Genomic DNA, 144,179 nt, shown 5'->3' on the forward strand with positions numbered 1-144,179 from the left:
GTGTCCTTCTGTGAGTCACTTAGCCTCTCTCTGTGTTGCAGTTTCCTGGTTTAAATGGTACCGTCACCAAAATAGGTGCCTTAGTCCTCATCTCGTAGGGATGTTTGGGGTCCCAACAGCCCGCAGGGCTGTTTGGGCTGTTTTGCTGACACAAATATTTTGCAAGATATGGATGTATGAAGGGAATTTATAAAATGTGTAGATATTTTATAGAGCACTATAAAATACAAGTCCTTGTCATCGTCACTTGTGGCCATTTATCTATGCTGTTGGTTAGTCCAGTCAGGTGTTTTCCATGTAAATCTCACTACCCCAGGTATCCTTTTATTGAGGAAATATGGCTATAGATTTGTAGAGGTGATTTATATATTAGGATGAAGTTCTAAGATTTTTCAACTACTCATATTTTATGGCATTTCTAAAGAAGAATCTCAGTTCTTAGAAATTCTTGACAGAAGAATGAGCCAATTCTGAGGAGGCCATATGATTTTGGAAAGACAAAATGGAGTGTTAGGGCAGAAGGGGTTACCTGTCCAGTCAACATTTGGCCAGGGTTGAGTCATGGTCACAAGTGAGCTAACAATGAAACCAAATTGTTCTCATATCCCATGCCGGCAGCTAGATGAAAAATTTTAAAAGACTTTATTATTTTTTAGAGCAGTTTTAGGTCTACAACAAACTTAAGAGGAAGGCACAGAGATCTCCCTTATGCCCACTTCCCCCACACATGCATAGCCTCAGTTTTGTCAGTGTTCCAGATTTTGGCTATTCTAAAAGATGTATTTCATTGTTATACTTTGACTATCTCATTGTTATAATTTGAATTTTTATTTTATTTTATTTTATTTTATTTTATTTTATTTTATTTTATTTTAGTACCTATGTATGTGAGAGAGTGAGAGCGGGGGAGGAGCAGAAAGATAGGGAGAAAGCTGGAGCCTGATGCGGGCTCACACTGGAAGACCATGACCTGAGTCGAAATCAGGAGTTGGATGCTTAACCGACTGAGCCACCCAGCTTCCCCTGAATTTTCCTAAGGACATTGATATTGGTTTTTCAAAGCAGAACTTTTTAATTTTAGTGAAGTCCAGCTCATCGCTTATTTCTTTCATGGATCATGTCCTTGGAGTTGCATCTAAAAGCCATCACCATACCTACGGTCATCTAGGTTTTCTCCTATGTTATCTTCTAGGAGTTTTATGATTTTGCATTTTACATTTAAGTCTATGATCCACTTTGAGCTAATTTTTGAAATGGGTGTAAGTTCTGTGTGTAGATTAATTTTTTTGCATGTGGCTGTTGAGTTGTTCCAACTCTATTTGTTGAAGAGACAATCTTTGCTCCATTGAATTGCCTTGCTCCTTTGTCAAAGATCAGTGAGACCCTATTTGTGGGGGTCTGTTTCTGGGCTGTCTATTGGGTTCCACGGATGTATTGTCTATTCCTTTGCCAATACCACACTGTCTTGATTATTGTAGCTTTACAGTAGGTCTTAAAGTTGTGTTCTCCAACTTTTTTCTCCTTCAATATCTTGTAGGCTATTCTGGGTCAGTTGATGGTGGCATCGTGTTCAGTTATTGCTTTGTGACAAGCTAACCCAAATCTTTTTTTTTTTTTTTAATGTTTATTTGTTGTTGACAGGGAGAGAGAGAGAAAAAAAAAACATGAGTGGGGGGGGGGAGCAGAAAGAGAGAGGGAGGCACAGAATCTGAAGGAGCTTCCAGGCTCTGAGCTGTCAGCACAGAGCCCAACACAGGGCTTGAACCAGTGAGATCATGATCTGAGCTGAAGTCGGTTGCTTAACTGACTGAACCACCCAGGCACCCCAGGCTAACCCAAATCTTAATGACTTAAAGGAACTACCACCACTAATTAGCTCAGAAATCTGTAATTTGATCAGGGCCAATCTCTGCTTCACAGAGCAGTAGCTGAGGCAGCTCGCCTTGGGCCAGAGGATCTATTTCGAACACGGCTCACTCTTGTGGCTCCTGAGTTGGTGACAGTTGTTGCCCGGAGTGTCAGTCAGAGTTGAGAGCTGAAGTCCTCAGTTGTCTCCATGTGAGTTTCGCTGTGGGCTTTTTGGACTTCCTCAGAGCATGGTGGCTAAATTCCAAGAATGAAAGGGAGTCCTTAGAAGTGGAAACTTCCAGTTTCTTAAGGCTAGGGTTCACTTTCACTGTATTTGTTGAACAGTCACAGAACCCAGAATCAAGGGAAGGAGACATAGAACCCCACCCCCCCGACCCCCAACCTCTCAGATGTTTCAAAGAACTTTGGGGACATATTTTAAAACCTCTACAGATAGAGCATATAGAAAGAAAAAAACAGAGGGCAGAAGTCTTGGAGGAAGAGCTCGGGGTATGAGTTAGATACTGGGAAAGAGGTTCGCATCTAATTTTCAAGAAACAAGTGAAAACCACTGGGCATTTAACAAGCAAGGGCAAAGGGAAATTTGAGAGAGAGGAAGTGGGATGGTGCCACACACATAATTGTCCAACTTCTTAATTTTCCTTAGGCCTAATCTTGACTGAGGTGGGCTTTGAGTTTTTTAATTACTCCCTTTAATCCTCAGCAGGAAAAACTTAAGATTTGCTGTTGCTTCCTTTTCATTATTTTCCCTTAAGCTACAAATTAATTACCGAATATTTTAGAAGACTTTGCATATTAACAACTGTAACTCGAATGTAATCGCTGTATGAAAGTGTCCTGTAAATACTGTCTCACTGTCCTCCTTATCAGAGGAGCTGATAAGTTTCTTTGACATCGTTGCCTCACTTACTTCTCACATGAACATTTGAAGCCAGTTATTAATAATAACAACCATCCCAGATTAAACAGACGGAAAGCCACGTGCATATGAGCCCTTGCACATCAGCTTGGGGTCCAGGCAGAGGCTCCCTCCTTGTGGAACACTTTTTCTCTTCTGAGTAGCTGACCTACACCTGTGTATAGATGGCCAGGCTTTTCCTTGCTGCTATCTGCCTACTTCCTGAATGCCAGCCCAAAAGTCCCCGGATCTAAACCTTGGAGGCTTCATTTCTTCCAGCTTCCCAAATCGAACTGTTACACACTCAGAAGGAATACTGCCAACAGCTTGACAGGGGCCTCTGACATCTGGGTTTGATGAATGGGATTCTATCCTGGGTAAAATGGAGAGATGCTCTCTTAAACTCTCTGCAAGCTCTGCTTTAATTTTTAAGCCCCTTCTAACATAGCAGCCTTATGTGGTGCTGAGGTTGTGATTTTAGAGCCATCAGCAAACTTTCACCGTCTGTCCCCCCTTCGAAATGTCTTTCCCATTAAAAAGATGGATTCTTGAACACATCATGCTATGTTAACAGATTAGGTACCTGGGAAAACTGTTAAATCACCATTTAAAATATCTGCTACTTCAAAAAAAAAGTTTAAGTGTAGAGTTATGAAATAGTGAAAAAGAACTAGAAAAAACCTGATGACAAGGTATTTTATCTATTATTTTTTTAAATGTTTATTTATTTTTGAGAGAGAGGGGTGGGGGCGGGGTGAGTATAGAGAGAGGGAGACAGAGGATCTGAAGCAGGCTCCTCACTGTCAGTGCAGAGCCCGATGCGGACTCGAACTCACAAACTATGAGATCATGATCTGAGCCGGAGTCTGACATTTACCTGACTGAGTGTCTGAGGTACCCCTGATGAAAAGATATTTTAATTTTTAGTGTGCAATTTCTTTCTTGGCATAGAAACTAAGGAAGGAACTATCAAAGAAAACATTGATAGATTCAGATACATAAAAGCTTTTAAAAAATTTCTGCACTGATTAAGCATTACAAGTGTTTAATTGTACAAATAATTAGGCTGGATATAGCATTAGAACAACATTTTGGTATTTATACCAGAGAAAGATTCAATAGTCTAAATATAGACAGTGGTTTTCTACATAAGTAGGAAAATTCGAACTCAACAGAGTTCTTTGCCCATTCTGAAACTATGGTCACAAGACAAATCATTGATAACAATAATGATTAATACTAATCAGTAGTAATACTACTCATAATAGCTAACATTTATTAAGTATTTCCCCTGGATTAGACTTTGCTTTTCATACTTGTGTTTGTTAACTCATTTAACTTTTCGAACAAACTTTTGCCCAGGGTTACACAGCTAAGACACAGCTAGGATTTCAAACGCAGGCTATCTGGCTTCAGGTAAATGCCACTTCATTTCTTCCATCAAGAGGAAAGAAAAGATTTTAAAAAGAACAAATGCAATTAATTACCCAATAAATATATACAACAGTCAACTGTGTTAGCAAACTAAAAAATAGAATTAAGGCAATAATGACATATCATTCTTGTTAAATGGATGGGAGTCTAAAAAATAATAATACTAATGAAAGCAAGAGTGTAGGAAAATGCTCTACTGAGATTACAAATAAGTTCACTTTGTAAATACATGTATACACAATAAACTTTAAATTTAAGCATATGGTTAACAAAAACTTTGATTTAAAATTTTAAGATAATATTCAATGATTTACATTAAAATATATGTTCAGGGAAGTTACCACAGTGATATTTTTGTTTCTAGAATATTTTTATAACTTTTTATTTCCAGAATATGTTATCATACAATAAACATATGGAAAGTATAGAAAATTAAATAATAAAACTGATCCAGCCCAACATTCTTATTGAGTCTGTTTGTTTCTCCTCCTTTAAAAAATGTTATATACACTAAAAGGCCAATTTTACTTTAAAATAATTATGTGTAGACACAAGATTAGATAAAGGAATTTTGATTGATTTTTATTCTCCTCTTCATGATTTTTCTGCATTCTCAAAATTTGCTTTTGGAGCAGATATTATTTAAAAAAGTGTGACTAAGAATATTAATTAATTAATTAATTAATTAAGAATCAGGGAAGGGGGAAGAGGAAGATTTATTTATGTAGAATCAGGGAAAGGGGAAGAGGGAGAGAGAGAATTCTAAGCAAGTTCCTTACTCAGCATGGAGCCTGCTATGGGGCTCGATACCATGACCCTGGGATCATGACCTGAGCTTAAATCAAGAGTCAGACACTCAACCAACTGAGCCACCCAGGTGCCCCCAAAATTTTTAAAATATATTTTAACTTGGGTTTCCAGAAAACGATAGTAGGCTGGGAATATATATTTGTTTCTACTTCCTGTGTAAAGCCTCATTGAAATGAGAGAAAAAAAAATATATATATAATTGACCCTTGAACATCATGATTGAACTACAAGGGTCCACTTATATGTGGATTTTTTTGGTAAATCCAGTTTAGTACTGTAAGTGTGTTTTCTCTTTCTTCCTTTTCTCAATAGCATTCTTTTGTGAAATAGCATTCTTTTCTTTAGCTTATTTTATTGTTAAGAATACAGTATTTAATACATATAACATACAAAAATACACATTAATTGACTGTTTCAGCTATTAGTAGTGAAGTTTGGGGAAGTCAAAAGTTATACATGGATTTTTGACTGACTAGGGTTCAGTGCCCCTAACCCCTGCATTGTACAGGGGTCAACTCTGTATTAAAATTGTTTTTCTTTAATGTTTATTTATTTTTGAGAGAGAGAGACAGAGGATGAGTGGGGAAGGGCAGAATGAGAGGGAGACACAGAATCAGAAGCAGGCTCCAGGCTCTGAGCTGTCCACATAGGGCCTGATGTGGGGCTCAAACCCACAAACCATGAAATCGCGACCTGAGCCACAATTGGATGCTTAACCGACTGAGCCACCCAGGTGCCCCTGTATTTTTAAAGAATCAAACTTCATTCTACTGGAAAACATCAAAGACTGAGATTGGTACACTAGAGTTTTTGAGAAATTCCTGGAATGCTGAAAGCAGATACAACTGCAAATACACACACGGACACAGACTCACACACACTCACAGACACGCACATACACACAGAGACGCAGACACAATCAGAGACACAGCAACAACAGCAAAAACCATACACAAACTTGGGATCAAAAAGCTTGAAGGGACTTAAACAAGTCATTAAGGCAATTAAATCACATTGATTAATTAATCTCAATTTAGTTAATTATTTTAGCACTTTTGTTGCCCTTTCCCCAAATCTAGAGCAGCTGATAGCAGGGATCTTTGCTCCTAGAATAAAGCTTTTCCAGTTAGTCCCTAGAGACAGTGTGTGGGTTTGCTCAAGAGCAGCTCAGAAAGGAGCACTGGAGCTTGAGCAAGCAGAGCAGAGCTTCAGATCCTGTGGTCCTCCTCCACGAACACAAAGACAGAAGCGTTAGAACATGGGAAGACACCTACACTCAGAAATGGGGTAACAACAACCAAAACAAAAGTGGTCTTCCTTACAATAAGGCTGTTCCTGTGCAATTGAGGAAGTCAGGCTAACACCCTCCTGTCCTCATATCTCTACTTTACAAAGTAGGCTGCAAACGACATATCAGATAAGGGTTAGTATCCAAAATCTATAAAGAACTTATCAAACTCAGCACCCAAAAAACAAATAATCCAGTGAAGAAATGGGTAAAAGACATGAATAGGCACTTCTCCAAAGAAGACATCCAGATGGCCAACCGACACATGAAAAAATGCTCAACATCACTCATCATCAGGGAAATACAAATCAAAACCACAATGAGATACCACCTTACACCTGTCGGAATGGCTAACATTAACAACTCAGGCAACAACAGATGTTGGCGAGGATGCAGAGAAAGAGGATCTCTTTTGCATTGTTGGTGGGAATGCAAGCTGGTGCAGCCACTCTGGAAAACAGGATGGAGGTTCCTCAAAAAACTAAAAATAGAACTACCCTATGACCCAGCAATTGGACTACTGGGCATTTATCCAAGGGATACAGGTGTGCTGTTTTGAAGGGACACATGCACCCCCATGTTTATAGCAGCACTATCAACAATAGCCAAAGTATGGAAAGAGCCCACATGTCCATCGATGGATGAATGGATAAAGAAGATGTGGTATATATATACAATGGAATATTACTCAGCAATCAAAAAGAATGAAACCTTGCCATTTGCAGCTATGTGGATGGAACTGGACAGTATTATGCTAAGCAAAATTAGATAAAGACAAAAATCATATGACTTCACTCGTATGAGGACTTTAAGAGACAAAACAGATGAACATAAGGGAAGGGAAACAAAAATAATATCAAAACAGGGAGGGGGACAAAACATAAGAGACTCTTATTTATTTATTTATTTATTTATTTATTTATTTATTTATTTATTTAAATTTACATCCAAATTAGTTAGCATATAGTGCAACAATGATTTCAGGAGTAGATTCCTTAATGCCCCTTACCCATTTAGCCCATCCCCCCTCCCACAGCTCCTCCAGTAACCCTCTGTTTGTTCTCCATATTTGTGAGTCTCTTCTGTTTTTAAACAAACAAACAAAACAAAGTAGGCTGTTGAACCACCACCCCTGCCCCTTTGTTGCAGAGGATATTGCACTTTTCATGGAAGAGAAGTAAGTATTGGGCTATCAGACCTCACAACTGCCCCGGGGAGCCCGCGCCAGCTGCATGTACCAGTCTAAACAGTGGTGCTGAAACTTTATCTTGTATGAGAGTTACCAGGAGCTTGTAAAAATGTAGATTTCCAAGTGCCATCCCTGGAGATAGGGGTTCAGCAGGTCTGAGGTAAAGTCAAGAATGTGCATTTTTAACAAGCATGCCAGCTAATTCTGACACAGGTCAGTATGTGACATAGGGGACCTACAAAAGACAACAATGAACAATTGCAAAAACAAACAAAACAAAACTGCCAGAAGTCAGATCATTTCCTTGGGGCTATGATTTGCTTGGGATTGAATCCCTTAATGATCAAGACCCTGTTTTTCATTTGTGGGATGATCAGAGCTGTCACTTATCTTTCATTGATTTTAAGGCTTGACAAGATATAATTTGCAAAGAGATTTGTTGGGTAAGTCACTCCATCAACTCAACATAAATGGTTTTTTGTTTGTTTGTTTTTTGTTTTTTTAAGTTATTGGTTTACAACTGAGCTTAACTAATTGTTCCTAGTTTACCCACAATATCAGCAATTATATATTTTCCGGCAAGGGTCACAAATATCCTGATGATCTCATAGCAGTTTGTGTTATTATTTTTTATTTTACCTAACTTTTTCATTTAGCATGATTTAATATCTTCAAAATTTTGAATAACTTTAGTCTAGAGCCTGGGGATTTTTACCTGTTTGTATGAATGAACCATTTAAATAGCATAAGTTTTACACAAATTGATTGTAAGTTCCAATGTATAGTCCTGTTATAGATGTTATTGAACATCTAGTTAACAAACAGCTGACAGTTTTGGGTACCCTTTTTACTGTAATGCAGGGTTTCTCAACCTTGTCACTATTGACCTTTGGGGACAGGGATTTGTCTGTCACGAGAAGCTGTCCTGTGGATTGTGGGATGTGTGCCAGCATCCCTGGCCTCTACCCACTGCATGCTAGTACTGTGTAGTGTGCCACATGAAACATGTGTCCAGACACTGCCAGGTGTCCCCTGGGGGACAAAATTATCCTTGGCTCAGAACCACTGCTGTAATGTACGGTAAATCATTTTCAAGTTTAGGGAGGGCAAACAAAGAAAAATAAAATCTGGCTGGAAAAGTGTTTCTGGTTTTGTGAGTTCTAAGGAATATGGAAAAAATCTGTAATAATACTTTTGCACAAATAGAGGGGCACATGATTAGTAGTGACACAACAATAGAATATCTGGACCTTGGGGCACCGGGGTGGCTCAGTCGGTTAAGCATCTGGCTCTTGATTTCGGCTCAGATCATGATTTTACAGTTCCTGAGATTGAGCACCATGTTGGGCACTGTGCTGACAGTGTGGAGCCTGCTTGGGATTCTCTCTCCCCCTCTCTCTGCCCCTCCCCTGCTTGCACTCATGCTCTCTCTCTCCCTCTCTCAAAATAAATACACTTAAGAAAATAAGAATATTTGGACCTTGGGCAAATGACTTACTGTCTGTTTCCTTATCTGTAAATATGGCTAACAATAATGCCTATCTCTCACAGTTAATGGAAAGATTAGTTTTAGGTAAAGTTCTTAGAAGAATAATGGGAATGGAATAAATGACTTAATGCTATCTATCAGTATTATTGCTAATGCCATTATTTCTTGCTAGAGTAGGATAATATAACAGGTAATAGTTCTAAATAATTTAATCAAACTGAAGATGTTAGATAATAATCACCACAGAGAGTGAATAAACCTTTGATAGAATAAACAGGAAGTGAACTGTACTTGGTAATTTTACAGGTGTGTGCCTGTGTGTATGTTGTATAATTTAGATTTTGCTGCTTCCGAAGAGCACATGAGATTTTTCACAATACATGTACATAATATAAACAGTGCTATTAAAATAGATAGGAGTAAACATTTTTAGACATGTAGAAACAGACATAAAAGTTATCCCTTTCTAGTGTTTTACAGTGGTCAACCGTTAATAATCTACAAATTTTAAAAGCAAACCCGGTTTTCACTTTGGCACTCCTGTGAAAGCCAATTGTGACAAATCTCAGATCTTCATTGTCAAGAGGAGAGGGAATTATTTTGTTTCCTCTATAAGAATCATTCTTTCCCAACTGGGTCAGATCCTGGGAGACTGAATATTCCTGAACTCAATGTCTGTAAAGCAAGGTCTTTGGCATCTTTTATGCCTGTAAGAAAAATAAGGAACAGGTTTTGTCCCAGATGAAGATGTTTACACACACACACACACACACACACACACACACACACACAACTATCAACGAATGTCAGTTGCGTTTCTTTAATGTCTGGACCCAAAACTCAAAATGATGCAAAGAAATCTTGACCCAGAGATTTCTGCTGGAGTAGACTCTCTCCCACACCCTCTCCCTCTCTTCCTCCTTTCCCCCTTCCTTCTCTCTCTCTCTCTCTTTCTCTCTCTCTCTCTCTCCCCCTCCCCTTCTCCTTCTCTCCCTCCCTCTCTCCCTCCCTCCCTCTCCTTTCCTCCCCCTCCCTCCCCCCACAATTATTATAAACAGTGGTTAGGAGAAAGGCAATCAGAGAACTTGAGAGGGTTGTGGACAGTGCTTAGCACACAGGTGCAGCACACCACACTACCCAGGGCCTGCCTTGGCTGGTGGCTCTTCTGGATAGCAGGGAACTTTGAGACCACTCCCCGAGGACCCAGGGCGCCCCAAGAGACAGCGGGTTGGAAGCCGGTAGAGTGGACAGAAGTAGAGACGGCGGGAGCTGCGGGTGGCGGCAGCAGCGCCCAGGGTCCGAGGCCCTCGGGTCCTCTGGGCTGCGGGACGCAGTGACTTTCAGGAGGAGCGCGAGCGTCCCCCCCTCCCCTCCTGCCTCCACGCGGGGCGCGCCGGGATCGGGGGCGGGGGGGTGGTGGTCCGAGAGCGCCCCCCTCTCCCACGCGGGCCTCGCGGGGCGGTGAGTCAAGGCCGGGAGCCGAGCCGCTCTCCCCGGCAGACCCGACCGAGGCGCGGGCGGCGGCGCGCAGGACTGGGATCCGAGACGCGCTCCCGCCGCCCCAGCTGCGCTGAGCTCCCGGCCACAAGTTTGCCCCGCGTTGGCCAAGTTGCGAGTGGGGAGCCTCTCCGGGCTCCGGGGTGAGCGTCCGTCTTCTCGCTCGGGCTGGTCCGGGCATGGCCGGGCCGGGAGCGTCGCCCCATGTCTGGGGGTGGCTGCTGCTCGGAGGTTGCCTTCTCGTCGGAGCCCAGGTAAGAGTCCGTGCCCCGCGGCACCTGCTTCCCGGAGCCTCTGGACGTGGCGTTAGGGAGACGGAGACCGAGGCGCGCTGGGCTCACGCTGACACATCCGGGCGCGCGCGCGCACACACACACACACACACACACACACACACACACGTGCACCCAGCAGGGTTTGACAGGCATTTAGTGGAGCTGCAAAGAATTACTTTAGGTGAGGGTTCTGGGGTGGGTACTATTCAGACCACCGTCTTGGCATATGCAAGGTGAAGGGATATTCACGGGTTCTGGATCAGGAAGCGACGCTGGGAGGTGAATGAACTTTTCTTGTCCTTACACTCCTTGGTTCTCATTTAATTAATCCAAATTATTTTTGTCTGCTGGCAATTTACTGTCACTTTTGAGAACTTAAACTTCTAGGATTGATAGTAACTACTACTGAAAGCCGGGATAACCGGCTTTCCCTGATAGAGAATCACGTATCATTAATGCGAAGATGTTAGATAGAAGAGAAATACAGTGTTAAATAAGGCTCAGTTTGCTAATGTTAAGAATCAGTGATAGTTGTCATTTTGTACCGCTAGTACTGTTTAGAGATTTTCTGGGTGAATTTTTTGAATGGAACCTCTATAATGTGCAAATTACAATTCAACGTCACATTTTCTTGAGTCAAATAAAATGTAGGGTTTACACTCAGCTTTTCAGATGAACTGTAAGGAGATGCGTGTAGTTGTGGGTGTAATGCAGAAGAGCCCTGTGAATTTAAGCTGTATCAACATTATTTCTCTCTTCTTTTCAGCAGGGGGCGCACCTTGACCATCAAATGGAGCCCCAAGTGTTTCTGTGTTGTGTTTTGTTTTTTTTTTTGTTAGTTTTTTTTGTTTTACATTCTTTAACCATGAGAAAATCAAGGCATTGATTTATGTACTGATACTGTCCAAACTTACTACTATGTTTTTGGCTTTCAGATGACCAGTTTATATGTCAATTATCCTAACGGCGCTAAGGTAAAGGGAATAGTGTTCTGCTAAATACTGGGCTTTTCCTAGCATGACCAGGATGTCTAATGCAAACTACTTATGTTAAAAAATCAATTGAACAATATGTGTGTTTTATCTTGACTAATACTATTAGCAATTGTAGGGTATGCTCAAACCTGAAAATTTTCACTAACATAACGGAATATGAGCAAATGGGGGAAAAAAAAGACACCCTAAGAATTTGGTGACAGTTATGGAACTCTGGTGATCTCTAACATATTTCCTGTGTTTCTGTCTCATAAAAAACGAATAATGTGCTTAAAAACATTGCTTCCTTGTATAAGGGAAAAATGAACTCTAACCATTTGTTTTATTCAGTGTTCTAGATTGCTTTTTCCAAGGGAATGGGGAGATATCGATTAGCACAACCCCCCACCCCCACCCCCAATCACTATGGGATTGTGGGAAGAATTTTTCCTTTACTTTTAGCTTTCAATAAAACAATAAGGACATTTGGATGCTTTTTCTGTAATTTTAAACTATTTACATCTTGGGCCATATAATTCCTTGTTGTGGGGAGTGTCTTGTACATGTAGGGTATTTAGCAGCGCCCCTGTCCTTCCCACTAGATCCCCGTAGCATCCCCTGACACCTGACCAGTTTTGACAACTAAAAATGTCTCTAGATGTTGCCACATGTCCCTTGGGAGGCAAAGTTAGCTCTGGTTAAGACACATTGCTTTAAACTGACTTCAATTTATATTTATAAATTAAGAATTGTATGAAATGACAGTTTGTGATAATATGTTACATTTTTGGCCCCTTAAGCAAAATCTGAAGGTTAAGCGAAATCTGGAAGTGAAAAGAAAGTGATTTAGGTCAACACACTGACACCTTCTCTGATATTCAGTTTCTTCGTCTTCATTCCCAGCTAAATGTATATTGAATTTAGAGAATGTATTGAAGGGAATGCATCAAAGCAGAAAAGCTTGTGTAGAACAAATGTTTAACATTCAGTAAACATTGGATCACATCCCAAAATAGTATAGACTAGTATCTGTCAATTGTTTTTAAATATCTCTGTGATTTTTGGTTGGTGATATTGCTGCCTTGGCCTGAATGCACAGTTCAAAACCCATGCATTCACGCCCCAGGTGTTAATTACAGTGCCCAGTAATGCCTTTCCTAAAGGCAGCTGATCATGTGGCAATGGGGAGCACTGTATAAATATGTGTAGTATTTTGTTTACTGTGTCAGTGGGTCCTTCTGGACACAGGCTCTGAGATGGAACTAGTGTTACAATTAGATTTGTTTGGTGGGGGGATAATGCCTCTGAAAGAGAAGGGAGTGAGAAAGTAGGATCGGACAGGGAGAGCTTCACATCGGGATGCAAATCTGCCAGAGTCTCGGCCAACCTCACACAGACCTCAGGGGTAAAGGTTGCCCATCGGAGGAGTCCCACGTGGTGATAAAGTGGCCAGCTCCTAGTACTCCCACTGTTGCTTATTTACTAGCTCAGGGTTGTTTGTGTAATTGTACACTTGGCCCCAGATCTGAGACTGGCATTTGAAAGTCCGGCAGCTGGAGGCTGTCAGGCAACCATACTCCTTACAGACAAATGGTTGGTTCTTTCTTGAATGACTATCTCAGTGTCTGCCTTCCTTACAAAATTATCAAGGAACAACATTGGGTTTGCTGGGCTCGAGAGTCAGCTGACTCCACAAGATTCAGTCACCTACACCAGGCTCCATGGCTGCAGATCAGTGTGGCTCTGACAGTGTATGGGCAGGGAAGTGAATGCAAATCCATCACCACAACTGGAGAAAATTCCCAGAAGATCATGACATAGTGGATGGAAGTATATATGTTCTATAGAGTACTAGGTTTGAGCAGATACCAACGGGCAGGTTTTATTTTTCAGTAATCATTTCAGGGACATTCTGGTGTGGGGGAAGGAGCAGTAGCCTCGGAACCCAAAAACCATGTTCAAATTCCTCCTCTGATAACATGAAACCTCCTTGGGCATGAAACTTATTCTCTCTACTCTTATTTTGTTCACTAAGAAGGATTAGCTATATTGACCTTCTAGTGTAAAGATTCAGAGTCTACTGGGGAATCAAATCTCTTACTTGTGGGGAGGGGATGATAATCAGTGATAATATTTATTTACCTACCAAGTACTAAATACTGTGCTAAACATTTTAATTTATTATTATCTCATTTAATTCTCATGGTAACTTTATGAGATAGGCACTGTAATTATCCATTTCATGAGAAAATGGAGCTAAAATATGTTAGGTAACATTCTCAAGTCACACAGTTAACAAGTAGAGTAGTTATGATTTAGACCCTAGCTTCTACTCTGAAATTCTCCCTCTCACTCCCCCCAGATTGGTGCTCTCATTGTGGAGATCAGTTTGGCACTGCTTAGCTAAATTATGTCTGTTCATACTTTCTGTCCCAACAGTATTCACCCCTGTGTATATATCCCAAGGAATTTCTCACACAAGTCCATAGTGGTTATTGCAATAATTCTGTGGTGTTGGGGTCAACTGGGTGTTCTTAATGGGATACTGTGAAACTTAAAAAGCAGTAGATTCAAGGTACACAAAAGAGGATATATGAGATCCTTTCAAAGAGGATAAGATATGGCATATAAACAATGAGATATATGACATAATTCCATTTACATACATTTAAATACAAGCACACGAAGCAGCAATATATATTGTATAAACATCGAGATAAAAGATATATGTGTATATGTCTATTCACACAAGTGGTTGCATTTGGGAAGGTAGAGAAGTAGGAGTGGGGTATAGAGGTAAAAGGGGATAGATCGATAAATAAATAAAATGAGTAAGCCTACAGCCTGTATGTCAATCTCTGTGTCAGTTGGAGATTGTGGTGATAACAGATGTAACTACCAACAAGCCATCATTGGTAGATTTAAGAAGGAGGACAGAATGAGGACATAGGCAGCTTCTCCAAGATGGTAAGCTAAGGGACTGTTCTTAGCAAAATCAAGCTGAAACTTACCTGGATTATGTCTGCATTGTACTTATTTCCATAAGCACTGCTGTAGTTAAAGATCCAGTGGTTGGTTGGTTCTCCTTCTGACCTGTTGACAGCCAGGATGGTTTCATTGTCTTCTAGTCATAGGGGAAGCCTTGTAGCCCTAAGGCGATGGACTTCTCTGTGGCTGCACTGTGGGTAGAATCTTCAGCCCTGGCAGCCCAGAAGCTCCAAGATGGAAGGGAGCTAGATATGGCCTTTTCCTGTCAATGCACAGAGAGGTTTCATGTCTTTGGAACTTCCTCAATTCTTTGTGAATAAAAATACTATCTTTCACTGACGTTCACACATTCCATTTATTTTCCCGTCTTGAGCTTCAGTTGGTTTTGTCATGTACTAGAATCCATGTTCTTTCTTTCTTCTGGGGTTTTTGCCTTCTTCCTGAGTTACTCTTTAAATCTTTTAACAGCAATGTGACTTTAGGCAGCCCATTGTACCTTTTGAGTCTTCGTTTCCTCCATTCTAAAGTGATGGGCAATAATGGTGTTTATCTCATGGGATGTGAGAATACTGAATTGAAAAGTATGCAAACAGGGGCGCCTGAGTGGCTTAGTTGGTTAAGCAACTGACTCTTGATTTTGGCTCAGGGCATGATCGTACAGTGTGAGATTGAGCCCCACGTCATAGAGCCTGCTTGGGATTCTCTCTCTCCCTGTCTCTCTCTCTCTCTGCCACTCACCTGTACGTGCTCTCTCTGTCTCTCTCTCTCTGTCTCAAAAAAATAAACTTTTTTTTTGAAAAAAGAAAAAAAAGAAAAATATGCAAACATGCAAAAGCCTTAAGGTGTCTAATAATGAAAATGCCAGATCTTTTCTATAAGTAGATTGGCTAAGAGCTTTTTATTGGATAATTATTAGATTGAGATTTTTAAATTTATTTTATTTATTTTTTGTTTTTGAGAGTGAGAGCGCAGGAGCACAAGTCAGGGAGGTACAGAGAGAGAGAATTCTAAGCATGCTCCACCCTGTCAGAGTGGAGCCAGACATGGGGCTCAGTCCTACAAACCACGGTATCATGACCTGAGCAACCTACTGAGACATCCAGGAACCCCAGATTGAGATTATTTCTAAACATGATTTGGAGCCACTAAAGGCTTTACATGTGTGTGTGTGTGTGTGTGTATGTGTGTGTGTGTGTGAATTTTTCAAGGTTATTTTCTGCCTCCAACACTGTTCCTTCTATTCCTTACAGTTTCTCCTTCAGAACCCAATTACATTCTGACAGCAATTGGACATTTTATTCATAGTGTTTATTAATTTATTAACAAATTATCTTCTGAGTATTTATTAATGTGAGTACTTGATTAATATCTGTCTTCCCCTTTCAAGAAACCATTCTGAAGACAGAGCAGCTAATCAGAAGGCAGTTGCAGCCATTCTGATAACACTGGTGTGTCTTTGTAGAATTGGAGATGCAAGTAGGCAGAGGGAATCAAGAGGTAGTTAGAAGGTACATTCAGGTGAAGGAAGAGTGGGTCGGGGCAGATATGATGAGTGACATTTTTAGATAAGCTGTGTGTGAGGTGCCTGAGTTATTTAGTAGATGGTTGGATATTATAAAGCTTAAGAAAAGCTCTGGATTAACATCAGCACTTCATAGGGGGTCCCTGAAACCACATGTGTGAATGATATTCTCAACGAGACTACAGTGGAATTAAAAGAGCTGGCTAAAAGAGGGTATGCAGATATGTTTTTTTGTAAGATTACCCCTGGATTGTAAACTCACAGGGGACAAGGGACTAATAAACAATTTGGAACACCTTGTGACAATTAGCATGGTGCCTTTGGGTAGCATACATGTTTGAATGAGATCATTTGTATTTCTCTCATTTTAAGAAAACTCATCCTCTTTGATCCCACTTGGAACTGAAGTCTCTAAGCATTTACTCCAGTTTTAATTTTAAAAATTAATCACTCTCTTCTAAGGGACAGAAGTAACTGCCCTGGGTACAAAGGATGTCACAGAACCTGCATCTTTCTAGTCATGGAGATGGAGAGAAAAGTGCTGTTGGTCTCTAAGAGAGTTCAATGTTTCCAGAGCTCTCTTGTCCTAATAAGTGATAAACAAGCAGGCTCAGTGTTGAGCCTGACTGTTATTCCATTGGCTGATGGAATTTTCTAGATGCTCAAAGAAAGTAAATCATAGCTTTTTGGAGGGGGACAAAAGTATATAAAATGGTTAAGATGATGGACTTTGATATAAGAACTGAATTTGTAATCTAAGAACTGAATTTGGAATCTATGTTTCCTACTCTCTAGCTATCACTTAGCATCTCAAAAACTCAGTGTCTCCATTTGAAAAATGGGGATGACCTAAGGCCAAATTCATTGAGTTGGTGTGTGGGTTACACATCATGAAAACCTCAGGAGAAGCATTTAATGTAGTACATGTCACAGAGTTCGCTCATTCTCCCTGCCATCATTGTCATCATCATCATCATTTTGATTATGTTTTCTAATTAGCTACTGTTGGTATAGAGAAACTGTTATTTTTAGTTATTGATTCATACCTACCAAGTTTATTCTGGAGCAGTAACACTTTTCTCCAATAACTATATCTGTTACTTCTTTTTATCTTTTGTCTTATTGCATTAGTTAGAACTCCCAATGTAATATTGAATGGTAGTAATTATTATAGGCATTCTATCTTGTTTATTATTATTACTTCAACTGGGACTTCTTCTAAAGATTTATCAAGTATGATATTTGCTCGTGTTCATCAGTGCTAATTTTATTGGCTTGTTAAATGTAAGGCTCATGTAGAAAGTTCTGAATTACATCATATATGATTTTTGTTTTAAAATCATAAATGATATGCTATTTCTTTAAAAATATGTCTAAAAATAGCTGTTTTGATGTTCTGCCACAGATAGTGGACTACATGAGGGCAAGAACTGATTCTTAATAACTTTCTACAGAATATGGTACCTAGTAGATACTCATTGAATATTGGTAAGTGTTTGCATGATCGTAGATAGAAGAAGTATTATATATTGCTGCTTGAATTAGCAAATAAGTCAAATACTCTTGTTAATGATAACATATGTATTGGGTGCCCCTGTGTGGCTCAGTTGGTTAAGTGTTTGACTCTTGACTTTGGCTCAGGTTATGATCTTACAATTCATGTGTTTGAGTCCTGCGTTGGGCTCTGCACTGACAGTACAGAACCTGCTTGCAATTCTCTCCTCTCTCTCTCTCTCTCTCTCTCTCTCTCTCTCTCTCCTTCTCTCTCTGCCCCTCCCCTGCTGGTGCTCGCTCTCTCTCTCTCACTCTCTCAAAATACATAAATAAATAAAAAAAAATAAAAAAAACCCAAGATACGTAGCTATAATATATTTAAACACCTAGAAAACAAACAAAAGTGTTGCTTAACACTCTGGCCAAATATTCGTGTGACTAGATTGCAATGGACTTCTATGTGTCATTAAGGCAAACTTCTGTCTTTCCTTTATGAAACCATTTACATCAAATTGCAAACTGGTTGCAATTTCTTGAATAAGAATAGTTTATATTACTTGTCACTTTCCTTACTTATATAATGAGGCTAGTGCTGTTTTCTATGAGAAAAAAAATTCAGTTATTTTTTTAAAATACACTTTCTGAGAGCAAAGATTATGTTTAACAATGCATTTAAACCAATTTTGTGGGCATGAGATATGTCTAAGCTTGCATATCCTTCTGCCCACACTACAAGAGAATCTACCTTCAGAAAGGCACTCATGCATATAATGAGCCCAAGGTGGAACTTCTCCTCTGAGCATATATTCTGGCATCTTATTTCCTAGAAGAATAAAATCAGTAAGACATGACATCCGGAAGCTTTTGGGTAGTCATGTAAGTACAAGTTAAGCACAGTTTTCATGTTGATTAATTGAAGTTAAAGATCTAACAATTAGAAGAAACCATAGGTGGACACATGGGGATTTCCCGCAGTCTTAAAAATGCCTTTTAAAAATCAATCCACAAAATGCGATATACTTCTGTTTCTCACCAGATTGGTCATATATAAGTAATGGCATTTTGTCTGTGGGTCTATCACATTTTTTTTTTTTTTACCACTCATGCTAATTGTGTAGTAAGTGCCCAAGAGCCACACTGTAGCTCCTGACCTACCTGAGGGCCAGATCCATGGCTAGGGTTTCTTTTATTTCTATCTTCTGCCACAGTGTCTATAAGTAGTGTTTTTTCCATGAAAGGTCTTGGTAGATACTTGTAGAATAAATATACTCAACAATCCTTGCTGCAAAACCAGCACAATGAGTGGTGTCGAATGAGTAGAAAACTGGCTGACATCTTTTCTGTGAACAGGAGGTACCTTGCAAATAAAATCCTTTTTCCCTAGGTCTTCTCGTTTTCAATTTAGCAAAATTACAGTGGGCTACTAGGTATTACCTTTATGGTGCAGGCTCTCAAAGGGATTAAGACATGGCCTCGTTCTCCAAGGAGCTTCCACTCTAGAGGAGACTGAATGCCAACAATGCAAAGAGGAGTTCTGTGCCTTCTGTCTCCCATCTGGTGGCATCTGTCCATTCTCCTTCTCGCGTGTATTTTGTCTTTTACTTCAGTTGTTTGTGCAGTGTAGACAGAAGTTCCTCAACTAGAGATGGGAAACGCCTGCCGATCTCTGCCAAAGGTTCTCATGTTCAGCATAAGAACCTTTTTTTCTTTTTTGCTTCATTAAGTTTATGTTGGTCAAATATATGTAGAAAGTGATAAAAGTATAGACTTGGTGGGGCACCTGGCTGGCTCAGTTGGTGGAGCGTGTGACTCGATCTCAGGGTTGTGAGTTCGAGCTCCATATTGGGTGTAGTGATTACTTAAAAAATAAAATCTTTTAAAAAAGTATAGGCTTCATAATACTAGTTAATATTTATGCAGTGTTCACCATATAAAGGCCTTTAACTAGATGCTTTATATGGATTACTTTCTTTAATCCTCACAACAACTTTAAGAGGAAGGCAAGAAGAATTTAACTAATTATTTTTATTAAAACATTTTTTAAACATTTATTCATTTTTGAGAGACAGAGTGTGAATGGGGGTGGGGCAGAGAGAGAGGGAGACACAGAATCTGAAGCAGGCTCCAGGCTCTGAGCTGTCAGTGCAGAGCCTGATGTGGGGCTCGAAATCATGGACCTCAAGATCATGACCTGACCTGAAGCTGGACGCTTAACTGACTGAGCCACCGAGGTGCCCCAAGAAACACTTTTTGAAAGTGTTTATTTTTGAGAGACTGCAAGTTGAGGAGGGACAGAAAAAGGGGGGCAGAGGATTGGAAGCAGGCTCTGAGCTGACAGCAGCAAGCCCATTGTGGGGCTTGAACTCACAACATGACCTGATCATGACCTGAGACACAGTTGGACGCTCAACAGACTGAGCCACCCAGGCACCCTGGCAAGGAGCATTATTATTACCTTTCCAACATCCATTTAATTCCTCAGCAACTTGATGCACAGTGAAAAAAAAAATCCAAACCTGAAAATCCCTACCCTTGTGAACTTTACATTCTGTCATTCTTTTGAAGCCTGCTCTACCTGTGGTTTCAGATATATGTGCCAAGAAATTTCCCTAGGTTATCTAGTCAGATGTATATTGGCACAATTTTACATTGAAAGCAAGATAAGATTTGTGCTTTAATTATACAGATACAGGAAAACAAAGAATACCTTATCCACTGAACAACATCTTTCTATTTAAGTTTCAGCTATGTGAGGTGAACAAGTTCTAGAGGTCTGCAGGACAACATAGTGCTTATAGTCAGCAACATGGTATTGTGCACTTCAAAGTTTAAGAGGGTAGATCTCATGTTAACTCTTTGTACCACAAAAAACAAAAACCAAACAAGAATCACAAGGACACTTTGGAAGATGTTGGCTACGTCTATTACCTTGATTTGGGTGATGGTATCATAAATGTTTGCATATGTCCAAACCCATTGAATTGTACCCATTAAATATATGCAGTTCTTTGTATTTTAATAGTGCTGTTAAAAAAAAACACACCAAAATACCTTACCCAACAAACAAACAAAAAACCCCAAACAGGGCAAAATGGGTGAAGGTTGTCAAAATAACAAGTTTTAAAATAAGTTTTAAAAGTTTTAAAATAAGTTTTAAAATAAGTAAGTCATGGGTTCCTGGGTTACTCAGTCTGTTGAGGGTCCAGTTCTTGATCTTGGCTCAGGTCTTGATCTCAGGGTTGTGAGTTCAAGCCTTGCCTTGGCCTCTGTGCTGGGCATGAAGCCTACTTAAAAAAAAAAGTCTTTTAAATAAGTAAGTCATGAGGATGTAATGTACAGCATGGTGACTATAGTTATAATACTGTCTTGAATATTTGAAAGTTGCTAAGAGGATAGATTTTAAAATTTCTTATCACAAGAAAAAGAATTTTGTAAATGTATGGTAATGGATGTTAACTGGATGATTTGATATTTGCATATATTGTGGAATGACAAATCATTATGCTATATATCTGGAACTAATATGACATGTTCCACATGAGTGAAGTCAGATGATATTTGTCTCTCTGACTAATTTTGCTTAGCATAATACATTTTATTTCCATCCACATTGTTGCAAATGGCAAGATTTCATTCTTTTTGATTGCTGAGTAATATTCCATTGTGTGTGTGTGTGTGTGTGTGTGTGTGTGTGTGTGTGTATATACCATATCTTCTTTATCCATTCATCCATCAATGGACATTTGGGCTCTTTCCATATTTTGGCTATTGTTGATAGTGTTGCTATAAACAGTGGGGTGCATGTGCCCCTTTGAATCTGTACTTTTGTATCCTTTAGATAAATACCTATTAGTGCAATTGCTGGGTTGTAGGGCAGTTCTATTTTTAATTTTTGAGGAATCTCCATACTGTTTTTCAGAGTGGCTGCACCAGTTTGCATTCCCACCAGCAGTGCAAAAGGGTTCCTCTTTTTCCACATCCTCACCAACATCTGTCATTTCCTGAGTTGTTAATTGCAGCCATTCTAACAGGTGTGAGGTGGTATCTCATTGTGGTTTTGATTTATATTTCCCTGGTGATGAGTGATGTTGAGCATTTTTTCATGTGTCTGTTAGTCATCTGGTTGTCTTCTTTGGAATGGACATGTCTATTCATGTCTTTCGTCCATGTCTTTACTGCATTATTTGTTTTTTGGGCGTTGAGTTTGGTAAGTTCTTTATAGATTTTGGATACTAACCCTTTATCTGATATGTCATTTGCAAATATCTTCTCCCATTCCATCAGTTGCATTTTATTTTGTTGATTATTTTCTTCACTTTGCAGAAGGTTTTTATCTTGATGAGGTCCCAATACTTCATTTTTGCTTTTGTTTCCCTTGCCTCCAGAGACATGTTGAGTAAGAAGTTGCTGTGGCCAAGGTCAAAGAGGTTTTTGTCTGCTTTCTTCTCTAGGATTTTGATGGCTTCCTGTCTTATTTTTAGGTCTTTCATGCATTTTGAGTTTATTTTTGTGTATGGTGTAAGAAAGCGGTCCAGGTTCATTCTTCTGCTTGTCACTGTCAAGTTTTCCCCTTGCTAGTTTTTGTTTGTCTGAGAAACTCTTTATCCCTCCTTGTATTTTGAATAACAGCCTTGCTTGATAAAGAATTGTTGGCTGCATATCTTTTTGACTCATCACATTGAATATATCCTGCCACTCCTTTCTGGCCTGACAAGTTTCTGTGGATAGGTCTGCTGTGAAACTGATCTGTCTTCTCTTGTAGGTTAAGGATGTTTTCCCCTTGCTGCTTTTATAATTCTTTCCTTGTCTGTGTATTTTGTGAATTTGACTATGATATGCCTTATTGATGGCCAGTTTTTGTTGAATCTACTGGGAGTTCTCTGTGCTTTGTGGATTTTGATGTCTGTGTCTTTCTCCAGATTAGGAAAGTTTTCTGCTGTGATTTTCTCACAAAAACCTTCTACCCCCTTTTTCTCTCTCTTCATTTTCTGGGACTCCTATGACTTAGATGTTATTCCTTTTTAATAAGTCACTGAGTTCTCTAATTCTTTAAAAAAAATTTTTTTTTCAACATTTATTTATTTTTGGGACAGAGAGAGACAGAGCATGAACGGGGGATGGGCAGAGAGAGAGGGAGACACAGAATCGGAAACAGGCTCCAGGCTCTGAGCCATCAGCCCTGAGCCTGACGCGGGGCTCGAACTCACAGACCGCGAGATCGTGACCTGGCTGAAGTCGGACGCTTAACCGACTGCGCCACCCAGGTGCCCCTTTTTAAAAAAAATTTTTTTTTCAACGTTTATTTATTTTTGGGACAGAGAGAGACAGAGCATGAACGGGGGATGGGCAGAGAGAGAGGGAGACACAGAATCGGAAACAGGCTCCAGGCTCTGAGCCATCAGCCCTGAGCCTGACGCGGGGCTCGAACTCACAGACCGCGAGATCATGACCTGGCTGAAGTCGGACGCTTAACCGACTGCGCCACCCAGGCGCCCCTTTTTAAAAAAAATTTTTTTTTCAACGTTTATTTATTTTTGGGACAGAGAGAGACAGAGCATGAACGGGGGATGGGTGAGTTCTCTAATTCTTAAATCATGCTCTTTTGCCTTAGTTTCCCTCTTTTTTTTCTGCTTCATTATTCTCCATAGTTTTGTCTTCTATATCACTAATTCACTGCTCTGTTTCATCCATCCTTGCCACTGTGACATCTATTTGAGATTGTATCTCGGTTATAGCATTTTTAATTTAGTCATGATTAGATTTTACCTCTTTTTTCTCTGCAGAAAGGGATTCTATGCTTTTTTTCTACCCCATCTAGTATTCTTATTATCATGGTTCTAAATTCTAGAATACATCTTGCTTATATCTGTATTGATTAAGCCCTGGCTGTCATTTCTTCCTGTTCTTTTTTTGGGGTGAATTCCTTTGTTTTATCATTTTGGAGATGAAAAAGAATTAATAAAATAAAAAATGAAGATTAAAAAATTAAAAACAACACAAAAAAATCAAATAAAGGAAGCTAAATCCTAGGTGTGTTTTGGTCTGCTTGTTAAAAGAAACTTGATAGAATAGAGAAAAAAGGGAAAGAAAAGGAAAAAAGTAAGAAAAAGTTTAAAAATTAAAAAAGTATATACAATAAAATGGAATAAAATGAAACGAAGAAAGTGACATAGAATTAAAAAATTACAAAAACAAAAAACATAGTAAGTAGAATTTAAAAAATTATTAAAAAAAATGAAAATAATAAATTTTTTCTCTTTCTGTATCCAAGAAAAAGAAAAGAGAGGAGAACAAAGAAAAAAAAATAGACCAGCAAACAGAATGAAACCTGAATGAAGTTACATCTAGTTTCCCCTAAAATTCAAGCTATGAATCAGTTTATAGTCCATATACTCAGCAGGCGGAGAGACTTGTGTTGGTCCTCTAGGGCATTTGCTGTGAGGGTGCAGTTGGGCGGGGCTTGGTGTAATGGCTCTATTCTCCACTAGGTGGCCCTTCTTAGCTTACTGGGGTGGATCAGTGAGGTGTGTGTATGCATCTATGCACACACACAGGAGAGGTGAAAATGGATTCACCCAGCTTCCTAGTCTCTGGCACAGGAACTCTGAGCTCTGAAATTTCTGACTCTGTGCACCTCTGTTTATAGAGTCCTAATGGTATTGAAACCCTCTTCTTTCTCCCTGTCAATGGTTTTGGGGAACAGATTTCTTGTTCAGTCCCTTGTAAGTGTTTCCACTCTTTCTCTTTCCACTCTTTTGGAGGGAGAGCTTTTCCTGCACTCTTCTCCCCTTTCTCTGTTCTCTCTCTGCAAAACCAGCTCCCTACTTGGGCCGCCTGGGTGGCTCAGTCGGTTAAGCGTCCAACTTCGGCTCGGGTCATGATCTCATGGTTCATGGGTTCAAGTCCTGCGTCGGGCTCTGTGCTGACAGGTTGGAGCCTAGAGCCTGCTTTAGATTCTGTCTCTGTCTCTCTGCCCCTCCCCTACTCTCTCTCTCTCTCAAATATAAAAAATAAAATATTAAAAAAAAAACCCACACGAAACAGCTCCCTACCCTCCGTGGCTCCTCTCTCCCCCAGTTCACCTCTCCTCACGGCATAGTTGCCAAGTTCTGTGGCTCAAGTTATGCAGATTGTTGTGTTAATTCTCAGATCAATTTCCTAGGTGTGCAAAATGGTTTGGTGATGATCTAACTGCATTTCAGGGATGAGAGAAGCCGAGAACTTCCATGCTTCTCTGCCTTCTTGGCCCTTCCGCCTGTCTCTCCATTTATCTGTCCAAATGTTTGTGTCCCAAACTACACTGATCTCACACCGTCTTCTCAAATATAGCTCTCTCCTACTCCCCTATCCCTCCACCCCCACCCCACTGGGTTAAATTTTACTTTACCTCCAATAAGACCATGTGGATTCACACTTCTTCCTGATTTAGAAACCCTTTATTATTCCCGTATCTGCTGAGTAAATTCCTCATTACTTGTTATCTCTTCCTCCTCCTCCTCCTCCCCACTATTACTCATTCAACTAAGAACAGTCACACCTGGCCTCCTCTCTTTCATCCATAAAGCCAGCTATTATGTAATTGGTGGTTACATCCTTGTATCAGAAATCAAGGAAACCAGAGTTTAGTTCCAACATTCATCCCCCCTGTTTTTGAGAGGTCATAGATGGTTTCATTTACAAGCTCTCATAGTAATTTTCTTTTATTCTCTTAATGTACATGCATAATTGTTATAGCTAATGAGTGCACAGAGTTTCTACTATGTGAAACTTACCTTATAGTTTGTGGGCCTTATTATTGATGGTGATTTTTACCTCATTGCTTTTGCTGGAAATTAGCCTTCTCATTTTCATTGGATATCAACCATGTATTTTTCCCAGTCACTACTCCTTCCCAGGAATCCACAGCTATGCTGCATGACAGATGTGTTGCCTCGGGTGGTGACACCATAGATGCAAATGGATGGAATGTTGGCCAATGCAATTTGGCCTGCAGCCTGATTTTCTGTATCTCAAATTTTTGTTGCCAACTGCTTGAAGGAAACAGTCATCTTCTTGATGATTTGTTATGTCCCCAAATAGGGCAACACTGTTTTTTTGGGTGAAGGTAGCTTATTTATTTTGTATTTTACTGTTTTTTTTAGGTTGTACAATGTGATTCTTTCAAAGGTGTACAACATGATGATTTCATGTATGTCTACATTGTGATATGATTATCGTTATCAAGGTCATTAGCACATCCATCACTTACTTTTTCGTTCATTCTTTTTTATTTTTATTTTTTATGGTGAAACACTGAAGATCGACAGACTTACCTTGGAGATATTATGGGTTTGGTTCCAGACCATTGCAATAAAGTGAATATTGCAATAAAGTGAGTCAAAAGAATTATTGGGTTTCCCAGTGAATATAAAAGTTATATTTACACTATACTGTAGTATATGAAGTATATAATAGCATTATGTCTGAAAAAAACAATGTACATATCTTAATTATGAATACTTTATTAATAAAAAAATGCTAACCATAATCTGAGCTTTCAGTGAGTCATAATCACTGATCACAGATAACCATAACTAATATAATAATAAATGAAAGAGTTTGAAATACTGCAAGTATTACCAGAATGACACAGAGACATGAAGTGAGCAAATGCTGTTGGAAAAATGGTGCTGAAAGACTCACTCGATGCAGGGTCACCCCAAACGTTTAATTTGTAAAAAAAAAAAAAAAGTATCTGAGAAGCGCAATAAAGTGAAGTATGCCTGTATTTGAAATCATGTGTTTCCCCCTAATTGCAGAGACCTCATTCAAAGGAAATGTTCAGCTTTTCTATGTTCATAGAAAACTTCTCAAATTCTTAGTGTGGAAAGATTTTGAAAGCCATTTCAGATGTAACTAACTAATTAGGTTTTTAAATAACTAAAAATCTTGAGCCAACTTTGCTGAGATTTGAAAAGGGAGCCTTTGCCTTAAGGATTGAATGTTGCACAAACCTCCTTGATCTTATGTGCATAGTTTTTAACTTGACTACCTCTGAATTTATGTTTTGATGGCAACTTTGTGTAAAATAAGTAAATTACTTTTTTTTTTTTTTTTTTAATTTTTTTTTTTTAATTTTTTTTTCAACGTTTATTTATTTTTGGGACAGAGAGAGGCAGAGCATGAACGGGGGAGGGTCAGAGAGAGAGGGAGACACAGAATCGGAAACAGGCTCCAGGCTCTGAGCCATCAGCCCAGAGCCCGACGCGGGGCTCGAACTCACGGACTGCGAGATCGTGACCTGGCTGAAGTCGGACGCTTAACCGACTGCGCCACCCAGGCGCCCCAATAAGTAAATTACTTTTGAGGAAGATACACATAGTTACTTCATTTGATTGTCAAGGGAGTTATTTTAAATTAGTTGATGAGTAATAGTTGACAATTAGTTTCTTGCTTAGGAGATCTGGTAATGGGTGGGAATTTAAAAATTCTCAGTTCTAATTGGGTTTCATTGAGAATAATAGGGAACCTTTCATATTTATAGAAGTCTGTAAATTATGGGGAGCTACCTAATGTGTGGTTTCTTTTGCATTCACATTCTTTGCCAAGTAGTCTTATTATATTTGAACTTAATTTCCTCAAATTAATAGATTCTATTATGTTTCATTTAACATTTAGTTGATCTGTCATGGTTATAATCATTAATAAACTAAATACAATTCACTAAAAACTATTATATGAATTAAAAAGCTATTTTGAGAAAATTATAGATTCACATGCAGTGTAAGAAATAATACAGGGATACTGTATACCTTTCACCCAATTTCTCCCAGTGGTGACATCTTTCATAACTATAGTACAAGAACCTAAGCAGGAAATTGATATTGATGGAATCTGCCTCTTTAATTCGGATGTCACTGGTTTTGTATATATTCATTGGGCATGTGCGTGTGGGGGGCAGTTTTATGTAGTTTTATCACACATAAGCAGATACATGAGACTTACCACCACAGTTAAAATACAGAACAGTTTCAACACAGGAATCCCTCCTGCTCTCCTTCTATGGCCACAACCTCTTCCTTCTCTTCCCTTGTCCCTCCCTCCCCCAATACCTAGCAATGGCTGATCTGTTCTTTACCTCTATCATCATGAAATTACTTAAGAAATTAACATTGCTTTTTCTAAGTAGTAATTGGACTCTACAAATACCTAATAAATTCATGTGGTTAAAATGAAAGAGAAAGGGTGAATGACAGGTGTGAAAAATGACAGTTCTGTGTGATCACATTTCTAGTGTTGCCTTCTTAACTGATTTTGAGCCACATCACAGATATATACATTATATTCTTTTTTAATATTTATTTATTTTGAGAGAGAGAGCATGAGAGAGTAGGGGAGGGACAGAGAGAGAGAGAGAGAGAGAGAGAGAGAGAGAGAGAGAGAGAGAGAGAATCCTAAGCAGGCTCCTTGCTGTCAGCACAAAGCCCGATGTGGGGCTCCATCCTATGAACTGTGAGATCATGACCTGAGCCAAGATCAAGAGTCAGACACTCAACTGACTGAGCCCCCAGGTGTTCCTGGATACATTATATTCTTAAACTGCTTTCAGTTTGTTTCGTGAATGAACAGAGTCATGGGAAGTTTTATGGTTTATTACCTAATGTGAAAAATGGACTGGACTTTGGATTAGCTCTGAGTTAGAGGACAGTTTGTGAAAGGATTAAAAATCTTGAAGGGTGACTGGGTGGCTCAGTCAACAAAGCGTCTGACTCTTGATCTTGGCTCAGGTCATGATCTCATGGTGTGAGATCCAGCCCGGTGTTGGGCTCTGTGCTGATGGTGTGGAGACTGGTTGGGATTCTCTCTCTCTCCCTCTCTGTCTCTGACCCTCCCCCACTTATGCTCACTCTCATTCTCTCTCTCTTGAAATAAATAAACAAAAATCTTGAGAAGTCTGGACGCTTATGTTGTGGGTGTGTGTGTGTGTGTGTGTGTGTGTGTGTGTGTTTATTCTGTGTATTTTATCCATATAACTTGTTTTACTTTGAATTAAAAAAGGACAAATGGGGAAACACTTTCATAGTTGGTGTTTTAATTAAAGGTGGATGGTTCAAAGCTATCATTTTCCTTTTCTTTGTTAGAACCCAATATTACAGACAATAAATTCTAAATAATTAAAAACATGTTTCATTCTCCATCTCACTTCACAAAATGAAAACTTTGCCTGCTCTCAGGGACACACACTCCTGAGAGTGAAATCAGTATTTAAGAAAGTAAAATAAAATATTAGTAGGTCTATATGAACTCTTTTGAGGCCTGTGTGAAAACATGGAGTAGAAAGTTAATAAAACTGATTTATTATTTGGCCCAGGAAACTAAACTATGTGACAAGTCCTGAATTCCAAACAAATTTTTTTATTATAGACAAGCTCACCTTCCTTTTGGAGTATGGAAAGTAGAATGTCTAAAGAAATTCATTCTCTTTAAACATTCTCTCAATCCTTTCTTAGAGTCAGATTTGTATATAAATATTACAATAGCTTCCTAAGAAGGCATTATATACATTAAGGAAACTTCATTTTATAAAGGAGATATTTTTGAAAAATTATAAAATCATCATATTTTAACAGGTCTTACTTACCTTTGTTTTTTGCAACCACCTTGTGGCAAATCTTCATTTACTAGAATGAGGTAATATTTTAAAATATTATATTGTGTTTTTTCAAGTTAGGTGGATTCTTTTTTAAAATATTAACTTATTGAGATAATTGTAGATTCATATGCATTTATAAGAAATAATACAGAGAGAACCCTGTACCCTCTACTCAATTTCTCCCAGTGGTAACATCTTACAAAACTATAGTACAATATCACAACCAGCATATTGACATTGATCCAGTCAAGATACAGATATATTCCATCTCCAAAAGAATTGCCTTTGTTGCTGTTCTATAGCCTCCCTCACATCTCCTCCTCCTCAGCCCTGGGGCGACCACTAATCTTTTCTCCATTTCTATAATTCACTTTGTGTCCGCTCTCTTTTTTTCTTTGTCCGCTTGCTAGAAGTTTGTCAATTTTATCGTCTTTTCAAAGACATAGCTCTTTGTTTCATTGACATTCTCTACTGTGTTTTTTTTGTTTGTTTTAATTTTATTGATTTCTGTTTTTATCTGTATTATGTCTTTTTTTCTACTTGTTTTATTGTTAGTTTGTTCTCCTTTTTCCAGATTCTTGGGGTGGAACATTGTGTTATTGATATGAGACTTTTCTTCTTTTGCAGTGTAGGTATTTAGTGCTGTAAATTTCTCTCAGCGTTGCTTTAGCTATGCCTTATGCATTTGGATATTTTGTGTTTTCATTTTCATTTAGTTCAGTTTATTGTTTTGATTTCCCTTGAGCCTTCCTTTTTGACCCATGGATTATTTAGAAGTGTGTTGTGTAGTTTCCAAGTGTTTGGAGATTTTCCTGTTATTCTCTGTTTTTGATTTCTAGTTTGATCCCATTGTGGTCTGAGAACATACTCTGTATGATTTCAGTTCTAAACTTGTTGAGATCTGTTTTATGGCCAGGGATGTGGTCTGCCTTGATATATACTCTGTGAACACTTGGAAAGAATGTGTATTCTGCCTTGTTGAGAGATCTATAAATGTCTATTAGATCTCTTGGTTGATGGTCTTGTTGAGTTCTTTTATCTCTTTGTTGCTTTTCTGTCTAGTTGTTCTATCAATGGAGAAAGGAGTTATTGACATTTTAAACTGTAATTGTGGATTTGTCTATTTCCTCTTTCAATTCTATCAATTTTTGCTTCACTTTTTTTTTTTTTTTTTGATGCATGCCCTTTTACGATAGCTGTGTTTTCTTGGTGGAATGACACTTTTGTCTTCATACAATGTCCCTCTTGGTCTCTGGTAAGTTTGTTTTCTCTGAAGTATACTTTATCTGGTATTAATATAGTTGGGGAAATGAGGGTGTCAATAGAAGTTCAGGTTCCCCAGCCAGCTGCTGCTGGCACCTAAGATGGGGCTCCTTGTTACTGATGGGTGGGATGGGAGTTGTAGGCCCCATGTGGTCTCCACTGACACCACAATGGGGTGGCCTCGTTGCGGGCTGACTTACTTGCTACTCACTACTCAGTCTTTCCTGACAGCACCCCAGAGGGGGGATGGAGGGATACCTTGTTACTGCCAGCAGGGGGTGGAAGTCCAGGCTCCCCAGTAACACTGGAAAGGCAAAGGCACTTGTCACAGAGCAGTGTGGGTGAATGTCCTGGCTCTCTACTTTGCTCTGAAACTATCTCTGGAGAGAGTGTAGGGTCACTTCCTTACAGCCCACCAAGGGTAGAAGACTAGGCGCTCCACTTGGCCTTTGAGGTGTCAGGATAAAACTGCAGCTTTTCTCCTGTGGTGTTTGGCTTAGATTGGGCTATTATTGTGTGCGAGTTTTCTGTCTCCTCAGGCTCCTCCTTTCCTTCTTCGCTATAGAGAGCAAGGTTTTCTGGAGGCCTTTTGTTTTTTTTTTTGGTCAGTGTCTCTTGGTGTTTCTGAGTTACCAGCTTCTCGCCTCCAAGTCCCAAATACACGAGGCAAAAAGAAAACGCAGAGAATTCACCACTGTGTTGTCCTTTGGGATCTGAGGTCCCTAGCTGGTCTGCCTTCTGCTCTTCACATTTCAGAATTTTATCTTATGTTCATTTTATGTATAATGTCTAGGGTTTTTCGTACTACTTACTGAAAGAAATAGAGAAAAGTATATCTACCCCATCATGCCAGAAGTAGAAGTTCCAGAATGCTTCTTTTCAAAAACATCTAATTTATGGGTGCATGTTTACTTAAAAATGGAATAAATGTGAATATTGAAATTATGAAGATTTGCATATTCTGACTTTAACCAGTCAGTATCTGTAACAAGAACGTTAAGTACTTTCAGTAAAATACATCGTTTTCTTTCACATTGTAAATGATCACTTGCCCAGGAAAAATTACTAACATCTTGTTTTTACTAAATGTGCCATTTTGTTTTGGATGCAATCGTTGCTTTTGGAGTAATAGGCATTGAACATCAAAACTCCTCTTCTGTTTTAAGCACACTATGATTTTACTGTCTCTCTATGGTGAAGAACACTTGTAACTGTAACTAAGGAGGCAGAGAAAGTCATAAAAGATGTTAAACATTTCCTTATCCTCAGTTGGAATGACTGAAGAGCAATTTAAAAGTTCATGAATTAGCACATTCTACTCAAACTTGCTCCTGGTTAAATTGGCCATATGTGTAGAGTAAAATATCTGTAGAAGCTAAAGTTTATATGATGCTTATGTTCCTGAAAAGATGATCCCAATAAAAAGGCTAAGTCTGCACAAAAGAAAACAAAAACCGTATTTGTTCAAATAAAAATTTACGAGGGGTGATTTGCAATGTTCATGTTTGATAAGTGAAGTCAAATTTCTCTGAATCAAATTTTTAGTTCTGAATGTTGGGCACAGCTTTCCCAGTGTTTTCTAGGATTGACGTACAAGAAAATAACTATTGAATTGGAAAAAAACAAACAACCCAGCCAAAAAATAAAGCAAAACAAAATGTGAATGGTGCCTGGCTGTTTCTGGGGAATGAATGGGAAGAAGTTAATTTTCCTACCATGCTCACTTAGATGACTCATCGGCTTCCATTTCATTCTCCCTTTTGGGTACGTGAGATTTTTATGGCTCACTTTTAGTGTAGCTACTTTTAACTCAGAATCTGTATTGTGTTTGCTTGATAACTAAATTATGGTATGTCTTCCAATCCAAAAAAATCAGTTTTTGTTTGTTCTCTCATTTCATAAGTATTATTAAAATAAATGTGAGAATTGAACTATGAATATTATCCAGAAATCTCTAAAACTATATTCCAGACTGTTCACTGAGCAACTCTGTACTGTAAATATGTTAGGAAATAATAAACTCATAGTTTTCAGAAATAAGACTTATTTTTGATGCTGATATGAGTTCTTACGATAGATATTTTCTGTATCCCCCATTTCAAGTTAACCTGCCAGTGTATCATTTTATATGTTATTTAAAATCATAATTATCAGTAATCTCTAGGTGTTTTTATGCCTAATACAAACATCCTTCTATTTCTAATGTTCAGTCCCTAATGTTTTATTGCAAAACATAAAAAGGTTTGTTTTCCTTATTTCCTTAAAGGAATGATTCTAGAGAATAAGTATTTACAACCAAAAATTAAAGATTTGAGGTTTACAAAGGATTGTGTTATTGGGAGTTTGTCACCTAGGTAAATTGTTAGGTTTTTCATCTCATTTGATTTAAGATGAATGGATAAAGGAGATGTGGTGTATATATATATATATATATATATATATATATATATACACACACACACACACACGTGTATATATATATATATATATATACACACACACACACACACACACACACACACACACAATGGAGTACTACTTGGAGATCCAAAAGAATGAAATCTTGCCATTGACAACAATGTGAATGGAACTAGAGTGTATTATGCTAAGCGAAGTAAGTCAGTCAGTCAGACAAAGACAAATAGCGTATGATTTCACTCATATGTGGAATTTAAGAAATAAAACAGATGAACACAGGGGAAGAGAAGGAAAAATAAGGTAAAAACAGAGAGGGAGGCAAACCATAACAGACTCTTAAAGACAGAGAACAATCTGAGGGTTTCTTGAGGGGGAAGGTCGGGGGTGGGGGGAGATGGGCTAAATAGGTGATGGGCATTAAGGAGGACACTTGTTGGGATGAGCCCTGGGTGTCATATGTAAATGATGAATCACTTCTGGGTTCTACTCTGGAAGCCAATACTACACTGCATGTTAATTAACTTGAAATAAATAAATAAATAAATAAATAAATAAATAAATAGAATCTCTAAGCCCCTAGGAGAAAACAGAAATGCAAAGTTTTGGACCCTATTATTGTTAATAAATCTACAAAACCCACAATACTCAGTATTCTCATTCTGGAAAATAGATGAGCACCTGCAGAAAATTGCAGTTGACTACAGATACATTTATAAATTTTTTGACACCTCCCTTTAAAAGGTACAGATTAATTCCTCTCCCCCTGAGTGAGACTTGGTGGCTTGCTTTTTAGCTAATGGAATATGATGGGAATGACCATGAGTGACATCTGAGAGTAGATCATAAAAGGCATGGTGGCTTTCTCCTTGCTTTCTCTCTGGACTCACTCATCTGGTGGGAGCCAATTGTCATGTTGTAAAGACACTTAAGCACCCATAGAGAACCGTAGGGTGAGGAACTAATGTTTCCTCTCAGCCGTTGAGAAACTTAAGCCCTCTGCCAATACCTGTGTGAGTGGACCACCTTGGCAGTGGATCCTCTAGTCCCAATCAAGTCTAGGTAACCACATCTGTAGCTGAAGTCTTGGCTGAAACCTCATTAGAGACTGAGTCCAAAACCACCTAGCTAAGCTTATCCCAAGCTGTGAGATAATTAATGCTTGTTGTAAGCCACAGAGTTTTGGGTCAATTTGTTATACAGCTAGAGATGACAAATACAGATTTTTTTGCTCCTTAAATTCTGTTCTTTTGGAATCACTCTCAGTACCAAACGAATTGTATCATGTTAGATGGAGCGTGACTTTGTTATTGAGTTTTCTGGAAATTAATTGTGGTTTAAAGAGATATGTGTGGGTGCCAAGTTGACAGAGGTAGATTTTGCTGGCTTTGTAATGTGTCAGCTTAGCTGTTTAAACTGCATTTCCCAGAATCCCCACTCCCTTTATGTTTCTGGTTAGGGTGACACACAAGACATGCTTTCATGAGTGTTGGAGGGCAGAAGTAAGGCAGAAGCCATTTTGTTTTTTACACTCAGATGGTCAAGGCAGGTGCTTTTGTATCTCACACGCATTGTTGGCTCTCTATTGGCTCATCTCATTGTGGGGGATAGCAGCCAGGCCTGCAGCAGATTCATATTTTCCTGGCTTCTTCTTTAACTTCTCTGATTCCTGGGCTAAGTGTGTTTAGGTCCATGATAAAGAATGCCAGTTTCTGTGGGACACCTACAACATGAAGGCTGGAGGCCCCGAGAACTCACATGCATTCTACTGTGTCCTCATGGTTTTAGCTCATGCTCATGGTTCCAAGTTCTTCCTACTCTCTCCCTCTCTTTATATTCATCTCTTTTTAACTGCCTGACCTGCAGATTTCTAGCTCCAGCATCAGACCAAAAAAAAAAAGGCCTTCTAGAAACTATTTAGTCACCTCCCACAACTGTTTAGTCAAATCCTTGTAACAAGTACTTACTTATTCTATCTTTACTTCTATTTCTCTATATATCCTAATCTCTTATAGTTCTGCTTCTCTGATTGAAACTTGACTAATAGAATGATCTTCACCATTATCTTGTACCTTCAAGTATGTTGGTTGTCAAACCCATTAAAGTTAGTGCAAGAACCACAAAGCATCCCTGGGAAACACAAGGATTACCAGTCCACCACCTCCAGAAATAAATTCTGACTCACTGAGTCTGATGTGCAGCATAAAGATCTACATTTTATATATGCATCAGATTCAGGTTGTCCAAACAATAGAATCTGAACAAACAATTATGAATATTTGATCATATTTAAAATATATTTCATTGAAATAAGGTTTTCCAATAGTAGAATTTCCTCTCCATTACTGGTGGTGCTAAAGCCAAATCTAGATGAACTCATCCAAGAAGAATTTATTATTCACTTGCTGTATGTTAGAAGCATGTTTCAGGGTGGGAATCAGTATCAGTGTATCTGATGAAAGATATCTTGTAGAAAGTTTGACTCAGATAAAAGACTATTTCAGATAGCTGGCTATCAAAACTTTAATTTTCAACTGTATCAGTATATAATGAAAGGTTATATCATGGCTTAAAAAATGTAATGGGAATATTGTTCTGTTTGTATTTTGTTCATTTCTACAGCTGGATTCTGGTGGCACCATTACCATGGAGGAGCAGATTGTCCTTGTCCTGAAAGCTAAAGTACAATGTGAGCTCAACATCACAGCTCAGCCCCAGGGAGGAGGTAAAGGTGCTGAAAACATCGTGTCTCCTTGTGTCCCTACCTCAGTCCTCCCAAAGACTTCAAATTCCCCTTTGGAGTTGGTAGTAGGGAGTTCCTCATCACTCATTGCATGTTTCTATGTGGAAGGGCGTGGTAGCAGAATCGTGTTCTTCTCATCTCCTTCACTATAAGCTCTTCCCTTCCAATGGACGGAGTGACTTGCCTGATTTCTGAATTTAAGAATAGCCTCTGAGCATGTGCACATTGGTTTCTTTCTCAGGCCTCTCTTTGGGATCTGTTTGCCTGCAGAGAGCGTGCTCGCTGGTCTGCCCTTAACCAGCTAGTAAGCTTGGAGGGGCAGGCTCTGTTCTGGTGGGTATTGCTTGCAGTTTTAGGTAGTACGTATAAAGATCAGAAGAACAAACAAGCAGGCCCTTTTATATGTACCTAGGCCCTGTTCTCAAAAAACATTTTCTCCTTAATAAGGTGATATTTAATTTCCATCTGCCTGACTCTTTATGCAATTTCTCAATTAGTTCCAAATTCAAGTGGGAAACTGAAAAAACAGATCTACAACACTACAGGTGAGCTTCCAGTGGCTTTGACGCTCTTGGATTGCTCTACTGTTGGAGCTGTACAGGAACTATGGCTCGTGGTGGTCCTCACAGCCTGGTGGTCACTCATAGTTTGCACTGGGGCCATTGAGAAAAGCTGTTTATTGGAATATTTGGAGGAGTGGGAAAACTATAATGTTTTATATGGGAAAATGCCTTGCCTTAATAGTTGAATATATTTAAAGAGTCTTTTTTTTTTAATCAAGGGAGCTGCAGTTTACTGAGCTTCCCTAAATTCCCAACATTCTGAATGCAGCAGGTAATACCTTTAAAGCTATGCCCTATAGTGAAATATCTGGTTTGATCTACTTCATTCTAGTCTCCAAATATTTAAGAAAGTTTAAAGTTTATCAATAACTTCTCCTGCTTGAATAATATAAGCAATTTGAAATACTTTGATTGCTTCCAAATTGTATGCTATTGTCATATAATTTTTAAAACTTTTTTTTATGTTTTTATTTTATTTTTGAGAGAGAGACAGAGTGTGAATGGGGGAGGGGCAGAGAAGGAGGGAGACACAGAATCTGAAGCAGGCTCCAGGCTCTGAGCTGTCGGCACAAATCCTGATGCGGGACTCAGACTCACAGACTGTGAGATCATGACCTGAGCTGAAGTCGGCTGCTTAACTGACTGAGCCACCCAGGCGCCCCATATTGTCATATTATCTTATGTTAATAAAGTCATATGATTTTATATTAATTGTATATTATATTTTTTGTTCAAGCTGAAATATGTCTTACAAAATTTCTTTCTGTTAGAACTTGCTTGCAGCAAATGCTCTCAGTTTTTGTTTGTCTGAAAAGGTGTTTATTTCAGTCTCAATCTTCAAAGATACACTTTTTCTGGACATGTGACCCTTGTTTGGGAATTATTTACTTTTAGCACCTGAATACTATTTCATTTTCCCCCTAGCTTCCACTGTTATTGGTGACAAATCAGTTTTTGGTCTTTGATGATGGTTAGTTTTTCCTCTCCGGCTCCTTTTAAGAGCTTCTATTTGACTTTGATGTTCTACAGTTTTATTCTGTATCTACCTGTGGATTAATTTGATTTCTAGCATCCGAGGGTCTGTGTCTTTATTCAGTGGTGGGAATATTTTGCTATTTTGTCTTTTAAACTTTGTTCTCCCCCGTTCTCCTATTGTGTCCATCTGGAACTTTATTTAGACAAACGTAGGACCTTCTTATGCTACTCTTTGTGTCTTCATGTCTTGTGTATTTACCTTTTCTTTGTTTCTCTATTGCTATTTTGGGAATTTCTTCAGATATGTTTTCCAGTGTGCTGACTCTTTGTTCAACTTTGTCTAATGGCTGTTTAATCCATCTACTAAGTTAATTTTGATTATCCATTTTTCGCATTCTAGAATCTTCATATTTAATTTTGATAGTCTTTTTATCTTCAATATCTTTTCAACTTATTCTTTTTTTCTTAAACATATTTTATATTCTGCATTTGATAATTCTAATATCCATAGACTTTGCTTGTCAATGCGTATTATCATACATGGTGGCTTTATTTCCTGTGTGTCCAATGATTTATGATAAAGAACTCATGAGGTCCTCATTTAAAGTACATTTTTCCAGAGACAATTTCTGTCTGCTTCTGTGAGGTGCCTATTGACCCACCTACATCTATTTTAAAATAAATTTAGGCTACACATGTGTGTGAGCTTGTGGTTAGAAATTTTCAAAGATTTTTTTTCTATAGTTTTCTATTCTTTTTTTTTATTATTATAATAGTTTTCTATTCGAATTCTAAATGGAGCCAGGAGCCAATCTCTTTCTGAAGGAAAGCTTTGTTTCTTGTTCCTTCACTAAAGGGGTCATTTTTTTTGGGGGGGGATCCTGTTATACAGGGGTTTTCTGTTCAATTTTTTGACTACATCAGGCTTCAGGCTCATCTTTTGTTACCTGAACACAATCATAATCCAAGCTGTAAGCCAGCAAATCCGTAGAGGCCTCCAGGGTAAAGCCCCAAATGCAATGCCTGCTGAGCCTATGGAATAATTTCTAGCCTCAGTGTTATTCCATTCATTTATAAATTTTTTTGACATTTATTTATTTTTGAGAGACAGAGAGAGGCAGACTGCAAGTGGGGGAGGGGCAGAGAGAGAGGGAGACACAGAATCCAAAGCAGGCTCTGAGCTGACAGCACAGACCCGGACGCAGGGCTCGAACCCACAAACCGTGAGATCATGAGCTGAGCCGATATTGGATGCTTAACCGACTGAGCCACCTAGGTGCCCCTTATTCCATTCATTTATAGCTAGCAAAACTGTGTTTTAAGAAAGCAAGTTTTTGTATTAATCCAGTCTTTGTAGTTGCCTTGTACTAGAAAGGAGCTCTCTGACACTAAAAGTGTCCGAAAAGAGATTTATTCATGCCACCTGTGAAGAACACTGATTCTGATATCTCAAACATGCGGGGCTACTAACAAGAAGTGACATCACCATAAAGGGAATTATAAAGATTATTATCTATCAAGGCTAAATGAGCTATTTTCTATGGAGTCTCATGAAATTTTGAGCTGGAAGATGGAGACTAGCTAGTCCAACATTGTTGTCTTCAGTGTCTCTTTAAGAGTTCGAGAAATATATTATGTGCTTATCGTGTATTGCTTCTGTAGTAAGCACTGGAAACAATGAATTGTTTCTGTCCTTGCCCCATGATGATGTCCTTGCCCCATGAGATGATGACCTAGTAAGGGAGGTAGACATCTTTCAGTATGGTGTGTGAGTTTAACAACAGAAGCATCCCAACTACAGAACCAGTGAAAAAGTATCTTAATTGATTGGGGATGAATGGAGGAGGCTTCCTGGAGGAATAATCATCTCATTTTAAGAGTAAAGGAGCAGGAACTAGATGTGTAGAGGAGGAGAGTAAAAGGACATTCCTGGCAGAGGGAATAGGATGGGCAAAGGCAAGCAAGTATGAATTGGTGACATATCACGTGAGTGACACATAAAAAGAATAAATGATCTGGATATAAACTTATGTAACATCTAAAATTTCTGAAAGTGTGAATCATGTGAAACATGTAGATGAATAAATATCAGAAGAGAAAAGATCCTTTCTTTGAGACCTTTTCCCATACAAATAGGATAGAATTAAATCTGGTCAAACTTTGATTTACTTTTCAGTGAAAAATTATGTGTAATTATATGTAAATTGACTCAAAATTTCTTCAATTTGTGTGTAAAAAACTAGAATGACATTTTGAATTCACTGGCTAATTTAAAAAATTTCCATTTTTAAATTCTCTTAAAGTTGAGAGATGCATATCAAAATATTTAGGAGTGAGGTGTTATGCTGTCTGCAATTTACTTTAAAAAGCCCACAGCAAAAAATAAATTCGATGAAATAAATATGGTAAAATATTAACAGATCAGTTCTAGGTAATGTATATATGCAATATTCCCTGTTTTATTTATGAAAAAAATTGTGTAATAAAAGGAAACATTTTCCCATGTCTATGAAAGAAAAGGAAAAGTAAATGCAAATACCTAGTTATAAAATGATTCAAGTAGTTAAAAACAAAACTCAAAATATTAATGGTCCTGGTTCGATTTCACAAATGTGGGGTTATATTGTGTTATGGGTAACTGTAGAACTGAAAAGAGACAAAGTTGGAGTCTCCAAATTTTAGATTGTTCTGTGTAAATATCACAGTTTGAGGAGCTTCACTAATAAGTAGTTTGTCCTGGCATACAGAAAAGATTACGAGGAATGTAATTAATGGTGTAATTTGTAAAGTGAGTCATCAGGCAATTAATTAGTTTCTTGCTAACTAATGAAAGTATTTACTCACATGAAATGTGAAATGATGATCAAAGAGGAGATGTTAATTAAGATCTCTCTGTATTATCTTTGTGAGGTCATGGCTTCCCCAATCCTTTCAACCTTTGTGAATATTTATTATTATCTTTGTCAAAGGGCCACCAGAGAGATGAACATAATCTACAGAAACATTATTTTTGGGGAATGTTGGTTTTCTGAATTTTTGGGGGTATGTGTATATGTGTGTCGGGTAGTATCTTGCAGGGAACTAGAAAAGTGTCCCCTTTAGAGCATGAAGAAAATGTCAGCAGATTTGGCTCTATAGCAGTTTAAAAACTACATAATTATAGAATAAACTGGTCATTGGATTTTAAACTTATAGTAAGACCTTATTCCATCATGTGACCAATTCTTGCCAGAAAATATCAAATGACATTGCAGCATACATTTTATAGGGACAACTTGTTACCAGAACACAGAAACGCACAAGAAATGTTTGTCCACGTCCAATTTATGTAGATTGCACAATAGATATCCAGTGAAGGATCAGACAGTCCAGATAAATAAGGATGCATGACTCGTTAAAGACAAAGTGAATGGATGGGAAGCCATGTGGAATGTTATCAAAATACAGAAGAGTGCTTAGGGTAAAGTTGATGAAACAGACTGATTCATTGCACTCTGCTTACACAAGAAAGGAAAACAAAATGCAGGTAATGGTAGAAAGAAGCCGGTGAAGCTGTGCACCAGAAGCAGGAGCCAGTGTGATGGGTTCCTGGGTTGCTTGTGACATGTAAAGGCCAGGCTTTTATTATGTGAACAAAGTGAGGCTGTTTCCAAGAAAACGTTCTCTTTTATAGGAACAGTGTGGGCGAGGGAAGACATTTTCTTTTTCTTCTTGCTTCAGCGGTCCCCAAAGCAAATCAAGTCATTTGTTTCCATGTGATATGGAGGACACTAAGAAGATAATTTCAGGTTTATGCTGGATTCTTTTTTGTACAGATCAGTGTTTGCATGACTATTCAAAACTGAACAAACAAGTTGACATCATGAACATTAGCTAGAACAAAATTCCTCAGCTACAGTTAGTGCAACTGGTAACTGAAAGATTGAGAGAGTTATAATGGATAGTACCTATAGTAGCAGAATAAGGGTGCCCAAAGATGTCCATACCCTAATATCTGGTGTTATGCCTGTGTGTGCTATGTTACATGGCACAGGGGCATTGCAGGTGGGATTATGGTTACGGGCCTTAAAAATAGGGAGATTATCCTGGATTATCTGGATGGGCTCAATGTAATCTCATGGCTTCTTCAAAGTGGCAGGAGAAGGTGGGCAAATAAGTAAGGGAAAAGAAGAGTGGAGGAGACACTTGAAATGTGAGAAGAGTTTGACCTGCCTCCTGACTTTGAAGATGGAGGAAGGGGTCATGACCAAGGAATGCAAGTGGCTGCTAGAAGCTGATAGCCAGCAAGGAAAGGGGGAGCTCAGTCCTAGTTGAACTCACTGGGCTTCTGACTTCAAGAAATAGTGAGATAGTAAGTTTGGGTTATTTGAAGCCATTACGCTTGTGGTAATTTATTTTGGTAGCAATAGAAAAATGAATACAGCACTCATTAAAAGTACTCTTATTTTGAAACGGAGGATATGTTCTCTTCTTGGAAGTTCCCACACGGGTAATGGAGAGGAGTCCTGAAGAACACAGTGTTGGCACTGACTGACTTTATCAAGTCCATGTCAAGTGCTGGGTGGCTAATGCGTGGAATAAAACAGAATTCCCCACCTTCAGGGTCCCTGTGGTTTCAGAAACCAATACTAAAATAACACTTCATATTGGAAAGCAATGACAGCTCAGGTAAAAATATAGCAGAAAGGGGGTAAGGAGTGTTTTGAATGTAATTCTAAATGGGGAAAGTTTACTCAGAAGTAACAATGTGAGTAAAAGTCTGTAGGATGGAGGGTGCTAAGTGCTGAGGCCATGGGGGAATTGAACTGAGAGGAGAGCAGGAGGACTTTAGCTGAGATAAATAAATAGTGGGATCTTGAGGGGCTTTCAAACATTTATAATGTCTTTGTAAGTCTTTAATGTCTTTATAAGACTTGGCTTCTGCTGGGAGTGAGATGGGAAGCCTTTTGGAAGATTTTGGCCTGTTTTGTGAATAACTGAAAGGAGAGGAAGAACGAATCTGGAAGCCAGATTTAAGTTTCAATGAAAAATTTCTTCAATTTATGTGTAAAAAACTAGAATGGCATTTTGAATTCACTAGCTAATTTAAGAAATTTCAATTTTTAAATTCTCTTAAAGTTTGAGATGCATATTAAAATATTTAGGAGTCAGCTGTTATGCTGTCTGCAATTTACATTAAAATACTGTAGCAAAAAATAAATTAGATGAAATAAATACGGTAAACTATTAGCAAGTGTCAATTCTAGGTGATGTATATATGTATGTATGTATACACACACACACACACTCACATATATACACTATTGTCTGCTTTACTTATGAAAAAAATTGTAATAGAAAGAGAACAAGCATTTTCCTCATGTGTATGAAGGAAAAGAAAATGGACATGCAAAAACCTAGTTATAAAATGATTCAAATAGTTAAAAGCAAAACTCCAAATATTGATCCCAGTTTGACTTCACTAATGTGTGGTTATATTGTGTTGTGGGTAACTATAGAACTGAAAAGAGAAAGTTGGAGTCTCCAAATTTCATTTCATTTTTTTTTAAGTTTATTTATTTATTTTGAGAGAGAGAGAAAGACGCAGAGAAAGAGGGAGAGAGAGAATCCCAAGCAGGCTCCACACTGTTAGCACAAACTGACATAGGACTTGATCTCACCAACTGTAAGATCATGACGTGAACCAAAATCTAGAGTTGGACGCTTGACTGACTGAGTCATGCAGGTGCCCCAGGAGTTTCCAAGTTTTAGGTTGTTCTGTGTAAATATCATGGCTTGACAAGTTTAGACCATGGGTGTGACAATGGAGATTGTGAGAAGTGATTGGGTTCTGGATACATTTTGTCCATTCAATCCCCTACCCACCCCCCCCCCCCCCCCCGCCCCACTCTGTATCTTTATACTTGATTCTTGAAGAAAGTAGATTTTGTGAGAATTTTGTTTAAGATGAGTGTTAGACTTAAACAAATGTCTAGAATTATTGGTAAAAAAAAAAAAGGATCACTGGTAAAAAGGCAAATCCAAATCTTGGAGCTTATCTGTGAAGCTCAATCTGTTTCATATATCATATTTTTTAGCATCAATTTTTTTAAAATCTAGAGTAAAAAAATGTAGCTACAACTATAGAAGCTGTTCACAATGAATTCCAATGTTTCTTATATATAGTAATTGCTATAACTCATATATAGTGGAATCACTAAAATATTTTTAATTTATGCAAACCAAATGTTCTTATTAGTGGACCTTTAAGGAGGCTGTGTGGATGAATCTTAGGACATTTGCACCTAGTTTCACAACTACTAATTTGTTTTACATTTTGCTGCAGGTATTTTGAGTGCATTTAGTGTCTGGTTCCAATTGCATTTTTATTTGCTTTTTAATTTTTTCCTTTATTAGAGGGAAATTGTTTCCCAGAATGGGATGGACTCATTTGTTGGCCCAGAGGAACAGTGGGGAAAATATTGGCTGTCCCATGCCCTCCTTATATTTATGACTTCAATCATAAAGGTATTGAATTTTTCTGCAATGATTAATTTGGAATAGAAATGTACTTTTCCCCCTAATGGATGCCAAGGGAACTGAGCAATCTCAATGTTTTTCTTCGTGTCTTTACAGGAGTTGCTTTCCGACACTGTAACCCCAATGGGACATGGGATTTTATGTACAGTTTAAATAAAACATGGTCTAATTATTCAGAGTGCCTTCGCTTTCTGCAGCCAGATATCAGCATAGGAAAGGTAATGATATTGGGGTGTCTGGGTGGCTCAGTCGGTTAGGGATCTGATGATTTCGGCTCAGGTCATGATCTCACGCTTTTTAAGTTTGAGCCCTGTGTCTGGCTCCACACTGTCAGTGTGCTTGGGATCCTCTCTGTCTGCTCCTCCCATCCTATCAAAATAAGTAAACTTAAAAAAAAACGGGAAAGGTAATCATATTTTTGTATTTGCAACCCCCTAAGGGAAAACAGAATATTTTTATGCAGTTCTTGGTTGTCAACTACTATATTTTTTATTTTTATTTTATTTATTTATTTATATATTATATATTTATTATATATTATATATATTATATATATTATATATATTTATATATTTATTTATATATTTATATATATCTATATATATTTATATATATATTTATATTTATTTATATTTATTTATATTTATTTATATATATAAATAATATTTATATATTATTTATATATTTATATATTTATTTATATATTATTTTATTTTATTTTATATTTATTTATATTTATTTAATTTTTATTCTGGGACACAAAGATTATAAAAGGTAAAAGTAAGTTTGGAATATTTTTAGATATCTAGTTAAGGAAAGGTGTAGGACCTAAAACATTCTGTATTTTCTTTAGGCTAGAGTTATCTGGCTGAGATACAGGCATATATACTAATAAATATGTGTCGGTGTCTATTATGTTATAGCACATTATGTTTATATTATATTGTATTATGCTATATTACATTATATTATGTGTAAAAATTGAGATAGGTAGTCAGCAGCAGGATTCATGACTTGTTTTGTTACCTATGAATGGTTCCATCTCATTTCACTCTATATTCCTGAAGGAGATTTGTATTTTTAAGATGTATTTTTCATTTCATAAGATTAGCCAGTAGATGATTTCATTAGTATATGAAAGATTAGAGTTGTAGAATTACGGAGCAGCAAGGGCATCCTATAGGTCTTCCAGACGACACCTTAATTTTACACGTGAGTCAACTCAGAAGCAGAGACTTTGGGTGTTAGATTGACCCAGCTCGCTGATGACAGGATCTAAAGTGGAATCCTGTTCTCCAGATTTCTCATCAGTGCTGTTTACAGTATAGCAATCATATGTAAACTTTGGAAACTTCTAGATAATCAATTTTAAGTGATATATATGCTGTAAAAGTCATGCTTAAATTCCTATCACTCAGCCCTCGTAAGTAAAATTCTTGACGTATACGCATATGATGTTAGGAGTGAATATGATAAATGGATGTATAAATTATTTCTATGGTGACCTGAGAACAGTCTATAATACATAAACTGCCAGCATTAGACATTTTTCTTTATGCTTCATTTTTTGTTTTTGTTTTTTTTTTAGTCGGGGGTGGTGAGTAGGGAGAGCAGTAAGGGAAGCGGTGAGTTGAAGATGTCTTTGATTTTGCACTACTAGGATTTCCTTTCTTAACTTTCTTCTTTTCTGACACATAGTGCTATCACCTTAATGAACTCTAGTAAGTTGCTGAAAGAACTTCAGCTTTATATTTCATTGTTGACAAGCTTCTTGCATAAAATTAGTCAATGTGAGGAGATGATGTATTCCACTATGGAGCTAAAACTAACAATGAGTTAATATTAAATGCTTCAAAATAATTTTAATTTCATTGACACAAGTAAATAGTATTTACTGTGATGAATTTATTTGTGCATTAAATGATGATGCAAATATTCCACAGCTTTTAAATGGCCATTCAGTTAAATCATGGTTTTGTTTACACTGAACTCTACTCTTACAACCACTCTTTGTGATTACTATATATTCCAACAATCAAAGTAGCCAAGGATGGTAATACACCCAACTATGTACTAGTTCATGTGAAAATGATCTAAACATTAACTGAGGAGCACTTGGGTGGCTCGGTCAGGTAAGCATCCAACTCTTGATTTTGGCTTAGGGAGTGATCTCCAATGTTTGTGAGTTCGAGCCTCATGTTGTGCTCTGCACTGACAGTGGGGAGCCTGCTTGGGATTCTGTCTCCCTGTCTCTCTGTTCCACCCTGATTGCTATCTCTCTCAAAATAAATAAAAAATAAGCTTAAAAATTAACTAAAAATTTTGATGAATTTTGTTAGCATAAATAATTTAACTCCTTAATTAAAAATATAAAGAGTGTTTTCGATTGTTTACAACCTTTAAGCAATAATTTGAGAAAACTTAAGAAAACTAAATATCCCCTACTAAGAAAACTGGATATCTCCTGAAGTTTTGATATACTCTAGGGCAAAGTGATATTACTTATTTATGGGGTATTAATTCTTAATGGTTGTAAGGAGAGCTTTTGTATAAGGAATAAGAAGTAAAAACCAAAAGAGTGTGCATTAAGAATAAACATTTTTATTGAGGAAAATAAGATGAAGATATTTTACACATCTATTGTTTTGTTCCTTAAATAATTTCCTTATTGTTGGCTTGACAAAATGAGACAGTTTCTATTAGTAAAAAGATGGGAAGGAACTCTTATGATAAGCCATAAGGTTATTAAATTTTTGAGAGTATTGTACTTAAAATAGTAGTATACTCTAAAAATTACCATATAATACATCTCATTTCTAAAGGCTAAATGAACTTCTGGAAAGCAATTTATATGAAGCAATGTATATGAAAAACACTTCAAAGTGGTCATAAGCTTTCATCTTATAATGTTATATCTAAGGTTCGAGTATAAAGATTTGGACTGGGGGGAATTGAATGGACAAAATGTTCATTGAACCACTAATTATTATAGTGAATATTCTGAAGAATATAAGTTTTCAGTGAAGCACCTTCCAGAGAAGGTTAAATAAGCTTATATAAATGTTTTTTGTAAAGACTTTGTGGCCTTAGGAAGTTCCTTTGCTATACAGTTCACAGAAAAAAAAACAGGTAATAAAGTTGTATGTATATTAAGAATGTAGATGTTCAAAACAATAGAATATGCTTCATAGAGATAGAATGAAAAGAAATACACAAAATACAATGCTTCTTTTTGGTTGGTAGGAATTTGGGAGATTTTTCCTCCCCTCTCTTTTATATTTTACACATTATCCAAATATTTTCTATAGAAGGTTTTAATATTTTATTAATTGATAATAAAATGTAGTAAACATTTTTAAAAAGGAACAAGGGGCAAAATCTTTTGTTTCCAGTTAGGATGTAGGAAGCTGTAGGATGTAGGAATAGATTGAATAAGATGCAAAATTGTTAATTTGTAATAACTCATGATGAGCTACGGATGCCAAGAACTCTAAATGATCCTAATTCTGCAAGTGGGAAAGCCCTTCCTATAAGAGACCTGTGACTGCTGTTTATCGCTGGGTTTGTAGCAGAGAGGAACAACCACACCATCGAAGGGGACAGAAAGAAAAGAGCCAGGCTTTTAAACCAACTTTTAACAGACAAGGGTTGGCACGAGGGCTTAGATTTCCAAGAAGTGAGCCACATTCATAGTGAGCTTTCACCCACCAACCAGTTGTTTCCCATGGGGCTTCACTGAGTGTGTGGAGGCCGTGTGCCAAAGGCTGGGGGTAGCACAAGTGGGCTAAAAGAAATCCCCCAAGAGTGTATAGGGCTCTCAGAATGAGAGGCAGCAGTTAGCCAAAGGCATAGGACAGAACAGAGGCCCCGTGGGGCCTTCACTAGATGCATAATTGTACAGCCCATATGCCAGGGAAGGGCAGGAGAGCAAAGCAAGATCGCTAGCAACTCAAAATGCTGACGGATGGTTCAAATAGCTGCACAAGTTCTGTGGCTTGGAAAATGTCAAGCGTGCTAAAATCCATATAATGGCCACTAGAGGCTGCTGGTGCTAAGATCTCCAGGTCTGCTGAAGGAGTCTTGATTCTGCTCTCGAAACCTAAAACCAGGATAAAAGGAATCACAAAAAACATAAAACAAAAAACTACAACAGAGCTCAACTCAGCTTAGCAACAGAGTAACTCAGCCTCCCTAAAGAGCCCTGACAGAGGAAAAGGCCTGCCCTTTTCAGGCTGTTACCATCATATACTTTAGTCCCTGTTACTCAGTTACTTACGGGGCCTGGAATGTAACACAAATTATAAGGCAGGAACCCAAAATCTCTAGTAAAAATAACAGCAGAAAAAACCCCAGATGATCCAGATGTTGGAATTTGCAGATGAGTACTTAATAATAACTATTAGAAATATGTTAGATGATTTAGTGAAAAAGGTACATAACAGATGGAAAAATCAGATAAATAAAAACTTTAAAAAATAACAAATTCTAAAATTGAAATATTCAGTTCAAAAATGAATGCATTTGATATTCAACAACATACTGGATACAGCATGGTAAAGGATCAATGCACTTAGGGGCGCCTGGGTGGCTCAATAGGTTAAGTGTCAGGCTCTTGATTTTGGCTCAGATCATGATCTCAGGGGATCATTACTTTGAGCTTCGAGTTGAGCTCTGTGCTGACAGTGTGGAGCCTGCTTGGGATTCTCTCTCTCTCCCTCTTTCTATTCCTCCTCCACTTGCACTCTCTCTCTCTCTCTCTCTCAAAATAAATAAGTAAACTTAAAAAAAAAAAGAAAATCTTAAAAGCAGAAAAAGAAAAATGGCACATTATATCCAAGGGAATAGCAATAAAAAAGATGCCTGCCTTTTAGTCAGAAACAATGGAGGCCAGAATACAGTGGGATAACATCTTTAAAGTGATCATATGCATTCAGATAAAAGTAAGAAAATGATACATTGCAGACAAAAAATATGAGAGAATCTTTCTCATACCTTCAGTATAGGAAATAATCAAGAAAGTTCTCTAGGGTAAAGAGAACTTTACCAGACGGGAGCATAGATAGGTAGGAAGGAATGAGGATAAAATGACAGACTAGGTAGGATAAAAATGACAGACTAGGGGTACCTGGGTAGCTCAGTTGGTTAGGCGTCTGACTTTGGCTCAGGTCATGATCTCACAGCTCATGAGTTTGAGCCTCATGTCGGGCTCTGTGCTGACAGCTCAGAGCCTGGAGCCTGCTTCAGATTCTGTGTCTCCCTCTCTCTGCCCCTCCCAAACTTGCTCTCTCTCTCTCCCAAAAATAAATAAACATTAAAAAATTTTTTTTTAAATGACAGACTAAATCAATAAACAAAACTATTCTTATTATTTATTGCTGTTTTATATCTAATCTTTATATCTGTATCTATAATTTAATTCATTTAAAAGTCTATTGACTGCTTAAGGCAAACATAATAGTCTCATATTAGGGTTTATAAATTATGTCGACAAAATCTAAAAGGGACATAGTCTGGGAAGCAAAATTGAGTATACAATTGGAAACTTTAGTTTGTGAGATAGTTCAATATTATGTAATGTAGGCTCTGATGAGTTCCAGATGCATAATTGCTAAAAAATAACACAAGTGCAGTTTTTTTTTTTTTAATTTTTTTTTTTCAACGTTTATTTATTTTTGGGACAGAGAGAGACAGAGCATGAACGGGGGAGGGGCAGAGAGAGAGGGAGACACAGAATCGGAAACAGGCTCCAGGCTCTGAGCCATCAGCCCAGAGCCTGACGCGGGGCTCGAACTCCCGGACCGCGAGATCGTGACCTGGCTGAAGTCGGACGCTTAACCGACTGCGCCACCCAGGCGCCCCACAAGTGCAGTTTTAAGAAATAATTGGACCCCCACTCCCCAAATGGAAGGTAAGGAAGTAGGTATAGAGGAACGAAGAAAAGGTAAGACATCCAGAATGCAAATACCAATGTGTTATATTTAAACCCAACTTTAGCAATGATTGTATTCAATGTAAATGAAGTAAACAGTCACTTAAAAGGCAGAATGGGTAATAAAAGTATGGCTTAATTATATACAATCTTAAAGAAATGTACTCTAAATAGAAAGATACAGATGAATGTGAAGATAATAGATTGGTTGATATCAAAAGGGGGGATAAGTTATATGCAGAGCATACCTTAAGCATAAGAGAGTTGGTGTGACTAACTAGACTTTTTTTTTTTAACCAAACAAAATTTTATTTGTTTTTAAAGGTTCTTTTCTCCTCACTCTGCATTTGACCTTGTAGCCTCCCAAATGGTTGACACATATCTATGGGTAAAGACCCAGCACAAATTCATGCTGAATGTGTTTATAGTCAGGGTTTTTTCAGACACATTTTTTTAATTTATTTTATTTTATTTTTTAAATTTATATCCAAATTAGTTAGCATATAGTGCAACAAGGATTTCAGGAGTAGGTCCCTTAATGCCCCTTACCCATTTAGCCCATCCCCCTCCCCAAATCCCTCCAGTAACCCTCTGTTTATTCTCCATATTTAAGAGTGTGACTAAGTAGACTTTAAGACAGTATTATCTATGTGGAAGGACATATAAGAATGATAAAAGAATCCATTTGCCAGGAGGAAATAACAATCCTAAATATGCATGCATCTAGGGGCTTCATAAAACAAAAATTGTCAAAGCTAAAGGGAGACATCATCAAATCCCATCATATTGGAATTTATAAAAATGCCATTCTGTCAGTAATTGGTAAAACAATTAGGTAAAAACTTCCATAGAATATCCTTCAAATAATTTGATTAAAATGGCATTTATAGAATACAATAGCCAAACACTACAAAATTCACATTCTTTTAAATTACACACCAAAGGTTCAAGTGTCAATAAATCTCAAGATTAAAATCATACAGAGTCTATTTTCTCAACACATACAGAGTCTATTTTCTCAACTAATTGAATTCAATTAAAATAAAATATGTAGACAGTTGACAGTATGTGTTGGAAATATGTGACCCATGGCAAAAGTTTAAACTGAATAATTATCAAAGCTGAATATATCAAAAATTGGGGGAAACAGTAAAAACAGAGCTTTTTTATAGCTTTCAATGCTTAATTAGAAAAGAAGAAAGGTAACCATTCAATAATCAAAAGTTCCACATTAAACTGTACACAGTAATACCTACAACAAAAGGAGACATCAAAATGGAATTCTACAAAATTTTCAAGTAACACCACAGCGTGGCAGGAAAAATAAAACAGAGAAATGAAAAATAGAACAGAAAACAAAAAAATAAAATAATGGACTTAGCCTTAACATATCAATATTATATTTGAAAAATGGTTTAAATATACCAATTAACAGAGATTGAAGAAATCTATTAAAAAACACGATCCAAATGTATGCTGTTTACAAAGTTTGGAACATTTCAAATATAATGCTATACATAGGTTACATACGTACCATACAATACTATTTGGCATAAGAAAGAACAAACTTGATATATGCAACAGCTTGAATGGATCTTGAGGTCATTACTCTGAGTGAAAAAACCAATCTCAAAAGGTCTCACACTGTATGATTCTATTTCTATAACATTCATGGAATTACAAAATTTTTTAAACTTAAAATTTTTTAAATATTTATTTTTGAGAGAGAGAGACAGAGCACGAGTTGGGGAGGGGCAGAGAGAGAGGGAGACACAGAATCTGAAGCAGGCTCTAGGCTCTAAGCTGTCAGCACAGAGCCTGAACGGGGGCTTGAACTCACAGACCGTGAGATCATGACCGGAGCCGAAGTCGGAGACTTAACCGACTGAGCCACCCAGACGCCCCTGAAATGACAAAATTATAAAGGTAGAAAACAGATTAATGGTTGCTAGGTGTCAGGGATGCTGGGGAAGAGGGGGGTAAATGTGACTCTAAGGGACCCCACTCTGTGGTGGTAGAATAGTTTTGTATCTTGATTGCATTGCTGGTTACAAAAATTTACATATGTGGTAAAATGATGTAGAATTATAAACACACACATTGCACCATGTCAAATTTCTGCCTTTGACATTTTAGTATAATTACGTTAAGATGTAACTACTGGGGGATATTGAGCGAAGGATACATTGGACGTTTTTTACTATCTTTTCCAGTTTTTGTGAATTTATAATCATTTAAAAAAATTAAAAAGGAATGGATCATTGATTCATGTAACAATATTGGTGAATATAAAAAACAGTATGTTGACAAAAACAGTATATACTATTTAATTCTTAGTCTAAGAACGGTCAAAAAATACATGAAGTACATGAACAGATGATGCCAATTTGTGATGACAGAAATTGGAACAGTAGTTACAAGGGGATGAATGGTGGGTGGGTTTCTGGACTCTCAAGGGGCACAGCACAGCTGGTTTGTCAAACCCATCAAACAGTTCATTTGAGATCTGTATTTTATGTAAATGACAGCTCAATAAAAACTTAAAGAAAGCTAGAAATAGTATTCCAAAAATGACATCATTTTTACCAGTTTCCTCTTAGAATAGCCATGTAATATGTGTTTTGTTTACTTCAAATATCACATTAGATATACAGCTCCACTAATTAAAGTGGACAGCACAAAAATTCATGAAGTAAATATTGCAACATTTAATTTTCCCTCAATTAAGCAAGAAATGTCAAAGATTATTATATCTTTAACTCTGACTTGAATTTAGGAAGTAAAAGAAAGATCAGATGGATAATCAATGTTCTGTAAATGGGATAACACATTGCCTGTCTGTAAACAGGGGAAGACATGATTCTTAAGTTTATGCACATCTACTTATTTGTTGAAACCTATTTTTCTAATTAAATCTCTTCCCCTTCAGCAAGAATTCTTCGAACGCCTCTATGTCATGTACACAATTGGATATTCTGTCTCCTTCGGTTCCTTGGCTGTGGCTATTCTCATCATTGGTTACTTCAGGTGAGTGATCCCTTACCCCTTTTTCTGTGAAGGGACAGGTTCTGTTTCCTATGTATAGAAGATGTAAAGGTGTCAAAATTTCTGCCCCCAAATATTTTTCTCAGTGCAAGTTTTTGAATTCAGCCTAGTGTTATGATATCATTTGGCTTTGAAGATTTATTTTTATGAGGAAATTCAGGGTTTTTGTTTTTGTTATTGTTTAAAAACTAAAAAAATCTTTAAAAGCATCAAAGCAGTATGAAACCAGTAAGCCAACAGATCTGCAGGACAGTGTATTATTTGCAAAGTGATGCATGCAAAGTGGAGCAGAATGAGTTACAAAAATTTTCATTCCTGGTGCAAAGACTTCATTTTTCCCAAATGATTTTGGTGCCATTGGACAGAAATTCATTTAAAATGATTTCCCAAATTATCTGATGAGATAATCATATTTATTGCTTCTTTTGTGGTTTATTTTTTATCCACTGGGACTTTTGCCCGATTCAATTCAACTTAATCTAAATCAATACAAAATTCTGAGCACCAGTATGGAGATTAAACAGTGCACAGCATGTATGGGAAAGGTATACTCATGATGTTTGCAGCTAGTTTGTGACTCAAGTAGCTGAGAAAACAACTAGTATACAGTGTGAGAAGTGCTATGATTCAGGTGGTGGATGGTAATTTGGGAGGGCAGAGTAAGAAGAGGAGGAAAGACCTCCCAAATGAAGTGAAATCTCAAAAGACACAGGAGTATAAATAAGATTTAACCAAAAAGGACCATTGGGGAACAGAGTTTATATCAAGAAAAGATTATATCAAGAAAATCATGGAATATTTGAAAATTCAGAGTTGTGGTGTAGGTAAGTGATGGGCAGTGAGTGAGACAGGAGAGGTAAGCATGGTTGAGGATGTTTTGAGACCTGAAGGTTATATGAAGAAATTTGAACTTTATCCAAAGACCGATGAGGAGCCATTGAAGAATTTTAAGCCGAAGAGTGACATGAAAGGTCACTTGTAAGGTGGAGGGTGAGTTGGTGGGAAGCAAGATAGGATCATTTGGAAGAGGCTGTCAGAATAACTCCGGACAAGAAGATTGTGGCCTGGCCAATATCAGTGGCTTTGAGGATTGGCTACAAATGGAAGGTTTTGAGGTACATTCATTAAGACAATACGATTTTAAGAATTTAGTGCTAAGTTGTGTGTGGGAAAAGAGATGAGGGTAGATGACATATTTAAAAACCAAAATGTTTTATGTTTTGTTTCTGAGCATCTTACAATCCCCTCTTCCTTGAAACTTCTCATATGTATTTCCTGTTTTGTCTTTCTCTTTTGATTTATCATTATCTAATGTACTATCTGATGTTTTACTTATCTTATTTATCTCTTCCTCTAGAATGTAAAGCTACATAAGAGCATTAATTTTTTTCTGTTTGCTCATTGTAGCATTCTTAGTAGCTGCAATGTACTTGATATGTAGTGGTGCTTAGTAAATATTTGTTGAATTAATAAATAAATGACTAGTTTAATATTCCAACTACTTCTTCTAAAATGATTACTCCTATTATGGTAGTATAGTTTACATTTTCAAAACTTTTTCTTTATTGATTCACTAGTCCATCTACTCAACAAGCATTTTTCTCTACCATATGATAGACTCTTTTTAGTACTGATGGAGGACAAGTTAAGATATGTTGCAGACTGGAAAAGGAGTATATACACCATTGAGAGAGACTGACTCATTAAATGATTATCAAATCAAACAATGTTAATACTATAATACAGGTTTTTATAAAGGGTATTGGGAACACCAAGGAGCTAGTCCAAAACTGACTAGATGACAGAGAGAGACTTCCCAGAACAACTGACATGTGAACTGATATTGCAATGATGAGAAGGAATTCAGTACATTCCAGAAGATGGGAACAGAATGTGCAAAACTCAGAGACAAGAAGGAGCAGAGTAGATGCTGGGAACATAGAAGAGTCCAATGTGAAGGCAGCATTTGATTCATAGAGAGAAGTGGCCAGGTAGCAATGGCCAGGAAGAAACTAGATTTAGTGGCACTGGGTTTTGCAGGCCCTTGTCAAAGGCTTTGAGTTTTGTCTTGTAAGGGTAGAGAATAGGGAGCTAATGAAAATTTTAAAGTAGAAAGGGAACACAATAAGATCTGTAAAATTATGAAGGGGTTCTCAAAACAGCCTTGTGAAATTGGCTTGGCAGTATTATCCCATTTTAGAGACCAAGTAACTGAAGCTCAGTGTCCAAGGTCACAAGGTCACAGGTGGTCCAGTTGGAAACAGAACCTTCATCTTCCAACTCCTATCCAGAGTCCATTCCAATATACTAAGCGTAGCTCTGGTTGTTTAGAATAATAGGTGAATATTTATGAGGAAAAAAGCTACATAGAATTTCGGGAGGATACAAATCACTAAGTAGTAATTCTTCAATTTACATGGTAATTTATCACTTTATTTAACAAATTCTTTCTAGATAGTACTTTTTATACAGTTACTGTACTGTATAGCAGAATGGTATACAAAAATTTGAGAAACTGTCTCACAAAACAAAGTACTTTTTTATAGGATAGTAAATCATGTTGAGTCTTCTAAAAGTCAATACCTATTTATACACTCTGATGGCACTATTCTCAGTCAATGGTTTCCACAGACACCTGAAAACCTATCTGGTCAAATCCCACTTGCTTGTGAACAAACTCCCCCAAAAGAATCAGTGAGGAGGACTATCTGGGCAGAATGGACATGCATATCTGTCCCTAACATACTAACAAAATACTTCCAAAATGTCTAAATTTAGCTCATTCTTATTTGGCCTACCCCCTCCTATGTTATGAAATATAAAAATATGTTATTGGATTAAAAATTTCTTGCTACCTTACCTTTGTGTACTTTGTCCTTTCTGGAAGAGAAGTAGGATTGTGTCCATTGTACAGGGAGATTGTACTGTCTCACAGTCAAGCAATGGTAGAGCTGAGCCAGATTATACATCCCTTCCCAAGTGTTGTTTTTTTTTTTCCATCAAACTTAAAAAAAAAAAGGTCTCTTTTGGAGTTATCTTTTTGCAAAGGAAATTAGTAGTACTGTACCTACTTCTAAGTATGTTATGACTTAACTTGTTTCTAAGATTCTTTTATGAACTCAAAGCTTTTTCTATTAAAGTAAGCTTGTTTACTCTTTAACATTACTTGGAAATAAAGTTGTGTAATGCTAGCAAAATATTTTACTTTTTCTTACAGAGAATGTATTGAAAATGTGAAAGTCCCACTGTTAATATTTATCCCTTTCCAAAATGGTTCTTCATTAACCATTTATTACTTTAATATATAGTTTAGTATAATGCTACAGTATAATATAGTATAATAATTAACTGCTAGATCAGAAGAAACATGGTAGCAGATCAGGATAAATTTGAAATCATTATCTCAAAAAGTTACATTTTAGTTTTTGATCCCAGTTGTTTCTATTGGAAATATATAGTAATGGGTTTCTTTGTTCACGCGTACTATATTTTATCCTTTTGTGGAGGAGTGTGGGCTCATTTATGTATTTTCTTTCCCCATTTCTAATTTCATCCAAATCGAAGTACTGAATATTTTTTTTTCCATAGACGATTACATTGCACTAGGAACTATATCCACATGCACCTGTTTGTGTCTTTCATGCTGAGAGCCGTAAGCATCTTCGTCAAGGACAAAGTGGTCCATACTCACATAGGAGTAAAGGAGCTGCAGTCTCTGGTAATGCAGGGTGACCTGCAGAGTTCCATGGAAGTGCCTTCTGTGGACAAGTCACAGTATGTAAGTGTTTTCACCATCTTCTCTCATTGCCGATTCATGTAACGTTATAGACACGTTACATTTTACAGTCCACTAAATATTAACTTGTTTGGGCTTATCTCATCTCTGAGTTAACAAAAATGGATGACCAATTTGTATAATGTTTACTACCTCAGTTCTGTCCTCAAGCTTCACACCTCGTTACTCATCATCTTAGACTATTAAAAGTGTTTGGGCTCTTTCCTCCAGAACATTCTGGCATGGAAACATCAAAAATCACATGACTGGAGTGCATTTGGTGTATGGCTTCTAGCTGCTGTCGTGGCTTTCAAAAGTAAAAGGCCCACTTGCAAAACCAGAAGTGTGGGATTTAAAAGCCCACAACATTTAGTTTCTTTATTGTAGACTCAAAGACTTGTTCAAATATAAGACGACAGAGTACTTGATTCTGTTCTCAAATGTCCCGGGGTTATTTAGTGACCAGAATCACACAATATATCACACAATAATTCAGTTAATTAGATCACTGATGCAATATATCTGGAAATCAAGGATACTAGTTTATATGCCTTGATAGTATGAATTGATACCTTTTCTGTGTCTTTGGCCTTTGCCCTGTAACTTTGTAGGCCCTCCTGATTCTGATTCTGGGCTGGCTTTGTGACTTGTTTTATCCAATAGGATGAAGTAGACGTGGTAGTGTGACAGTCAAGGGTAGAGCTCTGTGAGTGAGCCCAGCCAAGATTAGCTGAACCTGGCCCAGATCAGCAGAATCACGTAGTCAGTCCATAGAATCATAAGATGTATTAAATGTTTATTGTTTTAGCCATTGACTTCTGGGGCATAAAAAAGACAAGAATAAAATAAACTTATGGTAGAATAATGGCTAATATTTCTTCTTTATGCTCTTCTGTACTTTCCTAATTTTTTCTGATGATTAAGTCTTATTTTGATAAACAGGAGAAATTAAGGAAAAGTGATTTTTTGGTAACTTCTAATCTTATTTAAAAAAAAATAGAATCAAGCCCATAGTCTTAGAGATGCGGTCTTAAAATAACTTTGTTCTCTCTTCCAGCAGTCTTGGCTTTCCTAGACACAGGAAATAGATTATAAAAAGAAATGGAGAACTGCTTTTTGGTGGTCTGATATTGCATCTAGCACAGTTTAGGGTTCTAATATGATGCAATTCTGGTTTATTTGTAACAGATTGGGTGCAAGATTGCTGTTGTGATGTTTATTTACTTCTTGGCTACAAATTACTATTGGATCTTGGTGGAAGGTCTCTACCTGCATAGTCTAATCTTTGTGGCATTCTTTTCGGACACCAAATACCTGTGGGGCTTCACCTTGATAGGCTGGGGTAAGGTATTTATGTCTCCTTTCCCTTTAAACTGGATTGTGGATTTGAGGACTTTGTGTTAAGCCTATCCTTAGCATACTTTCAGCCATTTTCCTGAAATCTCTCCCCATTTTATCTTTATACCTCCTTTTTTCTCTTCCATTGTTCATTGGGGAAAGTTATTAAGATCAAGTCTGTAAGCCCCTCAGTGGTAAGAAACTTTTCGTGTTTAACTTATGGTTGGTGTTCTTAGGCCAGATTCTTGAGAGAATTCTTTGGCAGGAATATAAAAGACCACATTGTTAGCCATAGACATTTAGAACTGCTATGCTCATGTCTTATGTCAATGTCCTGATTTAGCAATGATTTCATTCTAAATATTTTGATTTTTAAATTTCGAAGCTGTACTGATACATCATTGGTAAGTTGGTGAGAATTCCAGGGAGGAATTTATGAGATTGTATCTCCATTGCATTTAATGATACAAATTACAAGCTAATTATGTGGACTTATCATGTCTTTTGGAAAAAAATATTCAAATTACTTTATGCATATGTAATTAAAAAAAAGGATAATCAGCTCACATTCCAAAAATGCCTTATCAGTACTAGACTGGACTAGGCACTAACTCAACATGACATGGGGAAAAGGATGTTGCTTTTTTGTCCAAATTTAAGAGAACTTAAAACTCTTATGTGGCTGCAATTAAGAAACCTCATGATCAACAATTGCAGATCTCAATTGTTATTTTATTTTATTTTTTTAAAGCTTATTTATTTTGAGAGAGAGAACACACACACACACACACACACACACACACACACACACACGAGAGTGGGGAAGGGCATAGATAGAGGGAGAGAGAATCCCAAGCAGGCTTCTCACTGTTAGTGCAGAGCCCTATGTGGGGCTTGAACTCACAAACCGTGAGATCATGACCAGAGCCGAAATCAAGAGTTGGACGCTTAATCGACTGAACCACCCAGGCGTCCTTCAATTGCTGTTTTAATATTCAGATTATGAGGTGCTTGGCATTGGAAAAAAATTAACTAGGTGGTTCAAGATTACATTTGAAGGGCTTTTTTTTTCCTCCTCCAAAATAAGAATATTTCTTTGCTTGTTTTGCCTTAATATTGTTTTAACATTTGAAAATGTGAAGTAAGGAATATTGAATTTCCTGCTAGTTAAGGAATAAGATTTAAGAAAGCAAAGGGTCTATTTACTATAAAATTTCATTTATTATGAAATGATTGTTGTGAATAAAGTTTTATTTCTGAAGGCAGCTTGTCTGTTTTAAAGCTCTCCCTTTGACTAGCAGTTACTAAAAATAAAAAAAAGATGCATTTTATTTTTTTAGAGTACTTTGGAAATTTCCTCAATAGTGTTTGGCAGTTTGCCTTCAAATCAAAATTACATCTGTGTACATACATAATTACTAGAAGTTGGTAAAGGTGTTGATAGAAAACATTTGTCTGAGTTACATTTTATATTTTGGATTTCAACACCAGTGGTCACACATAATAAATTCTTTTTTCTCTGTTTACTTATTGGTTTGATGGTTAACTCCCCCATTAACTCTTATTTGGTCAGGGGCACCTAGGTGGCTCAGTTGGTTAAGCCTCCAACTATGGCTCAGATCAACATCTTGCAGTTTGTAAATTTGAGCCCCGTGTTGGGCTCTGTGCTGACAGCTCAGAGCCTGGAGCCTGCTTGGGATTCTGTGTCTCCCTCTGTGCCCCTCTCCCTCTCACTCATGCTCTGTCTTTGTCTCTGTCTCTGTCTCTCTCCAAAATAAATAAACATTAAAAAAATTTTAAGAAACAGAATTTTAAAAAACAGTCCAGTGAGCTTCCATGCAAGTATGAATTTCATACCTTCCTTTACAACTCTTATTCAATTGTCCACAAGAACTTTGACATTGGAGTTATACCTACAGTAGAGAAGCATCATTACTTGAAATCTTCTTTTTATCAAATGGTTTAAGAACAAACATGAAATCAAGTAGGCTTCACATGGAAACTTTCTTTGAAAAGCATTTTACATGGATATGTCATGTGCACTTAACCACAGTCTGAAACACTAATAACCAATCGTTATAGAATTACAGTTCTCCACTTAGTCTACCTTCTGACTCTCTTTGCGACTCCATTTAAAAAAAATGCTCTAACCCTCAAAATGCTCTCCTCATTGTCACTTGTCTTGCTTGTTCAATAATATATAATAAAAAAATGCTCTAGTCTAGGGCATATATAATTATAGGTGTATATTTTTAAGAATCTCTCTCCAATACTTAAATGCAGTTACCATTTAATGAAGTAAATGACTAAGACCATTTAAGTAATAGACTATTTTTCCCTTAGCACTGACAGTCTGATTGGAAAATATCATTTTTATTTCTGACTCATTTTTCTAAATTCCTATAAGAAAAACAATGATCAACAACATTATAGCTGCTTTGCAGGATCCTTGGCTGGAAATAGTTTAGAGTGAATCCAATTTTGTGCTTTCTTCCACTGATGTGACTTATGAGCTTCATTTAGAGAAGAGAACTTGCTTGGATTCCTATGTTACTCATTGGACCCAGTCATTATAACTTTAAGCTCTCTTCGGCTAAATAAATACTCAGAACATTATTGCTCACATTATGGTGATGTGTGCCGCTTTATCATTTACATTGATTTTGCTGATTCTTAAGAATGAATTGGAAAGGAAGGAAATTACAGTCTAAAGAAGAAGAGATGCCATATCTGACCTTTAGTAAATTGAAGGCAAATGTTTAAAATAACTGTTTTTACACATCTTCATCACAAAACAAGATGTATACGAAGGAGTAAAGGCAAATTCTGATGATGACTATATTTTTTTTCTTTCAACCAACCACATTTGTAATTTTTCCTATTCCTGCTTCAGTTTTCTCATAAACTGGGAGCTTTATTCTTGGTTCCATTTTGTTCTTTCATGAATGCATTATTTTTCTATATATTTAATTCTATATTGAAAAGGTATCAGTCTCGGGGCGCCTGGGTGGCGCAGTCGGTTAAGCCTCCGACTTCAGCCAGGTCACGATCTCGCGGTCCGTGAGTTCGAGCCCCGCGTCGGGCTCTGGGCTGATGGCTCAGAGCCTGGAGCCTGTTTCCGATTCTGTGTCTCCCTCTCTCTCTGCCCCTCCCCCGTTCATGCTCTATCTCTCTCTGTCCCAAAAATAAATAAAACGTTGAAAAAAAAAAAAAGAAAAGGTATCAGTCTTATTCATTCATCCTTATTGAATGTAGTCATTTACCTCTATAGCAACCATTCTTTTTTTTTTTAAATTTTTTTTAATGTTTATTTATTTTTGAGAGAAAGAGACAGAGCATGAGGGGGAGAGGGACCGAGAGAGAGGGAGACATAGAATTGGAAGCAGGCTCCAGGTTCTGAGCTGTCAGCACAGAGCCCGATGTGGGGCTCGAACTCACGAACCGTGAGATCATGATCTGAGCTGAAGTCAGACACTCAACTGACTGAGCCACCCAGGTGGCCCTAGTAGCAACCATTCTTAATTTTCAACTGTTAGATAAGGTGCCAGGATGTACATATTATCATATAAGATCACCTATCCTGGTTCTACCAATTAGTCATGTCTCTTTTGCCAAGCTTTCATGTAGAATATTTTCATATTCTGTATTCTCTGAAAATAATCAGGAGAATAGTCTGTATAAGCTGATGTCAATTCAGCAAATATTTTTTGATTATCCAGTTGGCAGTAAATATAATTGAAATACAGAGATATGTCGTAAAGACTACACAAGAAACATGCAGTCTGACCAGTAGGTCATTTTGTTTTGTGTTTGCCTGCTCTGATCAGATGTATTATATTCAAAATATTTGATCTATAAGACCTGTTCTCCACAAAAATTATTTTTGATAGTCAAATGATACCTTTACACAATTAAAAATCTAGAAAAGCCATTTCTCCCATCCTTCATGATTTTTAATTCCCTTATTATTTCTACTGAAGGTTGTCTTAAAATTACATTTAACAGAGTCAATAAAAGATCTATATTTTAGCCTTACCTTATGTAAGATACAGAACAAGGTTTTCAGATGTAATTTGAAGTTTTACTTCTAACCATTTAAAATTACAGGCGCCTAGGTGGCTCAGTTGGTTAAACTTCCGCCTTCAGCTCAGTTCACAATCTCATGGTTTGTGAGTTCAAGCCCCACGTCGGGCTCTGTACTGGCAGCTTAGAGTCTGGAGCCTGCTTCGGATTCTATGTCTCCCTCTCTCTGTCTCTGCTCCTCCCTGGCTCTCTCTCTCTCTCTCTCTCAGAAATGGGTAAACATTAAAAAAAATTAAAATTATGTGGATGATTACCTCTTTAAAAGAAAACAAATTATAGTCAAGTTTAGATTTCCGTACATAGCGATTATGTAGGTTTATCTCAGTGGGTTCACCTGGTTTTAAGATTTCACCTCATCTCCACCAGTTCGATCTATAGTTTCTGCCCACTGGCAATATTTAATTCAGTAAGCATATTTTCTTTTTTATTGTAACTCTTTTATTTCAGACTGTCCTTTCCTGCAGTACATTACTGCATTTTTTGGATTATAATAAAATATATTTTTATATATATTTAGTAATAATATATATATATTTTAATTTTGTTTAAATGTTTTTATTTATTTTTGAGAGAGAGAGAGAGATAGAGCATGAGCAGGGGAAGGGCAGAGAGAGAGGGAGACACAGAATCTGAAGCAGGCTCCAGGCTCTGAGCTGTCACCACAGAGCCTGACATGGGGCTCGAACTCACGATCTGTGAGATCATGACCTGAGGTGAAGTCGGACGCTTCACCGACTGAGCCACCCAGGTGCCCCAATAATAACATATACTTAAAAAAAATTCTTCTGTTTCCTGTAGCAATTCCACCTCAGGAGGAGGTAGCTCTTCTAAAGTTTCAGAAGTAGACACTCTTCCTTGTAACAATGGAAGACTTTCAAAGGTTTTGCAATTTTCCTGACAAAAAGATGTGCTCATTCAGTATTGGCTTCAAATCTCCTCAGAGTTGAGAACGATTCTGCCAAAATCATAATGGAGCCACTTCTAAGTTCCTTAAAGAGATAGATAGGCAATGGAAATGGAATTCCAGCATTCTGTGGTGGGTAGAGTGGGAACTGGAGGTATAGCCTGGAACTTCATGTCTGAGCAGTCAATATGTTGACTAGATTCCCTGGGGAATCAAGATTTCTGGTTATTAAGATATTGTGTGTCTATAGCTATTCCAGGAATCCCATGTCACGATGGGTCTCTAATTTTTAGAACTAACTTTACACTTTATGATCAACCTATTTTACTATTGTAAAATAGTACTGGCACCACAGGAGGAGAATAAGGATGAGGCAGGGCTTTATGAAGCCTATGAAGTATCCAAAACGAGATGAAACTCCATAGACCAAGACGAGAAGATCCTATTTATTGCCTTTGGCTTCAAAACCTCCCTGTTTTATGTGTGGACTGCTGCCCAAGTTTTTATTTGAAGAAAGGTTTTAATTGCCTAAGCATTTTTGACTACTGTTAATTAGTCCCAAACTTCATTTTAGTTTTTTAATTTTTTAGTTTTCTTATTATTAATTTTTTTTAAATGTTTATTTGTTTTTGAGGGACAGAGACAGAATGTGAGTGGGGGAGAGACAGAGAGAGAGGGAGACACAGAATCCAAATCAGGCTCCAGGCTCTGAGCTGCCAGCACAGAGCCTGATGCAGGGCTCGAATTCATGATCTGTGAGATCATGACCTGAGTGTAGTCTGTTGCCCAACTGACTGAGCCACCCAGGTGCCCCCAAAACTTCATTTTAAAGGGGAATAGTAATGGAGCCACATGAGAACCCATGTCTATTTTTTTTTAATTTTTTAATGTTTATTTATTTATTTTGAGACAGAGAGCATGAGCAGGGGAGGGGCAGAGAGAAAGGGAGGGAGAGAGAATCATAAGCAGGCTCTGCACTGTCAGCATAGAGCCCAATGCAGGGCTTGAACTCAAGAACTGTGAGCTGAACTCAGGAACCTTGAGCTTGAACTCAAGAACCTGAGCTGAAATCAAGAGTCAGATACTCAACCTACTGAACCACCCAGGCGCCCTCCACCCCTGTGTTTACTTATTTTTAGACCAGAGATTGCTTCCCTCTCAGAGTCACTTATTTATACTGACATTTTATGAAGATTACTCAGCTCTCAAGGTAAATGTATATATTGAGTAACATTTGAATTTACAGTAAATTTACTTAAATTGGCATTCAGACTCAAAATAACATCTGAATTTTAAGCATTTTCCTCTATACTTATGTGTTCCCAATTATGTAATGATGTGATACCAAGGTTGGTAATCAAAAATCCTTAAATCCCCAAAATGGTTTCAATTCTTTTTTCCTCCATGGTTGCCTCTGTGCTAGCATTGTGAGTGAGAGTCTTCCAAGAGGATGAGAAAAGTAATTTCATGAAGACATAGTGTCTGATAGAAGATATTTGTTATAATGATCATCTAAAGCAGATTTCCAGCTCAATTGCCCTTGATCGATGTGTATAGAACATTATTCAGGAAATTGCTTGATTGGGAGATTGTAAAGGAAGCAAAAGATAAAGACCTGTAAATGAGAAAATGTGAAAATTCTGATCAAAGGCAGACACTTTTTTAAAATAGCCAAGGCAGGGGCGCCTGGGTGGCGCAGTCGGTTAAGCGTCCGACTTCAGCCAGGTCACGATCTCGCGGTCCGTGAGTTCGAGCCCCGCGTCAGGCTCTGGGCTGATGGCTCAGAGCCTGGAGCCTGTTTCCGATTCTGTGTCTCCCTCTCTCTCTGCCCCTCCCCCGTTCATGCTCTGTCTCTCTCTGTCCCCAAAATAAATAAACGTTGAAAAAAAAAATTAAAATAGCCAAGGCAGCAGAACAGTAAACAGAGCTATGTCAGGGCTCTTTGAACCACCCTGGCAGAAGGGGCCAGGCCGTCTTCGTTACACAGCATCATTCTTTTTTCCTCCTCAGGGTGCTGACTGATAACTGAAGTTATGTTATTGATTTTGCATCTCCCTACAGAATATGCCTCAGAAAAATGGGAATATTGTTGATCTGTTTATTGTTTTATTTTCTGAAAGTAGAATAATCCTTGACACATACATGGGCACTTAATAAATGCTTACTGGGTGGATGGTTGGAAGGATGGTTGGATGGATGGATGGATGGATGGATGGATGGATGGATGGATAGGTAGATGAGTAGATAGATGGATGGAGAGATAGATAAAATATGTGAACTGAACCTAAGAAATAATCAGAATTGGGTAGATCTATTTGTTTTTGTTTATTTATTTTTGAGAAAGAGATAAAGAGACAGAGCATGAGCAGGGGAGGGACAGAGAGAGAGAGACGGAGACATAGAATCCCAAGCAGGCTCCAGGCTCTGAACTGTCAGCACAGAGCCTGACACAGAGCTCGAACCTGCCAACCATGAGATCATGAGCTGAGCTGAAGTTGGAAGCTTAACCGACTGAGCCACCCAGGTGCCCCCTGGGTAGATCTATTTTGATAAAAACAATTTTCTGGAACATAGAATTTGAAATTTAGATGTTGTATGCAAGCAATAAATAAAATTGGAATACGGAGTTATAAAATTAAATAACCACACAGTCAGGCTGCAGTGCTGAGGTTAAATTCAATGAGATGATCACCAGGGAGGCCAAAACTTTCTTTATTACAGGGCACCATCTTATTTTCACTTTTAATGGCATTTTTCTTCATCTGAACCTATTCTTTTTCACTTTTTTGCTAAAAAGGAAAACTCAAAAAATTACAAATGTGTTTTTAAAAGTAAAGAATTTAATATTGTGTTTAATAAAAATGTCCTAAGTTAGATTAAAACTTTTTCTCTCCCCTTGTAAAGTGCTTCCTAACTTCTGCAATGTTTTCATTATGCTCTGTATTTCCTTTCTTCAAACCACTTTCATAAATTCCACAGAATGAGAAGCTGTCCATCCAAGCCTTTGGTCCTGTTTTGTCATGTTCCATAAAAGTTATGGTTTGCGATTTTTTTTGTGATGTCAGAGTCTAATCAACTATATCATGGACTGAACAGTCAGCCTTTACTGTGGGCACACTTTATACACTTGTGGAAAGTCAGTGTAATAGATTTGACATTGCAAGCTCACGAGGTGTTTATCATTTATGAAGGACACATATTTCAGTGCTCAAAGCCTCAAAGTAACATAGGGTTCACCCTTCGCTATGGTCTTCATGCATATGCTTGTCTTGAGCCAACATGAACCCCCCTCAAAAGAAGAGGCTACACAGATTAAAACTTCCTAGTATAGCTTCTCTAATGGCTTGCACATTTAGAATGGCAAAGCTCTAATTTTTTACAATAATAGCCTCCCTGTAGCATCTCATGAAGTCTGTGGCTTCATTCCTCCGTGAAGGCTTGTAGCTATCAGTTTGGCAAGAATCAAAGTCCAAAGCTCCAACTACTACCTGCTTCTGACTCCAGGAACTTCTGTCCCCTCCCCATATGGCTTGATCCTACATCCCTCAAGGGGACATTGGGCCAACCTTCAAATCTTCACACTTTCAGGGGCAAATTACAGCAATGTATCTGGCTCATTTCTCAGGGGGGTCAAGAGGAAAACTAAGAAGAATTTTGTGTTGATATACCCATATTTTTTCATGTCTATTTTCCTCTCTCAACTTTTAGTAGTATATTTTTATGTGTGCTGAGTATGAGATTAAAAATTCCTTTAATCTTAAAGTAAGTATGGTCCCTGAATCCCTTTTTGATTACAGGGTTCCCGGCAGCATTTGTTGCAGCCTGGGCTGTGGCGCGAGCGACTCTGGCTGACGCAAGGTGAGTGAAAAAGAAGAGGTAAAGAGAGAGCCTAAAATTTCCTAAGACTCAGTCTTCCTGCCTGGAATTTACACTGGCTGCTGTTGTGGACCACATTTCCTTTTATGCACATCATGTAGGAAATTACCTTGGTGAAATTATAGCCTTTGATACATTACCAGCAAGCTATCCATCCCAGAGGTCTTGGGACGGAAAGACTCACAGACCAGATTAGGATGCTTGACCTCTCTGGTTTGTAATATCATTTTAAAACATATTGTAAGAATTCAAGGGGAAGGAGATAGGTAAGTTAACATGCTTAAGATAATGGTGCAAGCATGTGGAAGGATTGCACCACCTGAGTCATGGGATAGGCAATATTCAGATCTCCTCTCTCAATCTGTCCATGTCAGCCGTCCCCACTTGATGGTGTGGTTTTGAAGACCAGAGATGTGGTTGCAGCAAGGAGACCCACAGACAGAAGGTGCCCTGGGCCAATGACACACAATTGCTTTCTCGTATTGATGAGAAGAAAGTATACTTGGTCATAGTTATAGCTGGCCAGTTAGACTGCTAAACAGCTTTGCGTTTTATTTGTGTTCCTTGGGCAGAAAATACATGGGCACGGGTTTCACCAATCAGTGGTGGAATTAAGATGTCAAGGATATTGAGCACTTCCTGTCTATCAGGGGTATTTTGTGTCTCATATATATGGTGTATCATGAATATATAGTGCCCAGTTATACTTATGTTTAACATGCATGGGCTCCACTTATTACATACTTATCTCTATTTGATGCAAACTATGGGTTTCATCCAACCCATTTGGGTTTTTTTGGTCTTTTAGAGCATAATTAAATGTTTTCAAAAAATAAATGCACATTGGAAGTGATTCACTAGGATTACCAAGTAGCCTGGGGCTAATTTGAAGTAGCATTTTATTATTATTATTTATTATTATTATTATTTAATGTTTATTTGAGAGAGAGAGAGAGAGAGAGAGAGAGAGAGAGAGAGAGAGAGAGTGTGCGGGTGCATGAGGGAGGGGCAGAGAGAGAGTAAGACAGAGGATCTGAAGCAGGCTACGTGCTGACAGCAGTGAGCCCAATGTGGAACTTGAACTCATGAACTATGAGATCGTGACTTGAGCTGAATGAAGTCCAATGCTTAATCAACTGAGCCATGCAGGTGCCCCTGAAGTAGCATTTTAAAGTACAGTGCAGTGATGGTGAATGATGGTAAAAGACCTTATTTTTAGACTTACACAGACCTGAGTTCAAATCTTGGTTTAGCTGCTGTTAGCTTCAAGACCATGGGAAACACACATGACCTCTTTGTACATCCGTTTCTTAATATAAAACAGAGATAATAATGTATACATGACATTAATACAGACAAAACGCTTAGCACAGCCTGGTAGCTGACAGGCACTAAATGCGGACATAATGAGGAAGGGTTCAGGTGCAGGTAACTCACAGGCCTGTTCTACTACTTGTTGGTCTGTGACAACAGATGTACTACCTGGCCTCTCTCATCAATGAAGTGCAGGTAAAATGAATATTACTCTTCACGGCATTGTTGTAAGATTGAATGGGAATGTATGTAAAATACCTAGGGTTTTGGAATAGAGTTTGGAATAGTAAGTACTAAGTACTTATTAGCAAGTATTATTCCCTTATTTCATTAATTTATACCTATATGTAATGTCTGACCAAAAATAATGTTTTTGTTATGTTATTCCATTAGAAAGCAGGACTTATGTTTTCATTAATCGTAACTGATGGTATTTATCCTATCAAGCCAGCGGAGCCTTGATTCTGCTAAAGTTAGAGCTTAAAAATGAGGCTGGAGAAGAGATGGGGGCCACATCTTCCAGATCTTTATAGGTTACATTAGGATGGTTGTTTTCTTTTTTTTTCCTTTCAGTGACAATGACAACAGATTTGCATTTTATAAAGATCATTACCAGCATGAAAGGAAAAAGGGGAGAAAAGTAATAATAAAGATGACAGCTAGCATTTAAAAAAAAATATTTACTTATTTTGAGGGGAGTGGGGAGAGGGGCAGAGAGAGAGAGGGAGAGAGAGAATCCTAAGCAGTTTCCATGTTGTTAGGGCAAGCCCGACGCAGGGCTTGATCTCACAAATCGTGACATCATGACATGAGCTGAAATCAGCAGTCAGACGCTTAACTGACTGAGCCACCTAGGCACTCCAGTAGCTAGCATTTTTGAATGATACCCACATTCCAGGCACTTTCTAAGGGTTCTGTAACTATTAGTTTAATTGAACTTCATAACAACTCTATGAGACTGAGGCCAGAATAGTTGTACCCAACATTGCACAGCCACAAGTGGTAGAGAAGGAATTTGTCTAGACAGTCGGGCTCCAGAGGCTCTCAATAAATGCCATGAGCAGAGTAGATGTTTCTTTTAAGACTAGTGGTATTTTTATTTTCTGTGGGGGAGGAGTGTTGTAGAGGGATTCCTTTTACATTATCACTGACAGCTGCTCACCCTTCAGTTGCTTCAACACCTCTGGTAATGAGGGATGCAGAGGGGACAATGCCCATTGTACCCTGGGCAGTTTTTCATGCCTTCATTATATCTGCGTTTTGTCCTTCTACCACTTGTAGTTCTATTCTCTAAATCAGAAATAATTCATCGCCTATGATGGACTTTTTAATAGTTCACATTTTTGCAAGGTATGAGCTCATGCTGGGGCATCGGTGTTGTATGTAAACATACAGAGCTATTTACTAGCACATGTTTCTCTCATTCACATGATATGACTAAGTCTACATTTCATGGTGTTCAGAAAGGAAAACCATAACTACAAGTAGTCTGCAACTTCAGTATGTTTGAACTCACTATCCCATCATGTAAAATCTTCCTTATCAAATTCCTGTAGCATTTTGTATGTATATTCTGTTATTTTCCCTTTCTTACATACTATCTTATTTCTCTTGATGTGCATGTATAACTGTCAGATTTGAAAAAAAAAAAACCTATGAATTACAAACGGGTAGGAGTGAATGTCTCTGTTTTATAATAGAGAACTCTTCAATGCTTGCGGATCAGTTGTTATGGATCTATTTGGCCACTTTCCTCCATTTGCTAAGTGTCTCTTGAGCAAGATAAAGTCTGACTCGATGCAAACTGTGAGTTACCAGGAGATGCATTTTCTCGTCCGTTTGTTAGTTGTGGCCATTTCCCTTAGCCTCAGACTTCCCATTTGTAAAATGAAAATATTCTTGGTGATGAGTAAGGTTGTGAGTCTGCAGGGGGTAGATATGAAAGTCAGATGAGAGCCCATTTATTAAAGGGCTTTGTAAACTCCAACTTCTATGCAAACATTAAATTTGCTAATAATTGAGGGTTAATGTTATCAACATTATCATTATTGCTATATGTATACGATGATACTGGAAATGTCAAAGAAAACTTACAGTGTCTGCTATTTGATTTCTTGCGGGGTGGGTTGAGTCAGTAAAGAGGTACTAAATAATGCTAAATAATTTTACCCTGAGATGTGTAACCATATAACTTAGATTCGGAATTTTAGAGAAAATAGATCCTAAGGTATTTTTTCGTTCAATCCTCTCATTTGAGAGATGAATAAAATGCCTCCCAGAGACATCAGGTTACATCTCCAAAACCTACGGTCAGCCTGTAGCAATTTTGACTCATTCATCCGTTCAACAGATGTTCCAAGCCTTGAGCATAGAAAGCAAGCAAAAATATTCACAATACATTTTATATTGAATTAGATAATTAGTTTTCTTAGCGATCTTTTATTCTTTGTTGAAAATCATAAACTGAATCATACACCATTAACAGTCATATGTATTTTTTTTAAGAAAAAAAATTATATGTGTATTGTTTTTGAGGCAAAACATCCTTTAGGTACACAATGTTTCAAAAAGTACAACTGATACTGAATATTGCTCTGAAACAGTTGAATTAATGCCAAAAATTAAATATAAGTTAGATCATATGACTCCTCTGTGCAAAACATTTATTCCTGCCTTACTCAGAATAAAATTTTGAATTTTATAGTGTCCTGATCTGAACGTGATAATTGGGTTAAGGGGTCATTTTATATTTATTTTGCATATAAAATAAAACTGTATTATCACATACATAGCATGATTTCAAAGTTGCCTAATTTGATTTTTCATGAAATTCAGCTTGTCTCTGGATAGAAAGTTTTTGTGGGTTTTCTTGAGGGTAATCTGACCTACAGAGAGTGCTCTGCCACAAAGTTCAGCTTTGGAGCCAGCTTGGGGCATCCTCAAAGGATGAATGGGATCTCTGCTCCTGTCTCTAATATTTGAGATTCTTCTTTTTTCTAATCTGGCCTTCCAAAGCTAGAACTCTGATTTTCTCTGTAGCCTTGCCTATTAGAGGTAAGCCGACCAGACTCAGTTTTGGAAGGTCCTCTAAATGCTACTGAATACACAAAGGAAGTCTTACAGTTCTAAAATTCTATCAAAAGTTATTTGGCTAAGCTGGGGTAAGAAAATTGAGTAGTTTTGATTGGACAAATGAGCTTAAAAAGTGAGTATATTTGTTTCTCTTTCTTTTTACTTAATGAAAGCAACCCCCCCCCCCCCCAATTAGCTACCTTATTACCTTCTCCCTGCTCATTCAAAGGAGATGAGATGCCAACAGGCAAGGTGGGACCCAGTGGTGCAAAGGACCAAGAAAGATAGCTTCTACCATTTTGAGGAAATCTGCATGGTTCCCAGGGCTTCTGCACTTCCCCTGCTCTTGTCACATTGTGAGTTGTGGGTACAATGTGGTGTTCGGTCAGCACAACTCCCTGGATCTGTTCTGGCAGAACAGTGCCTCTCCTATTCCCGGTTCTGGCTCCAGGAAGTCCTAGTTCCTAGTTTCTAGTCAGACCCTTGTGCCTCATGCTCACTACTCAGAACTGCATTTTTAGTTACATTCATTTCCGCATTTTTGAGAGTGTTAAAATTCAATTTGTGAAGTCTGAACAGAGGGTAGTTTCTGAGCCATGTTAACAAACACAGCATGAGCTGGGACATTGAGGAATGAATGAATGAAAAGCAAGGATTAATAGTGTTTTCTTAAAAAAAATGTGACATCTCAGTTGCCTTTCATATCAAAGGGTGAATTTGAAACTTTGACATTGAAAATTATCAAAGTCAAGTTTTTCCTGTTTCTAGAGGTAGCTGGTTTTGACCTAGTTCCAAATAGAAGTATTTTATAGAGCTGCAATTGTACAACTGAACTGAAGTGTGTTAGGAGACACGGTGATGAAATGTCATTGAGGCAAAGAAAGAAGATTGTGGAGATATTACCAAAAGTCAAAGCAAAAAGAAAATTTACAGAATTCAAGAGCCTTGCAGCTAGTGAATCAGTGTTCAATTTATATTCATACAATATATGCCACTTTCCATTTAGTAGGAAGCGTTTTTCGGGTAGCATGATAGACATTCTGCACAACTCAGTCACACTTATCTTTCCTGTATGGTTGAATAACGTGAAAAATACATGCATGCAAATAATGCTAGGAAAGGTTTAATAATGTGCGAGTGCAAAATCTCCCTGTCTTTGATTTCCGTGTTATTCAAACTTCAAATCCATTGATTCTGCAGATTGCAGTGTATCAGGGTCAGGATTATACTTTGGTCTTGGGGTCTAGTTGATTCTACTGTGGTACATCTTTCTAATGGAATGCTGTGCTACTGAGCTGTATTGGTACCGATAGGAAAAGAAATAAAAATGTACTGTTAAAAGGAAAGAGCCAGTTGCAGAACAGAGTATACGTTGCACTTTTCATAGGGTAGGGGAAAATAAGATATAATATTTGGATTTGAATATGCATAAGAAAACACTAGAAACATATACAATAAAGTAATAAAAGATATGATGTATACGGAGAGAGATGGGCAGAGGAAAATAGGAAGATGGGAAGAACTGAGATGTCTCAATGGCTGTCTTTTCATATAGTTTGATTTTTCAAATGGGAATGTATCACCTGTATGAAAATGTTAAAATTTAAAACTATATGGTCATTACATATATACTGAAAATGTTTTACCTTCAAAGGGTAGTTGAAATTGCTTTGTATTATCCATAACTTATTCAGTTAAAAGTAACTTTTTGATAAGTTTATCATCTAGAATTAAAAAATTATCCTTATATCCCTAATATTTTTTATATAATTTCATTTATTGTCCCTACAATTGATGCTAGGTGTTGCCTAAGGAGAAAGAACCCAAGAAAGAAGCTTTGAGTCATGTATCTTTAATGTATAAAAACTGTTTAAAGTGCTACATTAAACTTCCAAGCAGAATTAGTTTTTCTCAACACTGTTCCATTTATTCCAATTTCACCCAATCCCAAACCAGCCAGGGTGAGACTGAGTGAACTTACTTTCAATTCAATTCAATCCAAAAAATATTTGTCAGCTACCTACATGCTCCATATTATTATAGGCACTTATACTACATCAGAAAATAAGAAAAACGTTCCCTGTTCATGTAGAAACTAAATTCTAGTTGGGATGGCAGTTGAGCAGAAGATAAACATAACAAATAGGTAAATCATATAGTGTTTTTATTAAGTACTGCTAAAAACAAGCTTTTTACAGTCGAAGATAAAATCATGGATTTTATGCTAATGTAAAATGAGCATTGTCAAAGATCTTTAATTCACTAATTAACGAGGGAACCAGTAAGATGTCATAACTGGTTCAAAGAAGAAATATAGGAATCACACGCTTATATTTAGCAAAATGAACACTGACATAAATTTATAAATACATGCAAAAATTCAGTCTTCGTAAGGCAATAATCAATCATATTCCACCAAACACAACTAGTTTTCATTTCTATGTATAAAAATCACTTGCTTCTAGTTTTCTAATGCATATCTGTCAACAAGGATCATTTGCATTATTGTCAGTTTTTCTTTTAATGTTTATTTTTGAGAGAGAAAGAGCATGAGCAGGGGAGAGACAGAGAGAGAGGGAGACACAGAATTCAAAGCAGGCTCCAGGCTCTGAGCGGTCAGCACAGAGCCCAACTGGGGACTCGGACTCACAAACTGCGAGCGCCGGTAACGTGAGCCAAAGTTGGATGCTTAACTGATTGAGCCACCACTGTCAGCTTTTTATTGCATTTCGATGGATAAGAATGATTCACATTATTGTCAGTATTCTACAGCATGTGGAGTTACAGAATTGCTGGAACTTTTGGAAGTGAGAAGACTTTCTCATTCCAGTGATAAGAAAATGAAGTATCAGGTGTACCACATTTAGAAGACAATAATTTTTTGTGGCTCTGGAACTGTGGTTTTGACTCTTGTTGATATAAAATTAAACAATATTTATAATGCTCCACAGTTCATCGTATGGAAACCAAGACCCATTACACATTTTTTCACTAGTTTGGGTATTTAATGAGATGTGTGTGTGTGTGTGTGTGTGTGTGTGTGTGTCTACTTATCTTTCAATCAAAAGCTTGGGACGGCGGGGGGGGGGGGGGGGTGGTGCGCCTGGGTGGCTCAGTTGGTTAAACATCCAACTTTGGCTCAGGTCATGATCTCACAGTTGGTGAGTTCAAGCCCCACATCAGGCTCATGCTGATAGCTCAGAGCCTGGAGCCTGCTTCAGATTTGTGTCTCCCTCTCTCTCTGCCCCTCCCCGGCTTGCATTCTGTCTCTCCCTCTCAAAAATAAATAAACATTAAAAAAAAAAGCTTGGGACAGGAATGTTCAGTAAAACTTAAAATGCTACTTGGTTCTCACTGCCTATTTGCTTGTCAATTTATTCATGAAAATTCTTTTCATATCTCAGATGCTGGGAACTTAGTGCTGGAAACATCAAGTGGATTTATCAAGCTCCAATCTTAGCAGCTATCGGGGTGAGTGTAAAAAGCCTGTGTAGTAGAAAGAAAGGAATAGGATGCATAATTAAGTTGTTGCTAAAACTGAGAGAGAGTGTGTCTGTCTCTTTCTTCTACAAAGGTTTAGGAGACTCGCACATTACAGCAATAGCTGTTGGGAGAGTCTGGGCTAGGATCATACCAGGACTTGTGGCTGATGCTGAGATCTATGCAGAAAGCACAGACCTTGCTTTAATCAGCTAGCACATGGTTAAATTCCAGGGCTTCAAGATATCTGTGACCATTTACATGTTCAAGGAGTTGGAAGGTCCTAAAACTCCTCTTTCTTTACATCTGTTATATTATAGCTCCACTTTACTGTTCTGATCACCTGGTAGTAAGTAGGTCAGGAGGAGAGGACAAATAGTGGGAGAACAGAGGAATTACTGGGAGAAAGAAAAATGATAGGACGCTTCATTATAAAGCATTGACTAAACCTCTTCCTTGGCATAATGTCTTCCAGTAGTTAAGAGGATGCTATGTGGAGACATATTCCACAGAATCCTGTCTGATATGTAATAGAAAAAGACTGGAGTAGGCAATGTGTATTGCATGGACCTTATCTGCCTATAATATTTCACGGGTGTATTATATCTGTGTTGTGAAAGAAAACAAAGTTACACTTCTTTGTGTCTGACAAAACTCACCAAAATGTTTACTCTTGACTTCCCTTGAAGGCTTTATCGCTTCTCTGTGGTTTGATGAAGAAATTATACCATCTCATGTTTCTTGTGTTAATTCAAGATTATAAACATCTTAATACAATGACTTATGTTCCCATATTAACTGTTAAATCATTTGAAAGTAATGTAGGAGTCTAATTCTTAATGATTTTCTTTTTTTTGGTCTTTCTTTGTTCTCCAGTTTCTTACTTTTCTCATTTTGTTTTCTGTAGCACAATGCATCACCCAGTTTGTCATTATGTTGCCACACTGGATACAGAGGGACAGCTATTAATGGGACTGAGGTTTTGTAGTATTTATCCAGACTCAGAGAAAAGCTTGTTTATCTCATAGGAAAAATGCAGAAAGAAAAATAGAAAAGATTGAAAAGGACTCTTCATTTCAAAAGCCCATTGGTGTAAGTGCTTATGGGGGAAATAAAATGTAGAACACTTTTAGAGAAGCCGGTTTGTATCCTTGAGAAAACAGCATATTAGCAAAATAGAACAGATTCTATGTCATAGGAGAAGCTATAAACGGACTGTGGGTAAATGAATGAACGACTTACATTTATAAACTCTTATCATTTAATTTTAATTTTAATGAAGGGCTGCTTTCTTAGTCTGGGGATAAACCACCCCATCAAACCTTTTGGTGATAAACTATATCCCTGGGGGAACATGAATGAAGTTAAAGATACAAATTCACTTTATGAAGTAGGGTCTGGTGTTTACCACTCTGATTTCCCTTTTATCCTCTAATACTCTATCCTCATCTGTGCTTCCCCACCTTTCATTTTCTTTCCTCCTAGTTCCTCCTCTACTGGGTTCGCTCATCCATCACTTACCAAACTCTTTTTAAGGGGTCTTCTTACTTTTAGTGTCTTCAGTGCTTTGTACTAGAATTGTGAAATAAGAGATAATTAAACATTATATGAAAATGTAGGTGAGTTTAAGAACATCAAGTGTGAGTTTTCATTTGCTGGAAAGAAAAGACCTGTGAAAAGTCTAAGAGATCCTCGCAAAATTAATAACTGAAGCAGAGGACAGTGGAGAAAAGTAAATCATAGGACGTCTTCCATTGAAACCGTTGATTTAAAATTTTTTAAATGTTTATTTATATTTTAGACAGAGAAAGAGAGAGAGAGCGCACAAGCAGGGGAGGGGCAGAGACAGAGGGAGATGCAGAATCCAAAGCAGGCTCCAGGCTGTCAGCACAGAGACTGGCCAGGGGCTCCAACTCACAAACTGTGAGATCATGACCTGATCTGGGAACGCTTAACCGACTGGGACAAAGTGGGACGCTTAACCAACTGAGCCACCCAGGCACCCCCCAAAACCATTGATTTTTTAGCCAAAGCTTTGTGTTTTTGTGTTTGTTTGTTTGCAGATCTTAGTTACATCGTCAACATGGATGAGAAGTTTATTTGCTGAGGTTTCTAAACTGAAAAGTAAAACAGTAAAGTTAGGCGATTGTGGAGGTTCTTAGAAGATTCCCCATTGGGGAAAGAGAGCTAGAAATGATGGTACACTCAATGCATTTTGGAGAAAACTTAGGGGGAAGCCACTTTCATATTCTCGAACTAAAATTATGGCAGCTCCAAAGCAAGAATTCTTAAATGTTTTTCCAGTATCACAACACCCATTTATTCTCATGAATCAGAGAAGATTCAAGAGAAGCTTTGTGTTCTTTGAGCGACCATTTTGTTTTAGTATTACAATTCAGTTATCACAGTTCCCTTTAAGATCCTCTCATTTCACTTTAGAACCAGTCTGTAAGGAAAGAGGTGTGCCTGAACCTCGTCCTCGTCCTCGTGTTCTGAGTGACAAGGCTCCCTCCTCTCAGCTCCTCAGTGTCCTGAAGCTGGGAAGCATGACAAATAACAGCAAACACTGCACAGTGCTTACCTTGCAGTGGGCACTGTTTTCAGTGCTTTATTTACATAGACTTATCTAATCTTCTAGAAGAGAAAACTGCCCGAGGTCACACAGCTAGTAAGTGATGGAGTAAGTGGCTAGTAAGTGGGGATTCTAACTTCAGGCCCACTGTCTCTACCCAATGAACTCCTTGCACGTATAATAAAATCTAACGTTCCTGATAGTCTAGAGAAGCCCCCGGTCACTCGTGCCTGCACCATTTACATGCAGTACCTCATTTACATGCAGCCACATTGTTTTCCTTTCAGATCCTTGAACTTGTCCACCTCTGCCTCCTCAGGGCTTTCCCACATTCTGCTCTGTACCCCTGGAAGGTGGGGATGTGCTTTCTTCCCTTCCTCACTTTAAATGCCACTTCTTCATTGTGGCCTCCTTGATGCCTCCAGTCTAAATTAGGTCACACCTGTCATAACCCACAGAGCAAGGTGAGGTTTTTTTCCTTCTCAAGATCATCACAATGTATGAAGCTCCTAATTGCTGAGCGTCCATCTTGCCCTCTAAGCTACAAGGATTGTGTGATCAAGAACCATATTTTCCCTAAACTTCTATATTTCTAGTGCCTAGCAGGTTTCCTGGTGCAGAGTGGCCACTCAATAAATATTTGTTGAAAAAATAAAACTGTGTGCGAAGTAGATGCCCTGGGGCACTGGTAAGAGGCAAGAAGTGAAATGAGAGCACCAAGCAAAGTGGTGTGCAATTACACAACCTCTGCATTTCCTGTAACCTTTTCATTTCCAGAGAAGGTAACTAGAGTCCACACAGATAAAGGTCACAGATAGTGTGACAAAATAAGACTAAGCACGGTCTTGACCATGTTCTTGTCACTTGCACTCCAAAACGTGTCAAGATTGTTTCTTGAATTTATGGGAAAAAGGTCTTTCAATTTTTAAGGCAATATTTATAGTTTTTATATATTAACTTTGGATAAAATATTTGTTTTTCAAACTTGCATTGCATGTGGCAGGGTTTTATGTAATTAGATATACTCCATATACGCTATCAGAAATTATTTGCCAAGAATTTTATTTTTTTTTTCTTTTTAAATTTTTTTTTCAACGTTTATTTATTTTTGGGACAGAGAGAGACAGAGCATGAACGGGGGAGGGGCAGAGAGAGAGGGAGACACAGAATCGGAAACAGGCTCCAGGCTCTGAGCCATCAGCCCAGAGCCTGTCGCGGGGCTCGAACTCAAGGACTGCGAGATCGTGACCTGGCTGAAGTCGGACGCTTAACCAACTGTGCCACCCAGGCGCCCCTATTTGCCAAGAATTTTAAATATAGGTTGGATCCCTCACTTAATTCTGGCTTTGGATACTGGAATAGCAGAGATTCTATTAATTGGAACTTTGTGTATCTGGGAGTAAAATCTGGGAGTAAATGTGATCAGAAGTTCTAAGCTATATATAAAGCAAACGGAATTTAAGAGAACACAGGCGTTTATAGAGAATAAGCATTTATAGGTTCTAACTTGAAGAAGTCATATCGAGAGAATCGAATTTTAGAGATCATCAGACTTTAGTATAAATTTAGGATGAACCACTGTATTTTGGAATCACACAATCTAAAATTATAGCACTGTTGTTGGCTTTGTTTTATTCACAAGTGTTAAAACCATGTTTAAGAGAACATCAGAAAACATTAGAAAACATTCATTTTTTTTGTTCTGAAAATAAACATCTGCCAATATAACAATTTGTTATTCACCTGCAACACGCTGTTGATTTGAGGATGATTAAGAAAAAATTCTTCTGTATAACATCAAACTCTGAGAGGAATACTTCCTGGTCGACAGCAGAGACGGAGCGTTGTTTTGGTGCTGGGCCTTCCAGAACATCAATGGAAGGAAGAAGAGGGCACGCAGGGCAGCATGGCCTGGAAGAAGTGGTAAAGGTTTAGTTGGCGGATGTAATCCATCCTGACCAAGGGGGCTACCGCCCCCGGAGACAGGAGGACCTACATTCACACAGGAGGCTAAGGGGCAGACTCCTAACCCTGGAGATGCTGCAGGGCAAGTGTGCTCGTGGCAAGCTCCCAAGGCAAAGAAGGATGGGCCATGTCAAACAAAGTCCATATTCTTCCCACATTTGCTCATTAAATACTTAGGTTTGTCTCCTTCAGGGCTGGAGAGAGTGAAGGGGAGAACGGAAGTGCACGTCAGTTGAGCAGCGCCCCCTGGCAGGGACAATCGGGACCAGGAGAAAGCACCCCTCCCCCGCATGTGTCCAAAGGCAGAGATGAAAATTGCAGGGGCCCAGAGATGGGTTTATAGAGGTTTTTCAACAGTGGGCTTTCCTATATACATAAATTCTGACTTCTTTCTCTGAGGATGTCTTTTATGATAGACACGTAGAAGTGAACACTCTACATGAAAGGGGGATATGCTGATTTCCCAGAATATAACTAGGGCTCGGAGAGGGCATATCTCATGCAATTATTCATTCACTCATTTAACAAGTCCCGATTAAACACCGAGAACATTGCGGGTGCTGGGTGAGGCAATGGCCGTGATACGGTGGGGCGACAGACACCAGTTCCTCCTGAAGCTTAAGCAGAGTGGGTGAGGCAAACATTTAAACGTGACAAGTGCTGGGGTGAGGTTGGAACAGCTTCAGAGGAAAGCTGACATTCAGCCTGAAGCCTAGGAAAATGAGCTACCCTCGTGAGGGAGGGGGAGCAGTGGGAGTGAGAGAAGGATCCCTGCCAAGAGGGCTCTGGGAACAAAGTCTCAGAGATAGCCTGCGGCGCCAGAGGTTTCCAGGCTGAAGTTTTGAGTTCTTTGTTTCAATTCATCTGTGCTTCACTTTGAATCCATCTTTAAATTTTTAATTGAGAGAGAATCTAATGTTTACATTTGCATTATTTAAAAACCACATTTGCATAAAATTGATTCTATATGTGACTGGTTTTAATGCTGATGAGGGGGTCATTTTATTCACCTTCTCGGTTTTGGTTTTTTCTTTGTTTTATCTGTGCTTTGCCTGAAGTAGACCTTTAAGCAAAATTTTACAAGAGGTTCACATGAGAGATGCGAGGACCCTCTAATTTTCTCTTAGAATCGTGTCTTCATCTTCTAAAATCAAATTGAAGAATCTCACCAGGACGCATCTTCTTGGTCTCGTTCTTTTATCATTCCATTTGCCCCGCGTATAACGTCATTTTTCCGTCTACAGGCTCAGATCTTCCTTTGGCGCAGGGACTTCTCCCTCATATTTTTATTGGTTTGTTCAATTTATCATTATCTTTTCTGCAGAAGGAGAAATAAACCTACATGATAACTTGCAATTCCCTGTCGTCCACACAGGCACCTCTCCCCTCATCATGTGGGTGGTTCTCTCTGTTCTTTACCTCCCGTGTGGGACGCGTCTTCAGTGGTCTTCCACATTGCTGGATGTGTTCTCCTGCTTTGTTAGATCTGCTGTTTGCTGTTTCGAATACTGATTTTAAGACATGATTATATCTTATTTTATTTAATTAATTAATTTATTTAAAAAAATTTTTAATGTTTATTTAGTTTTTGAGACACACACACACACACACACAGAGTCAGGGATGAGTGGGGGAGGGGCTGAGAGAGAGAGAGAGAGAGAGAGAGAGAGAGAGAGAGAGACGCACACACAGAATCTGAAACAGGCTCCAGGCTCTGAGCCGTCAGCACAGAGCCCGATGAGGGGCTCGAGCTCATGAACCGTAAGATCATGACCTGAGCAGAAGTCAGATGCTTAACCGACGGAGCCATCCAGGCTCCCCAAACTTGATTATAGTTTAGATTCTTTACAATCTTTTCTTAATCCATCCTGCTCTTTAAGTTTCTGTCTCCATGGTAACTCAACTCTATTTTATGGACAGTACGGTGCAGTGGTTGAGTGCATGCTATTGCGTCCAGGCGGCAAGGGCCTCAGGAGGCCTCTGCCACATGCTGGCTGTGTGACTGGGAATAATTTGTGTACACTGTTACCCAGATTCCTCATCTGTAAAATGGGGCAATAATATGCCTATCTCCTGTGAAGACTGAGTCACTTCACATAATACACTTAAGTGGTCAATAACTTAGTTTCTAATTACCCTTTATTCTATACTTCCCTAAATTATTCAGAGTAATTATTTGGAATTTCACCCAACTATTGTCGCAGGTATCGGTATATTTCGTTAGCTGATCTTTTAAGGCAGCACGTTTCACTCAATCTTAGTTTTTCTTAATTCTTTCCATAATCCACTTCCTTGTCCTTAAATGCATCATCTTAGTTATTAAACTGATGTATTGGATGTGTGTATTTTCTGTAGTCAAATTCTTGGGAGTTTTCAGTATTTATTTAGTGTGGTCCGCTGGCCAATTGCTGGTCGTGAGCTTTTTAATATGGATGGAGTTTAAGGTTGGCCTGCCTGAAGCCATCTACAATTTTTCCTTTTCCAGGAACGGGAAATGACAAGTGATAGTCCCCAGTTGGCATTGCTTCCATAGCTATGCCAGCTTTAGTTCCTACCACTTCGTCCTTTAAGGGTAATTACACAGCATCGCTTCTCACCAGTTTGACTCCCAGCTGCACTGTATCGCCCGGGGCTGTAGTCATAGGGAGAGTAGAATTAATGGGGCCTGACATGAGTGGCTGTTCACAAAGTAGCACTCATGTGACATCTGTGAGCAGCTCTCACCCTCTTATTGAAAAAGATTTTGTGTCTTAGGCACCGGCTTGGCTCAGTCGGTTGAGCATCTGACTTTGGCTCAGGTCATGATCTCACTGTTCTGGAGTTGGAGCCCCTCATCAGGCTTGCTGCTGTCAGCACAGAGCCTGCTTGGGAGTCTCTGTCCCCCTCTCTCTACCCCTCCCCTGCTCATGCATGCTCTCTCTCTCTCTCTCTCTCTCTCTCTCTGTCTCAAAATAAACAAACATTAAAAAAAAAAAGAAAATGATTTTACGTTTGGAGCCAGGTGTTGCGGTGGGTGAGGATGAATGGAGGTCCTCAGCTCTCATGTTTTGCATTTTTTTTTATCCTCCTGAAGAGAAGGTATAAGGTAGTGGTTAAGAATTCACAGTACAGACCTGGGTCAGATTCCCCTGATAGCTGGGTAGCTTAGGTCAAATCAATTGATCTCTTTGGGCTGGAGTTTCTTCATCCGTAATAAAGGGACCTATGCCTGTCCCATATTCCCTGTGAGCATTTAAACTCAGGTGTTCAATAAATGGCAGCTGTTACTGGCCTGAAAAATCCTTATTCTTCCACCAGCTCACAGTGCACCTGTGTCCTTCCTCCAGGGTATGGGGCTCAAGTCTCAGCCCCTAGTTCTTGTAAGAAGTGTGAAATCAGTGAGAGGTGAGAGCATAGTCAGTAGGTAGGATGGCAAAGAAGGTGGCAGGGGGCTGAGGGCTGATGGAGACGATCAGCTGGACCCAGGAGAGGGGCACATGAATCACCCCACAACCCAAATTCTTCGAATTCCAGAAATGGTTGAAAACTTGGCAAGACAAGTTTTATTTTCCAAGATCCAGAACTTGATCGGTCCTCTCTTCCTGCTGTTCATCTGCCGCTGACACAAGCCCACTCTTGGCAACCCACATTGCCGTTATTCCTAAGTAGTGACACTTTCTGGACTGCAGGCATCTCCAGGGCCTCAGGCTTCTACTTCCCTATGACCCTAGACCTGGAGATCTTTTCTTTTTCTTCATTTTGGATCTCTTCTCTGATTCTTGTGGCCCTCGGACATAAAAGGGCTTATCCTACCACCACCTCCCCAACATTTTTAAAACCAGAACTTGATTGTCTCTGGGGTTCTCACACCTGTAATATTTCAAATTCAATCTAACTGCCTCCAGTGGGGGCCTATTCTTAGACAGCATCTTGTTTTGTGTGTGCCTGAGAAGTGTTTTTAACATATTGTTTTAATTGAAGTGTACATAACATACAATGTTAGTTTTAGGCGTACAACTTAATAGTTTAACAATTATGTATATTACTCAGTGCTCATCAAGATAAGTGTGCTCTTAATCCCTTTTATCTATTTCATCCATGCCCCACATCATTTGCTTTTTTTTTTTTAAACCTATATACTTCACTCAATACTTTTCATATGTCATAAGAAGGACAGCATCCCCCAAACAACTCTATTATTCCTCTCCCTAAGATATATACAGAAGCTGGGAACTCATTTCAAAAAGTGCAGGTAGTTACATTTGTATAACTATTATCCTTTATTCTGCCAGTCTGCCACAGGACTTCATCTGAACTTGGGTTTGGAAATTCCCTATGGATTCTGGCAGATCATCCTCTGGCATTTTTAGTTTCCAGTGCTGTTGCAACTTTTTATCTCTGTGTTTTCATGAGGGCAACTCAAGAATCACTAGCTGTCCAGTATCTTATCTCAGAGTCCCTCTTTCACATATATGGAATGGGTAATTTATGGTTTTTGAATACAAAGAAGTTCAATTTGTATAACTTTTTATAAACATCTTGATGGCTAAGTTAATAATTCTTTGTAATATTACCTTCTCTTTCAGCTCAATTTTATTCTGTTTCTGAATACGGTTAGAGTTCTGGCTACCAAAATCTGGGAGACCAATGCAGTTGGGCATGACACAAAAAAGCAATACAGGTAATTCCAGGACAGGCATCTACCAGAGGAAATATTTTGGTTACTATTTAGAGTAAAGAACAGGTATTGATTGATCTGAAATGTCTCTGAGAGATAAATTTGTGAATATGAATTTTCACTTGGTTTAGTTATGCCATTTATCAGAAATGCATAGATATATTTTAGGAAAATCTAAGTAATCCAGAACCTTCCTAATGTGCTTACATTTTAAGTATTAAGTATAATTTTTTTATCTGTTCTTAGCAGATTGGGATTTTCCCATAAACAATGTTACTACCCAGAAAATCTCTTGTTGATGATCTTAGCAGACAATTTTATCTGTGTTCTTTTTTTTCAATGTTTATTTATTTTTGAGAGAGAGAGAGAGAGAGAGAGAGCAAGTGGGGGAAGGGCAGAGAGAGAAGGAGACAGAATCTGAAGCAGGCTCCAGGCTCTGAGCTGTCAGCACAAAGCCCAACACAGGGCTTGAACTCACCAGCCGTGAGATCATGACCTGAGCTGAAGTCGGATACCTAACCGACTGAGCCACCCAGGGGCCCCTCTGTGTTCTTAAAATAATATGTCATAACTGAAAATATCAAGAAGGTGGGTTTTGCTGTATTGTTTCCAATCTGTTCATCAAACTGGCCCCTACCAAATATAAATTTTTAAGAACGTTCAAATACACTGAGCAAGACACATTATTCAGTCTTTCATGAATCAAAGGGCAAATTGAGTGTTTATGATCATTATCAAGCTATCTTCAGGGTATTCCCACTTTTCCCAATGACAATTTTGGGAGTCCCAAATAATAACAGCCTCTAGGGGCGCCTGGGTGGCGCAGTTGGTTAAGCGTCCGACTTCAGCCAGGTCACCATCTCGCGGTCTGTGAGTTCGAGCCCCGCGTCAGGCTCTGGGCTGATGGCTCAGAGCCTGGAGCCTGTTTCCAATTCTGTGTCTCCCTCTCTCTCTGCCCCTCCCCCATTCATGCTCTGTCTCTCTCTGTCCCAAAAATAAATAAACGTTGAAAAAAAAATTAAAAAAAAAAAAACAGCCTCTATCCAACTGTGCACACATGCAGTGGTCAGGTGGATGTGGATTGATCTTTATAATCCCAAAGTAATAACCACTTCTTTCTGTCTTGGATTGTTAGGAAATGCTGTCTGAGACACAGAAAGGAAGAAACCATAGTCAGTATTTTGGTTCAGTGTCACAACTGTTCTCGAAGGCCTTTGTTGAATTATTTCCCTCTACTGTGTAGGCAACTTTCACTGTCAGGCAGAAAAGATGATGGGTATAGACTGGAGTCTGGGATAAGACACACACTGAACAAACCAGTAGCTGCAGGCTCCAATTATTTTTAATGTGCTGCAAGCGGTATTATTATAATATAAATTGTGCCTAAGAGTTTACAGTGAAGGACCTTTGCCATACTAATATAGCCTGTCTCCTGTCACATCCCACTGATGAAGACAAAGGCCAGGGGATGACAGAACAGTGGAAAATGTAAATAGCTCTTCAATTTTCTCCATAAAGTGGAAAAGTACAAAGGTTTTTGAAAGCTGCTTATTTCTCTAGTTCTGAATAAAAGCTCCTTATTTTTATAGTTCTAAATGATGTGAACTTGAACTCTCAGTTAAAAGTTACCAAAGAGACTTGAGAAAAAATTCTGGAGAGAACAAAGGGTGAATTATCTTAAAACATAGTTTGAATAGACAATATTTTGAGTTCATGCATGGGGGAGTAGTTCTCAAAACAATGGAAGAGAAAAATTCATCAAGGATTAAAATAATCTATTCAGAATTCAGAGCAAATTTTTAAATAATCTGGGGCCCAGAAGTGTTTTAAGTTTGAAGTGATTAATTTGAACAGAGTCTAGACTAATGTCAGGTAGTCAGGGAAAGTATTTTCCAGCCACATACATTTTTTTTTTTTAATAACTGAAACACCCTTCGTATTCTTACTAGTGTCCAAAGTTCAAAATGTGGTGAGGAAAGGCTCTGTCTTTCTTTTTATTTACCACATCAGTTATTTTAAAACAAGACTGGTGTGTAGAAAATTAAATAATATATCAGATTTAACAGCAAGGCTGATGCATTTTTTGCTTTTTAAAAAAAATTTTAAATGTTTATTTAATTTCGAGAGGGAGGGAGGGAGGAAGGGAGGGAGAGAGAGAGAGAGAGAAAGAGAGAGAGAGAGAGAGAGAGAGAGAGAGAGCGCGCATGAGCAGGGGAGGGGCAGAGAGAGAGGGAGACACAGAATCTGAAGCCGGCTCCAGGCTCTGAGCTGTCAGCGCAGAGCCTGAAGCAGGGCTCAAACTCACAAACTGTGAGATCATGACCTGAGTTGAAGTCAGATGCTTAACTGACTGAGCAACCCAGGCACCCCTGCATTTTTTATTTTAAATTACAACTCAATCCCCTTGCAAAGTAAGAAAAGATTGCCAGAAGTGGAAGAACATGAGCTATGAGAAATGCAAGATTGAATGGACAAGAACATTGGAATGTTTTGGCTAATTTGACTTCCCATTCAATGTTAGACAAAGATCGTATTTATTGTTTATTATTTTTGGAACAAATTCAACCAATGTCTATTACGCAGTATGATAGTAAAGAGGGTAGATGTTAAGGCTGAATCCTGTAGTCATTGTCTGACTTTAGGCGAATACTTTGCTTTTCCGAGCCTCTGTCCTCATCAGGCCATGGGATGATAACGGCTCTTACATGGTTGGCAGAATAAAAGGAGGCAGCCAGTATAGTATGTAACAGGGGCGTCATAGGCAACAGCTTCATGGACTGAGTGCCCTTTTTGTGCCACACAAGAATTCAAAGTATAAGAAGACATGGTTTCTGTGTGCAAAAAAATTTGAGTGAGTGGAGAGAGAGAGAGAGAGAGAGAGAGATTAATTTAATTAAACAAAGTGAGGACAGTACCAGTAGAGATGCACTTACAAAGTGTTAGGTGTATAGATAAAAGGAGAAGATTAATTCAAGCTCAAGAGGGATCGAAAAAGGCTTAAGGGAAATTGTAGTTTTTTTCAAAAAGCTAAGTTGACTCTGACAAGGAAAGTAGAGATCTTCCAACACTTTTCACCTGGGGAGAGAGCTGTTGCAAGAATTGAGTATCTATTTTCTAAATAGGACACTGAGTCCCACAGACCCTTCGATTCCTTTACATTCCTCTCATGGCTTTGCCCTTGGAGGCAGAGCTGCCACCGTGTTTTCAGCAAGCCAGAAGGCCACGTTCAGTTGGTGCGTCCCTGATCATCTCGCTAGGCAGCTGTGCCTTTTCAGAGAGCCGGGCTGCAAAGATGTACAGTGTGCGTGAGTGACCAGATGGACGCCGAACAAATCAGTGCCCAGGATTGCTGAATGATTTGATGCGAGTGCGAAAATCCATCTTTATAAGCGAACAGATGACCCATGTATCCATCGGCCTGGTACATGCCCCTGCTTCAACTTACCCCTGGCACTGGAGGATAAATTTTCAAAGAGGATGTAATCATAACTTTTATACAAATATAAATGAACACACTTCAAAGATTTTATTTAAGTCATTAATGAAGGAACTGGTAAGACATTACACACGCTTAAAAGGGAATCATGAAGGCTGAAATGAATTTACAAATGGATGCAAATTAGTAAAACTTGTTAATATCCACAGGGCTAAAATTAGTGACGGCCCACTGGGCACAATTTACATTTCTGTGGACAGGAATTATTTGCACTACTACGGTAGGCCAATTTCTAAGATACATACTTCACCTTCCCCACCCCCTCCCCTGCTCCACCAAGATTACCTTCCCCCTGGTGTACATGCCTCTATAATCATCCTCCATACCCCTTCTTGAGCAAGACCTGTGATAGGACAGTTTCTCCCTTGCTTAGGTTACATTACAAGGCAAAAGTGATGGGATAGTGACTCCTGTGAGTGACAGCCTGGAGAGAGATCCTCCTGCTGGCTTTGAAGAAGTAATCCCACATGTTGTGAAGGCATATGGCTAGGACCTGAGGACAGTCTGAGGGCAGCCTGTAGGAACTGAATGATCCCTGGCCAATAGCCAGCTCCCAGTCCTACAACTTCAAGGAGCTGAGATCTGCTAGCAGTATGCATGAACTTGGAGAAGAGCCCTGAGGTCCAGATGAAAACACAATCCTGGTGGCTGACACCTTGATTTTGGCCTTGTGACACCCTGAGCAGAAGATCTATGTACATCATGCCTGGACGTGAGGCATATAGAAACTGAGAGTGAATAAATGGATATTGTTTATGTCACTAAACTTGTGATAATATGTTACAGAGCAATAGAAAATAAATTCAATTATCATGTTTGCTACAAATTAACTTTTACCTCTACAGAGTTGTAAAAGAGTCTAGTCATAGAAAAAGAGAAAAAACAGATGGCTGAGCTAGCAGGATTCCCACTAAATTGCAGTCTTTGACAACTGTTTCTTGCTCTGCTTTGAACCAAACTGTCCCTAAAGTTTTATATTTGTGCTCATTTCACAATGTGTTGCACTTCTTTCTTCCCCCTTCCCTTCCCTTCCCTTCCCCTCCCTTCGCCTCCCTTCTCCTCTCCTCTCCTCTCCTCTCCTTTCCTCTCCTCTTCTTTCTTTCTCTTTCTTTCTTTCTTTCTTTCTTTCTTTCTTTCTTTCTTTCTTTCTTTCTTTCTTCTTTTTCTTTCCTGTTTTAACCTAGTTTATGGCTCCTAGTCACACACAATAGGAACAATCAAAGTTAGCTTGAGTTTGAGAATATCTCCAGGGGGATTTATCCATTCATCTTAAAAATATTTTTTTAACTTAATGTTTATTTATTTTGAGAGAGAGAGAGAGAGAGTGAGCAGGAGAGGGGCAGAGGGAGAGAGAGACATAGAATCTGAAGCAGGCTCCAGGCTTTGAGCTGTCAGCACAGAGCCCCACGCAGGGCTCAAACTCACGAGGTGTGAGATCATGACCTGAGCCGAAGTTGGACACTCAATGGATTCAGCCACCCAGGTGCCCCTATTCAATCATCTTAAAAGAGGAAATGCAATTTCCTTTTCAGGGTCATGTTAAACAAGACTTGTAAAGTTCTGCAAATGTAGTTAGTGCTGTCCCCCTTTATCTGATTAGACTGAATTCCGATGTCATGAAGTTACTCACAGTGTCTTGCTCATTTATGCAGTGATGGAAAAGGATAGTCACTTGTCAGGGTTCAGGAGGACAGGCATATCCCAAGGAGCCTCTGAAAGTTGAAAGGTTTAGTTAGGTCAGAGAAATCCATGGTCTTACCATGGATGCTGCCTTGAAGGAAACAGACTTAAGGTAGAATTTTCAAACTAAGTAGACTGTAGATGAGTCAAAGTATGAAGTGTGGGGCTAGAACAGCACAGGGGAAAGCCCATAGGCCACTGGGGAAACTGTGAGCCTGAGGCAGAGCAGACGGCTCTGAGACAAGAGGAGCAGATGGTCTAGGCACTACTGAGAGATACAAGAGGCAGAGGAGAATGAGATGGGACACATATGCAACTCTAAATGCCTAAGTTAGGCTTTTGAATATGATTTTGTGGGACACCCAGGTCCTGCAGGAACTGATAAGATGGTTATGATAGGAAAGTGGATGTGTCTGGAAGATGATCCCTATGAAAGCCTTAGACTATTATAGCTCTTCTAAACTTCTGGGCTCTGTAACTCATTTTAGAGGAAAGAAAACCGAATCCCAGTCACTTAGGAAGTTAATGGCAAATCTGGAATCTGAATCCAGTTCTGTTTAGTTTTAGTCCATTGTGATCTCTGCTTATCCACACTGTTTATTTCTAAGAAGGAAACTAGGTAAGTATATACATAAGTAAACAAATAAGGAAGGAAGGAATGAAGGAAGGAAAGAAAGAAGGAAGGGAGAGAGGGAGAAAGAAAAGTAGCTGGAGGAAAGACCAGTAAGAAAGGGAGAAGGTTACAATTGTTTGAGATTACTGGGGCATAAATGATTTCCAAATAAGGGAATATTTGAGGAATAAGAAAGAAGCCAGGGGCGCCTGGGTAGCTCAGTCAGTTAAGCTCAGGTCATGATCTCGCAATCCGTGAGTTCGAGCCCCGCGTCAGGCTCTGTGCTGACAGCCTGTTTCAGATTCTGTGTCTCCCTCTCTCTCCGACCCTCCCCCATTCATGCTGTCTCTCCCTGTCTCAAAAATAAATAAACGTTAAAGAAAAAATTAAAAAAAAAGAAAGAAGAAGCCAGATTTGGCAGATTCTTGGATAAAAAGTACAAAAGAACCCCCTCCCCCCAAAACCCCAAAGCCAAACACCAGAAAATGATGTGCTGGGGTGTACTAGTTATCTACTGTGCAAATGAATTATCACAGACATAAGTGGCTTAAAACAAAACAAAAAAAAATTGCTATTTTAACGTTTCTGTAGGTCAGAAATCTGAGCATGGTGTACATGGACCTCCTCCCTCAGGATCTCTTATAAGGGTCAACTGAGATGTCAATCAGGGCTACAGGCTTATCTTAAGGTTGGACTGGGGAAGAATCCGCTTCCAAGTTTATGAGATTATTGACAGAATTCAGTTTTTTCTTGGCTGTTGGCTGATGCCACCCCACCTTGCCACATGGGCCACTCAGTAGACTAGCTCACAACATGGGTGCTTGCTTCATTGGACCAAACAAGGGAGAGGCTTTTCTATTAAGATGAAAGTTACAATCTTATGAAATGTAATCACAGAAGTGACATCCTATCATTTTGCCTGTAGTCTGTCAATTAGAAACAAGTCCTAGGTTTCTGTCTATACTCAAAGGAAGGGGATTAACAAGAATGTAAATATTAGGTGGGGAATCACTGGGGGCCATTTTAGAGTCAACCAACATACTGGAAACCTGGGGTTCCTCCAGATACACAAGAAAATATATATGAAAAAAGTAGTTAAGGGAAATAAAGTCAAATTGCTTAGCTTGCAAAATAAAGGCACAAAACCTAGAACTGTAGATAATTTGTAGAATATTTACAGACAGCAAAAAACATTGGCCATATGCAGCTTATAAGAAAATATGAAATGATTAATGGAGATCCAACTGATGAAGAAACTAGGGAGTAGTTAATTTTATTTTATTTAAAAAAATTTTAGTGTTTATTTATATTTAAGAGAGAGAGAGAGACTGAGCACAAGCAGGAGAGGGGTGGAGAGGGAGATAGAATCTGAGGCAGGGAGTGAGCTCTTGAGCTGAGCTGTGAGGTCATGACCTAAACGGAAATTAAGAGTTGGACACTTAATTGATTGAGCTACCCACGTGCCCTGGGAGTAGTTAATTTTAAAATGAACAAAACAAATCAAAATGTGGTCTGTGGAAAGTAAAGATAATTAACATGAAGGGAAGTAATACTTGTTTAAGTCTCAAACATAGAAGTTAAAGTAAATTTAGGGCAGCAACAAAGGGCATTTCATAGCTTTATGAAAACAATATCTGTTAATCCAGGAGAGTGGAAATGAGATTAGAGAGAATTAAGGGATAATAATCATGGGAAGTGAGAATAAACAATTTGATTTAGTATAAAAAATTTAGCTTTTAAAAAAAGTACTATTTCCCTTATGCCTTTCTCAGTCCCTCTCGAGCTTGAATTAATCGTTCCGTTTTTTTCTATTTAGTATAAATGTGACAGGAAGAGGAGGGAGGGGGAAAAATATCTAGCAGAAGCCACGGGATCTAAAGAGACGGGGAAAAAGTCAGCCTCTCCTAAGCTTGGTTTTTTTTTGCAAGCCATCTCCACGGACCGGCACTCTAAGTTGGTTACTAAAAAGGCTTCTTTCAGGAAACTCGCCAAATCGACCCTGGTCCTGGTGCTGGTCTTTGGAGTGCACTACATCGTGTTCCTGTGCCTGCCCCACTCCTTCAACGGGCTGGGCTGGGAGGTCCGGATGCACTGTGAGCTCTTCTTCAATTCCTTTCAGGTAGACAGCTCCGGCTCTTGCATTGTGGTACCACCCCCCCCCCCCGCAACTTTTTTCTCTGCTCCTCTCTCCCACTTTCATGCACCTGTCTCCCAGGGGGCCACGGAAGGGCGTTATTCTCTGGAGCCTATGCTTTTAACCTCTGCCCACAGCAGGAGCTGCTTCCCACCAAGTCTGGGCAGTGAGACAAGAAAGCATATTGCTGTAAAATATGGAACACGTACAGAGCAGGGCCTTCTGCGTGTGTGTATGGAAAATAAACGAAAGTCAAAGAAAAAGAAGGCAGGGAGGAGGCAAAAAAAGGGAAAGGGAGACAAAAAAGGAGAAGTAGCTGCTACCCGTTTTATCTCATTTGAAAATACGATTACTGTCATCACTTACATGGCTTACTGCGGACACCTCCCTCCTCCGGGGCACTCGCTCGCTGCCACCTCCGGTCGCCTTAAATCTAGTCTCCGTATATAGTTTGGAGGATCTTAAAAATAAATTTGATCGTGTCACTCATCTACCCGAAGTACCCAGAGTTTTCCCATTTCACTCAGAATAACATCCAAATGCCGTTTGCTGGTGTGCACAGCCCTATGTGGCAGGGATCCTGCCCGACTGTGACCTCGCGTCACACTGTGCTCCCTGTCACCCACTGAGTTTGAGTCACGCTCCTGCTTCCACACTCTCTGTTCCTCAAACTCATTCCTATCTCAGGGGCTCATACTTGCCGTTGCCTTTGTCTGGAGGGCTCTCCCCACAGCATCCCCAATATTCACAAGGCCTGGCTTCTTCTTGTCGCTCAAACCAGCTTAAATGCTATCTCTTCAAAGCGCTCTTCATTGAGTTACCCATTCAATATACCTTCTCCATTCCTCTCTTTCACATTTTGTCTGCATAGCCCTTATTATCTTACAATTGTCCAGCGTGGCTAGGTGTTTATGTTTTATCCATCTGTATTTCCTTCTAGAATGTAAGCTCTAAGGGAAGAGGGACCCCATCTGTCTTGATTAAATTGTTCACCCCTGGCATGCTGAGCAGTTTGCACTGTAGAGGCTCAATAAATACTTTTGAATGAGTGACAAAGAAGTTTCTTTGTCTTTTTGCCATATGATAGCCTATGTCTGTAGTTTCCAGCATTCACAATGTATAAATACCTCGTACTCACCAGGTGCTATTCTGTGATCCTTGAGTGACAACATACATGAAGCTAATAAAATGGGAATCAATTCTGTATGGATCTTACAGTGTTTTATTCAGTTACTTGTTGGGTTCAGCTGACACCGAGGAAGGATCTCAGACAAATATAACATAAACTTAAAGATTTGGAAACATCAGGAGAGAGTAGTTCATATAATTTTCTGAAGGAATCATACCACCACCCAGTTTTTCAATTTATATATTTTGACACAAGACACGTCAGTGCTGTGATCTTCATGAATTGTCAGCATGCTAACATTCTGTTTTGTTCCCCAGGGTTTCTTTGTGTCTATCATCTACTGCTACTGCAACGGGGAGGTAGGTTTGAAGAGCCCCGGACACCCCACAGGTGTAGGTCCGAGTCAGCTTGTAAATGGCCATCACAGTGTGGCCTGAATCTCTTCAGGATCCCCAGGAGTGACAGGAAAAAATGAGCAGGGAGAAAGGGGATATTTCGATCATAAACTATTTTGAGAAAGCAAGAATGAATGGAAATAAGCTAAAGTCTTCCTCTTCTAGCACTTTTCAATGTTAATTCAGTTGCAAACCCTGATATCAGAAACAAAAACAAAAACCCAAACACCATGCAACTTGTTGGAATGTAAATTGTTACTTGGAAGGACAGTGAATTTCATATTCCAGTTAATACATAAACTTACATTCAATTTCGAGTCCTATAAGAAGCTAAAAAATAAGTTTTCTTGGGACAAGTCCATGAGAATATTTTGATATTTTAAAAACCACACGATGGTGACGGGACACTTTTAGTTCATTGAGGGGTTGGCTGGAGAGCATTGGCCATGCTGTTATCAGCTTACCAGGTTTCCACTGCTTTCCATGGAAATTCCAACTAAGCTCTCTTCTGGTACATGGTAATAGCAGGAGAACTGAAACCTCAACCACAAGATTGGGAGAAAGAGCCCCACCCTATTAAGAAGTCATTTGCAGTGCCTGTTTTTCGTGGTACGGGCTTCTTTCCCATTTTTTCCTCCCTCAGTATGCCTGTGCAAAGTCACAGTATTACATTTCAAGTTGAGTACCTTCCATGCCATTCCTCGGGCACAGCTGGCACTATTTACCCCCCCCCCCCCCTTCCACCCAGAATCCTCTGTTCCCTCTCCCACAAGTCAGATGTTTCTATGGGCTGCATTTCAGCTTATATTAAAATACTGATCTTGGACAAGACCCTTTACCTCTCTCGGAGCCAGTAATAACATGTAGAGGTTTTCTGAGGTTGAGGGAGAATATGTACATCATTCCCTGACACACAGTGGAAACTCGGCGATTACTATCGCTGAAGGGCAAATATCCGTCTAACAAGGCTTCAGGCTCCCTGATGGTTTCTGACGCACAATATTTCCTGTGACTTAGGTTCAGTCCGAGGTGAAGAAGTTGTGGGGCCGGTGGAATCTCTCCATCGACTGGAAAAGGACGCCCCCATGCGGCGGCCACCGATACGGCTCCGTGCTCACCACCTTGACCCACAGCACCAGCAGCCAGTCGCAGGTGGCTGCCAGCGCTCGCATGGTGCTCATCTCTGGCAAAGCCACCAAGACAGCCGGCCACCAGCCCGACAGCCACGTGACGTTACCCGGCTATGTCTGGAGTAACTCGGAGCAGGACTGCCTGCCACACTTGATCCACGAGGAGGCCAAGGAAGGTAACGCCAGGCGAGGAGATGAGATTCCAATGGCGGAGTCTCCCAGGCCTTTGGAATTCAACCCAGACCCTGAAGGAAGCAGAGGAGAAACGGAGGATGTTCTCTGAGTCAACATCTGTGACTTTAAAGAGCTGGTCCCTCAGGTTGTGTGAGAGAAGCTTGGCTGGCATTCCTCTGCTTGCGCCCCAGAACTGAAAATTCAGGGTTCAAAGTGTTATTTCACAAAAATTTTCAGGTTGCATGAATTTGATCCTATAAATCCTAAAGACACAAAAGAAGAAGCCTCAGTGGAGTAGTTTATTCTCTTATGTTGGCATCAAGTTCTCTTCCAAATTGTTGTGCGACAAATTGCCCTGTGATTGTTCATTTTTCTGCTGCTCTTGGGTAGAAAACGTTTCACTCCCTTGGCTCTGGTTTTCTCTCATAAATATCACCCTAAGTATGATAGAGATCATTCAGTATGTGTCGTTTCCCTTTTCAGATGTGAGCATTCTGTTTTTCTCTTTCTCATTTTAAGGTTCTTCTACCGTTGCATTTCTTTGGGGGATGCAGGGGAGCAATTAGGGTCTGAAGATGTACGTTGAAATGTGAGCTAAGAACACACACACACTGGAAAATAAGGGGCTGGGCTTTGATAAGATAATACATTTGTGACATATTTGTTTCTTTCTAGGAACAAGGAGAATTACTCAAAAAAGTATTGCACATATTCCTTCTTTTGAATGTCTCCTTTGTGACCAGCCAAATCTCAGGTCTTCTTCACTCCTCTGTAAAGCTTGACATGTCACACGGTTTTCCCTGTTAGCTTGTGTCTGCAGGCTGATTGTGTTTGTAATCGTTTGTATCGCTGGTATGGCACACAGCATCCGTGCCTTTTGTTCTTTGTTCTGTTGCTACATTCCAAATGGCATGCGGGATAAATTAAAAGTTTGTTTTAAAAATACATTTTGGGTGAATTGTAAAACTTTTCCCTCGGCATCTAACTTTGTTTTTGAGAACCAACCCAACGTTCTTTCTTCAAATCGATGGAGACTGGCATGTACCTCCAGCACGTCCCTGAACTTGAAACCTCAGTATATTGCAGCAGTGAAACATTGATTGAGTGTATGTTAGGTACCCAGCATCCCGTTGGTTTTTATTTACAAGCATTAACTTAATTTAATCCTCACTACAAACTTACGGTTAAGTGGTATCACTGTCACCCTTATTACAGATGGCAACGTGACTCACCGAGGTGGAGTAACTTGCCCACAAGTGGCACAGCTAGTCATGACAGAACGTGGCTTCAGATACAGAACTACGGACTTGAACCCCTGCTCATGACCATTATGCTCCACTGTAACCAATATATATGTTGCCCATTAACCAATCAAAACATTCAATTAATTTCTTCTGGGTAGAGAGTGCTTAAGAACCCTTATTATGTCTTAGCCTCTGAACTTCATGAAGTTTCCACTCTAGTGGAGGAGACAAAGGTATGTAGGACATGAAAATATTACAGAGCAATGTGTTTCTAAGTGAAACAACACAGGTCAAGCTGATCTATCTCATTTTGCTGAATGATTTACCCAACATGCCACTAGTGTCCTGATGAATAAGGTACGCTGAGGTCCACACACTTTTTCAAAAATATACTTTCCTGCTATGTTCATTCTTGCCTTCCTCTTCTGTGCCACACAGAGGTAATTTCCTTCTCATCCTGTTTATGGAGGTGCCATTTGCAGATTTAATTTATTTGAGTCTATGCTTTAATGTCACACGCCATGCTGTCTCCTTGTCAGGAGAGAACCATCATGGGCTGAGAGATTCAGTTCTATAGCTAGTTTTCTGTAAGTCTTTATAATGTCACTTAACTTCATTTGTTCAAATTTTCTATCTTTACAATGAAGGTGGGGCACCTGGGTGGCTCAGTTGATTAAGCGTTGGACTCTTCATTTCAGCTCAGGTCATGATCTCACAGTTTGTGAGATCAAGCCCTAGGTTGGGCTCTGGGCTGACAGCATGGAGCCTACTTTGGATTCTCTCTCTTCCTCTCTCTCTCTGCCCCTCCCCTGCCCATGTGCTCTCTTTCTCTCTCTCAAAAGAAATAAATAAAAAAATAAACTCTTTAAAAAATTAAATGAAGATAATACCTGTCTACCTTACAGAAATGTTCTGATGATAAGAGAAATCATATATTGAAAGCACTTTGTAACATAAAAATATCATACAAATACGTGGTTTGGGTTGTTGTTATATTATACTTTCAAGTTAAAATCTGGCTTTGCCCCATTATAAAAGACCTCCTTGGTCAGTGCGACATAATAAATTTTAGAATACATATATTTTGATAACATGGAAAATATTAAGGGTTCTTACCTTCTAAGCCAACCCCACATTGTAAAGCTACATCACTTGGGGTACCTGGGGGCTCAGTCGGTTAAGCATCCAACTTTGGCTCAGGTCACGATATCACGGTTCATGAGTTCAAGCCCTGCACTGGGCTCTGTGCTGACAGCTGAGAGCCTGGAGCCTTCTTCGGATTCTGTGCCTCCCTCTCTCTCTGCCTTTTCCCTGCTCGTACTCTGTCTCTCTCTCTCTCAAAATTAAACATTAAAAAAATTCTAAAGCTATGTCACTACTTCTTTATGGTAACAAGTGTGAGTATAATTCTTTATGTTAACAAGTGTGAGAGTAACCTAAGTTTTCTGTATTTAAAATTTTTTTATTATTTTATTTTTATTTTTTTAATTTTATTTTTTTAATTTTTAAAATTTACATCCAAATGAGTTAGCATATAGTGCAGCAATGATTTCAGGAGTAGATTCCTTAGTGCCGCTTCCCCATTTAGCCCATCCCCCTCCCACAACCCCTCCAGTAACCCTCAGTTTGTTCTCCATATTTATGAGTCTCTTCTGTTTTGTCCCCCTCCCTGTTTTTATTTTTGTTTCCCTTCCCTTAGGTTCATCTGTTTTGTCTCTTAAAGTCCTCATATGAATGAAGTCATATGATATTTGTCTTTCTCTGACTTACTAATTTCACTTAGCATAATACCCTCTAGTTCCATCCACATAGTTGCAAATGGCAAGATTTCATTCTTTTTGATTGCCGAGTAATACTCCATTGTATATATATATATCACATCTTCTTTATCCATTCATCCATAGATGGACATGTGGGCTCTTTCCATACTTTGGCTATTGTTGATAGTGCTGCTATGAACATGGAGGTGCATGTGTCTCTTCAAAACAGCACACCTGTATCCCGTGGATAAATGCCTAGTGGTGCAATTGCTGGGTTGTAGGGTAGTTCTATTTTTAGTTTTTTTGAGGAACCTCCATACTGTTTTCCAGAGTGGCTGCATCAGTTTGCATTCCTACCAACAGTGCAAAAGAGATCCTCTTTCTCTGCATCCTCGCCAACATCTGTTGTGCCTGAGTTGTTAATGTTAGCCATTCTGACAGGTGTAAGGTGGTATCTCATTGTGGTTTTGATTTGTATTTCCCTGATGATGAGTGATGTTGAGCATTTTTTCATGTGTCAGTTGGCCATCTGGATGTCTTCTTTGGAGAAGAGTCTATTCATGTCTTTTGCCCATTTCTTCACTGGATTATTTGTTTTTTGGGTGCTGAGTTTGATAAGTTCTTTATAGATTTTGGATACTAACCCTTTATCTGATCATTTGCAAATATCTTCTCCCATTCTGCTGGTTGCCTTTTAGTTTTGCTGATTGTTTCCTTCACTGTGCAGAAGCTTTTTATTTTGATGAGGTCCCAGTAGTTCATTTTTGCTTTTGTTTCCCTTGCCTCCGGAGATGTGTTGAGTAAGAAGTTGCTGCGGCCAAGATCAAAGAGGTCTTTGCCTGCTTTCTCCTCCAGGATTTTGATGGCTTCCTGTCTTACATTGAGGTCTTTCATCCATTTTGAGTTTGTTTTTGTGTCTGGTGTAAGAAAGTGGTGCAGGTTCATTCTTCTGCATGTCGCTGTCCAGTTTTCCCAGCACCACTTGCTGAAGAGACTGCCTTCATTCCTTTAGATACTCTTTCCTGCTTTGTCAAAGATTAGTTGGCCATACGTTTGTGGGTCCATTTCTGGGTTCTCTATTCTGTTCCATTGATCTGAGTGTCTGTTCTTGTGCCAGTACCATACTGTCTTGATGGTTACAGCTTTGTAGTATAGCTTGAAGTCTGGGATTGTGATGCCTCCTGCTTTGGTTTTCTTTTTCAAGATTGCTTTGGCTATTCGGGGTCTTTTCTGGTTCCATACAAATTTTAGGATTATTTGTTCTAGCTCTGTGAAGAATGCTGGTGTTATTTTGATAGGGAGTGCATTGGATATGTAGATTGCTTTGGTAGTATCAACATTTTAATAATATTTGTTCTTCCTATCCAGGAGCGTGGAATCTTTTCCATTTTTAAAAAAAATTTTTTTTCAACGTTTTATTTATTTTTGAGACAGAGAGAGACAGAGCATGAACGGGGGAGGGGCAGAGAGAGAGGGAGACACAGAACCGGAAACAGGCTCCAGGCTCCGAGCCATCAGCCCAGAGCCTGACGCGGGGCTCGAACTCACGGACCGCGAGATCGTGACCTGGCTGAAGTCAGACGCTTAACCGACTGCGCCACCCAGGCGCCCCTCTTTTCCATTTTTTATTTTGTATCTTCTTCTATTTCTTTCATAAGCTTTCTATAGTTTTCAGCATATAGATTTTTCACCTCTTTGGTTAGATTTCTTCCTAGGTATTTTATGGTTTTTTGTGCAACTGTAAATGGGATCAATTCCTTGATTTCTCTTTCTGTCACTTCATTGTTGGTGTATAGGAATGCAACCAATTTCTGTGCGTTGATTTTATATCCTGCAACTTTGCTGAATTCATGAATCAATTCTAGCAGTTTTTTGGTGGCATATTTGGGTTTTCCATATAGAGTATCATGTGTTCTGCGAAGAGTGAAAGTTTGACCTCCTCCTGGCCAATTTGGATGCCTTTTATTTCTTTGTGTTGCCTGATTGCAGAGGCTAAGACTTCCAATACTATGTTGAATAACAGTGGCGAGAGTGGACATCCCTGTCTTGTACCTGACCTTAGGGGGAAAGCTCTCAGTTTTTGCCCACTGAGGATGATATTAGCACTGGGTCATTCATATAAGGCTTGTATGATCTTGAGGTATGCTCCTTCTATCCCTACTTTCTTGAAGGTTTTTATCAAGAAAGGATGCTGTACTTTGTCAAATGCTTTCTCTGCATCTATTGAGAGGATCATAAGGTTCCTGTCCTTTCTCTTATTGATGTGATGAATTGCGTTAATTGTTTTGCAGATATTGAACCAGCCCTGCATCCCAGGTATAAATCCCACTTGGTCGTGGTGAATAATTTTTTTAACGTATTGTTGGAACCAGTTGGCTAATATCTTGTTGACGATTTTTGCATCCATGTTCATCAGGGAAATTGGTCTATAGTTCTCCTTTTTAGTGGGGTCTCTGTCTGATTTTGAAATCAAGGTAATGCAGGCTTCATAGAAAGAGTTTGGAAGTTTTCCTTCCGTTTCTATTTTTTGGAACAGCTTCAAGAGAATAGGTGTTAACTCTTCCTTAAATGTTTGGTAGAATTCCCCTGGAAAGCCATCTGGCCCTGGACTCTTGTTTTTTGGCAGATTTTTGATTACTAATTTGATTTCTTTACTGGTTATGGGTCTGTTCAAATTTTCTTTTTCTTCCTGTTTCAGTTTTGGTAGGGTATATGTTTCTAGGAATTTGTCCATTTCTTCCAGATTGCCCATATTATCGGCATATAATTGCTCATAATATTCTCTTCTTACTGTTTTTATTTCTGCTGTGTTGGTTGTGATCTCTCCTCTTTCACTCTTGATTTTATTTATTTGGGTCCTTTCCTTTTTATTTTTGATCAAACTGGCTAGGGGTTGATCAATTTTGTTAATTCTTTCAAAGAACCAGCTTCTGGTTTCGTTGATCTGTTCTACTGTTTTTTGTTTGTTTTGTTTTGTTTTATTTCGATAGGATTAATTTCTGCTCTAATCTTTATTATTTCCTGTCTTTTGCTGGTTTTGGGTTTTATTTGCTGTTCTTTTTCCAGCTCCTTAAGGCGTAAAGTTAGGTTGTGTATCTGAGATCTTTCTTCCTTCTTTAGGAAGGCCTGGATTGCTATATACTTTCCTCTTATGACCACCTTTGCTGTGTCCCAGAGGTTTTGGATGTGGTGTTATCATTTTCATTGACTTCCGTATACTTTTTAATTTCCTCTTTAACTGCTGGTTGGCCCATTAATTCTTTAGTATGATGTTCTTCAGTCTCTAAGTATTTGTTGACTTTCCAAAGTTTTTCTTGTGGTTCATTTCGAGTTTCATAGCATTGTGGTCTGAAAATATGCACGGTATGATCTTGATCTTTTTGTACCTACTTAGGGCAGATTTGTGTCCCAGTATATGGTCTATTCTGGAGAACGTTCCATGTACACTGGAGAAGAATGTATATTCTGCTGGTTTAGGATGAAATGTTTTGAATATATCTGTTAAGTCCATCTGGTCCAGTGTGTCATTCAAAGCCATTGTTTCCTTGTTGATTTTTTGATTAGATGATCTGTCCATTGCTGTGAGTGGGGTGTTGAAGTCTCCTACTATTATGGTATTACTATTGATGAGTTTCTTTATGTTTGTGATTAATTGATTTATATATTTGGGTGCTGCCACATTTAGCGCATAAATGTTTACAATTGTTAGATCTTCTTGGTGGATAGATTCCTTGGTTATGATATAATGCCCTTCTGCATCTCTTGATACAGTCTTTATTTTAATGTCTAGATTGTCTGATAGAAGTATGGCTATTCCGGCTTTCTTTTGTTGACCATTAGCATGATAGATGGTTCTCCATTAGCTTATTTTTGATCCGAAGGTGTCTTTAGGTCTAAAGTGGGTCTCTTGTAAACAGCATATAGATGGATCTTGTTTTCTTATCTATTCTGTTACCCTGTGTCTTTTGATTGGAGCATTGAGTCCATTGACATTTAGAGTGAATACTGAAAGATATGAATTTATTGCCATTATGATGCTTGTAGAGTTGAAGTTTCTGGTGGTGTTCTCTGGTCGTTTCTAATCTTTGTTGCTTTATATATATATTATATATATATATAATATATATAAAATATATATGTATATATAATATATATATAATATATATATATATAATATATATATATTTTTTAATCTTTTCTCCCCTCAGAGAGTCCCCCTTAAAATTTCTTGCAGGGCTGGTTTAGTGGTCACAAACTCCTTTAATTTTTGTTTGTCTGGGAAACTTTTTATCACTCCTTCTATTTTGAATGACAGCCTTGCTGGATAAAGAATCCTTGGCTGCATATTTTCCTGATCAGCACATTGAATATATCCTGCCATTCCTTTCTGGCCTGCCAACTTTCTGTCGATAGGTCTGCTGCAAACCTGATCTGTCTTCCTTGTAGGTTAGGGAACTGTTTTTCCCTTGCTGCTTTCATGATTCTCTCCTTGCCTGAGTATTTTGTGACTTTGACTATGATATGCCTTGTTGATGGTCGGTTTTTGTTGAATCTAATGGGGGTCCTCTGTGCTTCCTGGATTTTGATGTCTGTGTGTTTCCCCAGGTTAGGAAAGTTTTCTGCTATGATTTGTTCACATAACCTTTCTACCCCTATTTGTCTCTCTTCCTTTTCTGGGACCCCTATGATTCTGATGTTGTTCCTTGTTAATGAGTCACTGAGTTCTCTAATTCTTAAATCGTGCTCTTTTGCCTTAATATCCCTCTTTTTTCCTGCTTCATTATTCTCTGTAAGTTTGTCCTCTATATTGCGGATTCTCTGTTCTGCCTCATCCATCCTTGCCGCCGTGGCATCCATCCGTGATTGCAGCTTAGTCATAGCATTTTTAATTTCATTCTGGTTATTTTTTACTTCTTTTATCTCTGCAGAAGGGGATTCTAATCTATTTTCGACTCCAGCTAGTATTCTTATTATCGTGATTCTAAATTCTGGTTCAGACATCTTGCTTGTATCTGGGTTGGTTACATACCAGGCTGTCATTTCTCTGTGCTCTTTCTTTTGAGGTGAATTCCTTCGTTCTGTCATTTTGAAGGGAGAAAAGGAATTAATGAGGTAGAAAAATTAAAATTAAAAAATATTAAAATTTAAAAATTAAAAACACACACACACACACACACAAATTGAATAAATGATGCTAGATCCTAGGTGTGTTTTGGTCTGGGTGTTGAACGTGGTTTGACAGGGAAAAAAAGGGTTGGGGGAAGAAAAAAAACAAAATAAGGAAATCGTTTGAGAATTTGAAAAAAATGAATACACTGAGGTAGACTAAAATGATGGGAGTAAAATAGAATTTGAAAAAATATACACAAAAGTAAAGAATATAGTAGAAAAAAATTAAAGAAAAATATTTTTAATAAAAATTAAAAATAAAAATGAATTATTCTTTTTCTGTATTCAAGAAAAAGAAAAGAAAAAGAGAAAAAAGATTAAAAAAAGAAAAAAGGAAATCGTTTGAAAATTTGAAAAGTGAATACACTGTAGTAGACTAAAATAATGATGGAAGGGAAAGAGAATTTGAAAAAATTTACATAAAAGCAGAAAATATAATAAAAAAATTAAAAATATATTTTTAATAGAAATTGAAGGTAAAAACAAAGTTTTTCTCTTTCTGCATTCAAGAAAAAGAAAAGAAAAGAAAAAGAGAAAAAAAAGGAAATCGTTTGAAAATTTGAAAAGGTGAATACACTGAAGTAGACTATAATAAAATGATGGAAGTAAAATAGAATTTGAAAAAGTTTACACAAACGTAAAAAATATAGTATAAAAATTAAAGGAAAATATTTTTAATAGAAATTGAAAGTAAAAATGAAGTTTTCCTCTTTCTGCATTCAAGAAAAGAAACAAAAAAAGAGAAAAAAAGAAAAAAAAAGGAAATCGTTTGAAAATTTGAAAAGGTGAATAGACTGAAGTAGACTAAAATAAACTGATGGAAGTAAAATAGAATTTGAAAAAAATTACCCAAAAGTAAAAAATATAGTAATTAAAATTAAAGAAAAATATTTTTAATAGAAATTGAAGGTAAAAATGAAGTTTTTCTCTTTTTGCATTCAAGAAAAAGAAAAGAAACGAAAAAGAGGAAAAAAGAAAAAAAGGAAATCATTTGAAAATTTGAAAAGGTGAATAGACTGAAGTAGACTAAAATAAACTGATGGAAGTAAAATAGAATTTGAAAAAATTTACACAAATGTAAAAAATATAGTAATAAAAATTAAAGAAAAATATTTTTAATAAAAATTGAAAATGAAAATGAATTTTTTCTCCTTTTGTATTCAAGGAAAAGAAGTGTAAAAGAGAAAAAAAAAAAAGAAAATTGAATAGATGGACCTGCTAACAGATTGATGTAGGACTGAGATTACTTCATTTTTCCCTAGAAGTCAGACTTGTAGCTCTTTATAGTCCATAAACTAAGCAGGCTGGGAGACTTGTGTTCTTGAAGAGCGGAAGTTGGCCCAGTTGGGTGGGGCTCAGTGTAACGGCTCCGCTCTCCACTAGATGGTGCTGCTAGCCTACTGGGGCAGAGTATTGCCGTGCTCGTAGGTGCGTGTGGGTATGCGCATGCGCGGGAGGGTGAAAATGGCGTCACCCAGCCACCCACTCTGTTCTCCCAGATCAGCAGTTGTGCACCTGTCCTCTGTCTTCAGCTCTCGTCCACTCCCTGCTTTTTCACTCTCCGTGACCAGGCCCCAGACAGTACCTGTCTCCCGAGTTTTATCTCAAATGTGGCTGTTTTCCCTGGCCCCTTACTTCTGAAGGCCTGTGGCTTTGACCCGTTCCGCCCCTCTATGCGAGGGTCTCACCAAGAAATGGCTGAGTGAGCAATGGCCGAATGTCGGCTGCACCCAGGAACGCCCGCTGGACCCTGCTGTTGCCAGTGCCCTGAGACTGCGGCCAGGTGCCAGCCCGCCCCAGAAAAAGTTCGCGAGACAGTGTAGCAGCAGCTTTTCAGGGATTATGGAAAATCACAACACACATCTGGCACCAGGCTTCACCCTTAAGGACCTTGTTCCAGCACCAGCGAATGTGGCCGTTTTCTGGGGTCTGCTGGGACCAGGTGGCTTCAACAGTCTCTACCAAATGTCCTTCCGGCAGTGGAACCGCTTTTACCCGTGTGGCCTGAAAACCTCCCAGACCGCACTCTGTTCCTGGGGATTCGCCCTTCCCACCAGAGCACCGCCAGGTATGGAGCTGCGGAGTTGCAGCCTTTGCGCTCCCCTGTTTACAGTCTTCATGGAATTTAAACCCTCTCCTTTCTCCCTTTTTAGTTTAGCCCCTGCGGCTGTTTCCGATTTTCCACTTTCTCTCCAGCTGCTTTTGGGGAGAGGTGCTTTTCCCGTATTCTCCCCCTGCACCCCATATCTGTCCTCTCTCCTTGCCCAAAGCACCTCCCTTCCTGCTCCTTCTCGCTCCCCAAGTTCAGCTCTCCACGCCGCGTACCTTCTGGATTCTGTGGTTCAGGTTGTGTAGATTGTAGTGTTAATCCTCTAATCAGTTTTCTAGGTATGCAGGATGGTTTAGTGTTGGTCTGGCTGTATTTCATGGACACAAGACACACAAAAATCTTCCATGCTGTTCTGCCATCTTGTCTCCTCCCTCTAAAATGTTTATTTTTTAAAAAATGTTTACTTATTTATTTTTGAGAGACTTATTTCATTTTGTGAGAGAATGCATAAGCGGGGCAAGGACAGAGAGAGAGAGAGAGAGAGGGAGACACAGAATATGAAGGAGGCCTCAGGCTCTGAGCTGTCAGCACAGAGCCTGATGCAGGGTTCGAACTCATGAACTGTGAGATCATAACCTGAGCAGAAGTCAAACACTTAACCGACTGAGCCACCCAGGTGTCCCACCAATGTTTTCTTTAAAGTTCAGGTACTCATTAATTAAATAAGCCTTCACTTAAATCCTATTACGTGACAGATACTATGCTGTGTGCTGGGGCCATGACAGAACATAAGGCACAATGTATTCCCTGGAAGGAACAAAGAACCCCTCAGGTACATGCTAAGGCTCTTTGCCTCATCTGTGTACACACATGTTTCTTCTAGGTTTTGATGTTTGCATCCACTTAGACTATAGGTTATACCAGTCTTGATTTTATCAACTAAAATATCAGGTAGTTATTAAGGATTGTCTTATCTACATTCAGAGGCCCATTATTAAGTTGCCGACCTTGAAAATATGAATGATTCCACATAAAAATTATGTTTGCTGAATTATGAAAATATCAGACAATCATATGAGCCAACAGCTGCTAGAGCTGGGTGGTGGCTGGCCTCTCCAGACGGGACAGCAATGGAGCGAGTGCACCAGACACCCACCTGGCTTCATCCATTATTTCTGTGACCTGCCTGGGCTCCAGACCCCTTTAATCTACATCTCCCGATGTAGGCAGTGCCTTACATCAGACTTTAACAGCAGTTTTCTAAAATGTTCTTGTGGGGTGGGAATGCAAGCTGGTGCAGCCACTCTGGAAAACAGTATGAAGGTTCCTCAAAAAAACTAAAAATAGAACTCCCCTACGACCCAGCAATTGCACTAGTAGGTATTTATCCAAGGGATACAGGTGTGCTGTTTTGAAGGGACACATGCACCCCCATGTTTATAGCAGCACTATCAACAATAGCCAAAGTATGGAAGGAGCCCAAATCTCCATCAGTGGAAGAATGGATAAAGTAGATGTGGTAGGTGTGTGTGTGTGTGTGTGTATGTATATATATATATATATACACACATATACATATATATGTATATATATATATACATATACATATATACACATATATGTACACATATATATATGTGTATATATATATATACATATACACACACAATGGAGTATTACTCAGCAATCAAAAAGAATGAAGTCTTGCCATTTGCAGCTATGTGGATGGAACTGGAGGGAATTATGCTAAGCAAAATTAGTCAGAGAAAGACAAATATCATATGACTTCACTCATATGAGGACTTTAAGAGACGAAACAGATGAACATAAGGGAAGGGAAACAAAAATAATATAAAAACAGGGAGGGGACAAAGCATAAGAGACTTAAAAATATGGAGAACAAACAGAGGGCTACTGGAGGGGTTGTGGGAGGGGGAATGGGCTAAATGGGTAAGGGGCATTAAGGAATCTGCTCCTAAAATCATTGTTGCACTATATGCTAACTAATTTGGATGTAAATTAAAAAAAAAAATTAAAAAAAAATGTGCTTGTGGGGGTGTCTGGGTGGTTCAGTTGGTTAAACATCCGAATTCGGCTCAGGTCATGATCTCATGGTTCATAAATTTGAGCCCTTCATTGGGCTCTGTGCTGACAGCTCAGAGCCTGGAGCCTTTTTTGGATTCTGTGTCTTCCTCTCTCTGCCCCTTTCCTGCTTGCACTCTGTCTCTCTGTCTCTCTCAAAAATAAATAAACATTAAAAAAATTTTTAAGTGTTCTTGGGGAGTGAAATTCTATATCATTTTAATTTTTCTAATAAAGTTAAGCAACCAAGTGTGTTTTTGTTTGTTTTGTAACCAAGTATTTTTATGTGTAGTGGTGTTTAGGCTTGAAACCACAGTTGTGTTTAGATGAGTCTATTAAAAGAAAAATTCATCCCACGATTTCTGTGCTTTCATACCCCAACCACACTATTTATAGCTTCATTTTCTAAGTCATCTCTCTGACTTGTTGCCAATGTAACAGATATTTTTCTCTTTGGAAATACAGTAAGTTCTAGATGCAAAAAGGACTAAATTGTATGGTAGGTTACAGGGGTGGCTTGTTGGTGACATGGTGACATGGATATTATATTTTGAAACCCTGTTTTCCCTGTAGCCGAAGGAAGTCTGATATCAGAGACAACAAAATTCCATTGCCTAGTGTAAACAAGAATGATTCTGGTCACATAACTCTTACTGTCATGGCATCGTCTCTTTCTGCTCTTGTTAAATAGAATGGAAATACCTTTGCTAAAGTTGCTGAAAAGTTCCACGGTTTTTAAATTGTTGGAAGAAAATGCATGAGGTATGTTTGAGTTGGGGTCTATTACTTACAGCTAGAGATTAAAAGTATATAATTCAGAGGTGATCTTCCTTGGAGATTATGGCAGGTAGAATAACCCTTCCCCCCAAGATATTTGCCCACTAATTCCCAGAATCTGTGACTAAGTGGGGCTCCTTGGCAAAGAAGAATTAGGTTGTATAAGGATTGCTAATCAGTTAACCTTAAAATAAATGGATTACTTGGGGGTCCTTAAAAGTAGAAGAGGGAGGCAGAAGAGGAAGTCAGAGTGATGTAACATGAGGACTGCCTCTTGTTGCCAGCTTTGAAGATGGCAGAAGGGGCCACAGGCAATCTCTAGAAACTGGAAAAGGCAAAGAAACAAATTCCCCCCTAGAACCTGCAGGAATGCAGCCGTATTGACACCTTGAGTTTAGCTCAGTGAGACCCTTGTTGGACTTCTAACTTACAGAACTGTAAAATAATCAACTCGCATTGTGTTATGCCACTGAGTTTGTGGTGATATGTTATGGCACCCATAGAAGCCTATTACAGAGCTTTATATAGATGACCTGCCTGAGAAGAATTATAATGGTTGGTTAGAATTATGCTGAATAACTGCTATTTGTCTGCTTGCTTCATGAAGATCACTTATTTTGCTAGTGTTTATGGTGTTTTATGTGCTGCACTTACAGGGAGGAAAGTTGTCTCTTTACCATTTAACTATAACTCTTTTTTTTTTTAACCAGTGATTTTCATTTTAGAAACATACTTTTTTTTTTTTAATCTATAAAGGGCATTCTCATCTTTTCTAAAGAGTTGCCAAGTATCTTGTTTTATGAGTTGGATTTCATTCGTTGTCTGTCTTTGGACCTGCTCTACATATGTCCTCCACCTTCAGTCCCCCTCCATGAGACATACAGGGACTCAGTTGCTCAGTAAAGCTCTCACCTGCTCATTTAGGGATGTTTAAAGCTGAAAAGATGGCCCACCCTGTGGGTAGTTTAGAAATAGCATAGGAACTGAGCTCAGCCTTTTCTGTATTTTGTATTGTATAATCATAACACGCTGTGAAGTTACCACCATTTCAAAAATGTAGAGAAGTTAGATGATTTGCTCCAGATCAAAGGGGCTGAATCTGGATTTGAACCCAGTTTAGTTTGACTCCAAGGGCTTTGATTCTTCTCTCATGCATATGGACCTTTTTACTTTCTTTATCAACAAACTAGTAGTATGCCAAGTAACCAAGGAATAAATAAGAATTCGTTTTAACTGTTGTGATTGCAAATTATTAATAGTTATGAAAATGTGAAAAATAATAGCATGATTATAGTTTTGGGTAAGAACATTTTAATTTCCCAGTATCTTATGGCTATCAGAATAAAAAATAACTTTTTAGTCTCAACTCTTTTTTTTAATTCTAGCCAGAATCTCTAAGTACAGATATGGAGATCTCAATCCTGTTCTTAAGCTGCCTCATGAGGCCATGGAAAACTTGCCCACGTATTGTTGCAAAGATGACTTTGAACAATTTATCTTCAGATTACTCATCTTTATGGCATTTAAAGATAGCTTTTATGTGGGTTTCCACTTATTCACTATTATACAAACCACTCAGAGCAATGGAACTATCTATAAATGGTGCAGAAGCCAGGCACAATGGCAAACGTCCTCTTTCACTGACTCTTAGTTTGATGTTGTTAGCATTTCAATTTTGCTCCTACTTAGATCCCTAATCTCTTCCAATGCCACATTTCATTTCGGGAGCTTACGGGCTCATTTGATTAATGATTTAAATGGCTGAATAGGAAAACAAATTTAGTATATGAAGCCATGAGTTTGTGTAACCTTTTTTTCCACCTCTCTAGGACCGGTGGATTCAGCAGGTTCGTGCTGACCAAAGACATTTCTTAAGTCTGCCCACCTTAACCTCCCAGAGCATGTCAACAGAGATCTCTGTCTTAGAAAAATGCCAGTCTGAGAAGGCAAAAAGAGTCGGTACCCCTGAGTTGGTTTAACTTATGCAGCACTGGACGCTTTCCCTTCCATTCCAGTTGGCTATCATAGCATCTAACATTTTCAAAATTACTGTAAGTTGTAAGAATGCCTCAGTAAATCATAAGAACTCTTTAAAATTTGTGCATCAAAATATAACAATGTGTGATTTAATCTTGTTGGATCTCATTTTGGGGGGGTCTCATTATGGACAGAATAAACCAGAAACCAAGAAGATTTTCACAGTCTTTTTTTTTTTTTTTTTTTTTGCACACAAAGAAAATGGTTTCTTAAAATAGGACTACTTAAGCAAGTAATATTTCCCTTAAAAATCTCATATTGCCTCAGTTCAGTCATGAGAAAAACAATAGGCAAACCTAGTTTGGGGACATTTTACAGCATATGTGGCCAAGTACCTCTCAAGGTTGTCAAGGTCATGAAAAGAGAGGATAGACTGAGAAACCATCTTGGTCAGAGGAGACTGGAGAAACATGACAAGTAAATGCAATGTGTCACCCTTACTGGGATCCTGGGACAGAAAGAGAACAATAATGTAAAAATTGGTAAAATCCAAAGTCTAGAGGTTAGTTAATAGTAAATGTGCCAATGTTAGTTTCTGAGTTTTGACAATTCTGTAATGGTGATTAATATAAAATGTTAACAAAGGGGAAACCCATTGTCAGGTGAGGGCTATACATGAACTCTCTGTACTATCTTTGTGAATTTTTCTGTAAATATAAAGCTATTCTAAAATCAAATTCTCAAAAAATCTCATTTTAATAAATTAGGAATCAATTTAGGAAATTAGTATGGATATTATCTAATTCCACTTGAAATTTTCCATATCAAATATCTAATATGATTGCATTGAAATATAACAAAAAGCACACACCAGCATCTTTGGTTTACAAATATATATAATATTAATCCCACTTTTGAGAATAATAATTACTGAATTTTACTGAATTACTGAAATAATAATTACTGAACTTTACCTGAAAATGTTAAATATTTGTTTTTAGCTCTTCCCATAGCAAACATTCTACCTCCTTCACATTCACTAATTATAATGCAAATTTTCTAGTTATAATTCAGTCTTAGGATTTTGAAACCCTTGGGGAAAAATAGCAAATGCTGAAAGTGTGGTCTGGAAACCTTAATTTTTGGAGTAGTCATTCATTTTGTTACTATTTCCTCTCTGGTAAAGCTCCCCTCCCCCAACCTTTTGAATGCTATCTTTATTCTAGTTGAATTTCTGTTACATTGAAGAGACTTGGAAAGGAACTCAACTCCTGTAGTTTTATTGTGTCAGTTGGAACATCATCAAGCATACAACATGCATTCTTCTGTGTGTTTCCTATTTGACAAGTCCCCTTTTGTGAAGGTATCCATTTCTATATTGTAATCTAGATCACATATTCCCCTTTGGAATAAAGTGGTCAAAAGAATTCCATTGTTTTCCTCTTGCTATAATTCTCATAGATAGATAATACTTAGGAAAACATTTATACATACATTTATACATTCTGTTATTAAAGTTACATTTATACATTCAGTGACTACAGTTGGAGTTAAGTAATGTGTAGAAGTTCTTTGTAGAGTTTTAGGCTGTGCCCTTGCAATCTTGGAAATTTCCACCTGAGCGACAGTGATATACATCAGCTCTTTGGTTTAATCAACATCCATTGAACTCTGATTGAAAGCCATACATTTAAGATAGGGAAATAACAGACTGTCCCTACTCTCAAGAAGCTCACAACCAAATGTAAAGACTGTTATGAGAGAAGATAGTTATGGGGCCACAAAGGGGAAGTAGTTGGTTCAGACATGGAATAAGAAGCAGGCCTCCTTGGGGAAGTAAAGCAGAGTCTAAAGAAGAGTAAAAGTGCTAGAAACTTCTCTCAGGAGGAAGGTGTTCCAGGCAGCTGAACTTGCAGGTGGAAAGCTACAAAGGTGTGGGAGAATGTGGTACGTTTGGGGATCTTTCATGAAGTATAAGCTGGGAAGACAGAGATATCAGAGATGTGGCTGCAGAGGGAGGCAGGGAAAATACTGGTAAGGACTTCTGTTCCTTCTATCTATAATCTAAAAGGAATCCCTAACAGAGGTAAGCAGGAAAGGAGCAGGTATATATTTCTAAGATAACTCTCTGTATGAGATGAACTAGAAAAGTTTAAATAAGTGTGAGGAAAAGCAGTTAGGAGGTGAGATACAGGAGTCTGAGGGGTATGAGAGATACAGGGGTATGAGGAGATCAGTGGAAATGGGGGGAGAAGGTATTTAAGAGGTAGAAGGCAGGTGGAGGAACTAAAGAGGGAAACTGGTAATTCCAGAGTTGGATGTGCTGAGTTCGAGAGCTCTGTAAGTCAAAGGAGCCTGCAGTTGGAAGCAGAAGAGAAGACAGGAAAGTCCTCTAAGGTGGCGACATGACTCTCTGTCGTGGCTTCAGCAATCCTCAGCAGCAAAAGTCTACCTCCCAGCCTGCTGAGCAAGCATTTTCCAGAGTTCTTCTGGCTATGCCACTGAGGCTTTTCTAAGTATTATCTATCAGGTTCCAGCTCAAAGAAAAGAGCCATAGTCTAATAATTCAAGGCTGCCAGAGGAGGGAACGAGCCTCCATGGGAGTGATGATCTGCCTCCCTTTGGAGGCTTGGGCAGAGTAGCAACCAGCTGTTAGGAGCTGTATGAATATTCATGAACAACCAAAGGAATATTAAATAACATAGCCTCTGCACTCCTTTCTGTCTTCCTCATTCTGATCAGAAGTAGCAGATCTGTGTCAGCCTAAATAATATTCACATAAAAAGGAGAGGTTTGTATCAAGCTATGATTGGTGCCAGTTAATGGATCAGAAGAAAGATACTGTAGAGGGCATCTTGTGGTTGACGCCCATCACCTGTTCTCTTTCCTTCTGGTAATAACACCCCCCAGGTTCCTTTGGGAAACCACCCCCTCCTGCATCCTTAGTCATGTGATTTGGGTGGAATTGACTCTACTTACAAGTCCCAGATGGGACCTGTTAGGCTACAATCAAACAACTTATTTCTTCCCCCTGGCCAGTTATTGGGTTATTGGCCATCCCATCTGGCCAGATGAGGGTATAACCAGGAAGAAATCGGTTGGGCTCCCAGGAAAAAGAAGCTGTCTCCCTTACTGGACTGATTGTTAAGACATGTGCCAGGAGCATAGTTTGACAGTAAAGCCAGCCCCGAAGAGGCAAAGCTGACGCATGTATCCTGGTGGCTTTGTTTCAGGTAGCAATTCCTTTACCTCACATATAATCTCTTAAATCCTGAAACCAATCAGTGATTTTATTTACTTATTTTCCAGTTGAAGGCTGTCTGCCATTTTCAACCCAAAGTTATGTTGATATGAAAAGTCACACTTTATTTAGAAGGTTATTTTATTCATTCAGCAAATATTTATCATGTGCCAGGTTGTGTCCCAGGACTTGGGATTAAGGCAGTGGATGAGACAGACTCTTTATTCTCAAGAAAATTGTATTCTTTGGGAAAAGATAGCACAGACTGCAAATAAATGAAGTCTTGCACAGACGAGATAACCCCAGATTGAGTTAGCTGTTATGAAGAACATTAACAGGGTGATGTGATAGAGAATAATGTTTGGGGAAATGCTTAAGATATAGTAGGTCAGACAAGGCCTTTTACTGAGGATGTAGTTTCTGAGTTGAGACAAAAAAGCAAGCTATGGAAATATGTTTGAGGGAGATGGCATATAGCAAGAGCAAAATTCTTTAGCAGGAAAGAGCTTTCAGTATTCTAAAAATGTATTCTGAAAATCAGTATTAATTGAAGACAATGAGCAAGCAAGAGAGAAGGCGTGACTGGAGAGGTGGGCTTGGTATACTCCTCTCGTGAATAAAAATGACCCTCTATTTTTAACCCTGATGGATTTCCATTTCATTCATAAGTCATTCATTTGACTAATACTTATGCCTTTTATGTACCAGGTTCTAGGATAGATACAACAAATAAAGGAATTAATAACTCAGAATTCCTGTTTCAGAGGATCTCATCATCTCTGAAATCTCTTTTCACCCAGAGCCTCTAGAATCTCATGCACTTCGCTATTCAGTGTTAACAGCCCAGGGTTTGTAACTTGAGGTCTGTCTCCTCACATTCATCACTAGCTCTGCCAAGCACTGTGGTTCCTGCTTCACATCCTATTCTGTGTGACCTTCTCATACCTAAACTTCTTTCCTTACAGTTGAGCTTTCCCCACTTGTAAGCAGTTTTCTAATGCAAAGACTGATGTGCTGTCAGCACAAATGCAACCAAATATGGCGTATAATTTGTTGTCATAGTGGTCGGTGATCTTAGCATACATATGCTTCACAATGTAATATATATTATGCGTATCTTTTTAAGGTTGTCTCACATTTTTAACAACAAATTCAGGAATTCCATACAGAATCTAAAACTATTCTAATGGTGTTAATGGAGATTATATGTTTATGAGATTTTCTATAGATATTCTAAGGCAACTTAAAGCCAGACTGACAGATTATGAAAAATAACTAAAGAAATTTGCATACGCACATAAATCTGCCATCGAAATGGGGAGGCCCAGAAAAAGTAGCCTTCATGTTTTTAGCACTGCTAGAAGCAGCTTTATATATTAATATCAGAGAGAATATCAGAAAAGCGATGATTAAGACAAACAAGATAATCTTCATTGGCAAACAATTATCAGTTGTTACTTTATGCAAAGTTCTTGAGCAAGATTAAGTGATACATGCCTTTCAATGGACATAATTTTATAATAATGAAAATAATTAGAAGACAAAATGTTGAAGAATCATGGGGCAAATCCAAATGTTGAAAAAGTTTGAAAGCTTTGGAATACCAAATTTGATTTCATGTAGTCATTCAGAATGCTGAGACAAGTAGTTCACCCCAATGTAGCCATTGTCCAAGTGTAAAAATGAATATGAATTTAATTAGCTTCACCTGAGTTTCCCTCATTTGTTAACTGTCTTTAGGTTTCTAAAAAATGTCATAAAGTAGTAGTATGCATTTAGCTCTGTAACTATAAATTTTATATTCATGTAGATAGATGGATTTAATGAATAGGCCCTTTATCTAACTGCCACCTCTGTTATTCTTTTTTATTTTCTTGAGGGTGACCTGTATATTTATTAATGTTTTTTTAAACATATGAAATTTATTGTCAAATTGGTTTCCATACAACACCCAGTGCTCATCTCAAAAGATGCCCTCGTCAATACCCGTCACCCACCCTCCCCTCCCTCCCATCCCCCATCAGCCCTCGGTTTGTTCTCAGTTTTTAAGAGTCTATCTTATGCTTTGGCTCTCTCCCACTCTAACCTCTCTGTCTCTTTTTTTTTTCCTTACCCTCCCCCAGGTTCCTGTTAAGTTTCTCAGGATCCACATAAGAGTGAAAACATATGGTATCTGTCTTTCTCCGTATGGCTTATTTCACTTAGCATAACACTCTCCAGTTCCATCCACGTTGCTACAAAGGGCCATATTTCATTCTTTCTCATTGCCAGGTAGTACTCCATTTTGTATATAAACCACAACTTCTTTATCCATTCACCAGTTGATGGACATTTAGGCTCTTTCCATAATTTGGCTATTGTTGAGAGTGCTGCTATGAACATTGGGGTACAAGTGGCCCTATGCATCAGTACTCCTGTATCCCTTGGGTAAATTCCTAGCAGTGCTATTGCTGGGTCATAGGGTAAGTCTATGTTTAATTTTTTGAGGAACCTCCACACTGTTTTCCAGAGCGGCTGCACCAGTTTGCATTCCCACCAACAGTACAAGAGGGTTCCTGTTTCTCCACATCCTTTCCAGAATCTATAGTCTCCTGATTTGTTCATTTTGGCCACTGTGACTGGTGTGAGGTGATATCTGAGTGTGGTTTTTGATTTGTATTTCCCTGATGAGGAGCGACGTAGAGCATCATTTCATGTGCCTACTGGCCATCCGGATGTCTTCTTTAGAGAAGTGTCTATTCATGTTTTCTGCCCATTTCTTCCCTGGATTATTTGTTTTTTGGGTGTGGAGTTTGGTGAGCTCTTTATAGATTTTAGATACTAGCCCTTTGTCTGATATGTCATTTGCAAATATCTTTTCCCATTCTGTTGGTTGCCTTTTAGTTTTGTTGATTGTTTCCTTTGCTGCGCAGAAGCTTTTTATCTTCATGAGGCTCCAATAGTTCATTTTTGCTTTTAATTCCCTTGCCTTTGGGGATGTGTCAAGTAAGAAATTGCTATGGCTGAGGTCAGAGAGGTCTTATCCTGTTTTCTGCTCTAGGGTTTTGATGGTTTCCTGTCTCACATTCAGGTCCTTTATCCATTTTGAGTTTATTTTTGTGAATGGTATGAGAAAGTGGTCTAATTTCAACCTTCTGCATGTTGCTGTCCAGTTCTCCCAGCACCATTTGTTAAAGAGACTGTCTTTTTTCCATTGGATATTCTCTCCTGCTTTGTCAAAGATTAGTTGGCCATACTTTTGTGGGCCTAGTTCTGGGGTTTCTATTCTATTTCATTGGTCTATGTGTCTGTTTTTGTGCCAATACCATGCTGTCTTGATGATTACAGCTTTGTAGTAGAGGCTAAAGTCTGGGATTGTGATCCTTCCTGCTTTGGTCTTCTTCTTCAAAATTCCTTTGGCTATTCGGGGCCTTTTGTGATTCCATATGAATTTTAGGATTGCTTGTTCTAGTTTCGAGAAGAATGCTGGTGCAATTTTGATTGGGATTGCATTGAATGTGTAGATAGCTTTGGGTAGTGTTGACATTTTGACAATATTTATTCTTCCAACCCATGAGCACGGAATGTTTTTCCATTTCTTTATATCTTCTTCAATTTCCTTCATAATCTTTCTACAGTTGTCAGCATACAGATCTTTTACATCTTTGGTTAGATTTATTCCTAGGTATTTTATGCTTCTTGGTGCAATTGTGAATGGGATCAGTTTCTTTATTTGTCTTTCTGTTGCTTCATTATTAGTGTATATGAATGCAACTGATTTCTGTACATTGATTTTGTATCCTGCAACTTTGCTGAATTCATGTATCAGTTCTAGCAGACTTTTGGTGGAGTCTGTCGAATTTTCCATGTATAATATCATGTTATCTGCAAAAAGTGAAAGCTTAACTTCATCTTTGCCAATTTTGATGCCTTTGATTTCCTTTTGTTGTCTGATTGCTGATGCTAGAACTTCCAGCACTATGTTAAATAACAGCGGTGAGAGTGGACATCCCTGTCGTGCTCCTGATCTCATGGAAAAAGCTCTCAGTTTTTCCCCATTGAGGATGATATTAGCTGTGGGCTTTTCATAAATGGCTTTTATGATGTTTAAGTATGTTCCTTCTATCCCGACTTTCTCAAGGGTTTTTATTAAGAAAGGATGCTGAATTTTGTCAAATGCTTTTTCTTCATCGATTGACAGGATCATATGGTTCTTATCTTTTCTTTTATTAATGTGATGTATCATGTCGATTGATTTGTGCATGTTGAAGCAGCCCTGCAGCCCAGGAATGAATCCCACTTGATCATGGTGAATAATTCTTTTTATATGCTGTTGAATTCGATTTGCTAGTATCTTATTGAGAATTTTTGCATCCATATTCATCAGGGATATTGGCCTGTAGTTCTCTTTTTTTTTTACTGGGTCTCTGTGTGATTTAGGAATCAAAGTAATACTGGCTTCATAGAATGAGTCTGGAAGTTTTCCTTCCCTTTCTATTTTTTGGAATAGCTTGAGAAGAATAGGTATTATCTCTGCTTTAAACGTCTGGTAGAACTCCCCTGGGAAGCCATCTGATCCCGGACCCTTATTTGTTGGGAGATATTTGATAACTGATTCAATTTCTTCGCTGGTTATGGGTCTGTTCAAGTTTTCTATTTCCTCCTTATTGAGTTTTGGAAGTGTGTGGGTGTTCAGGAATTTGTCCATTTTTTCCAGGTTGTCCAGTTTGTTGGCATATAGTGTTCATAGTATTCCATGATAATTGCTTGTATTTCTGAGGGATTGGTTGTAGTAATTCCATTTTCATTCATGATTTTATCTATTTGGGTCATCTCCCTTTTCTTTTTGAGAAGCCTGGCTAGAGGTTTATCAATTTTTTTTTATTTTTTCAAAAAACCAACTTTTGGTTTCATTGATCTGCTCTACAGATTTTTAAATTCTATATTGTTTATTTCTGCTCTAATCTTTATTATTTCTCTTCTTCTGCTGGGTTTAGGGTATCTTTGCTGTTCTGCTTCTATTTCCTTTAAGTGTGCTGTTAGATTTTGTATTTGGGATTTTTCTGGTTTCTTGAGATAGGCCTGGGTTGCAATGTATTTTCCTCTCAGGACTGCCTTCGCTGCATCAAAGCGTTTGGATTGTTGTATTTTCATTTTCGTTTGTTTCCATATATTTTTTAATTTTTTGTCTAATTGCCTGGTTGACCCATTCATTCTTTAGTAGGGTGTTCTTTAACCCCCATGCTTTTGGAGGTTTTCCAGACGTTTTCCTGTGGTTGATTTCAAGCTTCATAGCATTGTGGTCTGAAAGTATGCATGGTATGATCTCAATTCTTGTGTACTTATGAAGGGCTGTTTTGTGACCCAGTATGTGATCTATCTTGCCACCTCCATTATTCTTGATTCTAGTGGAATCTAGTAGGGGCACATCATAACATTACAGTGAAAATTTGTGATGTTCAAAAGAAATAAATAACAATGTAACTTTCTAAACAACGATTAAGCATGAAATATAGCATATAAATTCAACCATGTAAACTGTGAGACACAAGCTGCAGTTTGATAGGGAGTTTGTGTAAACATCAACACTACATGTCAAGATGGAGAGAAAAAACAAAGATAAACAAAGATATGCCCTCTCATAGCGTGACCTAGCAACAGTGTGCCAGTCATGTGGACTGTGCAGCTATAATCAGCCTCTGCTTGTGACTTGACTAGGGTGCGGTTGGGGACATGTGTAACAGGGTGAGGGAACATGGTGGTGATCAGAACCCCCTCCTGCACTCATAATGAGCTACTACAACCTATTTTGTTTGTGGTCAAATTGTTACTCTCGCCAAATGATATTGTTGTGATTGTAGCAACATTTATTTTTATTTTTATTTTTTTAAAGGTTTCATTTTTAAGTAATCCCCCTCCCCCCCCAACGTGGGTCTCCAACTCACAACCCTGAGATCAAGAGTCACACGTTCCACAGACTGAGCCAGACAGGCGCCCTGTAACATTTTATTTAAAAGTCTCTGACTCCATATTACTGTAACCAAAAGCAGAATTTTTGAATATTCACATTTTTTAGGCTGTTTTCCAGTGACTTCATTTCCTCAAAAAGGACTTTGTTGTGTTAACATAAAATGAAATTCACCTATTTTTCATTATACCACAAAGTGAGTTTTGATAAAAGCTCAGCCCTGTCCACTACCACCGCACTCAGCAATATTTTCTTCACCTGGAAGAGTTTAATTTGTGCCCCCCGGCCCCCAGTCACTGTCCTGCTGCTCATTGAACTAGACAACCACTAATCTCCTTTTAGTCACTACAGACTACATTTGCCTTTCCAGTGTTCCATACAGAAGTCATCACACATCACGCTGAATTCTCCTGGTCAGCACAATGCTTTTTTACATTCCGCCATGTTGCTGAGGCACCAGTAGCTCGTTCCATTTATTGCCGAGTACTATTCCATCACATAGATGTATAATAAATTTTTTTTTTATTCAGCTGTTGATGGAATGATGCACATCTCCAGTCATGGCTATTCCAAAAATAAAGCTGCTATTCATATATGTAAACAAGTCTTTGTGTGAATATGTGTTATTTCTCTTAGGTAAGTATGGAGGAGGGGAATTCTAGGCCTATGTGAGGTGTGTGTTTAACTTCATAAGTAACTATTCAGCTGTGTTCCAAGTTTGGTTGTATTATTTTGTACTCACACTAGCCACATACAAAAGACTTTAACTTGGGCCATTCTGCTGGGCACAGAGTAAAATCTTACTTTAGTTTTCATCAGAAGTTCCATGAAGATGAGTGATGTTGAATATGTTTTCTCATATTAACTGTCTGTTCATGTATCATTTTTTATGAAGTAACTATTCATATATTATTTTTCATTTTTATTAGGCTGTCTTTGAATTGTTGAACTGTAAGAATTTTTTTAAATTAAAAAAAATTTTAAATTTTAGAGAGAGCACAAGCGGGACAGGGGCAGAGGGGGAGAGGGAGAGAGAGAGAGAGAGAGAGAGAGAGAGAGAGAGAGAGAGAGAATCTTAAACAGGCTCCACACTCAGCACAGAGAATGATGGAGAGCTCAGTCCCATGGCCCTGGGACCATGACCTGAGCTGAAATCAAGAGTTGGGCGTTCAACTGACTGAACCACTGAGGTACCCCAAGAATTCTTAATATATTCTGTGTACAACTCATTTTTTGATAAAAGATTTGTGGTTTTGTGAATATTTTCTGTCAGTGCTTACCTTTGTATTTCCTAAATGATGTCTTTTGAAGAGTAGAAGGTTTCAATTTTGATGAAATGCAATTTGTCAAAATGTTTTTTTTAATGATTTATGGGTCTTGTGGCCTGAAGAAATCTATGCCTACTCGAAGGTCACAGGAATTTTCTCCTATGCTTTCTTCTAGATGTGGTTTATTTTTTTTAAGTTTATTTATTTTGAGAGAGAGAGAAAGAGAACATGTATGTTCGCAAGCAGGGGAGGGAGAGAGAGAATCCCAAGCAGACTCTGTGCTGTCAGTGCAGAGACTGACATGGGGCTTGATCTCATGAACTGTGAGATCATGACCTGAGCAGAAATCCAGAGTCCCATGCTTAACAGAATGAATCCCTTGCTGAAAGTTTTTATTGCAAAAGGTTTTTAAATTTTGTCAAATATTTTTTCTATTTCCAATGAGATGTATATCATCTTTGTTTTTCAATATGATGAATTACATTAATCAATTCCCTAATGGTAAACCAGTACTGCATTCCTGAAAAAAGCCTTTTTGGTCATGGTATATTATTATTTTTATAGCTTGCTCTTAAAGATGTTTGCAACTGAATTCATGAGGACTATGTTTGCTAGTTTTGGTATCAGGTCACTCAATATCGGCCTCATAAAATGAGCCAAGGTCTTCCTTCTTTCTCTGTTTTTTGAAATAAGTTGTATAGTCTTGGTATTATTTCTTCCTTAAATGTCTGATATAATTTACTAATTAAGTCTCTGCATGTGAAATTTACTGATGAAAATGTTTTACATTATGAATTCAATTATTTTAAAATTCAATATGGGACAATTTGGCTTCCCTACTTCCTTTTGACTCAGTTTGATCATTTGTGTTAAGGTATTAATAAATATGTGTTAATATGTGTTAACAAATATTAAGGTATTTATTACTTTATCTAAGATGTCAAATTTATCAGCATAATTTTATTCATAATTCCTTAATTATCCTCTTAATGTCTGTAGTTATGTAGTTATGTTTCCTCTTTCATTCCTTGTTTTGCTAATTTGTATTTTCTTTCTTTATTCTTAGTACAGCTAGATGTTTACAAAAATTTCAAGGCTTTCAAAGAACCAGTTTTTAGTTTCCTTGACTTTTCTCTATCTTTTGACCACTTTTTATTTCATTGAATTCTGCTCTTGTCTTCATTATTTTCTTTCTATTTTGGGATCAATTTATTCCTATTTTTGTAGGTTCATAAAGTAGAGACATTCATTTTAGAACTTTCTTTTCTAAATAAGCACTTATGGTCACAAATTTCTTTTCAGGCACTGCTTATTAGCACTGCATATATTTTAATATGTTGTATTTTATTTATTTTTATTCTTAAAAAAAGAGCTTAATTTGTAGAGTAATTTTAGGTTCAGCAAAATTGAGAGGATGATTCAGAGCTATCCTATATTTCCTCTGCCCCAACACATACATAGCCTACTTCATTATCAACATCTCCCACCAGAGTGGTACATTTGTCACAACTGATGAATCTATAATGACATAGTGTCACCTAAAGTTCATAGTTTACACTAGGGTTTGGTCTTGGTGTTTATACATTTGTCCAAACCCATAGAATATATGGGACATGTTTCTACCCTCACAGTATAACACCGAGTAGTTTCACTACCCTAAAAATCCTGTGCATGTGTGATGCCTGTGCATGCCACCCTCTGCTGCCTAAACTCTGGCAACCACTGATCCTTTTACTGTCTCCTTATTTTGCCTTTTTCAGAATGTCATATAGTTGGAGTCATACAGTATATATAGCCTTTTTGTATTGGCTTCTTTTACTTCTTATTGTGCATTTAAAACCTTCTGTGTCTTTTCATGGTTTGACAACTCATTACCTTTTAGCTCTGAATAATATTTCATTGTCTGGATGCAGCAGTTTACTTATCAATTTACCTACTGAAAGATGTTTTGGTTGCTTCCAAGATTTGGCAATTATGAATAAAGCTGCTATAAACATCTGTGTGTAGGTTTTGTGTGGACTTAAGTTTTCAACTCCTTTGGGCAAATACCAAGGAGCACGATGTTTTGCACTGTATGGCAAGAGTATGTTTAGTTTTGTAAGAAATCACCAAATTCTTTTTTGAAGTGGCTATACTATTTTGCATTCCCACTAGCATCCTCATCAGCATTTAAAATTGTCCCTGTTCTGGATTTTGGTCATTCTAATAGATGTATAGTGTTATTTTATTGTTGTTACTTTATTTTATTTATATATTTTTTAATTGTTTTAATTTGCATTTTTCTGATGGCATATGATACGGAGCATCTTTAAAGATGTTTATTTGCTATCTGTATGCTTTGGTGAAGTGTCTGTTAAGGTCTTTGACTCATTTTTAAAATTAGATTGCTTTCACATTGTTGAGTTTTAAGAATTCTTTGTATATTTTGGGTAACAGTTCTTTCTCAGATATGCCTTTTGCAAATATTTACTCCCTGCCTATGGCTTGTCTTCTAAGTCTCTTGACAGTATCTTTCGTAGACAGGAAATTTTAATTTTAATTAAGTCCAGCTTACTAATTACTTCTTTCACAGATTATGCCTTTAGTGGTGTATCTAAAAAGTTATTGTCAAATCCAAGGTCATGTATATTTTCTCTTATGCTATGTTTCAGGGTTTTTATAGTTTTGCATTCACATTTAGGTCTGTGATTCATTTTAAGTTACTTTTTATGAAGGGTATAATATGTGTGTTTCAATGTATTTTTTGCATGTGGATGTCTAGTTTTTCCAGTGCCATTTGTTGAAAAGACTATCTTTGCTCCACTGTATTGTCTTTTCTCCTTTGTCAAAGATCAGTTGGCTGTAGTGTGTGAGTCTATTTCCAGGCTCTCTATTCTGTTCCATTGATCTATTAGTCTATTCTTCTGCCCAAACCACACTGTCTTGATTACTGTCACTTTATAATAAGCCCTAAAGTCAGGTAGCATCTGTCCTCCAACTCTTTTCTTCTCCTCCAATATTGTATTGGCTATTCTGAGTCTTTTGTTTCTCATATAAACTTTAGAATCATTTTGGCAATATCTACAAAATCATTTTCTGGGATTTTGATTGAGAGTGCATTGAATCTGTAGATCAAATTGGGAGAATTGACAACTTGACATTAATGAGTCTTTCTATCCATAAACATAGAACCTGTCTCCATTTATTTAGTTTTTTGATTTCTCTTACCAGTTTTATAGTTTTCCTTGTAGAGACCTTGTATATTTTTATTAGATTTATGTCCAAGTATTTCATTTTTGGGAGTGGTAATGCAAATGACAATGTGTTTTCAATTTGAAATTTTACTTGTTCATTGATGGATGTGGGAAAGTGACTTTTGTATCTACAAAAGGTTATATTCTATAACCTTGCTATAATTGCTTATTATTTCAAAGACTGCTTTTTGTGGCTTCTCTCAGATTTTCTACATAGATAGCCATGTTATCTGTGAACAAAGGCAGTTTTATGTATTCTGTCCCGTTCAGTTGTCTTACGGCATTAGCTAGGACTTCCAATATGATATTGACATGGAGTGATGACATCCTTGCCTTGTTCCTCATCTCGGTGGGAAAGTTTCTAATTTCTCAGGATTAAGTATGATGTTAGTAGGTTTTTTTTTTTTGTTATTATTCACAAGTTGAGGAAGTTCCTCTCTATTCCTGGTTTACTGAGAATTTTTATCATAGATGAGTTTTGGATTTTGTCAAATGCTTTTCCTGCATCTATTGATATGATTGTGTGATTTTTTTTTAGCCTGTTGATATGATAGATTACATTAATCAATTTTACAATGTTGAACCAGCTGTGAATATTTGAGATTAACTTCATTTGGCTTTCATATATAATTCTTTTTACACATTGTTGGATTCAGTTTGCTAATATTTGGTTGAGTATCTTTGCATCTGCTTTCATGAGATATATTGCTCTGTGTTCTTTTCCCATAATGTCTTTGTCTGGTTTGGTATTAGGGTGTTGCTGGCCTTTTAGAATGAGTTTCTTCTTTAAAAACATTTTCTAAACTGGACAGTTACATGCAAAAGAATGAAACTGGACCATCTTCTTACACCATACACAAAAATAAACTCCAGATGGCTTAGAGACCTAAATGTGAGTCCTGAAACGATACAAATCCTTGAAGAGAGCACAGGCAGTAATTTCTCTGACATCGGCTGTAGCAACATTTTTCTAGATATGTTTCCTGAGGCAAGGGAAACAAAGACACAAACTTTTGGGACTACATCAAAATAAAAATTTTCTGCACAGTAAAGAAACAGCCAAGAAAACTAAAAGGCAACCGATGGAATGGGAGAATATATTTGCAGATGACATATCCAATAAAGGATTATTATCCAAAATATATAAAGAACTGATACAATGCAATACCCTAAAACCAAATAATCCAATTTAAAAATGGGCAGAAGACATGAACAGACATTTCTTCAAAGAAACGCACAGATGTCCAACACATGAAAAGATGCTCACCATCACTCATCATCAGGGAAATATAAATAAAAACTACAATAAAGTATCACCTCACAGCTGTCAGAATGGCTAAAATTAACAAAAGAAACAACAGGTGTTGGCAGGGATGTGGAGAAAAAGGAACACTCTTGCACTGTTGGTGGGAATGCAAACTGGTACAGCCACTGTGGAAAACAGGATGGAGGTTCCTCAAAAAATTAAAAATAAAACTAACTACCCTATGATGCAGTAATTGGAATACTGAGTATTTATGCCCCAAATACAAAAACACTCATTCAAAGGGATACATGCACCCCTATGTTTATTGCACTATTATTTACAATAGCCAAACTGTGGAAGCAGCCTAAGTGTCCATCAATAGGTGAATGGATAAAGAAACTGTCTGTATGTATGTGTACACACACACACACACACACACACACTGGAATATTATTCAGCCATAAAAAAGAATGAAATCTTGCAATTTGCAACTACATGGATGGAGCTAGAATATAATACTAAGCAAAATAAGTCAGTAAATGAAAGACGAATACCATATGATCTCACTTATATGTGGAATTCAAGAAACAAAACAAAGGAGAGAGAGAGAGAGAGAGAGAGAGAGAGAGAGAGAGAGAAACCAAAAAATAGACTTCTAACCATAGAGAACAAAGTGATGGTTACCAGAGGGGAGATGGGTGGGGAAATGGCTGAAATGGGTGACAGGGATTAAAGAGTACACTTATCATTATATAAAAAAAAAGAATGCATAAAAATATTTTCTAATTTCTCTTGCAATTTCTTTAAAAATTAAAAAAAAATGTTTATTTATTTTTGAAAGACAGACAGAATATGAGTGGGGAGGGGCAGAGAGCCAGAGAGACACAGAATCTGAAGCAGGCTCCAGGGTCTGAGCCATCAGCACAGAGCCTAATGTGGGGTCGAACTCACGTGCCATGAGATCATGACCTAAATTGGACGCTTAGCCAACTGAGCCACCCAGGTGCTCCTCTCTTGCAATTTCTTGTTTGACCAGTGGATTACTTAAAAATGTGGTGTTTAACTTCCAAGTATTTGGAAGACTTTTCAGATATATTTCTAATTTCTAATTTACTTTCATTGTAATCAGTGAACATATATGTTCTGCTTCCTTTCTTTTAAATTTATTGACTTATTTTATGAAACGTCATGTGGCTTATCTTTGCTAATATCCCACATCCACTTGGAAACAATGTAAATTCTGCCATTGTTAAAGAATTAATTGTAGTGAATATGGAGTTAAATCAACATTGTATGGTTAGGCATAGAATATTGTAATATTAGTCACTGAGGCACTCATTATTAACATTTTTTGATGGGACTTTTGGGGCTCTCATAGGAGATGCTTTTAATTTTAAGGTGCACCCATGGATTAATTAATAATCCATGTGATTTTCATCTGGAAATGATTAAGGAAGCAGGTGTCTTTGAATATTTGAAGAGCAGTGTAGTCACACTCAATTTGCACCCAAATCCACCACAGCTGCTAAAAATGGTTTTGTCCTTAATTAAATTCTTATTTTGAGTGGAAACAGTTTTTCCTACCAGCTAGGGAAAAGCTAGGGCCATATGCTTGGAAACTGTGACAGTGGCCTTTATGTCATGCCTCAATAAGAGACGTGATCTCACATGGCATAGGCATTAATATGAACCACATAAAATAATATTTTTACAAACCCAGAACCAGAGCAGTGCTCTGGGGAGGGGAGATTGACAGGAAATGAATATGAGAGAATTTTCTAGAGACATGGAAATATTTTAGTTCATGATAAGGTATATACAGGTGTATATATTTGTTAAAATTGTACATATAAGATTTCTTAAAACGTATTTGTTTAAAGCAAAAAAAAAACACCCCAGTATATTGTAAGATTTACAACATGTAGAATTTTACTTCATAAAATAAGTATAAAATGATAAAAAAATTTAAAACCTTACTGTGCGCATTAATTTTCTGGGAGTCTGATTGATTAGGCCTATCATAAAACCTAGGAATTGGCATGCTTAGCAATCATTCTGGGTGCTTCTTTTGAAGATAGTTCAGTGGCTCACATTTTGAGAGATAATGGACAGAAAAAATTCCAAAGAGGGAGGACGCTTTCTGAAAGAAGTAGGATTTTAGGTAGGTATTGTAGAATAGGAATAGTTAGATAAGCAGCAAGCAGTTACATCCATTTTGAAGAGAAACACTCATTGTCTGAAAATTCTAACATGTAAGGACCCATCCACTTCATAAATTTCAGTCCTATTGTTATTTGGTTTATAGCAAATTAAGAAAAACACAATAAGCTGGGTACTGACCCGTGTGTAACCATGGTAACCTTTTTAAAAGCATAATTTTCCTGAAAAGAAAGCAAAAATGGCTATGTAACCAACAAAATATCTCTTTGAAACATCCAAATGAAAATTAGAGAGGAATTGGATGTAGTGAAGCATGGAATTGCAACTCAAAGAAATATAACATGGTTTGTCTACTAATCTTTCCACAACTCTCAGGGATAACAGGCAAGATAAGACGTTTTCTTCTTTTCTTCAAATATAATGTCATCATGATTAATAGTGAGTTAGAGGTGTCCTGACCTGCATTACAGTGAAAGACTGAACTTTGTACTGGTGCATTTAGAACTTGAGGATGAACATGGGTATATAATTCATCTACAAAGGATGTGTAATTCATATTACAGTAGGTACATCATGTATTAAAACTGAATGGTGATTTCCATATCAGTTAGGATAGGTGATTAAGAGGTTTGAGGAAATGTCAGGGAGCATCATGTTACTCTCTAAATCTAGTGGTGTTTCATATTCAAAGCCTATGTACTTATTTGTTAGTAACATAAAAAGCACACATAATCATTACAGTAATGGAAAAAAGCCATGACTCTAAATTAGGAAGAACTGAATTCAGATACAAAGGAAACAGGCATAAACCATTTTCCCTCTTTCTCATTTTTACTGTGTGTGTGTGTGTGTGTGTGTGTGTGTGTGTGTGGCTGTCTATATTTGTATGCTTTTAATTTTATTTTTAGTTTTTTTTAAGAGAGAGAGCACACAAGCCGGGGGAGGGGCAGAGGGAAAGTTAGCATCCCAAGCAGCCCCCATGCCTAGAGTGGGGCTCATTCCTACAATCCTAGCATGACGCCAGCTGAAACGAAGAGTTGGATGTTCAGCTGAGTCACCCAGGCACCCGTGTATTTGTATGCTTTTGAATGAAGTTGGTGAGAGAGTTATAAGTATAGATAAGGAAGTTTTACATAACTTACCAAATGCAGTGTCATTTAGATAAACATGGTAAATATGTAGTGATTTTATTAAAAGCTGAAAATTAAAAAACTAATCAAAGAAAGCTTAATTAACACAGAAATACATTCGAATTTATTTAAAAGATGTCACATTTAGTAAAAATATTCCACAGTAACTGTGTGTACAAATAAGTAACAAATAAGTAAGTACTGTGATTAGTTTTAAAATTTCTGCATAGATTTAAAAACCTGAAGCACCCAGAGCATGTCACAATGACACTGTATTGGGAAGTGACGTGTCCTCCTCAGATAAGGTGCATAATGTTAAATTAGTGGCTTGTTGAAAGATACTGTTAAAAAATAGGATATTAAAGCACAATACTCAAATACCTGTGCACGTTCACACACAGTGACATTAAGAATCTAAAAAAAAAAAAAAAAAAAAAAAAAGCATCATTATTCCTGAATAAGAACAAGGGGATTTAAGACATTTCAGAATTCTAATCCAGTGAGAACTGGTCACTTCTTTTCATGGTGTCCTTTCATCCAAGAACATGATGAAACCTTGGGGGGACATGAGGGCCTGAACATGAATGGGGGAGCAAAACATGAAATATATTTAAATATGAGAGATGACCAATGAGTGCCCAATGCAGAAAGTCCCTAAATCAGGGTCTATATGGGAAAGGAAAACAATATTTTTATCATGTTGCTTTGATCAGTCCTTACTGGATTCTCACTGGGTTTAAAGTTCTATGCTCTACATAAAAGCTCAAGGTTTCAAGGAGTTGCTGCTGAGACCTAAAAACTTCCTTCTTTTCCATCACTGTTTATATGACTACAATTGCATTCTATCTATAGCTTGAATGAAATATTTCTTTTGTGAACAATAAATAACACCACTTCTTATGAAACTACCTTAGGCCAGTGGCTCAGTGCTCTCTGGGTACTAATTCTTCACAACCCCCCTTCACATAATGAAATTGATGCCTACCGTGTGACCAGGCAGGATTTAAACTTCATTACCCATAGGTTATTAATAAATAATATTGCTAATGATAATTGACTTGCTCTAATTGCAATCTCCTTGTTCAACAGGACTTAAACCAGAACGCCGGGGAATTAACCTCATTTAAGTGGAAACAGTACAGGGCTGGGAGCCACAGGCTGTGTTCTAATTCAGCTCTGGAGCAAGCTGGCTATTCAACCGCCATGAGCTCGCAAGATATTCTATTTTAAAACAGGTAGGTTGAACTTTGGCAAGATGGCGGCGTAGGAGGACGCTGGGCTCACCGCGCATCCTGCTGATCACTTAGATTCCACCCACACCTGCCTAAATAACCCAGAAAACCGCCAGAGGATTAGCAGAACGGAGTCGCCGGAGCCAAACGCAGACGAGAGGCCCACGGAAGAGGGTAGGAAGGGCGGCGAGGCGGTGCGCGCTCCACGGACTGGCGGGAGGGAGCCGGGACGGAGGGGCGGCTCGCCGGCCAAGCAGAGCCCCCGAGTCTGGCTGGCAAAAGCGGAGGGGCCTGACGGACTGTGTTCCGACAGCAAGCGCGACTTAGCGTCTGGGAGGTCATAAGTTAACAGATCTGCTCGGAAAGTGGGAAGGCTGGAGGACAGAGGGAGGGAGAGCTGCTGAGCCCCCTGACGACAGAGCTCAGTTTGGTGGGGAACAAAGGTGCTCGCCAGCGCCATCTCCCCCGCCCATCCCCCAGCCAAAATCCCAAAGAGAACCAGTTCCTGCCAGGGAACTTGCTCGCTCCGCGCAAACACCCAACTCTGCGCTTCTGCGGAGCCAAACCTCCGGCAGCGGATCTGACTCCCTCCCGCTGCCACAGGGCCCCTCCTGAAGTGGATCACCTAAGGAGAAGCGATCTAAGCCTGCCCCTCCTGCCCCCGAGCACCTTGCCTACCCACCCCAGCTAATACGCCAGATCCCCAGCATCACAAGCCTGGCAGGGTGCAAGTAGCCCAGACGGGCCACACCACCCCACAGTGAATCCCGCCCCTAGGAGAAGGGAAGAGAAGGCACACACCAGTCTGACTGTGGCCCCAGCGGTGGGCTGGGGGCAGACATCAGGTCTGACTGCGGCCCCGCCCACCAACTCCAGTTATACACCACAGCACAGGGGAAGTGCCCTGCAGGTCCTCACCACGCCAGGGACTATCCAAAATGACCAAGCAGAAGAATTCCCCTCAGAAGAATCTCCAGGAAATAACAACAGCTAATGAGCTGATCAAAAAGGATTTAAATAATATAACAGAAAGTGAATTTAGAATAATAGTCATAAAATTAATCGCTGGGCTTGAAAACAGTATACAGGACAGCAGAGAATCTCTTGCTACAGAGATCAAGGGACTAAGGAACAGTCACGAGGAGCTGAAAAACGCTTTAAACGAAATGCATAACAAAATGGAAACCACCACAGCTCGGCTTGAAGAGGCAGAGGAGAGAATAGGTGAACTAGAAGATAAAGTTATGGAAAAAGAGGAAGCTGAGAAAAAGAGATAAAAAAATCCAGGAGTATGAGGGGAAAATTAGAGAATTAAGTGATGCACTAAAAAGAAATAATATACGAATAATTGGTATCCCAGAGGAGGAAGAGAGAGGGAAAGGTGCTGAAGGGGTACTTGAAGAAATAATAGCTGAGAACTTCCCTGAACTGGGGAAGGAAAAAGGCATTGAAATCCAAGAGGCACAGAGAACTCCCTTCAGACGTAACTTGAATCGATCTTCTGCACGACATATCATAGTGAAACTGGCAAAATACAAGGATAAAGAGAAAATTCTGAAAGCAGCAAGGGGTAAACGTGCCCTCACATATAAAGGGAGACCTATAAGACTCGTGACTGATCTCTCTTTTGAAACTTGGCAGGCCAGAAAGAATTGGCACGAGATTTTCAGGGTGCTAGACAGAAAAAATATGCAGCCGAGAATCCTTTATCCAGCAAGTCTGTCATTTAGAATAGAAGGAGAGATAAAGGTCTTCCCAAACAAACAAAACCTGAAGGAATTTGTCACCACTAAACCAGCCCTACAAGAGATCCTAAGGGGGACCCTGTGAGACAAAGTCCCAGAGGCATCACTACAAGCATAAAACATACAGACATCACAATGACTCTAAACCCGTATCTTTCTATAATAACACTGAATGTAAATGGATTAAATGCGCCAACCAAAAGACATAGGGTATCAGAATGGATAAAAAAACAAGACCCATCTATTTGCTGTCTACAAGAGACTCATTTTAGACCTGAGGACACCTTTAGATTGAGAGTGAGGGGATGGAGAACTATTTATCATGCTACTGGAAGCCAAAAGAAAGCTGGAGTAGCCATACTTATATCAGACAAACTAGACTTTAAATTAAAGGCTGTAACAAGAGATGAAGAAGGACATTATATAATAGTTACAGGGTCTATCCATCAGGAAGAGCTAACAATTATAAATGTCTATGCACCGAACACCGGAGCCCCCAAATATATAAAACAATTACTCATAAACATAAGCAACCTTATTGAGAAGAATGTGGTAATTGCAGGGGACTTTAAGACCCCACTTACAGAAATGGATAGATCATCTAGACACACGGTCAATAAAGAAACAAGGGCCCTGAATGACACATTGGATCAGATGGACTTGACAGATCTATTTAGAACTCTGCATCCCAAAGCAACAGAATATACTTTCTTCTCGAGTGCACATGGAACATTCTCCAAGATAGATCATATACTGGGTCACAAGGCCCTTCATAAGTTTACAAGAATTGAAATTATACCATGCATACTTTCAGACCACAATGCTATGAAGCTTGAAATCAACCACAGAAAAAAGTCTGGAAAGCCTCCAAAAGCATGGAGGTTAAAGAACACCCTACTAACGAATGAGTGGGTCAACCAGGCAATTAGAGAAGAAATTAAAAAATATATGGAAACAAACGAAAATGAAAATACAACAATCCAAATGCTTTGGGACGCAGCGAAGGCAGTCCTGAGAGGAAAATACATTGCAATCCAGGCCTATCTCAAGAAACAAGAAAAATCCCAAATACAAAATCTAACAGCACACCTAAAGGAACTAGAAGCAGAACAGCAAAGGCAGCCTAAACCCAGCAGAAGAAGAGAAATCATAAAGATCAGAGCAGAAATAAACAATATAGAATCTAAAAAAACTGTAGAGCAGATCAATGAAACCAAGAGTTGGTTTTTTGAAAAAATAAACAAAATTGACAAACCTCTAGCCAGGCTTCTCAAAAAGAAAAGGGAGATGACCCAAATAGATAAAATCATGAATGAAAATGGAATTATTACAACCAATCCCTCAGAGATACAAACAATTATCAGGGAATACTATGAAAACTTATATGCCAACAAATTGGACAACCTGGAAGAAATGGACAAATTCCTGAACACCCACACTCTTCCAAAACTCAATCAGGAGGAAATAGAAAGCTTGAACAGACCCATAACCAGCGAAGAAATTGAATCGGTTATCAAAAATCTCCCAACAAATAAGAGTCCAGGACCAGATGGCTTCCCAGGGGAGTTCTACCAGACGTTTAAAGCAGAGATAATACCTATCCTTCTCAAGCTATTCCAAGAAATAGAAAGGGAAGGAAAACTTCCAGACTCATTCTATGAAGCCAGTATTACTTTGATTCCTAAACCAGACAGAGACCCAGTAAAAAAAGAGAACTACAGGCCAATATCCCTGATGAATATGGATGCAAAAATTCTCAATAAGATACTAGCAAATCGAATTCAACGGCATATAAAAAGAATTATTCACCATGATCAAGTGGGATTCATTCCTGGGATGCAGGGCTGGTTCAACATTCGCAAATCAATCAACGTGATACATCACATTAACAAAAAAAGAGAGAAGAACCATATGATCCTGTCAATCGATGCAGAAAAGGCCTTCGACAAAATCCAGCACCCTTTCTTAATAAAAACCCTTGAGAAAGTCGGGATAGAAGGAACATACTTAAAGATCATAAAAGCCATTTATGAAAAGCCCACAGCTAACATCATCCTCAACGGGGAAAAACTGAGAGCTTTTTCCCTGAGATCAGGAACACGACAGGGATGCCCACTCTCACCGCTGCTGTTTAACATAGTGCTGGAAGTTCTAGCATCAGCAATCAGACAACAAAAGGAAATCAAAGGCATCAAAATTGGCAAAGATGAAGTCAAGCTTTCGCTTTTTGCAGATGACATGATATTATACATGGAAAATCCGATAGACTCCACCAAAAGTCTGCTAGAACTGATACATGAATTCAGCAAAGTTGCAGGATACAAAATCAATGTACAGAAATCAGTTGCATTCTTATACACTAACAATGAAGCATCAGAAAGACAAATAAAGAAACTGATCCCATTCACAATTGCACCAAGAAGCATAAAATACCTAGGAATAAATCTAACCAAAGATGTAAAGGATCTGTATGCTGAAAACTATAGAAAGCTTCTGAAGGAAATTGAAGAAGATTTAAAGAAATGGAAAGACATTCCCTGCTCATGGATTGGAAAAATAAATATTGTCAAAATGTCAATACTACCCAAAGCTATCTACACATTCAATGCAATCCCAATCAAAATTGCACCAGCATTCTTCTCGAAACTAGAACAAGCAATCCTAAAATTCATATGGAATCCACAAAAGGCCCCGAATAGCCAAAGGAATTTTGAAGAAGAAGACCAAAGCAGGAGGCATCACAATCCCAGACTTTAGCCTCTACTACAAAGCTGTCATCATCAAGACAGCATGGTATTGGCACCAAAACAGACACATAGACCAATGGAATAGAATAGAAACCCCAGAAATAGACCCACAAAAGTATGGCCAACTCATCTTTGACAAAGCAGGAAAGAACATCCAATGGAAAAAAGACAGTCTCTTTAACAAATGGTGCTGGGAGAACTGGACAGCAACATGCAGAAGGTTGAAACTAGACCACTTTCTTACACCATTCACAAAAATAAACTCAAAATGGATAAAGGACCTGAATGTGAGACAGGAAACCATCAAAACCTTAGAGGAGAAAGCAGGAAAAGACCTCTCTGACCTCAGCCGTAGCAATCTCTTACTCGACACATCCCCAAAGGCAAGGGAATTAAAAGCAAAAGTGAATTACTGGGACCTTATGAAGATAAAAAGCTTCTGCACAGCAAAGGAAACAATCAACAAAACTAAAAGGCAACCAACAGAATGGGAAAAGATATTCGCAAATGACATATCGGACAAAGGGCTAGTATCCAAAATCTATAAAGAGCTCACCAAACTCCACACCCGAAAAACAAATAACCCAGTGAAGAAATGGGCAGAAAACATGAATAGACACTTCTCTAAAGAAGACATCCGGATGGCCAACAGGCACATGAAAAGATGTTCAGCGTCGCTCCTTATCAGGGAAATACAAATCAAAACCACACTCAGGTATCACCTCACACCAGTCAGAGTGGCCAAAATGAACAAATCAGGAGACTATAGATGCTGGAGAGGATGTGGAGAAACGGGAACCCTCTTGCACTGTTGGTGGGAATGCAAACTGGTGCAGCCACTCGGGAAAGCAGTGTGGAGGTTCCTCAGAAAATTAAAAATAGACCTACCCTATGACCCAGCAATAGCACTGCTAGGAATTTATCCAAGGGATACAGGAGTACTGATGCATAGGGCCACTTGTACCCCAATGTTCATAGCAGCACTCTCAACAATAGCCAAATTATGGAAAGAGCCTAAATGTCCATCAACTGATGAATGGATAAAGAAATTGTGGTTTATATACACAATGGAGTACTACGTGGCAATGAGAAAAAATGAAATATGGCCTTTTGTAGCAACGTGGATGGAACTGGAGAGTGTGATGCTAAGTGAAATAAGCCATACGGAGAAAGACAGATACCATATGGTTTCACTCTTATGTGGATCCTGAGAAACTCAACAGAAACCCATGGAGGAGGGGAAGGAAAAAAAAAAAAGAGGTTAGAGTGGGAGACAGCCAAAGCATAAGAGACTGTTAAAAACTGAGAACAAACTGAGGGTTGATGGGGGGTGGGAGGGAGGGGAGGGTGGGTGATGGGTATTGAGGAGGGCACCTTTTGGGATGAGCACTGGGTGTTGTATGGAAACAAATTTGTGAATAAATTTCATATAAAAAAAATCTTTACCTAAATCAGATAAAATACAAAATTTTGTTTAAAAATCAACACATAGTAATAACCAATATTTATAAAATTATTGCCTACTCTATATTTCTCCTCCCTGTGTATATTCATAAACTGCAGAATGGTATACAGTCAGCGTTAATGATGGGTATTTTTGAATGACAGTGTTAATTATTACTTCCAATTTTGTACTTACTGAATGGTTATACTGTTTAAATAAGCATGTATATGTGTGTCTATACATATAAGCAGATTATTAAAAAATATCTGGGAGTTTAAAAAAAATAAAACAGGTAGGTCACTTTTCAAGCTTTTTATCTGAAATCTTCATGTCTAAGAATATTCTATCTGGATAATACCTAATATTTCCATTTGGAAAATGATTCGGTAAAATATTGGACTTAGTGATGTATTTTTAATGAGGCTTTGTTTTGTTCTGTCATGACTTTTGGGGGACTATTTCCACATCTTGCTCTGACTTTTGTTACCAGTTACCCTGGTGGTGGATGGTGGGGTGGAATATGGGTCCTCCAGGAGTGGGGGCCCAGAGCAGGAGCTCTGTGCAGCACAATTTGCCTCTTTTTTAGGGCACTTTGACGCTGGCAGCCAGGTGATAGACGCTGGCTATCACACGATAGCACTGGTTTTAGATATTTGGTTTGCTCTCATGTAGGCAGTCATTTGTCTAGTTTTTAGATGATCCCAGTGTTCCACAGATGAGCAATAATTAAACACTTTGTCAGAAATTGTTGGTTGCCTTAAATCATGAATTAATAAAATATAAGTTAATTAGAACATTTCTTGATAAAAGGATCAGTGATAGGGGTGCCTGGGTGGCTCAGTTGGTTAAGCTTCTGACTCTTGGTTTCGGCTCAGGTCATGATCTCGTAGTTTGTGAGTTTGAGCTCTATGTTGGGCTCCATGCTGTCAGCCTGGGACTCTCTCTCCCCTTCTCCTTCTGCCCTTCCTCTGCCCTCTCTGTCTCTCAAAATAAATAAACTTAAAAATTTTTTTAAAAAGATTAAAAAAATGAAAAAAAGGATCAATGATAATTCTTAAGGTATGAATGTGATATTATTAGTACATATAATTTATACATTTTGTATATAATTTTATACATTTATACATTATACTTATTGAAGCAGTGAATCTATTCTTGTGACAAAATATGCAGAAGAAGTGATTTCCTTTAGAAAACTCACTGACAAAACCTTTGACACCACTTCCTGGAATATGGGGCTACTAAGATTCTATGTCGAAGCAAAGTGGTTCCAGTTAATATTAGGTTCAAGGGGATGAAGATAAGCTTGGTTTCCCTTATCTTTGTTGTCAATTTGAATATTACTCCAATCAGGCCCTTATTTGGTCCTTGGCAAATAAAAGCTTAGTATTTTGTAGTTGGATTCATAAGACCAAGTTATGTGTTAATGTAATTGTATGTGTTCTCTATTTTAAATAAAGTCGTTTGTATTTTGGTGTTGCTCTCCTGAGTAATATTTTATTACAAACATGGAGGAAGACTAAATGTATTCTCCATCTTTTAAAAGCCTCACATTTTAAAATGAAGTAGATCTCTAAAATAGTTGTTAAATCAAGGAAGAAAGAGATTTTATAAGTGTAGGGAAAATGGAAAATCTCATGAAATTAGGGTACATGGATGCAGGCTTTTAATCATCACTGTTTTAAGCATACCTCAATATTTTGTTTGTAACTTCTTACTATGAACCAGCAAAAGAAGTCTTAGGGATGATGCTGTTCATTATATCATTGCGAGCAGAGCCTGCATTACAAGGAGGAGATTGTGGTATTATTAGGGCTGGAAATATCTATCATTCTGCATACTTCTATTATAATATTTTATCATGCTCCCAGGGAAATACACTTTCCCTAATAGGTAAAATTGTCCAATAACTCAAATTATAGATTTTATTTTCCGTTTCTGTGGGTTGTTTTGTTTCTATGTATTTTTCTTCTCATCTATTTCTATTCACACAGGTGCAACCACATTGCTTCCCATTCCTGAGAAAGTGAATGGAGCTAGAAAGATGTGTTTTTCATTTGTTTTGTTTCAGGGACTGCACTCTTACAGCAAGCATTTTACTAAAGGGGCAGGACTTATGTAAAAAAAGAATTCCCAACTGACTCTACAATACGGGAAAATATGGGCCCTTCTAATTTTGCTGCCAGGAACAGTTTGCCTCTCAGGCATGAATTTTAAGGGCTTAGTCAGAACTATAGGTATGGGAAACATTCTTTTATTTTGTATAACTAGGATAACTCCTCCATGTCAACCAGTTGGCTTTAGAGTGGCTGTTCTCAAGGTGAGTTCCCAGGACCACTGGAATGTCCTCAAGACCTTTTTTTCAGGTCCATGAGGTTCTGGTTTTTCTAACCGTGTATCTTGGTGAGGCTGGTTTTCTTCATATGCATCACCCCAAAACAACACATCACAATAAATTGGATGCAAAAGCAGGTATTAAAACCCAGACATTAAACAGATTTTATAAAAACATAACAGCTACTCTTACTATTTTGTTTGTTTTGTTTCTCACTATTTTTTTCCTTCACATTTTAATTTAAATTTCAGCTAGTTAACATACAATGTGATATTAGTTTCAGGTGTAGAATTTAGTGATACATCATGTACATACAAATCCAGTGCTCACAAAAAGTGCCCTCCTTAATGCCCATCACCTGTTTAACCCATCCCCTACCACCTCCTTTCTGGTAACCCTCAGTTTACACTCTATAGTTAAGAGTCTGTTTCTTGGTTTGCCTCTCTTCCCTCCTCACCACGTTCATTTGTTTTGTTTCTTAAATTTGCATATGAGTGAGATCATGTGGAATTTGTTTTTCACTTATTGCCTTATTTTGCTTAGCATAACACACTCTAGTTCCATCTGTGGCATTGCAAGTGGCAAGATTTCATTCTTTTTGATGGCTGAATAATGTCCCAATGTCCCAATAATGTCCCAATATATATATATATATGTGTGTATATATATATATATATGTATGTGTGTGTATATATATATATATATATACACACACATACATACACACACACACATTCATACCACATCTTCTTTATTCATTCATTAGTTGATGTACACTGGGGCCATTTCCATAATTTGGCTATTGTAGATAATTCGTGCTGTAAATATCTGGGTGCATGTATCCCTTTGAGTCAGTATTTTTGTATCCTTTGTTTAAATACCTAACAGTGCAATTGCTGGATCATAGGTTAATTCTATTTTGAACTTTTTGAGAAGACTCCATACTGTTTTCCAGAGTGGATGCACCAGTTTGCATTCCCACCAACAGGGCATGAGGGTTCCCCCTTCTCCACATCCTCTCCAGCACCTGTTGTCTCTTGTGTTGTTGACTTTAGCCATTCTGGCTAGTGTGAGGTGATAGCTCATTGTAGTTTTGATGATCAGTGATGGTGAGCGTCTTCAAATGGGTCTGTTGGCCATCCGTGCGTCTTCTGTGAAAAATGTCTACTCATGTTTTCTGCCCATTTATAATTGGATTATTGGTTTTTGGGTGTTGAGTTTTGTTTAGAAGTTCTTTATAGATTTTGGTACCCTTTATCCAATCTGTCATTTGCAAATATCTTCTCCCATTCGGTGGGTTGCCTTTTAGTTTTGTTGGTTATTTCCTTAGCTGTGCAGAGCTTTTTACTTTGACGAAGTCCCCATAGTTTATTTTTGCTTTTGTTTCCCTTGCCTCAGGAAACATAGCTAGAAAGAAGTTGCTATCACTGATGTAAAACAGGTTACTGCCTGTGTTCTCCTCTAGGATTTTGATGGTTTCCTGTCTCACATTTAGGTTTTTAATCCATTTTGAATTATTTTTGTGTATGATGTAAGAAAGTGGTTCAGTTTCACTTGTTTTGCATGTAGCTCTCCAGTTTCCCAGCACTGTTTGCTGAAGAAACTGTCTTTTTTCCATTGGATATTCTCTCCTGCTTTGTCAAAGATTAATTGACCATATAATTGTGGGCCTATTTTTAGTTTTAATATTCTGTTTCATTGATCTATGTATCTATTTTTGTGCCAGTGTCATACTGTTTTGATTACTACAGCTTTGTGATATAAATTGAGGTCTAGAATTGTGATACCTCCAGTTTTGTTTCTATTTCTGTTTTTTTTTTTAATTTATTTTGAGAGAGTGTGTGAGCAGGGGAGGGACAGAGGAAGAGATAGAGAGAGAGCAAGAGAGAGAGAGAGAGAGAGAGAGAGAGAGAAAGAGAGAGAATCCTAAGCAGGCTCCGTGTTGTCAGTGCAGACCCTAACATGGGGCTCAAACTCACGAACAGTGAGATCATGACCTGAACCGAAATCAAGAGTCAGATGCTCAACTGAGTCACCCAGGCACCCCTGTTTTTCTTTTTTCAAGATTGCTTTGGCTATTCAGGGTCTTTTGTGGTCCCATACAAATTTTAGGATTGTTTGTTCTAGTTCTAAAAACAAAAAATGCTATTGGTATTTTGATAGGGATTGCATTAAATGTAGAGATTTCTTTGGGCAGTATAGACATTTTAACAGTATTTGTTCTTACAGTCCAGTAAGCATGGAATGTCTTTCCATCTGTTTGTGTCATCTTCAATTTCTTTTATCATTGTTTTATAGTTTTTAAAGTACAGGCCTTTCATGTCTTTGGTTAAGTTTATAATATCCTCATTATTTCTTGAGCATTTGATAATTATAAGACCGGTAAGTTTTTATGCCAAAGGGATGATTTTTCATTCATTGATTTCACCATTCCATTTGAAATTTGGTTCAAAGTCTTTCATGCTTTTTTCTTTCAGGAGAAATAAAAAGACAAGGAAATGGATCATTCCGAGAGTCCAGGGAAAGCTTTGCATTGTGTAACATAATAGATTCTTGAAGATGAGGGCTTTGAGATCTTTGTGTTTTTGATTAATGTAAATAGTCCAAATCTGGAATAGCTTACTGACTCAATATTTAGAGTTATGAGTATTGTCAAATATGAGTAGAAAAAGTCACTCTCTTAAATTATATTGTCAACATCTTTACCATTATTTAGAGAATAAAGTCCCTTCTGTTACATTCTGCTGGTCATAGAAAGTCAGAAACCCAGACCAGATGCAGAGTAGGAAATGAATCCTGTTTTTTAAGAGGAACTGCAGAAATCATATGGCAAAAGGACTGGAAATGAAGATTTGCAGCTACTATTACAGTTTACTGGAGTCCTTATGAGTGTCCTTTTGTCATTTTGTAGTTGAGAAAACGAGGCCGATCAAGGTTAAGCAAGCTGTCCAGGGAGATACAGTAAGTGGCACCCCTGGGAATGGACTTTGGGTCCAGGAACCATATTATTTCACCATGCTGTCCCTCCAAAGGAGTGGTAACATTTTAACTAATGTGTTTGGTGTTTAAGCTCCAGAAAGGAAAAACTAGGGGACATTAGGGCTCATGATAAGTAAACTTGCTTACTCATTTTTGGAAAGATGGTGATCTTAGACACCAGTTAAATTTCTTATACCATTAGTAAGTTTTGCCTACATCAGGTATTTTCTCTGATTTTGCATGGATAGTAAATTGGGGTCTAGGCTAATAGAGAACTACTAGCACCCATAATTCCCCTTTCTCTTGTCATTATTACCCAGGATATTATAATATTATACTAATAATGCTGAGTCAAATATCCTCAAACAAGATTAATCAGGGTGGACTTGAAGTTAATGTCTTATTTCATTTATAAGCATTTCTGAACCAAATGTTATGTCAGTGTGGCAAGGTTAACATGTCAGAGGGAACATCTGGGAACAGGTTCAAAGGGATCTCTTCTTTATTGCACATAATTATAATGTCATTCTGTTTTCTTGGAAGGAGTAGTATTACCTACTATAATAAATTATCTTCCTAATGAGCAACATAGGTCACACTATGATTTTTCCCCTTTGTCTTCTTTCAGTGGACAGTAATCACAATTGCATAATTTCATAGTTTTGACTATTCTTACTCTATTTTAGCCTCTCCAAAGTTAGTCTGTTTCATGGAATATTATCCTTTTCTCATGGTGAATGGTTCTGAGTTTGATGAGCCTCTCATTAGTGTGCTGTGAATAAAACACTCCAAAATCCTAGGCCAATGGCAAACTCTCCACACTGATGTCCTCAGACTTTAAAATAAAACATGTCCTCCATATCTTCTTAAGAGTTAGCCAGTGATTCCATTTTAAGCAGGAGGAGGAACAGATAAGGAACATGAAAGTAGTAGTGATTAAACATAAACCAATTTCTGACCCAGGGGTAACTGGGAACGTCACCAGAACCTCAGTCATCTGACTCATGGCCTGTCCCTTAACACTATTCTTTGCCATTTAGAATCCTGGGAGGTGTCTTTTTTGTGTTGTTGAATGGAACCTGCCTCCTGACCATGTTGGGGCATCCTTTCTTTCCAATAATGACCGAATGGCTAGTGTGTGCTTCCTAAAGCTGCTTCAGCACCTTTCTCTCATTGTGGTGGCCGTTCTTTTGCCGTGCTCCCCCGGTCACCGCATCGAACTAGATGGGAATCATTCCCCTGTTCCCCCATTTGTATAAAACCACCTCCCAGCCCAAACAGACTTGGTTTGTGGGCCTTCAGTTTCTCAGATGTTTCTCATGATGTTGTTCTCTTCAAACACTGATTGATCTAATTTATTATCACTTTCCCTCTCCACATTGTCTCTACCTCCACTGTTATCCAGAACTTTGGCAAGTTTCCTAGGGGCTGAATCAGATTATGACTTGAAGAACTCAAAATTATTACTCTATACAAAAATCCAATCAGAATTCTAAGAGCAGGGGTCAGTGAGGTTAAGCATCCAACTCTTGATTTCAGCTCAGGTCATGATCTCACGGTCTGTGAGTTCGAGCCCCATGTCAGGCTCTGAGCTGACAGCATGGGATTCTCTCTCTCCCTCTCTCTCTCTGCCCCTCTCCAGTGCACATGTGTGCTGCTTTCTCTTTCTCTCAAAATAAAAAACCGAGGTGACTGGGTGGCTTTGTCAGTTAAGTGTCCGACTTTGGCTCTGGTCATGATCTCGTGGTCCATGGGTTCAAGCCCTGCATTGAGCTCTGGGCTGATAGCTCAGAGCCTGGAGCCTGCTTTGGATTCTGTGTCTCCCTCCCCCTCCCCTGCTCATGCTTTGTCTCTCTTTCCCAAAAATAAGTAAACATTAAAAAAAAACATTAAAAAAAGAATTCTTTTTATTGATTTATTGATTTATTGATTTATTGATTTATTGATTTATTTACTTACTTACTTACTTACTTTTGGGAGAGAGAGAGAGAGGGAGAGGGAGAGAGAGAGAGAGAGAGACAGAATATGAACTGGGCAGGGGCAGAAAGAGAGGGAGACACAGAATTCGAAGCAGGATCCAGGCTCTGAGCTGTCAGCCCCGCATCGGCGAGGCTCGAACTCACAGACTGCAAGATCATGACCTGAGCCCAAGTTGGATGCTTAACCAACTTAGCTACTCAGGCACCCCCTATCCCCCCGCCCCCCCCCCAAAAAAAAGAATTCTAAGGGCAAACTAAATTTATGTACCTAGTCTGTGTCCTCACTTACAATGACCTTCCTTCTCTTCCAATCCTCTGTTATACAACCAAGGAGGGTAAGGGGCAATCACTGTTTTCTCTTTGGGCTATATCAGCCCAAAGACTCTAAATCACTGTTTTCCTTCTAAGGCTTACTATGTCTGCTGCAGCCCACCTGCTTCTGTTTCCTGAGGCACTCCAAATGGTGTAAGGGAAGACTGTAGTGGTAGGATCTCTGACTCATTAGACTCATCTGAACAAACTCTGTATAAACTCTTCCTCTCTTAGCCATGTTGTCTCTTACTTTGTTAAATTGTCATTGTAAATTCCTACCCACTGACATATTGGGTGTACCTGAATCCCCAGATGTTGCAACGATCAAATCACTGTAATTTCTGACAGCTGGATCGGGAAATATCCAACCTTTGTCCAGCAAACCTGCCCAGATAAATGAATCACAATCAAACTGACCTGAGGGCTGTATAAATCAAGCTACACTTCACAGATTTAAGAAGAAAGTATCTTTAAGCCCTTAAGTTGATGAGAGAGGGAACTGAGATGAAGGCACTCAGTTTTTTGGTTCTCAAATACTGACTCTGGATAGGGCTATCCTCATTCTAGAATGGATGAATAAAACCATCCAGAAAACCTTGATCTCAGAGAGTGCCTTGCTATGATTAACAAAAATGTTAGAAAACATTTTTTGAGGCCTTACAAAGATGCAGAATACATGGCTGAAATGAGACAGCAGCAGGAACCTTGCAGTGAGAGATATGGAAAATTACCTGTCCCATATAGGAAAACAAAACAATGACTTCTTTTTGTGCCATTAATGTAGATTAGACATGCTATAGGCTCCAGAAGTGCTGAAAAATACAGCTAATATCCTTTAAATATTTGAATTCATGAGAGAGTAAGAGAAATCTCAGAGGAGACAAAATTTATTAGGAAATTCATACTACATCATTTGCTTAATTTTGTTCTAAACACCTGTTGGTTGGTACAATGACATGTTTTCATAAAATAAGTAATTTAATAAATAATTCAGGAAATAGAAGGTAATAGAAAGGTGGAAGAAATCGGAACAAATTTTGATTAATCACACTAATGTTTTAATTTTTAATTGTATGTGTTAATTCTGCATTTGATAAAAATGATACCTTTTAGTTTTTTCAGCTCATTGCATGCTATCTTAAAATGGTAGTCTATTATTGGAATAGTCAGTCTCTTTATAAAAAAGGTATTTCATTCTTGCTAGCAAATATATGGTGTTTTATATTCTTCATCCCCTCCAGATATGTTTCTTTGAAGTTCTTCAAATAAAATGTCTACTTTTGAGCTTATACAACAGTTAGTTTTATTGTAAGATACATCATCAGTGTGGCAGACTTTTGTCAACTTCATAGCTGCTGACCCTTTTGTGAATACTTTTCGCAAAATATTTCCCACACGGTTCGTGTTGTTGTCTGAAGTTAGAAGCCAACTCAATCTCTCCGAATCACTTTCGTGTGAGCAGAGACATGTGATCTGAGGTCTGTCAATCAGACAAACTCACAAGGCTTCCGTGAGGCAGTGAAT

At 38.3% G+C, this 144,179-nt stretch overlaps 1 protein-coding gene across 1 annotated transcript; it reads left to right on the plus strand.

Annotated features, from left to right (window-relative positions):
* The first annotated feature begins 10,423 nt into the window (after positions 1 to 10,423).
* PTH2R (parathyroid hormone 2 receptor) lies at positions 10,424 to 95,543 on the plus strand. The gene is made up of 13 exons (XM_043577667.1): positions 10,424 to 10,728; positions 35,660 to 35,762; positions 43,715 to 43,825; positions 43,934 to 44,055; positions 52,696 to 52,793; positions 56,400 to 56,589; positions 57,775 to 57,928; positions 66,709 to 66,769; positions 74,578 to 74,644; positions 83,756 to 83,850; positions 91,617 to 91,755; positions 93,217 to 93,258; positions 94,312 to 95,543. Exons 1-13 carry the CDS (start codon positions 10,654 to 10,656, stop codon positions 94,705 to 94,707), a joined length of 1,653 nt encoding a protein of 550 aa, XP_043433602.1. The 5' UTR covers positions 10,424 to 10,653; the 3' UTR covers positions 94,708 to 95,543.
* Positions 95,544 to 144,179: the final 48,636 nt, after the last annotated feature.

The sequence above is a fragment of the Prionailurus bengalensis genome, chromosome C1 (assembly GCF_016509475.1).
Source record: "Prionailurus bengalensis isolate Pbe53 chromosome C1, Fcat_Pben_1.1_paternal_pri, whole genome shotgun sequence".
Taxonomy (NCBI): domain Eukaryota; kingdom Metazoa; phylum Chordata; class Mammalia; order Carnivora; family Felidae; genus Prionailurus; species Prionailurus bengalensis.

What these genes read in the sequence shown, in the direction of transcription:
- PTH2R (XM_043577667.1), top strand. Translation starts at nt 10,654, where the DNA reads ATGGCCGGGCCGGGAGCGTCGCCCCATGTCTGGGGGTGGCTGCTGCTC. An exon ending in CAGATATCAGCATAGGAAAG is followed by an intron (nt 44,056 to 52,695) that starts GTAATGATATTG and finishes CTTCCCCTTCAG; the next exon opens with CAAGAATTCTTCGAACGCCT. An exon ending in GACACAAAAAAGCAATACAG is followed by an intron (nt 83,851 to 91,616) that starts GTAATTCCAGGA and finishes GGCTTCTTTCAG; the next exon opens with GAAACTCGCCAAATCGACCC.